Source organism: Hypomesus nipponensis, chromosome 6 (genome assembly GCF_054491055.1).
Source record: "Hypomesus nipponensis isolate SF chromosome 6, ASM5449105v1, whole genome shotgun sequence".
In the NCBI taxonomy this organism is placed as follows: Eukaryota; Metazoa; Chordata; class Actinopteri; order Osmeriformes; family Osmeridae; genus Hypomesus; species Hypomesus nipponensis.
Window position 1 is genome coordinate 10482617 of NC_140366.1, and position 121896 is coordinate 10604512.

The 121896-nt window shown below is 44.6% G+C and overlaps 10 protein-coding genes and 1 long non-coding RNA gene across 19 annotated transcripts in view; 5 read left to right on the forward strand and 6 right to left on the reverse strand.

Annotated features, from left to right (window-relative positions):
• Nucleotides 1-4030, reverse strand: part of LOC146286994 (dihydroxyacetone phosphate acyltransferase-like) — a 6398-nt gene extending 2368 nt beyond the window's left edge. The window contains exons 1-9 of the mRNA XM_084699258.1: nt 3373-4030; nt 2658-2843; nt 2347-2523; nt 1921-2050; nt 1529-1656; nt 1295-1370; nt 1044-1195; nt 702-832; nt 233-471 (exon numbers count right to left, since the gene is read on the reverse strand). Of these exons, the coding sequence (XP_084555384.1) occupies nt 233-471; nt 702-832; nt 1044-1195; nt 1295-1370; nt 1529-1656; nt 1921-2050; nt 2347-2523; nt 2658-2843; nt 3373-3384 (1231 nt within the window). The 5' untranslated portion in view covers nt 3385-4030. The remainder of the gene's footprint in view (nt 1-232; nt 472-701; nt 833-1043; nt 1196-1294; nt 1371-1528; nt 1657-1920; nt 2051-2346; nt 2524-2657; nt 2844-3372) is intronic.
• Nucleotides 4031-4686: 656 nt separating this feature from the next.
• LOC146286995 (phosphatidate phosphatase LPIN1-like) lies at nt 4687-20188 on the reverse strand. 3 transcript variants are annotated; one of them, XM_084699255.1, is made up of 20 exons: nt 19967-20188; nt 14109-14312; nt 13727-13822; nt 11909-12141; nt 11058-11168; nt 10795-10918; nt 10227-10599; nt 10046-10139; nt 9755-9939; nt 9382-9475; nt 9202-9271; nt 8242-8334; nt 8062-8129; nt 7602-7740; nt 7189-7337; nt 7028-7114; nt 6644-6796; nt 6400-6514; nt 6072-6175; nt 4687-5934 (listed from the first exon to the last, which is right to left on the reverse strand). In XM_084699255.1, exons 1-20 carry the CDS (start codon nt 20033-20035, stop codon nt 5727-5729), a joined length of 2769 nt encoding a protein of 922 aa, XP_084555381.1. In that variant the 5' UTR covers nt 20036-20188; the 3' UTR covers nt 4687-5726. The 3 variants fall into 3 exon arrangements, with proteins under 3 accessions (XP_084555381.1, XP_084555382.1, XP_084555383.1); XM_084699256.1 differs by lacking the exon at nt 19967-20188 and adding an exon at nt 18022-18045 and having other exon boundaries at nt 14109-14311; XM_084699257.1 differs by lacking the exon at nt 19967-20188 and adding an exon at nt 16652-16866.
• A 493-nt stretch (nt 20189-20681) lies between these two features.
• Nucleotides 20682-27228, forward strand: gpatch2 (G patch domain containing 2). 3 transcript variants are annotated; one of them, XR_014758461.1, is made up of 10 exons: nt 20682-20828; nt 21529-21772; nt 21861-22405; nt 22687-22751; nt 22935-23117; nt 23293-23395; nt 23548-23587; nt 23798-23862; nt 24253-24379; nt 25153-25212. XR_014758461.1 is itself a non-coding variant. In XM_084699923.1 (10 exons), the coding sequence occupies exons 1-10, from the start codon at nt 20779-20781 to the stop codon at nt 25320-25322; spliced, it is 1554 nt and encodes a 517-aa protein (XP_084556049.1). In that variant the 5' UTR covers nt 20682-20778; the 3' UTR covers nt 25323-27228. The 3 variants fall into 3 exon arrangements, 2 of the variants coding, with proteins under 2 accessions (XP_084556049.1, XP_084556050.1); XM_084699923.1 differs by having other exon boundaries at nt 24291-24379; nt 25153-27228; XM_084699924.1 differs by having other exon boundaries at nt 21861-22402; nt 24291-24379; nt 25153-27228.
• Nucleotides 27229-33046: 5818 nt separating this feature from the next.
• LOC146286997 (estrogen-related receptor gamma-like) lies at nt 33047-44452 on the forward strand. Its single transcript, XM_084699925.1, has 8 exons — nt 33047-33102; nt 36144-36395; nt 36544-36701; nt 37928-38044; nt 41187-41297; nt 41833-42015; nt 43805-44074; nt 44208-44452. Exons 1-8 carry the CDS (start codon nt 33047-33049, stop codon nt 44450-44452), a joined length of 1392 nt encoding a protein of 463 aa, XP_084556051.1.
• Nucleotides 44453-49888: 5436 nt separating this feature from the next.
• LOC146286998 (E3 ubiquitin-protein ligase rnf146-like) lies at nt 49889-53112 on the forward strand. Its single transcript, XM_084700150.1, has 2 exons — nt 49889-50138; nt 50942-53112. The coding sequence occupies exons 1-2, from the start codon at nt 50119-50121 to the stop codon at nt 52050-52052; spliced, it is 1131 nt and encodes a 376-aa protein (XP_084556276.1). The 5' UTR covers nt 49889-50118; the 3' UTR covers nt 52053-53112.
• Nucleotides 53113-60729: 7617 nt separating this feature from the next.
• Nucleotides 60730-65780, reverse strand: LOC146286999 (uncharacterized). The gene is made up of 6 exons (XM_084700244.1): nt 65502-65780; nt 64037-64300; nt 62936-63274; nt 62742-62836; nt 61694-62651; nt 60730-61584 (listed from the first exon to the last, which is right to left on the reverse strand). Exons 2-6 carry the CDS (start codon nt 64178-64180, stop codon nt 61327-61329), a joined length of 1794 nt encoding a protein of 597 aa, XP_084556370.1. The 5' UTR covers nt 64181-64300; nt 65502-65780; the 3' UTR covers nt 60730-61326.
• A 652-nt stretch (nt 65781-66432) lies between these two features.
• LOC146287000 (microtubule cross-linking factor 3-like) lies at nt 66433-72208 on the reverse strand. 2 transcript variants are annotated; one of them, XM_084699411.1, is made up of 9 exons: nt 71423-72208; nt 70400-70624; nt 69888-70046; nt 69546-69614; nt 68977-69246; nt 68433-68816; nt 67438-68112; nt 66913-67052; nt 66433-66478 (listed from the first exon to the last, which is right to left on the reverse strand). In XM_084699411.1, the coding sequence occupies exons 1-9, from the start codon at nt 72206-72208 to the stop codon at nt 66433-66435; spliced, it is 2754 nt and encodes a 917-aa protein (XP_084555537.1). The 2 variants fall into 2 exon arrangements, with proteins under 2 accessions (XP_084555537.1, XP_084555538.1); XM_084699412.1 differs by lacking the exons at nt 66433-66478; nt 66913-67052 and adding an exon at nt 67126-67236 and having other exon boundaries at nt 71423-71725.
• A 4591-nt stretch (nt 72209-76799) lies between these two features.
• Nucleotides 76800-82060, reverse strand: LOC146287001 (very long chain fatty acid elongase 4-like). Its single transcript, XM_084699413.1, has 7 exons — nt 81825-82060; nt 80072-80163; nt 79543-79730; nt 79362-79442; nt 78007-78178; nt 77466-77593; nt 76800-77242 (listed from the first exon to the last, which is right to left on the reverse strand). The coding sequence occupies exons 2-7, from the start codon at nt 80136-80138 to the stop codon at nt 76964-76966; spliced, it is 915 nt and encodes a 304-aa protein (XP_084555539.1). The 5' UTR covers nt 80139-80163; nt 81825-82060; the 3' UTR covers nt 76800-76963.
• Nucleotides 82061-100060: 18000 nt separating this feature from the next.
• On the reverse strand, nt 100061-105224 carry LOC146287002 (terminal nucleotidyltransferase 5A-like). 2 transcript variants are annotated; one of them, XM_084700753.1, is made up of 3 exons: nt 104771-105224; nt 104140-104565; nt 100061-103264 (listed from the first exon to the last, which is right to left on the reverse strand). In XM_084700753.1, exons 2-3 carry the CDS (start codon nt 104563-104565, stop codon nt 102452-102454), a joined length of 1239 nt encoding a protein of 412 aa, XP_084556879.1. In that variant the 5' UTR covers nt 104771-105224; the 3' UTR covers nt 100061-102451. The 2 variants fall into 2 exon arrangements, with proteins under 2 accessions (XP_084556879.1, XP_084556878.1); XM_084700752.1 differs by having other exon boundaries at nt 104140-105224.
• Nucleotides 105225-112130: 6906 nt separating this feature from the next.
• stum (stum, mechanosensory transduction mediator homolog) lies at nt 112131-118220 on the forward strand. 3 transcript variants are annotated; one of them, XR_014758378.1, is made up of 4 exons: nt 113492-114297; nt 114476-114679; nt 116935-117089; nt 117199-117283. XR_014758378.1 is itself a non-coding variant. In XM_084699244.1 (2 exons), exons 1-2 carry the CDS (start codon nt 112397-112399, stop codon nt 117459-117461), a joined length of 444 nt encoding a protein of 147 aa, XP_084555370.1. In that variant the 5' UTR covers nt 112131-112396; the 3' UTR covers nt 117462-118220. The 3 variants fall into 3 exon arrangements, 1 of the variants encoding a protein (XP_084555370.1); XR_014758379.1 differs by lacking the exon at nt 116935-117089 and having other exon boundaries at nt 117199-117278; XM_084699244.1 differs by lacking the exons at nt 113492-114297; nt 114476-114679; nt 116935-117089 and adding an exon at nt 112131-112577 and having other exon boundaries at nt 117199-118220.
• A 136-nt stretch (nt 118221-118356) lies between these two features.
• On the forward strand, nt 118357-120476 carry LOC146287004 (uncharacterized). Its single transcript, XR_014758380.1, has 2 exons — nt 118357-118723; nt 118868-120476. It is a non-coding gene; the product is annotated as an uncharacterized LOC146287004 (long non-coding RNA).
• Nucleotides 120477-121896: the final 1420 nt, after the last annotated feature.

Sequence of the window (121896 nt, forward strand, 5' to 3'; positions counted from 1 at the left end):
AGATGGTAAACTTGTGTCAAGTTGATTTATCTTATCTCTATGATAAGCCTAATCAGGTCAAAGTGACCACAGAATTTTCAGTTCTGACCTTTAACACACTAGACTGTTGGTGCAGTGGTTCCATTGCCCCATCCCCCCCTCTCCCCAAACACAAAATACTAAATTATGTTAGACTGTTGTCTGTTCAGACAAATAATAGTGTGAGAAAGAATCAATCCATAGAGCCTCCTACCAGGCCAGTGCAGGCGGGCCCCGAAGCCCAGAGCCAGGTCCCTGAGCCAGAGGGTCCTTTGTGTCAGGAGATCCCAGGCCAGGCTTCCCTCCTGGGCCGCTGGGAGGCTCTGAAGCAGCAGGCAGGCCATGAGAGACCAGGGACTAAGCACCACCCCCTCCTCCTGGACACACACCACCAGGTGGGCCAGCCAGCTCACACAGGCCTGGGTCTCTGGGCTGGGCCTCTGGGGAAGGTCTCTGTGGAAAGGGGGGAGAAAGGAGTGGGGATAAGAGAGCTTAATAATGGTAAGAAGCTATGAGTGTACAAAGTTGTCGGAGAAGAACAGTATTAGTACATGACCATCACTGCTGTGCCTACTCATAAATACAACCAATTCAGTACAAACGCTCAGGCCATAACATTTAATCACGAGGCATCCCCATAAAAACCTTCAACTGCAATCGTATAAGGCGTGCGTTCTCTGCACCTGGGGATGAGGTTGTACTGGCAGCGGTTGATTTTTCCCTGAGATAGCTGTCGTACCGACAGAGGGTGTCCAAAGTACACATGCATACTGCCATAGTCCTCATCCAGAACCTTTCTGGCTTTAAACAGGCCCTGGAGAGAGTGAGACAGAGAGAGTGAGACAGAAAGAGTGAGACAGAGAGTGAGACAGAAAGAGTGTGTCAGGGGGGGGGGGGTAAAAAAGGGGAAGGGGGCAGAAAGAGAAAAAAGGGGGTAAGGAGGAAAAGAGATGTGTGTTGAGGTTGAGTAGCTTGAGTTTCTGTTGAGAGACATATGGATATGTTATAGACATGCAGACTTGTACCGTGGTGGTCTCTTTAGGTTTGGGTATCCCCAGCAATTCATGGGCTAAGAGGGATTCCTCCAGTACCCTGTCATAGCTAATACTGATGGGTATCAGATTGATGTCATACACCTCCGCTTTAAAAAAGGGCTCCAATACCATATGCATCATACCTGCACACACACACACACACATAAGAGAACCATTACGTCATTTGCATCTCAGCAGTTGTTGGTATGAATATCTGAACAACATCACCAAACTAGACTCACCAAGCTTTGGTGTTAAAGACTTCAGAGTGCGACTTCTGAGACCTTCCACATAGAACTCCACAGGAGCATATCCTTTCTAGGGACACACAATGCACCATTTACCGTAACACAACTGAGCTAAGTGACGATTCGCTATAAATGTTGCTTTTGCATGAATTCATGTTGCTTCTTTTGGCAATCAGCACACATAGAGTTAGAATATGGTGAGGTCAGCGTGTCCATAGCGACTCTTACCCTGACGATGGTTTTGACGTACTCAGAGAGCACGGCCCAGTACAGCTTGTCTGAGCCAATAGCACGACGGATGAAGAAGGCTCCGCAGCGACGCAGGATCTCCCCAATCATCTTCATCCCCATCAGAGCTAGAGGAGGGGGCGGACGAGGGGACGGATGGTTAGACAGACAAACCGACAGATACGAAGCAAGTTAGAATGACAGAATGTAAATGACATTAACTTGTTATAAAAAGTCTAACCTCTTGTTTAAATGAAGTTATGCCCATTAAGAAAATCTTAACATAATTGTCAACTTATTGCACATACAATCGCATCTATAGACAATAATTTGATATGATCAGAAACAGACAGATCCATTAGACGTTCTATACAACTGTAATAGATACTTGCGAATTCCTGCAGCAATTACGGGGATGGGGAGGTCATAGGTGAACAGAATGTAGGACAGAACCAGGAAGTCTATGTAGCTCCTGTGATTGGGCATCAGGATTACTGGAGACTCCTGAATGGCTTGTTGAAGCTGAGGGGGTGGAAAAAAAATAAGCAAGATGAATTGTCTGAACTACTTTAGTGGTATTATGGAAGTAACACAGCACTTAACACCTTGTTTACTTCTTCCTTTACAGTCTATTTTGACGGAAATGTCAATCTACAACATTTACAGTTTAAACAGGCCATAACCTGTTAAGTAAGTAAACTGGTAATGTTTTCATTACCCAGATGAGTCCGTCCTATCAGATGTTCAGAGCACAGGAAAAGTATCTGGATTTGTGCAGTGCTGTATATTACAGTGGTAGATTCAGACTCCATACTGACCCTAATCAGGCCTTCCTGGTTGACATGGATGTTCCTGAAAAGCCTCTTGAAGACTTTAGTGAAGATGAACCCCAGCAGTCTGATGAAGCCTAGTTGTAAGTTATGAGACATCTCCTCCAGTATCCCAGAAGCCTCCTCTCTCACTACCTCACATGTTTTCCCACTCTCCATGGCAACCTATGGACATATCCAGAATGAGGTTGTTCGTCCAGGTTGTTGTTGTTGTTGTCGTCAAACCTTCATCCTTGACCTTCTATTACTAATCAATACTGAACATATTTTTGGTTTCATGCACACATGGACACACACACCTCTTTAATGACATAGCTCAGGTAGTGTGATTCAAGCACAGTTCTGTTGAGGTCCTTCACGGAGCATGGCGGAACTCCCCCGTAGAGTTGGGGGTTAAAGGTCCTGAAGGCATGGCCAAGGTCACTGCTCCTTCTTCTCTCTTCCAAAATGTCCATAAATTCCTCCACCTCCAAGTCCAGCTTTTTCTGCTCAGACAACAGACAAGAGAATTACTAGGCTCTGAACTTTCAGTTTCATGTGAAATGAAACTAAACGTGACAGTCACAAGATATATCATATTCCACCTATTGTATGCTCTCCTAATGAAACATTATTTTGCAGCCAGTTGATTAACTATAGGCTGCGGTCAGTCAAGACATTGGCAGGTGCACAGACTTATTTTGACAATAGAGCTTCGTCTACAGCCTGTGTGGCTCGTTCACTCTCAGACTGCGGGGCCCTAGTCTGTGGAGTTAACAACCGAGTTGTAGCCTATGGATAAGACATTTTACAACATTGTCCTTGCAATGACAAGCCTGGTAACCCCTCGAATATCACGTAAGTCTAATGTGAAAATAAGTAGACTACAAAATGATAGCAATAAAAAACTATCACGTAGGCTATATGCACGTCTACAACAATAGCGACCATATTTCAGCACTGTGAGTAGCACTTAACCAACAAAAAGGCACAAGAGCAGGGACATCCGAAAACAACAAAAACCTATTTACGTACCAGGTTTTCCATTGTTCACTGAAGGTTTAGTTTAGCAGGTTCTTGTCCTGTCCCATTGTAGCAATGTTTACTTTACTCGAAGATCGCACAACGTAGAGGATCTCCTCTCCTCAATCGACCCCGGGGCTAAAGCCAATAGGTTCGCTGGATTTCGGGAACTCCTCCCGTCACGTTTCCCTAACCACCCATAATCCTTGAATGAATGCTTTCGAGTGGTTATGTCCCGTTATCCGACATTTACCATTTACAAAAGACAATCGTATAAAACTGAAGACACCATATTGAAAGAGGAAACAATTTCCACACTATATGAGTCAAGATGGATGCTGAGACTTGCCCTGCATTATTTTGTTTAAGGAAGCACCTGTGCATTAACTGCTTTTAGTGCAGTAGTCTTGCCCATGAGTATTTTGTTAGCTCTGAACAGTGGTTTCCCCCTTGACTCGTGACCCATCACAGGCCTGCCCTGAAATGCACCTACCATGCATATTCTGAATATTCCAGCATCAAATTATTCTTATTCCCATCTATCCCCCCCCTGCCAGGGGGTGCTTTTCACCGGGACAAACTGTAATGCCAATGTTGCTGTTCAAGTGCGGAAGTGTATAGGCACTAGCTTAGTGGGCTTAGTGGAAATGCAACATATTGCTGTCCTACATTTACTAGATTGAACCATAGCCCTACTGTAGTATATTTTCATTGAATTTTATTACAATTTTAAGTGTGACTCTTTCGTATCAGACATTAATATACTGTATAATCATAAATGAAAAGGTGAAACAATTGTTATCTTTCACTGAAAGAATAACGTTATGAATCTGCCGTCTTTTTCTAACATGCGGGGCCCACTTTCAATAATCGGCTGAAGTGCTTTTCAAAGAGAACTATTGTTTCCTTGTTGGTATTAGGAAAATTTTTCTCTCAACCTTCCTTAAGAAAGTCCACCTCCTTCAAAATTGCATAGTCTGTTCTACCCATATACTTAGACCTTTAAATATTTCAACGGATTAAGGTCGAATTCCTTGGTTCAACCTCTTTTCTCTAATAAGGATATTATTTAGGAAACCCAAATCTGTTTGTATCTGAAGGGTGACACACTACATATACTACATTAGTGGAGGATACTGGTGATTGATACTATTATAATGCACTTACTGTATAAAAATATGATGGCTATAGCCAGCGTACAACACAAAGCAAATACAATAAATGACTATTTACTATCAAGCAATTCAATATACTTTTGCTACCAACAAAATCAAACTATTATGAAATTCACACAACTCTGCAATTATCGTATGAAAAAACACACACTTAAATCAAAATGTTATTTACTTTGCAGGCAGGTAACACAGGTAAGTGTGAAAGATGTGCTTTGTTTTTCTGCTCCCTATGCAGTGGCTTCTGGAAGGCCTATTTATTTTGAAATTAGTATGGTGATAATGCAAATACATATTACATAGAAAAATCTGATTCAAATAGATATCATGCTCTTGAAGAAGAACATCTTTGAAGATTGTGTGCAAAAAATCATATATATTCTGTACATGTACTGTATTGATTGTTGTTATCGATAAGATCACAAGTTCCAATGTGCTAACGTTACAGCCTGTGGTAGATACAGTACATAGCTATAAAAATGTTAAATCCATTAAAATCTATCGAGAAGCATTTCTACCTGCTATAATGATGATTTGGCACAGAATTATGGTCTGCTGAGTCAACAATTGCATACACTTTACACAATAATAATGCGTACACATACTATTTACAATATAAATACTACAGTTCAATACATATGTGTCATTAAATGCTGCATTGCATTGTATTAAATACTCTCAGTCATTCCTTCAAGTGAGAGGCAAATCAGAGAAAACAACTCAAACATAAATTAAGTGAAATGAATAAGTGAAAATGACCTTTCATATTCCTATGCATTGAGCCTTCGTAAGGCTTTACAAACATGATGAGGCCCCCATCCAGCCAACATCTTACGTTGTAAAGTGCTCTCATGTATGGTGTGCGTGACAGACATTCTACAGAATATCCAGCTGTTGTGTTCAGTGTTGGATGACCTCTCAACACTTATCTAGATGTCAGTCACATAGTAGAACCAACACCTGAATGTACTGTATCAAAGGTGTTCTGGATTTACCTCAGAGGTTGTCTTCCTAGAAATGATCCATTTGTAGGACTTTGTAGTAGGCAATGAAAACCAACCCCAGTAACAATCATTTACAGCAGATGCACAACTATTTGACCCATCTACAATAACTTTGACCATGTTTTCCATCAGAATGTTCGCCCCTCAGTTGGGATAGACTGATCCCAGACCTGTGTCTGGGATGACGCTGCTAGGAGCTGCTCAGTGCTGCTGACATTCCAGTGCCGCTGTCCTGTGGAGGTTCTGGTGAGGGTGTAGTCGCGGGGGTGTCCACCAGGGGGAGTTGTTCCCTCCAGTAGTTGAAGTGGCTGTAGGTGTCGGAGCAGGGGAAGTCCAAGGTGCTGCCGCGTGTCAACAGCGGGAACACATGGTCCACCACCTCACCCAGACGCACGTACCTGAGGAGAGGTCAACAGAGCAGACAGAGAACTAAGGGGAGAAGTCGTGAAGCTGTCCGACAATGAAACGATCCACAAAACACAGACATATTGCCCAGTGACTTTGCATGGCGTCTGCAGAGTGCTGTCCAACATACGATGAGATGTTGGTCTTGGCATGCTCCTGAACCAGCTCTCCTTTGGGGTTCACAGTGAAGATCCTGTTCAGAGGGACTCCTACCTCCTTATACGAGTACACGTCCTACATGTGCACACACCATTTGGACAGTTTCAGGGCCACAAGGTTACACATTGTGACTGCAGGCTACATTCAATTCAACTAAATGAAAAGGCAAATCAGACAAATAGACCCTCAACCCTGATTGACCTCTCCCACCTTTAAACATACATACCTGTGTTGTTTTAACAATGTTGATGCACCTGTATTTGTGTGTGTGTGTGGTGGGAGTGCGACGCTGTGCTCACAGTGGGCCTGTTTCCGAAGGCAGCATAGAAGGGTTCAGTGTTTGGGTGAAACAGGTTCTTGATGTCCGTCAGACACTCCACCTTGAACTTTTCCGGCTTCTTCTCAATCACCTCCCTGTCCCCAACACACACACACACACAACCCACATGCTGACGTTACCATCCTATCACACTGTCAAAGAAACACTTGTGTGTGTCCTGCCAGCATTTTGGAGTGGTGTAGATGTGTGTGTGTGTTCCTCACCTGTGCAGAGCAGATAACAGGCTGCTGGGGCTGAGCAACACAGGGCCCATGGGCAGCATGGTTCCTCTCTCGTTGACCCAGTGCAGGTAGCCCCTGGTCATGTCTGCCATGCCTATAGCCCTCGCTGAACAGTACAGGAACTTGTAGCCATTCCTGAGGGAGGGGGGGAGAAGAAAAGAGAGACGTTTACAGAGAGAGAGTGAAAGAGAGACTTTTTAAATAACACATTTTAAACAAATAGGTCATGGTCTTGGTCTACTCGTATATAGTGAAACATCTATCAACGTGAACACAAAATCCTCTCTGACGTTCATCCCCGTGTCTCTTTTCTGGAGCGCAATGTGGGGATGTGTTTATGACAAACTGGCGATGTGCCCTACTCACTGGCTGACTTTGTGGTACAGGTGTGCAATGCCCTGGTGGGTCCAGTCCTTCCCCAGAGTGGGCAGAATGTGGCCCAGGGTGTCCGACCTGAGACAAGAGAGGACAGAAGGGCATGGGAGTGTCAAAATAGGAAAAAAGAGCAGACGCACGCGCACACATACCTGGTGATGGTGCCGTCGATGTCAGAGATGACGATCCTGTCGTCCCAGCTCCACAGGTAGATGGTGCCCTGGCATCGGCAGGTGCCCTGGTACTGGGTGGTCACACTGAACACCACGTCGTTAGGACCGTCCTTCAACTGGAGGGACACCTGACCACAGAGGACAGGAAAGGAGAGGGAAGGAAGGGTGATGGAGGACAAGACGAAGACAAGGTTCATCTCTGATCCAGCATGCTGTCCTGTGTGTTTCAGAGAACATCTTATTCATAACAAATGGTGTACTAAGTCCACTGCTATGATCAGGTACATTATTCACTTGTTGTTTGTGGATTGTATTCTTCCAAACGGATCTTTTATACATCCATGTCCATATTTGGGTATGTAGCTTTATCTCGGTAGGGGGCAGGGCCTCACCAACTGCTCTGAGGTGAGACGGAGCGTCTTCTTATAGGACACACCCCCCGGGGTGAGCGGAGGCTCTGACTGAAGAGAGGGATGAATCTGCTTGGCTGCTTGGTGCTCCTCATCACTAGAAGAAGTCTCATCCTTCCGCCTGGAGACAGACAGGACATGTCCAACTGACAGCTGCTTCCTCGACAAAGCACCTGGGTCCCGGGGTGGCTCTCAATAGTCTATAGCGGCTCCCTTCACTTATACTACCAATAGTCATCTACTTACAATGACTTAGGATGCATCTCAATAATCTTCCTCCATTTTTCTCCTTTCCTTTATTCTCTATATATCTAAGGTTGGGCAGCTAGAGGCACCTCCACAGCACTAGGGGAAAGGAGCAGACTGTACACTATTGAGATGCACCCATTCAGCTTGGCTCCAAAATGAGGAAGTGAATTGCATGACATGATTCCTCTCAAACCTGTTGATGGCGCCCATACTCCCAGATGGTTCAGCGCTCTCACAGGCCTCCTGCTCCGAGACGGAGACCTGCAGAGACAGAAAACACAACAGCCAATCAGGCAGGTGTGTTGGGTTGTGATGTAATCATGCTATTTTTAGTAGGAAGCCTGGCAGGCAGTGATGCAGTGGTCCTACCTACCGACTTGGCACTACTGTTCCTTCTACGCCAGGACAACCACCAGGGGCCTCCTTTCTTGGGCATTTTCTCTTTCATGATGTTCTCCACCGTGGCCTGGCGGGCACCACACAAGCAAACCCAAACAACAACAACAAAAACAAACTTAACAACCAAAATAAATAACAGACAGAACTGCAATGAGGACCTGTAATTGGTGAGGTGAAAAGATGAGTGCAAGTGAAGAGGTAAACTAAGAGAGGGAGGGACTGTAAAGCAGAGAAAGAACAAAAGAGAGAGAGAGTGAGAGAGAGAGAGAGAGAGAGAGGGAGAGAGAGAGAGAGAGAGAGAGAGAGAGAGAGAAAGAGAGAGAGAGAGAGAGAGATAGAAAGAGAAAGAGAGAGAGAGAGAGAGAGAGAGAGAGAGAGAGAGAGAGAGAGAGAGAGAGAGAGAGAGAGAGAGAGAGCACAACTGCTGACGTACAGGGCTGTAACCAAACACACCACTCAGACAACACAGCAGGAACTCCAGGGCTGAGTACACATAACTAAAGCAAGAGTGCTGTAGTATGGAGGGATGGCAGGGAGGACAAATTGTTTAACAAACAAAGAAATGAAGAGGACAACCCAGAGGAGAGGAGAGAAGAGAAGGGAAGAGGCAGGTTAACTAAGGTGCTCTGGACCGATTAGTCCAAGTGAAACCATTTTTCTGGGGGATTCGAAACGTGGAATAAATCAGGAGCATTCAAATCTACAAACACATAGGAACATGACATAGACACAATATCACAAAATAAAACTGACAAAAGGAAGGTGCCCAAGAACCACATCGCAGTGCCATACACTGACACAGTTAGCCAACAGAGGGAGCAGCAACCATGCAGAGGTGAAAACTGTTCGAGACACATGACACTGAAACTCAGTCATGTGTGTGCGTGCGTGTTCAGCACGAGCATGTATATGTGACAACATGTGATTGACATACCTTGGGCAGGGGCTTCTGAAAGGCTTGCATGGCCAACATCAGAGGAGCTGCAGTGCTCCAGTTGTAATACCTTAAGAGAAGAACATCATCTATATATAATAAGTTTGATTATCAAATGAGTGTGTTCCTCATTCAGAGGCTGTCTGAGTACACAGTAAAGGATGGAAGGAAATATCTCACTTGGAGCCGATCTTCACTACCAGGTTAGGGTCGTCTATGATTGAGGGGTTCTCTGCAAACTGTTGATAGGAGATAGCCTTTTCCTGGAACTGTTCTGTGTAGACACACACACACACACACACACACAGTGTGGGAGCTCCCTCCGAGCTGTATCAATCACTGATTATTCACACACTCGTGATGAGAAATCTACAAATAGACCAGACTTAAAATAGCTCTGTAAGACTGTCTGATACAGACTTAAGCAAAACAGATCAAATCACATTTCTAGCACACCTAATATACCGTTATAGAGCTGGTAGCAAACCTGGATCAGTCTTATATGGATAAACTGTAAACTACAGAATCCCCAGGGTCTCCCAGGAGGACTGACCTTTGCTGATCTCTCTGTTGTCGGTGAGTCCTCCACACAGGGAGATGGCGATAGAGGGCAGGTCCCCCATGTGATCAGAGTAGCTGTCCACTCCGCTGTCCCCGCCAGAGCTGACGGACTGGGGGGACAGGCTTGCACTACGGGGGCCGTGCTCTGAACACGACCTCACCAGACCTCCACTATCACTGGGATAGGGTGAAGAAGGGGTGAGAGGGTTAGACTGCTTTCTTGTACATGTGTGCGCATTTGCTTGTGTATGTGCATGTGTGTGTGTGTGTGTGTGAAACACACCTTTTGGGAAAATAGAGAGCTGCTACCTCAGGCTCCAGCTCTGTGATATCATCAAGGTAGATCCCGTCTGAACCAAGATGGCGGCTTCTTTTATCTGGCAAAAATATAATATATAATATATTACAAAAATATATAAGCTAATAGTTCGTGAATTGGCATTCAAGTTCAATTCATCGTCTACCTTTCCTCTTTGAAGGAGAATCTGTCTTGCTTAGGGGGCGTAACCCATTATCTTCCATCTCTGACATCATACGAGCTGCTGCTGCTCCCATTGGCTCTACATCTGCATCAATCATCTCTGACTCTGCTCCCATTGGCTGTGTGTCTACCCTCAATGGTCCCGTACCTGCACCCACAGTGACCACCGTTGTGTCACTAGTTCTTGTCTCTGGGATATGGAGACGAAGAGACGCCATTCCCGATGTTCCGGAACAGTCTTTGTGGTGTTCCAATCGTGTGTTGTCAGAAATAACCCGGAAGTGGGTGCTTTCAGACACTCGGATGGATACTGGACACCCTGAATGTGGCTCCGACTTGTCCGACAGGAAGGATGGCTGGAGAGAAAGAGAAAGAGAGAGAGCGAGAGGGTGAGAGAGAGGGAGAGAGGGAGAGAGGGAGAGAGAGAGAGATGGAAAACCCATTTACTACTTCACATTAAAGACTTGTGGCCATTGGAACTGTGTTTTACTGTGTGTTTATTGTTACTTTGTTGCATGGGAGGTGATTATTGGACAGATTGCTCCGGTTACCGTAGCAGCCTGTGGAAGCTCCCCCCAGGCCCAGAGCATAGCTGGGTTCTGATTAGCTGAGTTGGAGGGCTTGATCATCAACTCTGAGTCGCTCTTAGGGGAGGTGGGGCGAGAGCTGTTAGGGCTGTTATAAGAAAGAGAGAGCAAGAGAGAAAAAGAGAGAGAAAAGTTGTTTGTCGTTTGAAAGAAGTATTGACATCCATCACACAAATGTGTGTGTACTGTCGGTAAGCTGTCAGCTGCTGATGTGTTTGTGTGTGTACCTCTGTCTTGGTGTCCAGTCGCCGTCAGACCGGGCGTACACACCACTCTGTTTGAAGGAGCCACTGGTTGGACCTTCCACACTTTCCCTGAAAACATCTCGCGTAGACGCCCTGAAACAAAACACAACAACATGTCAGCCCGCACACACGCGCACACACACACAAACACACATACACACACAGTGATAAGCATAGCTGCTGGCCATGTGCAGTACTGCACAAGAATGCTGGCATTTGCTCTTTCAAAAAGTCAGGTGTCATACTGAGAACTCTGCAAGAGTTGAGTCTCACACAAAACAACAACAGCACCTCAGTCCTAGGGTCAGTGCTTCCGGGCCCTCACCCCCATTGCCCTTTACACTCAGCCCTCTCACCGCACACTGAGCTTGATAAAAACCCTCCCAGGGTAACCCTACACTGCATATCACTGGCCAAGTCACCCATGCAGATATACTGACACACACACTCCTACTGGCTGTATTAGTCCAGGGTTAAACCAGTACTACTAACATGACACCATGCATCATGCTGATGTCACTGTTTCCATGTAGTTGTATGTCTCTGATTAGTCTGCGTATTCTCTCTTCCTCCCACTCTCTCTCTCTCTTTTCATCTCTGCTATTCCGTCTTTTTTCCTCTTTCATTCTATTTTCCCTCTCCATCATTCTCATTAATCTGTTCATTCTCCTCCATTTTTCTCTCTGTTTCTGGTTTCATCTGTCTTGTCATGTGAGGCCAGGCAAAAAAATCTACGTCCCTTTCCAAACCCTTCCTCCCTTCTTTATCGTCTTCCTCCTTCCTTCCTTCCATTCTGAGACCCTTTCCCTCCCTCTACCCACCGCCTCTCTCACCTGCTGCTCTCCATCACCTTCCCTTCGTCTGAGCTCAACTCGATGGAAAACATGTCCTCATCCTCGTAGTCCTCCCCGCTCTCCTCCCTCCTCGCGCTGTCCGCCCGAGCCTTCCTCCTCCTCTTCCTCCTCTTCTTCACCGTACCACCATTGTCCCCGGGGCTGACGGTGTTCATCAGTGCTGCACCCTCTGATAGGATGGGGGAGGTGGCCAGGTAGGAGGGGACCACTTCCTGTTTACCGGCCAACAGGAAGCAGGAAATGAAAGCAGAGAGAGAAAGAAAGAGAGAGAGAGAGAGAGAGAGAGAGAGAGAGAGAGAGAGAGAGAGAGAGAGAGAGAGAGAGAGAGAGAGAGAGAGAGAGAGAGAGAGAGAGAGAGAGAGAGAAAGAAAGTGAGAGAGCAAGAGCACTGTAGTATGTTTAGGGTTGTTCAGATGCTTCCTTCTAAACATGGAAGGACAGCAGAGATTATATTAGGGCCCCACAAAGAAGATGTTTTATCTGAAAGAATTATTACCAATCTCAAAAGACCTTACTGGATTGACCATTTTTCACATTGTACTACACACACACCGGCGATATATAATCTAGCTGCTATAAATAGATACCTGGATCAGCATTCGTAAACATACTTGACTTTGGGCTACAGAGTGAATTACCACTGAAATACTGCTACATTGTCAGCATTCAGCTAGCTCTTGGCAGGAAATAGCTGAGATTGAAACACACTTCAGTGCATCCAAACATTTCAGAGAAACTGGGCTTTATTCCTTCAGAGAAAATAAATTGGCTGCCTCAATGAGGCAAATAAGCTGAGCAGGATGTGTCCCCAGATTCTGAGAAAGTGGTTCTACTCTCCCTTCGAGGAAAGGCAAGGGCTCAGGGAGGTCCTGCAATGAATGTACTTCGCCTACCTCCCTGAGTGCTTGGAATACCTAAATACTACTAATAATCAGAAAGTACTGCATCTAAAATGATCTGCATTCTCTACACAGAATGGGGGACAGAAGTGCTAATCAAATTTGAATGAGAATGTTGAAGGAGGGTTTGGGGGGGAGCTGCAGAGAGAAACAGAGCGTGTGCAGTGATATAACAAGGTTATTTGTGGTCTGACACCACAATCAAATGTTTTTTCAGATGAATGCCAGAGACCCAGACCTCCCCCTCCGACTGTGCCTGAGAATGTGACACCACACTGGGGGGATAAATCACCTGCTTCCCCTTGTCTGGTTCCAGAACCTTCCACTACTTGTTTATCTTCTTTGGATCCGAACATGGATATATCTTCCTCGATTCAACACAATACCTATTCTTATCACGGTCATTTTTTTACATTCTAGCATGTTACTGTAGTATTAACGTTGCACTTCAGAAAGCCTTTATCTAAAGCCTATCTGGCATTTTACAATGCATTTAACGACTGCATACTTACAGTATACTGTATAAACAAGGGTTCATAGTGTGGAAATGCTGCTCTTGTTTTCCTGTCACATAGGGCCATTCTAGAATGTGGGCCAGGGAGACTGGTGAATGTTTCTAAACAGGAATTCTGCTCTACATGACCTCCAGAGTGGGGAAACTCCTGGCACTTTGCCAAGTCTGACACACTGTCTTGTTGTGTTCATGCTTTATGGAAAATTCTAGGGAAGAATATGATTACTTTTTATTCATGTAATGACTTAACATGGGACTGTAATAGTTTTGGAAGTCAAACAGGCAAAGTAGCTGCTTCTCTGACGTTAGTGGATTTGTAATTACGTCTTCTAATGCCAGGAGAGGTAAATAGACATGTTTCAATGGCAAAAAAAGTTGATGTACCTGTCCGTTTTCGGTTTCCATGACAAAGAAGGCCTCTCCATTCTCCCCCAGCTTCATGTGAAGATCAACAGGCTCCCCGTTGATCTCTATGTCCACCTGGTAAAGAAGAAAGACCAAGCACCCAGACCACCTTACTGACCACCTTCATGACGTCTGTGCAAATCACACGAGGAATTCTCCCTAGTTCCATCAAAAAGTAAACAGCCAAGGCTTTGATGCAAAAACACTTAGGAATAAAACAACTAAGGCTAAAAAGCACGTTTTGTTTCTGAAAAAACAAACGTCGAAAACGTTTGAAACAGATGGAAAGAACCGAACCTTACAGAAACACCGCTATGACAGTCCCCTGAGCCACACATCGAGGTTGCCAGGTTGTTCTCACCACTTTCTCTCGGGAGCGCAGCACTCCCATCTTGCCGAAGCGCACGTGGAAGGGCGAGCACTGCAGGGTGCCATCGGGCTGGTGCACCACGATGACGTCGATGCAGCCGGACAGGGTGGCGGGGTTCAGGCCCCGGTACAGCTCCTTCACCTGCACAAACACCTGACCCGCCAGCTGACCCACATAGTTCATGGTCTGACGGGTCTGAAGAGAAGAGAGAAGGAGAGAGCAGAAGATATTGAGAGGTTAGAGGTTAGACAGGTGAACCTGTTACAGAGTACCGGTACATCCGAGACTAAATCAGGCCACGCAAACATACCTGTTGTGTTTCAGTAAGCAAGTGTGTGATGGAGGAAGGTTTACAGACACAGTCTTTGTTGACACAGTCTTGTCCTGCCTCCAGTAGGTCAAGGTTACCTATTTTCCACTAAATTTCCACCTTGGTTAGAAGTAGGTTATAAGGTTGTAATAGGTTTTATGTGTATTTAAGGTGAGTATAGTTAATTATTTATTGTTATCTGTATATTTAGGAAGTTTTACTTATTTAAGCTCAGCATAGATGTAAATTATGTTCTGTGTACTTATATGTTATGTTATGCCAGGTGCTTGCGTTGTCTTGTCTTAAGAATTTCAGTGCCCAGTCTGACCTTGTGTTGTTCTGTGTACCTGACAATAAAATACTTGAACTTGAAATAATAAGTAGACACACTGGCACAGCATGTAAGAATAGACGTACCCATGTACAGTCATTTAGCCTAGTCTTCCATGACAACTGTCATGGAAGCACTTGGGATTTCCAGGGCTTAACACAATAACAAACACCTTAGAAGCTGTTTCCATTCTCCCTTACAATTCAACACATTTAAACTCAGGACATGCAGTCCAGGCCTCTCATTGAGCCTTTTAAGTGAGAGGTGTTCATTACCAGACATCCACTATGCCCTCAGTCTGTCAATCAAATCAGTCAGGTTGACCTTTGCCATGAAGCTCACCCATTGACCCAAATACAAGAAGAACAGGTTCATCTTAACCATGGACCTCATTCCCTCATGTTTCTTGGAAATAACAGGTGGCTGGTTTGTCTGTGTGTGTGTGTCTGTGTGTGTGTGTGTGTGTCTGTGTGTGTGTGTGTGTGTGTGTGTCTGTGTGTGTGTCTGTGTGTGTGTGTGTGTGTGTGTGTGTGTGTGTGTGTCTGTGTGTGTGTCTGTGTGTGAATATGTGTAAAAGAGAGAGAAACTGAGTGAAATAATCTGCCTCATTCCTTCATACTTCTTTCATAATACCAATATCCATTCAGCCAAGGGGCCTTCCTGTCTAGGACTCTGCAATGGTTTCTAAGTCTCTCAGGTAATTATTTACTTTCAGCCTTCCACCAATCATGTGATGATATGTGATAGAAGCCAAGCTTACTTTGGATAGCCTAGAACAGGTGATAGCTATAGTGGGCTCACAATGAATTATATAATATTTCTACGAATAAAAGGCTGGACAAACGTAATGTATAGGCCCTGATCTTGTTCCAGTGAAAGGAATTCAAATTCCTAACTACTAGAACCATTTATCTGATGCAACTGAGAAATGTGCAACTCATCATCTCTACAACAAAAGACAGGTGAACTGGACACAATGAAGCCTCAACCTTCACAATCATCAGGCTACTTTCATGAGGAGCTACTGAAGGTATGTGTGCACATGTTTTGGGGCTCAAATTGACTCAAATAGTGACAATATGGAACTCTGCCAACCAGCTTCTCTCTATCTCTCTCTCTCCCTTTCCTTCTCTCTCTCTCTCTCTCTCTCTCTCTCTCTCTCTCTCTCTCTCTCTCTCTCTCTCTCTCTTTCCCTCTCTCTCTCTCTCTCTCTCTCTCTCTCTCTCTCAGGAGGCAAGAAGGAGAGGCTTGATTCCCCTTGCTTGGGTGTGGAAGGTGGGTCTACATTGGAGAGGACGAGATGTCTAGTTGGGTGGCTGTAGCTGCTTCCTCCAAAAACATATTTACTGTATTATGTTTACCTACCAACAGGCAGTACACACACACTACAGTACATCCCTTTATCCAGGCAATGAGGATGTAACTGAATATGTTTTAGTTTATCAATAGCAGTATGATATGTTGGTTACTGCTTAGTGACGGCTAAGTTGAGCCATTATTTTCTACTGATAATATTGGTTTCTGAGACAATGTCATCTTAATGAGCTCATGGGCATACAACAAACCCACATGATTATAAATAGCCTACATAATACTGGTATGTTGTTGATAGCCTGTTGAAGCCTATCATCAGTCATTATCGACATGTGATGTTTGGTGAGGACGCTTGAAATAGGCTACTGGGCGATCCAATTTCTAATTGAATAACGCTCACAGACAGACAGTGCTCAAATGGCAAAAATACAATTAATGTAAAAAAATAAACGATGAGTTGACTCTGTGAGCAATTTTGACTGTGCTACATGATTATGCTTTAGTCAATAGAAATACCTCTTTACTTGAAAAAAACAATGGCATGTAAACGAACACAATAACCCGAATATTACAGCTTACCTTTCACTGACGAGTTGACTTCCTTTCTCAAAAGAATACAGCTAATCTCTGACAGTGGAGAACATGGATAGCCAACAACTGAGGCATCTTCTTTCAGGGCGCGGTGTTTGACTGATAAAACTGGCTGTTACCTGCTGTCATCCGAGTCTTGGTTATTTAAAGCGCTGTATTGACATCTCTCTCGCTTTCTCCTGGACCTTCAGAAAGCCTTGTCAGCAGATGACATCACTGGAGGTGAAACTCGACTCTTCTCTAATAGCTGCCGCCAATAGGCGTCCAGTTGTTAAATGCATCGTTTGGGGTGCCACAATAGTGCTTTAGATCCAGTGAACACCACCAAAAATATCTGCAAATGTGCACTTGAAATCGTAGAACTGTATATATCTATATTTTAATAGTTCGAGATAAAAAAAATCGGTATCTGTGTCATAATTTGACTGTGATTCACTATTGCGTTGTTTTGTGGGCTGATCGTTCGATGTTGTAAACACGATAGTACGTTAACCACGTAGTTGCAACAGTCTAGATGCTGTCAGGATATGCTGAGGTGATCTTTCAGACCAATCGCAGCACTCAGTAACGTTCGATGTTTGCAAAGTCTCAACGCCTAGCGGAAAGAAAGCTAACCACAAATACAACATAAGCCAAATACAGAAGTGAGAGGGAAAACAAATCTAGATTTTTCAAAACAGACTCTGTCTCTGTCTGTCTCTGTCTGTCTGTCTGTCTCTCTCTCTCTCTCTCTCTCTCTCTCTCTCTCTCTCTCTCTCTCTCTCTCTCTCTCTCTCTCTCTCTCTCTCTCTCTCACACACACACACACACACACACACACACACACACACACTTCTCACAGTTTCCCATGGTGCTGAGGCCAACTGGCACAGTCCATCCCTACTCCATGTCATCCCACCATCCTATCCACCACTGTGACTCAGCTAGAACAGTTACAGCTGACTGCCATGTCAATGTTATGTGACAATAGCAACAAGCCAAGACTGCATTTGGCTGGAATCAGCCATAGCAAACATTCATTTTAACAGCCATTGAGATGTCTTTTTATGAGATATTCCCTATAGTCATACTGTCTCTGTCATCTCAGTTGACCAATTGAGTCAGTGTTGGGTGTGTCTGACCCTGCAGGTACGTGTCATGCACAGGAATTCCACCTCTTTAACACAAAGACAACCCATAACCACAGTCTGTGGGAACTGAGTGAGAGTCTTTCATTTTACCACTGCACTTTGTGAGAACATTCTCAAAATACACCAGATATTCCTCATATTCTTCCTGTATTTCTCACATATTGTGATTATAATAATCACTAAGAGCTACAGTATTACAGTAAAGAAGCTTTCTTGTTGACTCCTGACTCCAGCTCAAAGTAGAGTCAGTGATATTCCCATCCAATGTTTCTAATCCCAAATACATTTTCTTTATTGCTACAGTAAATTAATTTACTGTAAACATAAACAAATTCTTCTTTTCATGTAACTACATGACCTGGATGCTGTGTTCTCCATTTTTTTGTGTTGTGTCTAATGATTGCTCCATTGCAACATGGTGTGTATATATTGATTGGTTGTGTTTATGATCTGAAAGCATGGTTTGATTTTGAGCACAGGTTACATGGTTTGGGAACGAGTGTTTGATTTTGCCAGAAGAGTGAGAGGTTTTGAAAATATTTGTTTTTGTTTTTACAGTTTTGAGAAAATGGTTGACTTTCAAGACCTGTGTTTTAGCATTGTGAAACTGTATATTGATATGCAGTATTACAGTACATAAGGCAAATAGATTTTGTACCTTTTCTCCACCCTTAAAGTTCTAATGATGGCAGCAACTGTGAAGCAGCTGATATTTGGTTGGACCGTCTGGCCAGCCTCCCTCATGCTCAAACCATGGTTGAGCACATGGTCTACCACAGTGGCCCAAATCTCATAAGAGATGACTGTTCTCCTTCTTTCTCCTCCTTCTCCTTGTCCTTCTCCTCCTCTCCCTTGTCCTCCTCCACCTCCTCCTTGTCCTCCTCCTCCTCTGACTCTTACCCCTCTCATTCTCTGGTTGTCAATATGTTCTAAGTTCTCCATTGTTTACCAAACAAAACAGAGGCCCAACGCCCTTTTTATGCTGAAGTCCTGACTGCAAATTGCTAACAAGACCTGAGTGTTTGGAGATTTTAATAGCTGTAGGTAGATACTTTGAAATTTTACTTGCGAAGTGTGTGCAACAACTGAACATTGTGTGTAGTGTTTTGACCACAAGGTGATGTGTAATGGACATCAGTGTGTAAACAAGGAAAGTCAGAGTCTAATGTAGATAAGGCAGTGTGAAGAAGTGCCAATTTGGGTCAAGCAATCAGTACATGAAGTGAAGGTTGTAAAAATTGTGCCAAATTTTTGCTTTTTGTGTGTTAACAATTGTGAAAAACTGTAAGAAAGTAAATTGAATTGCATCAAAGAAAAAACAATTGTAGAATGGCTTAGTGGGGCAGCTATGATCTGACACAGTGTCATGGTCCAGCTGAAAATGTAATCAATGTATCGCATATTGTACACAGAGAAACAAACACACAACAGAGAGAGGAGTCATTGTTCTTAATGTCATGGCATACACATCCACTGAAAATCAATTTGAGCTTGTGCCCTCTTTTAAATAGAGTGTGTATGATTGCATTAAAATGCAAAGTTCAAAAGGTTTATAAAGGGCTTGGTGCTTACATGCAATCTCCTACCCATTTAAAGAGTAATGGTTCCATGAAAAACTTCCCAATAGAATTGTTAAAGGTCAATGGGACATTTACAGGAGGACCACACTTGTACATGGGAGGACACCATGTTCTCCTCCTCTTCCCTGCGTTCCCCCTCTCCCTCACAGCTCTCCAATTCGTTCCTCTCCCCTTTTACTTCTTAAATCCTGATGGCTCAGATCATTTAACGGGGAATTACCGAAACACACACCCCTGGCAGTCTCAGCTGCCACCCTGGGCCTGCCAGTTACCCTGCAACACACACACACACACACACGCACGCAGGCAGGCAGACAGTGCCAATTTAAAAGCCCTTTACAGGGTTGCATGTATTATTGTCTGTATTATTAAACGTACTCGATGGTTAAAAAGAGATTAAAATCACAGGTTTAAACAATGTACTGTAGGTCGATAAGACCCAGATTCATGGAGTCAAATAGACCTTAGTTGAAAAGGCAGAAAGATTGTTTTCCCTTAACATGTATGCCGCACAGCACCTTGCCGTGCTGTAGTTCTCCAGCTTCCACATGCAGCCAAGCCAACACACTCCAGAACAATATAAGCTACATTACCCAGCTCAAAGTAGAGTCAGTGATATTCCCATCCTCATGACACTCTTCAAAGTGTTCTATTGATATCATGATTCCATTGTCTGATGGACTCTTGACGCCGTCTTCCTTTCTTGCTGCCACAATTCCCACAAAGTAGATAGAGGTTTACAGACTTGCGTAAACTACACACCTGTGGTGTGTGCCTGACTAGTTCAGTTAGCATGTGAAGTGTCTGGGCTGTGAGAGTGGAATATGAACTACTACATTTACTTGGACCCCTCGCCAGAAATCTGAGATGTGTCTAGAGTGGTCATCCAACCTCAAGAATTTGAGTCAAGTCACAACCCTGGTCAGCTTACAGCTGATCTTGTTTGAGAAATCACCTTGTCTCCAACTTCCTTGTCCTTGTCGTGTAGTGTCCATGTCACACAGGTCAGTGTATGATTAGATCATGCTGAGACGGTGGCACCTGTCATCCCTTGACCTCAAAGTGACACTAGTAACACCTGTTACAGTGGTCAACTCCAGGGACCTACAGGATTTGCGATTTGTTGTTGGTGTTGACATATTTAGAGTACTAGTACCACCTAGTGTTCAGAACCAGACGTTGGTAAGAACCAAGGCATTGCATGATCGTGTTACTCTTTTCTCCAGTAGGTGGCAGTAATCCACCTAATGTTGGTTGCTAACCACAATACCTGGAAAAGAAGAAGACTGACAGTTTTGACGTCCTCCACTTCCGTTTGAGATAGCAAGCTTTGTTTGTCATTATGGTATCCCACTACTTGTCCATACGTGTTTTCGGTTAAAAGTCTCAGGCATTGGGGGTTTTAATGTTCCGTGCAGCTAATATCAAGACCATCGGTAAAGCGGGAACCGGCTGGTATGTATTCCTGAAATGGGTCGATTTTAGATCACCGGCGATCATTAGCTAGCTTGTCAGAAAAGTAGGGCAAACGATGGCTAGCTTGCTGGCTAGGTATTTTTGTATATTTGACTAGCTAGCTTGCTAGCTAGCTTTCAATCGTGCGCTTTTTCATCTGTAATAAAGGTGTCATCTGATTTTGTCTGATGCTGGTCCAAGTGGTAGGAACATGTTAAACCAACGTGTAGTTAGTAGTACTAATCCAGTGCAATTGGTAGCTAGTTTCATAAGGTGAACGTTAGGCACAGGTACAACCCCTTATGATGGGCTGGGGGAGAAGGGTGCTACCTTGCTTGGATTAAACCAATCTCGTTGTCGAAACATCTCCTATAGCCTACTAGCTATGTCAAAGCAATCAATAAGCTTAGCCTATGTTTTAGCAACTAGTAACTCAACAACAGTGAATCACCACTCGCCACCATATTAACAAGTGACATCCGACAACCATGGCTTAACTGTTTCTATAGGTGTGAACTAAGGTATGCATGATCATCAGTTGTGGCTGAGTGGATGTGTGCCCTTCTTTAGCAATACTTAAAACACACTCAGACTTGGCTATACTTTTTCCCGTTCTCATCTAAGCCTTCATATTCTGCAATCCATCACAAAGCTTCCCCTTCACCCAACCACACATCCCTCTCCCACTCTCCCCCACAAGGCATTTTCGTCGGACCATGGACGAGCTGGTCCATGATCTGGTGTCTGCGCTGGAAGAGAGCTCGGAGCAGGCAGCGCGCGGGGGCTTTGGGGATGGTGGGGACCACGCCCTGGCTGTTGGCTGCTTGCTAAAGAGGCAGGCCAGGAAGCGGCGTGGGAGGAAGAGGCGTTCAGACAACCCCCACCCGCCCTGGGAGACGGGGCACCTGAGTGAGGGGTCCGAGTCCAGCCTGGATGAACATAAGGTGGGTGGGTGGCTGGGTGGGTTGGGGGTGTAGACCTGGCTGGATGGTGTGTTTATGTCTAAGGCTGGGTATTTCCTCTGGTTCTCAGGACTACCGTGCCACCACGGGTGGTGTGGCTGCCAGTAACAGCCATGGGCGAGATAACAGTGACTCAGATGAACAGCTGGGGCCAAAACGTCGCACCCCTCTCAACCCAGACACAGGGCGGGGCAAGCGGCCACTCTGGCCGGACGACCCGGTGGCCGGCGAAGGGACCCGCAGCCTGAGACGGCGACGCAAGGTCAAACGCATGGCCGTGGACCCCCCTCTGGAGGCACTGAGCCCCACCACCACCACCACCATCCTAGGGCCCCCACCTGTCCCCAAGCCCCATGTAGGGTGCAGACCCCCTGGGCTAAGCTCAGCTGAGTGCAGGGGGGCCATGGAGCTGGGCGGAGGTGGTGGAGAAGAAGGGAGAGGGGAGAAGTGCAAGGTGAAAAAAAGGAAGATGGCTGCTCACAGGCTGGGGCTTGAGGCGGCTGATGAAGGGGTCGTGGTGGAGAGTGAGGATGCCATGTTGTCTCAGAGTGGACCCAAGGACAAAATGGAGTTTGAGGAACAGAAGGGTTCGGACGAGGACATGAGTGACAGGTGGTTAGTGTTATGCTTCTTCTTCTCTCTCGCTCCTACCACATTGGCTCCTGTCTCTGGAAGCTAGTGTTGCATGCTGCTGCTCAGTAGCTTGGAGGAGGTTTTAGTTATTGTCAGTGTTGTTTCCATCTAAAAAGACAGCGTTGTGTGAAGACTGCTTTTTTTCAATTACCTTTTTTCTCCTCCTGTCGTTACCATCCTGTCTGTCTGTCTGTCTGTCTGTCTGTCTGTCTGTCTGTCTGTGTGTGTGTGTGTGTCTGCCTCTTTCCCTTGACTCCTTCCAGTGAGACCAGCAGTGTGAGCAACAGCAGTGATGGGGGACTGTACACCAATGATGAGGGGAGACAAGGTAAAGGCCGTTTGCTGACCACCTTCTGTACTGGGACTATTCCCATACAATGTAATGTGATAGGGTGGACAACGTTTTGTTTCCTGTTGACCTGGAAAGAATAGGACTTGAATTCCATCTGAAAAGTCAAGTCTCCCGACACCTCACTCTCTGACCCGCTCCCTCTTGACCCCCGCTCCCCAGGCGACGACGAGCAGAGCGACTGGTTCTACGAGGGCGAGCCGGGGTCGGGCGGGGCGTGCGGCGTGGCGGGGGTGGTCCCGTGGTGGGAGAGGGAGTCGGGGGAGGAGCTGGACCTGGTGGACCCGGTGTTCAACAGCATCCTGACGGGCTCCTTCCCCATCATGAGCCCCTCCGCACAGAGAGGTAGGACCCCCAGGCTCGCCATGCTGACCCCCAATGACAGGAATACGACCGTCACACAAACACGGCACCCCGTCCTGGCTCCCACCACAGTCATGTGATATGCTTCAGTCGTGACATCATCACGTGTGTTGAGTGATAATGGATGACATGATGCCCGGCTCCGTTCTCTCTTCAGGTTTCCAGGCCAGACTGAGTCGCCTCCACGCGGCCCCCCAGACCTCTCAGGGGGGGGCTTACGACAGACTGACGCGACACTCCCAAGACCCCCACTCTCACGAGTGAGTCCCTATGTACTGTAGGGAGTGAAGAGTGAAGAAATCCCTATATACTGTAGGGATACAGGGCACGGTTGTCCTCCTGCAGTTCTAGACATGTGTCCTTGTTGTGTATGTTTTATATTGGAACTTACCCAGCTCCATCTCCCCCACAGCCCATGGTTCAGCCCAGGGTCGAGGAGAGACCACGGACAGGTAAGACCACACCTGGATGCGCACCCAGTCCTATCAGTCCTGCACCTGTTATCCCCTTAGCCTGCATCTCTATGTTAAGCACTCGTAAGAACCCGACAACAGACATTCAACATGAGCTGACAGGCTGAGCTTATAGACTGACTGACATCATGACTTTTCTTATCTCTTATCTCTTTTTCTCTATCTCTCTCCATGTCTGTGTGTCTGTAGTTGCACTGGGATTCTCGGACAGACAGAGGGCACAGGAGGAGCTGTTCTATGAAGACAGCCAGCAGGTTGGAAACATGCTAGCTAGCCATATTTATAGATGTGGAAAATACCTGCAGCCACACTCATGGGTTATTATTTCACCAGGGGTAAGGGCTCCACTGGGGGGCGCTAGACTCAAACTGAAGAGTCATGCATTGAGATTTAAAGCGATCCACTGGGTTGTGTGAAAGAATTTGTGTTTGGTGTGTGTCACGGTCCACAATCATTCATTGGACTAAGCTTCAGAAGTGATACAGCCTGTGAATAGTTTCACATGTTCTTCAAACCTGAGTTTGGACTGGTATGATCTGGACCTCAGTGTGACTCCCTGGGAAGCTGAAAAGCCTCTGTATGTCAGGATTATGTGTGGTCATGGTTGTCATGAAGATGAGTTGGGCTTTGTTGTTGTAACGAAGACGATGATGATGATCCTGATGTGGCTGTGGTGTTGCAGACAGACGAGTGGTCACCTGGGCTCCCTGTGTACAGGTGACGTCAAGCGGAGACGCAAGGCAGCCCCCCTGGGAGCACCTGCCCCCACAGGTACTCTCTCCTCCTCTCTGCCTCTCTCCCTTTGGACCCCGTCCTCCTCTCTCTCAGACCATGTTGAACGACAGTCAACAAGCCTGATTTACTGTCAGCATAGACATACCGGATTTCCCCCTAAGCCAATCATGTTGGTGTGGTCTCAACCCTCACTAATGCCCTGAGCTCTGCCCCCTGTCCTTCCCCCTCTAAACCCAGCTCCCTCCTGTGTCAGCAGTGGTGCGAGGCGGTAGCGGAGCAGATTAATCTGAGGGTTAAGACAATGGGATGAGGGGGTTAATGGGTCAGGATGCGGAGCATAATGCCGAGAGTCCCCACAGAAGGAAGGGATGCAAGAACGGAACAAAGTTCCTCGTTTCTCTGAAACTCTGTGGGCCCTCGTGGAAAGCACAGGGTCAGTCCCAGCGCAGCACTACCCTCGGGGACCATGGTGGGCTCCAGTAAGCCCCAGGGTTCTGAGGGTCAGGGTTCTGCAGACTCCTCCCTCTCCCAGCCTGCCCCATTTAAACAGTCTTAGGCCCTAATCAAGATCCTCTCCCCCCTCTCCACGTCCCGCGCAGCTTACAGCTATTAGCCCCGTCGTTCGTCCTCTCAGTCACTCCCCTCTCTTCCCCGGTCCACGTGTCTTCCTCTTCCTATTTAGATATCTGCTGATGAGCTCTCTCTATCTCTAGCTATCCAATTAACTTGCATAAAGTTGATGTTCAAAAATGTCTGCTTCCCATGTTATATCCCCAGATATTAAACATGCTATGAATTCTTCTCTCTAGGGGTGGTGGGTGAGAATGTGGGTCCCCTCCCAGAATCGAACACTGGGAATCGTATGTTGCAGAGTATGGGTTGGAGCCCTGGCATGGGCCTTGGGCCCGAGGGCCGGGGCATCACCGAGCCCATCCGGGCCACGCAGAGACCCAAGGGAGCTGGCCTGGGCTTCATTTGACCCCTGGGCTTGTGGGCTCCAGACCCAGCAGGACAGGCTAGGAGGCCCCTGAAAGCTGCCGGGAGAGGAACGAGTTGGACACTGCACAGACTAGGAAGAAGGAGAAAGAGACTGCAGTAACAAATGGACAAATGAAAGAATGGATGCAACCCACAGAATGGAGAGAGAGAGATTCCTTTTGTCTGGCAGCACAGCGATACAGGTATATCTGTACACCTGAAACAGGCTGCGGTGCAGAGGGAGGATGCAGAATGATGTCATGGGACACAAAGGCACCGTGGAACAACTGTCTTGCTCAAATCATCACCCGGTTCTAGTTGCTGTGTGTTTGGGGATTGTGTCACACAAAGCTGCTATGTCAGACAGCTTGTATTTGATTGTCATTGTTATTAGCCTTGCAACATGTTCTGAAATATTCCACTTATAGTCTATTTCCCTCAAATGTTTATGTTGCCAGATAGGATTTTGATTTGTACAATGTAATAGTTAAAAAGCAACTTCTTGATTATTGTTAAATGGCTTAAGATGTAGCCTGAAGTATGAAGTCTTCCCTCGGGCTTGAATGTGTTCTGGTCAGGGAAATGAAATAATATGAAATTGTTGAGAAAGTGAATGTTTTAGAGGCAAGTTGATTGGCTTGGGTAGGGTTATCAATGTCTGCAGTTAACTGGAATCATTGCATACACCGTTGAGGCTCACACAGGGAACAGAGGCTCAGATGAGAACATCAAGGCTAACTTGGCCTGGCCAAAACAGGTTTCTGTAAGTAGCAGGTAAAAAGCTCCAGTTAAATATTAAGTCCTGTGTAAACATTAACGTGACAAGGGAAAAATTGACCTGATTGACAAAACTGCATAATTACTGCACATGTTTTAATATCTTTTTTTTAAAAATATATATACACAATTTCCATTTTTATCATTGTGTTATGAGTGTGTATTAGTATTACCTGCTTTTATCATACTTGTTTTGTTGTTTTATTCACTTGGATGGGGCTACTGAATGGGACTCAACAGGCTTGTTGGAATGTGTGGATGGCTGGAAAGAAAGGAAAAAATTGAGAGGATGTCCCCTAACGCTCCCTGGTTCTTACGTGTTTATTGTTAATAATTGAGAAACAGAACTCCTAACAGACAGCGAACCATGGAAAGGCCTACACAGACACCCGCTGTAGGCACTGAAATGTTTCAATATGGAAATGTATTTGCTTAAGGTTCTCCATCCTCTATTCACCTGGAACTTAAGAGGGAAGAGTTAAAGATTAACAGACTTTTCGCTGAAATCATTCATTGTAATTGAGAGACCTGGGAAACTGCTTTGCTAATTAAATTGCTTTGCGAGATTATTTGACAACAAAAAAAACTGACGGGTTGTTCTAAGAAGAGATTTTTCGAATTTTCCGATGTTATCTGTCTCCTATTAACCTGATGTTGAATGTCAGAATACATAAGTTCCTTGGTTGCAGATTCAGAATCAGTGCCGCTAATTCACACCAGACCTGAGTTGTTAAACTAATGTTTTGTTTTCTTGATTAGGGCTCACCTCACTCTCTTGACCTGGAACGTTCTAATGTAGTTCATGAACTTGTGAATGTCTTTCCCACATTGTTTTCAAATCTTCAAATACATGACTGTAAAACCAAGCTTTTCTAAAATTCCAACAAACTCTTTCTTTTGCAGTTGGTTGAAAGTGTGAAACTGACTCATTGTTCTGATTACCTGACAGAAATTGTCCTTACCATCAGATCTGGGATCAGCCACTACCAGAATGCTTTAATCATAGGAGGATAATCAGATCAAAAGTGTAACTTGACCAGGGGGGTTGTGACTGGTTTTACGTACAGCTGGTCAGTAGAGGGAAAAGCAGTTGTTTGAGTCATAAAACAATAAACCCTGTTTAGAAGTGGTTTGACGGTGTATGTGTTTCTCTTTTACCGACACCCGGCTTCTCGAAATATGCCATCGTTTGACGGGGGTTCTGTCAAAGCACACACCTTACTCCCATCTTACTCTCCCACAAACTCTGTTATCAACACTTGCATCCCCATGCTGACTCAGAACATCCCTGAAACACGATGCCACTGCTCTCTCTCTCGCTCACTCTCTCTCCTTTTCCCCCCCTTTCCCTCCCTCTCTTCACTCCAGCAGTCCCAGTATCTATGGGGATACAGACTAGAGGAAGCAGTGTCCTCTATCTGCTCTCTTCCTCCTCACACACACGCACACACTCAGGACTCCCCGGTGAGGTGCAGGAGGTGAACTCGGAGCTGTTCTGAGGGAAAGGAGAGAAGAGGACGAGAGTGTCTGTGCCACTGCATCAGAAAGCAGAGCAGAAGAGGAGAGCCGTTTGTCCTTGAGATTGACTGACTGCAGAGGCAGCTATAGGACTGTGGATGAGCCTGTGACTGTAAGTACTGGGCTGGGTCTGGGTGTGGTTTACCACAAGGGTTTTGGGATAGAGGGCACCAGGGGAGTATGGGGTTAGAAGTCCACTGTGTATTCGTGTCTGCGTCACTGTGTGTGTGCTTCTCTCACCTGGTGGTCAAGCTCCTAAATCTCATGTCTAGGAATCTAACTACCTCTATGTGCTAGGCCTGCCGCGTGTTGGCTGAAGATACAGCAGGTTCCCAAATGTCGTTTTTTTTTTATCAACCTGTGAATTGATAAAAAACCTTCTGTCTGCCCCTTTCTTTCTCTCACTCTCCATCTGTCTTTCTCTCTTTCACTTCCATGCCCTCTCTCTCTCTCTCTCTCTCTCTCCGTCTCTCTTTCTCTTCTGTTCTCTCTCTTACCCCCCCCCCTCTCTTCCTCCTCGGCGTTGACAGATCGATAGTTATACATCTATAATTGGAAGCCATCAGTTATGGCGGTCCTCCAAAGCCAGCCATTATCGGGTGTAATCTTGCAGAAAATTACATCGGGACTTGTGTACCTTGGCTTGAGCCCATACCCACTGGTTGGTGCAAGGCTGTCTGTCTGGAGTTCAGCCTAACCACCAACATGGAGGGGGAGAGGGAGGTAAAGAGGGGAGAGGGAGGGGGTGAGCTTACCCCGCCTCACTGGCTGGTGCTCCACCGCCTACTGTTCTTGGGGGAGGGGGAAGCGGCGTGTGACGGACTTGGGGAGGGGGGAAAAAGAAGTAGAGAAGATTGACATGCATTCGGTCTGCTTTACATAGGGAAAGTCGGGGGCATCATTGGGAGGAGGCACCCTGTGTGTTTGTGTGTATCTGAGAGTTCCTGATGTCAGCAGGTGCTGGGGGGGGGGTCTGGTGCTGACTCGCCGGTTCCACAGGGATCTGAGAGCTGGACTGGTAGATAAGGGGAGGACAGGCGTGAGAACCAGAGTCATATTGCAACCTGTCTCTTTGTATGTCTTTACAGTCACATGTCTATTTCCCTTCTCTTTTGAAGAGACAAGGGAGATTGAGCAAAGGTCAGAGTTTACAGAGAGATAGGTTGAGATAAAAGAAGAGATTAAGCAGGAATCATTGGAGGAAAAAGTGAACGTTCACAAACAGAGACTTGAGGGAGGAGAGCAAAGAAAAATTGAGAGAGACAGGCAGGTTGGCAAGGAGCTTAGGCAGAGACAAAGTTTAGAGTTCACTGAAGAAGCCTACGGATGATCTTCTGCACTTAAGTTGGCTAGGTTGGTTGAGGGGCAGTTCTATGGGCATATGTGAAGCCCTCTGTGACATGCTTGCTTGTAAAAAGGGCTATACAAATACATTTTGATTTGATTTGACTTAGCTCTGTCTTTCTCTCTTACATTGCATGTGAAAGCATATGCCATTCTACAATACTTGCCCAGTCATGCAAGTGCAGTTATTCACTGAAGGAAGAAAATAAGGAAGGATGGAGTTTGAACAGTATTCAAACAGGCCAGGCCCAGTAAAAGGGGTTGTACGAGTCCACCAAGGAGCAAGTGTGTGTATTTCCATGTGTTTCACCCAGCCATACTGCATGTGTGTGCGTGCACTGTGTGTGTATTCCAATTCCTTCTTAGGTCCCCAAGATGTCCCAAAGGGACCTCAGATTATCCTTAGATAAAAGTAAACCATTTAAAAACCATTGAGCTCTGAGCTGTCCCAGTGCTACTCTGCTCCGTCATGAGGGCTGTCCCTGAGCTGCTTCTAAGGTTTCCCACACCATGTTCAGACATTGACAAGGCAACGACAGCGGATCCACTTGATTCCCCGATCCATATGAATTCTGTGAGCAATGAATTCAGCAGCCAGGCTGTTCTCCCAAGCAGTCGTCTATCAATCCATAGATCTGTTCATCTCTCATTCCTCTAATCTGAAACAGACGACCTTCGCGATCACATTTTTGGGTGAACTTTAGGCGAATATCTGCCAGTCCATGCCTGCAAATCTGTGGTGATAAACAGTCCCTGATCACTGCTACTGGCAAATTACCCCCCCCCCACACACACACACACACACTCTTCTTGAGGTGTTCTTTGGTTCATGTCTTTCACAGAAAACCACTTTATTGTGTTAGACGGAATTGACTGTATCTGTGAGGAGGAACAATGGTATTTGCTCACAGTGTCAATAGACCTAGCCCTGTTCACGGTAATTGATGGATGACTTGGAATCAGGTGCAGGGGTAAGCTAATCACACCATGAATGTCTCTCTCAGAGCAGATGCAAAATCAGATATACAAGTGACTGTGTGTGTGTGTCTTTTTTTTGTGGATGGGGAGTGTGAGGAAGAAGATGTACGAGGTGTGTGAGAGTGCGGAAGACTGTGTGTGCGCGTACGTGTAGATTGAGAGGGTGACGGGGAAAATGTGTGTGAAGGAGTGTGTTTGACTATGAATGTGTGCGTGTGTAGAGAGACTAAGGTGGGGGTGGTGACCACCGTTTGACTGTCCAGTTTTGGAACTCAATCTGACAGCTGTCTCTTAGGGGAAAGTCGAACGGGGCTTTGGGCTGGGACGTCAAGACCCCCCTACTATCTCTCTCTCTCTCTCTCTCTTTCTTTCTCTCTCACACACATTCACACACTGTTTTTGAGAAAACCTGAGAAAATCCATTCTTGGTCAATATCTGTCCACTTGATCTTTTGTTTCAGATTCCTCCCTGTAGTGCTGCTATCGGGTTTCTGTCTCCTCCCTGGATTCTTCCCCTTTCCTGAGCTTTCTGAATGTTTTATTACATGTAGCCCTAAGAATGCTGCGGGCTTACAGGCTGTGGATGGAAACATTTGATATTCATTTGAATTTTTCATTTCAAGTATCTTCCGTCAATGAAAAACAACGTCACAACACTTTCTTGCTACATGGCAGGGTAGATCAAGTAGAACATGTCACATATAAAGTCTCAGGTCAACATCACACTATTATAGTATAAACTCAGTTTCTTGTCATTTAATTCCAAAGTTCTAAAGACTGGAGTCACATGGACAGGAGACAGCTTGACGTTAAGACATCAAAACAATAAAGCTGTGTCGCATTATGCATGTCTGGTATCAGCTAGAACAAACTACTTCTCGGTGTTTCCTAACCGGAGCGGCAAGCCAGACACTCCGAGCCGGATCATGTGTAACCAACCATTGTTGTAATTCACCACATGGCGACCATCTCAGTGCCAAGGATAATGGCAGCCTTTGTCAAACAATTGACCCACCTGATAACAGCTCAAATAATCTCAGCTCTCCGCCCTTTGTTTAATTTGCACACTGCTTTGTAAATTAATTAGCGACTCGAGGAACGCAACAAGGACACTGCAGTAGGAAATGTTGGCACCGTGCTTTCAGAATCCATTGACAGTGGTTAAGAGCTCTGCCTCCTAAAAGCCACTGGAATGATAAGTACCATGTAAACATTGGGCTTCCTTAATGGTTTATTAAAGATAACATCTTGGTCTAGATTATTATGATGTGTGTTGGATAAACATGAGATAAACATGGAACATTGACGCATTCTATGGGTTTCTGAATGATAGCGAGAAAAAACACTTTATCTACCACTGGAAAGCACAAAGTTTGAGATTGGGCATTAATGGTATTGGAAGTGTGTGTCTGCGTGTGTGTTCATGTGAGTGTTTGTGTCTTTGCTGGTTGGTGTTCCAGCTCCTTTGATGTGGTACATGAATCTGTGACCTTTGAATGTGTAAGGTATAGGACTGTGTCTGTTAGCACAGGGGACTTTGATAGAGTTTGTGGAGTGTGTCTGAGGTGTTTCATGTGGTACGCGTGCAGCACATTACCTGTGCGATAAGAACCACTCCATGTCGTCTGCAGTCTGGAGTTTATCGAAACCGTAATTGTCTGATAGTTTTGACGTTGACTCAGAATAGGATAATACTCTCAGTTGTGTGTGTGTGTTTCAGGTACACTATAGAAAGCTAAATGGGGTGAGGAGTTACTGGCTGATTAGGCAGGTTGTCCGCCTCCTAACTGGAGGCTCTGGTGATCAAAGAGTGGAGCAGTGTAGGATAAGATCACGCATCTGTTATTACAACTGCTGTGAAGTAGAGAATGGAAAGTGTGGTATAATTTAGTACAAGGCCTACAAATGCCCTTTATGTATATATACAGTTTATAAGTGGTTATATGATGTTCAGCATCTTACTGTACATTGTAAATTGGCATGACATAAGCTACGATAATCAGCGTGGTTCAAATAATTAAAGTGTGTGAGTGTGTGGAGCAGCTGTTATACAGTATCGAGGTGATACACAAACAAACATGCACACACACATACACAAACACACACAAACACACACAAACACATACACACACACACAGAGAAGTGGTATGTTCAAAATGTCCTTCAGGATCAGGTATAATTATAGAGCTCTGAGACCACCACACACATGAATAAAGACACATTCCATCAGTCCTGCATACAGAGTATGATTCCTTAGACAAGAGCCTCTTGGGTTTCAAAGACCTTAATACACTCCATGCTCCATGCTATAACATAAAACCCAAGAACCCAGGGCCTGACCCTTTACATGTTTATTGAACCAATGTGGCTATTTACAATCAAAATAATTCATTGTTTTCTAAATGTCTCTGTGCCTAACTAAAGTAACACAACCATTGGGGGAATATATATATATATATATATATAAAGTGTTTGATTACATCATTAGTTCTCCAAGCCCTTACCTTTTCTCTAGTGTTCTCTTCAGAACCTCTGTCATGTTTTAAATACACACAGCCAGTTGTCAGCTCTTATTGGATCAGAATAGAGCCAACCACGTGTTTGCATCACGTTCCAAGGGGAGGAGCATGCCAAACAAGCAGCGGATATTCATGAGGAGTTACCATGGCTTTTCTGTCGTCTGTCACTGAGCTGGCCAGAACAGTTATGACCTCACGGCTTCTGGCTACTATCTAGAGAAGGTGTGTGACAGAGAGAGAGAGAGAGAGAGAGAGAGAGAGAGAGAGAGAGAGAGAGAGAGAGAGAGAGAGAGAGAGAGAGAAGTGAGTAGAGAAGAAGGAAAGGAAAACAAAGGTGGAAAGATTAACAGTGATTCAAGTCCAACAAGTGTTGGACAGACAGGGAAGTAGAGAGCAGAAAAGAAAGTGATAGGGAGAGAGCCCGCAAGAGTGACAGCATCGGAAAAATAAACTAAGAGGGAGAAAACAAGATAAAGAGAGAGAGAGCGAGACAGGCAGTAAGAGACAAATAAGAGAGAGAGAGAGAGAGAGAGAGAACCTCCAGCAGAGACAGCAGGGTTTCTCCCCAGATTATGGTGACACAGGGCACATGGATTTAGTCGAGTTATATCTGCCGGAGTGCTTCACCTACCACTCTGACACTGAGTAAGTACTCTCCTCTACTCGCTTCCACTCCTACGATACTGCTGGCCCACACTTCAAACCTGCTCCTATGTTTCTGCTACCAGCCTCTGGTTGTCTAATCTGTTATCTGCTTTCTGAGATGTCAGGGGGTTGAGACTGCATGTGTTGACTGTCCATAGAGACACAGGAGGTCTGTGTGACAGGAGATGTTGTTACCTATAACAAGTGCCGGTTGATTAGCCCACTGGTTGAGACTGACTCAACTCCAAACACCGCCATGTTGAAACTGCCTGTTTGTGTACTATTGGGTTTGAGTGTGTGGTTCTCTTTCAGCAAAGCTGGGCTTTGCTTCTAATAAAAAAGAATGTTTGGAAGAGAAGAAGCGCAAATACAAATCATTTTGGATAGTAGTTTCGACAAGCAATGCCACAGAAGGCTTCACAGATTCCTGTAGATTTGCACCTATAACCAACCTAAAAACCTTCAGTGACGACAAGGACAAACTCCCAGGAAAGAGAGAGGAAATGGAAGACATGTTGAGGAGTAATTCAATGAGGGATCCTTTCCTCCAGAGAGGACTGGTGATACATAGGAGGCAGACCACAGCCTGAATTCCATAGGTAATACCAGATCATTATATGTAGAAAGTGTGTGCTCTGAGACTGAGGGAGAGAGGGAGGAGAGGGGAAAGAGGAGGGATGGGGGGGAAGGGGGGAGAGAGGAGAGATGGGGGGGGGGGGGTGAAAGGATGGACACTGAGTGGAGAAGCAGTCCTTCAAGCCCATCCTGTTCCAGCCAGACCCTGGCTAACCCAAACCCTCAATCTGAAACTCAAAGTCTTTAGTGAGCAGGGGCCGTCCCCACACGATCTTCCTCATCTCCTTCTGGCTCCATCAAATATAAAATTACCCTTCTTGACAACCCCCTGACCTAAATCACCTAAGTCACCTTGTGAGAAGGGCTGGGGTCTGGGTTATTTGAGGTGAATTAAGTGTTCTGTTATATTGGAATGTTAGACTGCATGTATTCAGGTTGGACTAGGAGGAGAAGTCCCATGCTCCTCCCTCTCTCCTCACTTTGCTGTGTCTATTTTATTTAGCCTTTTCCTTCTTTTCTTTTCCCCTACTTTATCACTTCCCCTCTCATGTCTACCTCTCTCGCCCTCCTATCTTCTTTTCTCTCCCTGTCTCATCCTCCGGTCGGTCATTGGCTTTGTTATGACTCCTCATTTGAAAGTGAGTGTTGCCTCCTCTGCTTCCTTTCAGCACCACCCCCCTTCCCCCAGTTAATGACCCAGTGACAGACCCCTTTCTTTCTCTCCCTCCGAGTCTTTTTCACATTCTCTCTATCTGTCTGCTTCCATGTTCAGACCCCCACCCTGTTCTCTTATTCTGTTGAAAAGTCTGTTGTTTCACGCTACGTTTTAACCTTTGTTACCAAGGTGCAGTTAGAGATGTTTTGGATACGAAGACACACACACATTTATATTCTCCAGCAAACCCTGTCATTGCCACTCTTTCACTCTCTTTTCCGCTCTCGACTCAATGTCTTTGTTGTTAAAACAGCTATAGATTTCCAGCGCTGCCAGCCTGCCTACCCTGTGGCATCATATTCCACCCTTCTGACATGTTATCATGCAAGAGATATCTAATGTTCCTCTCAGTGACTGAAATTTGAATGAGCCGGTGTATTTTTGTTGTCAATGACACAACATACCCGTGTCCTAGAAAAAGAAATCAGTTAAACTGCGTGGAGACTGATGCTCTCTCCTGAGAGAGACAAAACACATGTTAAATTCATTCTGAGTAAACAAAGGGCACTCAAAAAGGTCAGACGAGGCACACGAAGCGGCAGACAGCCCATCACGGAGACACAGGAGCAGAGGAAGGGGGAGGAAGGAGAGGATTTGAGTAAGAAACTAGAAACTGATAGCATCCAAAGCTTCCCCCCCCCCCCACCCCCCCCCTACCCCCATTCCTGCCTTACCACCACCACCACACACACTCTGTGGCTTTAAAGAGGTTAATAGAGCGTGGCTGTGGTTGACTCTGCTGGTGGTAGAAGCAGCCAGTGTCTTTGCCTGCCAAATTACCTGTGGCGGGGAGTGGGCCTATTTACATGGCAGGAACCAGGCCTCGGTCTCACTCCATAGACCTCACTGAGTCACAATCACTGATGGACAGAGACAGAGGAAGGAAGGGGGGGGGGGGGCGACAAGATGAAGAGTGTAGGGAAAGAATGTGTGTGTGTAGTGCGTGTGTGTTGGTGGTGGGGGGGGCGGCGGCGTTAGGAGTTGTGCGTGCCAATTGTGTGTGTGTGTGTACATGCGAACGTATCGTTGAGTTGGCGTGTACGTGAACGTGGAGGAGATAGAGAGACAGTGAGCTGGTTTTATGAGTGGGTCTGGCGACATACAATGGCATGTGAGCATGTGCCAGCGTATGTGTTGGGAGTGTTTATGATGACACATGAGCACATCTGAAGCCTGAGTGCGCGGCGTGTGACACCGTGAAAGGAGCCGTCCCGAGGGCGAGGAGACGCGTGCGACTCACGTGTTTCCACGCTATCGTGTGTCCCTCTTAGACGGCGCGTGGCCCACGAGTGAATGCGTGAGCGTGATCCAAGCATGTCTGTGTGCTTTGGGCTCCGTGAGAGTTCAGGGCTGGTTTGTTTTGTTTACCATTTCCATGTGTTTGCTTGAGCGATCTCCTGCTCTCACAACAGGGAGGTATAATGGACCGGAGCTTTGCATATGTGGGAGACTACAAACGGCCTGCTACGCTCGGCTTAGATGGATGGCTGGAGAGATGGCGCGATAGAAAGATAGGGGGAAGAGTGTGAGAGAGAGGGGTCTTCGAGGTGGTGCTGGAAGACAATTGCTCTGTGTAGGCCCGTGCACATCCTAATCTGTTGTTACGATTGCATCGGTACGGCCATCAGAATGTCGTACAAAGACATCAAGTGAGTGTCATGAGATAGCATTTACAGCTTGTTATTCATCCAGCTCTTTGTTTTGTCTCTTCGCTTCTGCAACACGTCTCTTCCTACCCTGCTCTTCCCAGACTCTTGGAAAGGATGTCAGTGCGGGGCTCAGACCTCCCCTGTCCCCCCTCTATCAAGCGTGAGCCATCCAGCCCCAGCCCCAGCTCCCAGGGGGACATCAGCCCTCCTCAGCCCAGCCCAGGGAGCTCCTCCTCAGACACCAACTCCAGCTACGGCCTCCTGGGCAAGAACCACAACCACGCCAACGAACTCGACTCACCAGGTCTCTACGGACACACGGCTGGGCTATCCAGCGACGGAGGAGCCAACAGGTACAGCACATCTGAGTGTGTGTGCACGTTTGTGACCGTGTCATGGATTTAGTATGAACATACGTCTTCATGTGTAGAGAGTCAGTGAGTGAGTCGGTGAGTGTGTGTCATAGGTCAAGCCGTGTCTCTCTGGTTCTGTCCCCCCCAGGAGGTTTGGTGGAGAGGATGGCCAGGTGAAGTGTGAGTTCATGCTGGGCTCCGTGGCCAAGCGCCTGTGTCTGGTGTGTGGGGACGTGGCGTCAGGATACCACTACGGAGTAGCCTCCTGTGAGGCCTGCAAAGCTTTCTTCAAAAGGACCATCCAGGGTGAGACACACGCACACACATTATCCCACTCAGGACCAGGATCTCCATCCAGTGCTCTGCAATAGACACGGCTGGCCTGCCAGCGGAAGCGAGGGGGGGAATCTGGATGGAGAGAGATGGGGAGACAGAAAAGGAGAGAAATGGGGAGATTGTTAAGTGTATGTCTACTGAGACAGAGCAGGTACTGTCCCCTGAAGGACATGCCTTTAACACAGGTTCATACACCCCCAGAGAGTAGGAATCATGCACACACACACACACACACATTACTGATGCACTGACACACTACACATGAATGCATACATTCAAACTAAACACATGACTTTAACCCCTCTCCCTTCCCCCCCACCTCCCACTCACCCCCCCCCCCCCCCCACACACACACACACAGATAAACACAGATTTTAGCGATTTAAGCAAATGATCATGTTTATACAGTCCGTGAAATGTGAAAAACCTGTTTTGAAAAGCATTACTACAGGTGTTAGTCGGAGCATATGTTTAGGTATAAACATCTCATGTGTGTTCACAGTCATCGTCTGGGAACTCCTTGAAGACGTTACCTGATGTTTGCTCACAGCTCTTTCTAAGTTAATGTTGTGTTGAAGCTGATCCGTGTTGGTTTTTGTGCATAATCATGTATGTAATCCTCTCTGTGTAAGTTTGTTAGTGTGCGTCTAAGCCATAACCAACTTATGCAACCGCATGTGGGTGTTTTAAAGTGATTGTCCGGCCTGGGGCCCTGTGCCAGGTGTCAAGGGTTGGGGTTAGGGTTAAGCCCCGTTTAGGCCTTCTAAAGCAGATTCCACATACAGGCTTTCTTGGGGTTGAAGGTCATCTGGGCTGTCAGATCAAATGCTTAGTTCTGGTGCTTGGCTGATCAGATACTTCCTGATTGTAATAGAAAGGGACAGCTGAAGCGGCTGGGGTTTGTCTGACTGTCATGTTCAGGACTGACATCCTTGCTCTAGTTGTCCCTGTCTTAAAGTTTTGAATTGTGATGAAAACCAAAACAAATAGAGAAGTGATGAATGGAAAGAAAGGATTAATCTTGATCTCATCTTTTCCCTCCCACGTTTGCATTCCTTCATCTCTCCCTGCTCTTTCCTTCTTTGTCCAACATTCCACCTGTCTCTTCTCCTTTCTTTTCTACACCTTCATCTCTTCATTTTCCAACTGTATTCCCTTTCTCTCTCCTCTTCCCTCTCTACCTCTCCCTCCTCCAGGTAATATTGAGTACAGTTGCCCAGCCAACAGTGAGTGTGAGATCACCAAGAGAAGAAGGAAATCATGCCAGGCGTGTCGCTTTATGAAGTGTCTGGCCGTGGGCATGATGAGAGAAGGTGAGGGTTATTCATTCTTGTCAGTCTCACACTGTATTTATGAATACACACAGGCCAAAGCATGTTAGTGACTGGACCTATGGGCTAGTGTGTGAAACCCAACTTCAGCCAGTTAAACAGGTCCAGCTTCTATGGCCCCAGCTGCCTTGACCTACTTATGTGTTTTGATAAACACAAGGAAAGAACAATGAGCAGCATTTCTATGGAAAGGTATGGGTTGGAAGTGGAAGTACTGTTACTACTACTGTCTGCTCCCCTCTATGCTCTGTGTGTGTGTGTGTGTCTTTCTGTGTCTGGTGACATATTGTTGGCCAGATATAGAGGTGACCCAACAAGGCAAACAGTAGCTACAGTACGGCCGGTACCTCATGAGCCACTTGTGGAAGCCTTGATATGGGCAACATTTACTCTGATTAATGGGAAGGAGAGAGGAGGAAGGGTTTGGGTCAAGGCATGGGATTTATGTAAACAGAGTTGAGAGGGGGAGGAAAGATATCAAATGGAAGAGAAGTAAACGGGAGAAAATGGAGAAAGGAAAGATGAGAGATAGAGCGAGATGTGGAGAGGGAGAGGGAGAGGGAGGGAGAGAGAAAGAGAGAGAGTGAGGGGAAGGGGTAGGGGGAGAGAGAGAGAGAGAGAGAGAGCAAGGGAGAGAGAGAGCAAGGGAGAGAGAGAGCAAGGGAGAGAGAGAGAGAGAGAGAGAGAGAGAGAGAGAGAGAGAGAGAGAGAGAGAGAGAGAGAGAGAGAGAGAGAGACGGGGCGATAAAGAGCAAGCCACGATCGAGGGCAATTCACTGCCACCTGCTGCCTCCCTCCTCGGTTCATCAGCTTTGATTTAATCAACCGTCAGCTAGGGTGACAGAGACCAGCATACGTTAACTGTCACTGTGTGAGTGTATACATGTGCATCTATGTGTGTGTGTGTGCTGGCACGCACGCTTGTTTATGTATCCTATACACCACATGACTCATTTCAGCATATACTTCTGTGGTGTTTGTGTGTGTTTGCATGTGTGTGCCCTTTTTTAATGAGCTGCTTTTAATAGGTTAGGGCACCTACTGCATCCAGCCCTGTCTCCCTGCCTCCCGCTTCCCTCTCCCACCTCCCCCCTATTTTCTTGTAAATTCCTCCAGATGTCTTGTGGGATTCCAGGACCTCCATGAAATGTGAAGCGCCCCTCGTAACTGCTGTCGTAACGCGCCTCGCCGTGCCTCATAATGCCTCTCTTCCTCCAGGAGGCAGCAGTAAAGACCGAGACAGAGGGGTGTGACTTTTAACAGGGAGGCCGAGTCCATATTAAACCCGACTAAGGACCAGAGACCCTGACAGGACATGATTAAGTCACGTCCGTCGTCCCTGTCTGCAGCCACACTGCTGTCACAAGCTGAGGGTACAGACCCATGTGATCACGAGCGCAAGTGGCCCGGGTGTCATCGGCTGCACACCGCCGTTTTTCTGCCTCAAAAGTTCAATTGTGAATGTTGAATCGGTTGCACTGCATTAACTCCTGTCATTAGCACTGGGCCAGAGCGGTGTTACCCATCAAACACGGGATAGTTAAAAGGTTCAGTTGCTTCAAGGAGCTTAGGACTTTACAACAAGATCAATATTGAGCCAATACATCTAGGGAATCTTCTCATCTTACCAGGACAGAACCAATGCAGTGATTTAGCAGTTACTCATTCTTTTCAACTTATGTCGCTCATAACTACCCTACTTCTTACCATCACAAGCAACAATGGTGGTAGGCCCAGAAACGACATGACGTCCATACATCTGACCAACACGAGGAGCGTGGGATTGTGTCTTTAGCTTCAGCAAGGTGGCGAGGTCACTCACAGGGGGATATGATGTCATAGAGCCTGTATGTTTCCTGGTGCTCTGTAGAGCCTGTGGATCTCCCTGCTCCTAATCCCTCTGTGTGTGTTTGGAGACCTTGCAAATCCCCTCTTCTGGGGGGACGTTCTGGGGACTTCAAACAGGCTCGTCGGGGAGATGGGGGTCACGGATCTTGGACACGTGCTTATCAAACGACTGGAGATCGCCCCAAGCTAGCTGGGCTGTGTGTGTGTGTGCGTTATGTACTGTTATCCTCCAAACCTATTCCTGGCCTACTGGTTGTCAGCACATTCCTCTGTGAAGAGTTACACTTAGCTCCGATGTGTGTGAGTAACCATGGCCGCGCACACAAACATGCATGGCCACTGGGAAAGTATGCACTGCCACAATATAGGAAACCTTTTGATCACAATGACCCCCGCGGCACCCTCTGCTTTGACACACCCCAAATCCCAAGTCTCACCTGCCAAACATAGCTCGTCAAGACCTTCTACTTGTCTATCGTGGAGCTATAAACATCCTCATCATTATACCCTTCAACTCACAGTCCTTAAACTCAGTGTTTGCTGTTGTCCAGTAATAGAAAGTGAGTGTGTGTGCTATGACTGAGCTAATGAGATATGTATGCTGCTTTAACTGCCTCTAGGTAAGGTAACCTAATAAGACTAATAAAACTCACTAATAAAAAAGTTAGGTTAGCCTTAGCCAGACAGATACCTTCTCTTTGTAGAGGGGTTGGGTATCACCCTGGCACTGTGGTGTAGTATACAGTATGTTGGTGTGTGTGTGTATGTGTGTGTGTGTGATGTAGCTGAGGGATGGTTAGACAATTAACACCCTGAATACCTAACCCCCAAACTCCCCTTCCCTGTTAAATCCCCATCCCCATGGCGATAGTGTTACCATGGAGCTTGTTAAGAAGAGCAGTTGTCATCGGGTGCTGGACTGTTGTTGCCTATTGAGTTACAGGGTTGATGTTGCAATGCCAGAAATGTGACATCTCTCTTTATGTTTCCATTGATGTTCATGTTCAAAGAAAGACATGTCAACTGGACATGATCAAAGTTCTGGAAAGAAAGGAAAATCAATCTTATGGAAGGAATGAATAAACTTCACCGTGTGTGTGTTTGCATGTGTGTGTGAGTGTATGTGCATGTGTGTTGCTGGATAGAAATCAAAACACCTCTCATAGAGACAAACAGCAATCAGTTTGATGTCCGGTGTAAAGGGTCAACGGGTGCGCATGAGGATCCAATGTGTTGTACCAAGTGTGTGTGTCTGACGTTCTGCTGTTGGCTGCAGGTGTTCGTCTGGACCGCGTGCGCGGAGGCAGACAGAAGTACAAGAGGAGGATTGATGCTGAAAACAGCCCGTATGTCATCCCTCAGAGCAGCCTGCCTCAGAAGAGAACATGTAAGCAGACAAACACAGCGCAAACTCATCTCGCCGTCCTCGGGTTTTCTCTTTCTCTAGATTCCCTCTGTTCCTCTCCTGTGCTCTTTGCTGTCCTTCCCTCCCTTTCTTCATCTCTCTTTCTCTCTCCATCCAATCCCTGATCTAATACTGTACTTTCTACATGCACAATTTGTAAGTCAAGATAAAAGATACAATTCTAAATTCGAATGCTGAATGAAATGTAAATGTGATCTCTCTCTTCCTCCATCTCTATCTTCCTCTCTCTCTCTCTCTCTGTCTCTCTCTCTCTCTCTCTCTCTCTCTCTCTCTCTCTCCCTCTCTATCTCTCTCTCTCTCTCCCTCTCTCTCTCTCTCTCTCTCTCTCTCTCTCTCTCTCTCCCTCTCTCTCTCTCTCTCTCTCTCTCTCTCTCTCTCTCTCTCTCTCTCCCTTGCTCTCTCCCTTGCTCTCTCTCTCTCTCTCTCTCTCTCTCTCTCTCTCTCTCTCTCCCTCTCTCCCTTGCTTTCTCTCTCTCTCTCTCCAACTGTACCTCAGTTCCTCTGGGAGGCGTTGCAGAGAACAAAGTGGTGTCCTTACTGTTGTTAGCTGAGCCCGAAGGAATCTTTGCCATGCCAGACCCCACGGTCCCGGACAGCGACATCAAGGCATTGACCACACTGTGTGACCTCGCCGACCGTGAACTCGTGGTCAATATCGGCTGGGCCAAGCACATACCAGGTATGTGCTCCCTCACACTAACATAGTATACACATGAGACAAACACAAAACTACACAGTCATCATTCCGATCCTTATTGGCTCAGAGTAGACACTGCAGCTCCAAGCTGTTTATCTTGTCAAATGACCCTATCCCCTGTACAACTTCTCCACAAGAAGTCCACACACGTGTTTGGTGGAGCACCTTTATACCGTCTACTAATGCTTGTGTCTCTAAAATAATTGGCCGCACAAAGAGTTTAAACCAAGATGGTGACACATGTATGTCTGTAAATCCAAGCTGTCATCTCTCTATCTCAGCATTTATTTGAAATACCTTTCTTCCCAAATGAAAAATTCCTTATCAATATTTCACACCCAAAACATCACCACCTGTGTTTTTGTTTATGCTTGTCCAGCAATGCTTACAAAACAAACCCCCTAGCCTGTAAGCAGGTGTGTGTGTGTGTGTGTGTGCGCCAGAGACTTTCATTGTTCTCAAGGAACAGAAGAAGAGCTCCATAGCTTGCCCCCTGTGGTTATCCTGTGCCACAGCTCTCCTTCTTGTCACTTACATTTACCATCAAAGTGTGAGCCTAACACGGTGTGACTGATGGGTGTATTTGGAGTCCTCTGCCAGCGGAGGGTTTGGCTGGTAGAGCACAGCAAAGCTGGGGAAGGAAACGCACCTCGTCACCTGAGGCCACCGACTGGGAGAAAAGAGAGGAAGAGGGAGGGAGAGAGAGAGTGTAAACGAAAGAGCAAGGGAGCAGATGCCGAGGAAGAGACACTGGTGAAGAGAGGCGACAGAGGGGCTGACAAAGACAGAGAAAAAAAAGGAGGAGGGAGACAGAAAGAAGACCTTTGTGCTCCAGACCCCCTCGTAGCAGCGTAATGGTGGTGTCACATCAGTTCTGTGTGAGTGGCAGGTTATGGCCTGTGGCTGGAGGTACCAGCAGAGAGACCCAGGCTGTCTAAGCTAGATGTCCAGGGGGACGTGAGTCCAGTTGGGCCACTCGGCTGCCAGCTACCCCATCTTGTCCTGGTCTGTCACGCAGACAGACACTGATGTGGTGTGAATTCTGAGATGCAGATGAACTAGCTAAAGACCCGCTCCAAAACTCAATTTTTGTCATTTAAAAAAAAAGATTTTATGGTGAAGTTTAAACTAAAGGGGGGGATCTCTAGGTGATATGAAGATGACAGATGGATGGACACACCCTCCAGTAAGTCCTAAACTCCAAAATATATAGCTCTCATGAATGTTTGTCCATTTAAGTCCTTAAAGACACACCCATACACACCGCGATCGATCATACCGTTATAGAATACTGATCTCTATCGACCAATGAAATTGTCTGCAGACGTTTCCAATCAATCACAGAGAGATAAGACAGGAAGGGGAGCCAGAGGCGTTCCCATGGTGATTGTAAAACCACCAGACCCAGATAACAATCACTGATGGCGTCAAAAAAGAAAGACTGTCCTCCTCCTCTTTTCCCTTGCTTTTCTATAAAACAAATCATCTGGTTTAATTATGGTGTGTGTGTGTGATTTATTCCTCCTCTCTGGGGGAGTATAACTCTGTTCTAGGTCCGTCCTTCAGGGGACACATAGGATTAACCATTCAACCTCTATCCACTGTGTGAAGCAACCTTTTCTGAAACATATCTCATGTCTTTGTACAGACAATTCATCCCACTGTCTCATCAATGGCAACAGTGGCATCTCTGTCTCAGCAGACATATACTTATCAATCTCCCCATTTCTCTTTTCCCTCCTTCTCTGTCTCCCCATCTCTCTCCATCCAGGTTTCCCCTCGCTCTCGCTGGCAGACCAGATGAGTCTGTTGCAGAGCGGCTGGATGGAGATCCTGATCCTGCGCGTGGTGTTCCGCTCGCTGGCCTCGGAGGACAAGCTTGTGTATGCTGAAGACTACGTGATGGACGAGGAGCAGTCCAAACAGGCAGGTCTGTTCGATCTCAACAACGCCATCCTGCAGCTAGTGAGGAAGTTCAGAGCCATGAAGCTGGAGAGGGAGGAGTTTGTGGTTCTCAAAGCCATCGCGCTCGCCAACTCAGGTAAGAAGGAATGCTATCGTTGTCGAAGTAACTCAAGCAGAAAATTCGGAATTGGAGAGTTTTAGTGTAGATTGTCGTCCATTAGCTGGAGGCTTTAAACACCACCCATACTCCCTTCTTTCTCTCCCTCCAGATTCTATGCAAATTGAGGATTCGGAGGCGGTGCAGGGTCTCCAGGATGTGCTCCATGGGGCCCTGCAGGACTACGAGAGCACCCAGCACCCCGAGGACCCCAGGCGGGCAGGCAAGCTCATCATGACCCTCCCCCTGCTGCGACAGACAGCCTCCAGGGCCGTTCAGCACTTCTGTAGTATTAAGCAGGACGGCCGAGTGCCTATGCATAAACTGTTCCTTGAGCTGCTGGAGGCCAAGGTCTGACCTTCTCCGGGGAGCGGGTGGGGTTGGTGGTGTGTGTGTGTGTGGGGAGGGGGGGGGGGAGGGGTGGACGGTGATGGGGGACCTCATAGGCCCGAGACTGAAACTGGAACTGGATGGTCCTTAGAACTGGATTGATATCCTTAAAGAATCCTACTAATGCTCTTGAGCTGAGTGCTGGATACAGGGCACAGTTTTCACATGCAGTTCAATATCTCTGCTAAAACATGCTGTCTGGCTCTTGGGTTTATCAGGAGTGCGGCCATTGTGTCACAGCATTAGACTCTTGCAAAAGCCAAGGTGAGGAGAACGCACTGTTATCCTAATATTCTTCCAGAGGAAATAATGGTCGTATGGTCTGTTTGACAGAAGGATTAATGCAGTGTAGTGAATTGAAGACAAGATATTATAAAACTTGAAGATCCTCGAGGATAACCTTACATAGAAAAACTGCTTGAAGCCTGTTTCGTTTGCATTGAAATTATTTTGTGTTTTCAACTCACTGTCTATTTTGACATTTCCATTTAAGAAGTAACTAAAGGATAGGCTACAATATATAGTTTTGCCAAATAATTAAGTGGTTGTATCATTATTGTCAAATATTTTCCAATCAACACCATTAATATGTATAGTATCCTGTCGGAAATACTCAACCCTGACCTATCAGAAGCATGAAGTGCTACACATTGAAGATACCTATGCACCATGTGCTCTCCATAACAAGCAAAATCACTACTGGTAGCCATCAGGTTACACACTGGCAATGTCCATTGATGATAGCTGACATTAATCTGCCATCTTGTTTCAAAGTCTTCAACAACAAAAACTATGGCCTCTTTATTTTTGTTATTAAAATATGTTCAGGGATGCACTTGAGGAATATTGAACTCATGGTGTACAAAGGTAGAAAAAAAAAACATATTTATTGTTTGCTTGATTATTATAATTATTTTTATTTACCAGCGTGGCATTAATGAAGAATAACTTTACATAATTTTCTAAAGGATTTTAGCCTCTGTTGTTCAGTGAAGTAAACAATACCTTTTGTACTTGCTTAACTACTTCACTTACCATCATATTCAAGTGATTTTTACATACTTGACAAATTCAACTCTGATAATGTTGTAAAGTTTTAGATTATAACTTGTGCAAAGCACTACTTTCTTCTATCCATAAGTGGGAACTGGTGGTGGTGTGTTTATACGGTATACTGTATGTCTGTGTGTCGAGGAGTAGAAATGTCAGAAATTCTTATTTTAATGTACACCTTAAATGAAGGGAAATAAAGACAAAAGATGAGTCAGTATAGACTTTAACAAATTCTTAAATGTTACAGGTTCGTGTTTTAATGTTTCATGTCTATGGTTTGCTCTGTTTGTGTACTGTATCAGAATATCCTGTATATTTTTGTGACAAAGTATATCAGAGTGAAGCAGCCACACATCCTGGAGGAGAGGGAGTTAGTGTATGTCCTTACTTCTGCTTTGTACAGTATAACGGCCAATGCCAGACAAGAGATGCTATTTGATCAATTACCAATGTTCAGATTCTCAGGTGGATTCTAGGGCAATAAAAAAAAAAGCTTTCTGTTTCAAATCTGTTTAATGTGTGGCTCCTTTTTAAAGTGTCTCCTATAGACAAAAAATGACATCACATTCTATCAAACCTAAAGATAATTAATGTATGATGGAAGTCAGGTGACAATCAACTGGTTGAAATGGTGTTAACACAGTACACGTGTGTGTGTGTGTGATGTAAAACAAAGGTGGAAGGAAGTGTGGGGAGTGTGTAATGACTGAGGGAGGGTCAGTCATGAATAATAGACACTTTGGCCACCGTAGTGACTTCTGTCAGACAACAACCTGCCACTTTAAGTCTACTGCAGCGTTTTACATCCCAAGACGACCAATAAATGATAGATTCAGCCATTCCACTTTGACAGGTGGGGGAAGTCTTTTGGGAGAAATGGAGGGAGGCGGACTGGGAGGTTAGCAAGGGATCCCATTGGATGGAATCTATAATTAACAACATTTCTTTGATGAAGTGGAAGTTTAATGAAGCAGCACTTGGGAGGCCTATACTGGTCTTCAGGGGTTGTTGAAGAAGCTAATGAATACAGGCAGTTGAATTCCTCTCAATCATTGCTAGGTTTTGTCTGTCCCAGTGTTTTCTCAGAAGTGTGGAACAAAGAGAGAGAGAGAGAGAGAGAGAGAGAGAGAGAGAGAGAGAGAGAGAGAGAGAGAGAGAGAGAGAGAGAGAGAGAGAGAGAGAGAGAGAGAGAGAGAGAGAGAGAGAGAGAGAGAGAGAGAGAGAGAGAGAGAGAGAGAGAGAGAGAGAGAGAGAGAGAGAGAGAGAGAGAGAGAGAGAGAGAGAGAGAGAGAGAGAGAGAAAGAGAGAGATATTACAGAACTGTAATACAACAGTAAAGGGAACTGATGATTAGGCCTAGTATTCCAAATGGAATTGTGTACATTTTATACCAAGCTGATCATTTTTAATCAAAGATATTTCCAGTGAAACATTTTACACAAACACCTTTCAGAAATGTGAGCAGACAATCATATTGAAAATGTAATAAAAAAAATATTCTATATATATATATATATATATATATGTATATCAATTTTTCCATTTATCATCTAATTTAGATTTCATGCTTTGTGACTGTGCTCTGAGTCAATAAGGCAGCATTAGCCACAGCTACATGGCTCTCAGGATCAATCACAATATCATACTGGTCCTGACAAATGAAACATTCACTCACTGACAGAATCAGACATGATTTGAATATTTTACAACAGTACTCTGTTTCAAGTACCAGTACAGTGTAAATTCAATACAAGCGACCCTGCTAGCACCTATCATAGAACAACTTACAGATGTGCCCTACAGAAACACACAATGATTACTGAAATGTTATAAAGGTGAAAAAGAGGAAAGAGAGGGAGAGGAGTAAAAACAAGAACATGGTAGGGTGGGCATGCACAGACTAAGATGAATAGAAGTGAACATCCTGATGGATGAATGGATTAAAGAGGTACCATCAGGGATGGATGGATGAATGAGTGATCCACAATACATTCATCCACAATACATTCATCAACACAAAACAATATTTGACATTTATTCAGGTCAAAGTGTTGCATCATGGGATGTGGCCAACAGCTTTTCCACCACATGGGCTTGTTTTAAGTGAGTTAGCGGCCATGATTGACGCAACATCCTAATATGTCTCTTCTCTAAGTGAGTTAGAGTGTGTTTGTCTCTCAGACACCCAATGATGGATGAGCCCAGAGGAGAGGGGCTGTAAAAAAGAAAAGAAAAAAAGAAGCTGATTCTGGCATTCAGGCGTGACATCACTCCCCCAATAAAAAACCCATTGTCCCAAATCATCATGGCTAGCTATGAATGCAGATTAGTTTGTTAAAGGGACGCTGTTCCTTTATCACAATAGCATGCACAACAAGCTTTCTTTTTCTGTAATGTATCCGATATGTAACTTGGGATGGGTAGAGTTGTGTGTTCCTTTGAACAGTCGGACCATATCAGTGATACAGCAGCGATGTAGCCCACTGTAAAGCTCATCCTGCTCCTCAAACAATGTCTTAGCAAGAGCAAATACAGATGCAGGTATAATGTATGCCAAGTGGGAATATCCCAACTGTTTTCTGATTTCATGTCACACACGGTTGGCTAGCCTTTAGAAATATCAATCTTAGGTTTTTCAATATCAGACGGCAGTTTAAAACATTCTTTCACTGTGTCATGGCCCACATCTGTATGAGATTACCATTACTGAACTAGTTGATTATCCTGATGTGAACAAACACTGGACAGTCCTGAAATGACCTCCACCACAACTGCTTGTCAGGTCTGCATGTTATCCTCCCCATGGACAGCCGAGGTGAGTGGTTTAGTGGAGTGGACTGTCACGCAAGACATCAGAGGGAGTATGTAGGCCTGCCCTGTAGCCTTCCAGACAATGCTACTGTGACTCATGGCATGAGTTGACAAATTGAGTGGTCACTTACTGCCACCTTGTGGATTAACAATGTATTGCTATGACTAATTTACAATAGCGCATCGATTAGCTCTAGAGCCTGACTGAAGTGGACATTGAAGCATAGTCCATATTATGGCAAATTATTGGTAATGTGTGGTTGGATGAGAGGTTGTGTGTGGATGTGGATGTCTGTGTGGTTGAAATGAATGGGTGCATGTTGTGGTTCAATGTTCTGTTGCTTCATCTATGAACACACACGCACACACTGAACACACACACACTGAGAACACACACATCCTTCACCACTGCAACCCTAATCCCTGTCCCCAGACCCTACCTCACTCCAATACAAATACATTTGTATTTGATTCACCACCCTTACTCCATCCCTGCCCCACCCCAACACCGCCCTTCCTAAGTAACACAGTTAATTTATAATTAAATTGTTCATTCTGGAAAATAAAAAAATAAAATTTGGAAAATGTTTTTGGGGGAAGATAGTTTTGGATATTTTGACGTGAGTTAGTGATATAATAATAAATAGGTGCAAGCAGCAATGGTGGATTCCTCTACTGCAAACCATATCAAAATTGACAATTCTTTCCAAATTGTCACTGTAGAGAAGGGTCCATGCTGCAGACATGATGGGTTCTTCAGTGGGGGCATGGCAGAGGGTGATGGAGGGGCTGGAGGTAGAATCGGTGCCTGCACAGGACCTCTGCCTCAGGGTGGCCTACGTCTGCCTCTCCACGGCCGACAGGAGGTCTGCCACCTGCACCAGGCGAGCAGCGGCTCCCTCTTTCCCTGGCACAGCTCCAGGATCGGTGTGGGCGGAGCCTGACGGAACTTGGTGCAGACTAAAGCACCACGGCTACATTCCTGCCGCCACTGTATCAGAAATAGGGCTGTAAACATTTGAGGGAGAGACCTGCCCCCACTGCTAAAAAGAAAATCCTAGAGAAAACACTGGGTCAACCATGTCCCAGGAATGTCTCACTAGCCTGGCCCTCATCAGTATCAATCATTCAATAGGGGAGCAGATTTCATAAGATGACATCATTGATTATTTTGCGTCAAGGAAGGCCAGAAAGGTCAGGTTTTCACTCAGGGTGTGTCTCTTCAATGAAGGGTTAGTCTTTGTCAGTCTTTATGGGAAATAACTGTCAATCAAGTATTGTTATTTAGCTAAAAATGCATCCTGGTTTGCTATTAATCTTTGATGTATAACTGTTCATATAGAAGCATACACGTACATCATTTATCACAAGCAAACTTGCAATAAAGACCTTTTTAATGTAACGTCAGTGTAACAGTGTATGCATTTCTCCTCGAGAGAGAGCCCTGAGAGTTCTAAGCACTCACTGAGGTGTTTTCGGTAGGTGACACAGGGGTGGGTGTCTCACATGTTGTGATTCTATTCGACCGGCGGAGGGCAGCATCCGCATAGCTTGAAAAAAAATCTTCGCAGTAGTCTGCTAGAAGCGCTTGCTGAAGTGGCTGCTACATCTTGATTGTTATTGCTACCTAAGCTTATTATCTGGCAGATGAGATATTCCATGGATAGCCTACGGTGTGCATACTCGCCGACCTGCAGTAGTAGCACGCTAAAGATATAACAACAAATATCTTCGAAATGTTTGTCTAAGCGGATTGTATTTAAGTACAAATGGAACCAGATACAGAAAGGCAAGTGATTGTACGCGAGCATTGGTGGTAGCTGCCCTTTATATCTGACTAGCTACTGCTAGACTAGGCCAGGACTAGCCATATCAACTTTAGCGTGACACATAAACGTAGGCTACTAATAGGGGTGTCACACAGTGCTGAGCTAAAAACGTCACTATTATTGTTTAGTTCATTTATGTAATTACAAAGATTTTAACGTAGCCTGTGTATACACAGGCACAGAGTATACTCTATGGTTAAGGTCTCAGCAGCGATAGACCTTAAAAAGGTCAAACGTTCTTCTCCCTGCGTAATACATTGTGTATTGTACAGTAGCTTAGCCAAATGCGAAAAGAGCAGTCTAAAAGCCAAATGCGAAAAGAGCATTCTAAAAACAAAATTAGGTAGCCTATGTAAGTTACGCGATAGGAGCAACTAACTACATGCCAAGTTGTTGGAAAGCTGGCTCGTGTACCATTGGTTAATAGAACCCTATAATAAGAGCAATGATGTTGGACGTAATGTAAGATCTGATACACTGTGAACAGTTTGGGTTATTGTGAAAGTCAGCTGATTAAAAATATGTCATTACCCAACCGAGAGGATGGGTGTAGGCTTTAGCTCAGCATGCAGGTGTAAATCCCCCCCTCACGTCAGTTTTGATGCGTTTGCTAAATTAATAGGGGTCTACATGGCTACATGAATTGAGAGCAATACACCATTAAATAACAAATTATGGTGTAAACTCATTATACCAATTGAGTGAACAATTCTGTGAAGAGTGTGTGCACACCTGCATAACACTGCTTGTCTTCCTCCTCCAGCATGGTGAACTGTGGCGAGGTGGACCCCCCTGCAAACTCTTTCTCTGATGCTAAAGTGATGGAAGCCAGGGGGGGGACCAGCACAGACTCAACCCCCTCCCTCTGCCCCTCAGCTACATCTGTCCCAGAGTGTGCCATCTGCCTCCAGAGCTGCATTCACCCTGTACGCCTCCCCTGCACCCACATCTTCTGTTTCCTGTGTGTGAAGGGAGCCTCCTGGCACAGCAAGCGCTGCGCCCTCTGCAGACAGGAAGTGCCCGAGGACTTCCTAGAGCATCCCACACTGCTGTCGCCAGAGGAGCTGAAGGCAGTGGCTGGAGGGGGGAGAGGGGACCACGGCAGCGTGGGGGAGGCCGGCCACGCCTGGTACTACGAGGGGAGGAACGGCTGGTGGCAGTACGACGAGCGCACCAGCCGTGAGCTGGAGGAATCCTTGGCCAGGGGCAGAAAGAGCGTGGAGATGCTGATTGCCGGCTTCCTGTACGTGGCTGACCTGGAGAACATGGTGCAGTATCGGCGCAACGAGCACGGACGCCGGCGACGCATGAAGCGGGACGTGGTGGACATTCCCAAGAAGGGCGTTGCCGGGCTCAGACTGGAGCCTGACCCCCTCCCGGCCATGACATCAGGGGGGGCTGCAGGGCGCACAGAGCGGGGGAGTTTGGTGGACGGAGCCGATGTGGCAGCGCGGTCACAGGTGTGGAGGAGCTCCGGCACCACTCTGGTTCCCCCTACATATGTCCGACCCCCAACGGTTCTGGGGGGCAATCAGGTCTTTGCTGCTTCTCTCTTGCGCCCCTCTCTGGAGGACTCACTCTCCCAGCTCCTCATCAGCCAACCAGAAGGTGGCGAGGAGGAGGAAGTGGACACTGCCTCTCACGCCAGCCACGTGCACGAATCGGTATCTTGTAGCAGCGAGGGTGAGGAGATGGAGGGCCCGGGAAGGCAGAGGGGGAGGGTGGAGTTTGGGGGGCAGGAACTAAGACACGGACAGCCACAGTCGCAGTGGAGGGAGAGCCAGCCCGACAGCCCCCTTCCTGATGGCAGCTTCTCCAGCGTTAGTGCTCGCTCACACAGCCCTGATGGTCAGTGTACAGTGACTGAGGTCTGACTGAAATGAAACAACAGACAATCCACCACACTCGATCATGGTCAGTCACTGTACTACAATCAGCCTAGCAAAAAAGGCTCAATGGAGAAATAAGACAGTTAGGGGGATGTTGGAGCCAGCATCAGTAACCTTGCTGCCTGCAGAGTAATGTGTAGCACCTGCAGTTCACCAACCTCAAAAACCATTACCACCAACAGGTCTCTCATCTAGCACGGCTATGTCTTATTTGTTATGAATGGAGTGAAGTTTTTTCATTTTAGTTTGACTGATGACAAAAAGCACCTCTGCATCTTCAGTAGTCATGCAGTTTTGGCTGTAAGTCCGCTTGAAAATGTGGCTGTGTCAGAGATGCGGAAACTGTACGGGTAGAAATACAGATCAGTTCTGTTTGCAGTATATTGCAGGAGGATGCTACTATACTGAATTCAGAAAGTGACTTGAGTTGTTTTGCTTTTTGAATGTTCATAACAAAGTCATTGGGATTATTTGAATGGATATGTCTTATTGTGATGTCTAAGTCTTTAAAGTCATTAAACTCCTTTTGTTTGTGTTTTATTCCTTTAATTGTGTTGATTTTGTTACTTGAGGGAATTTTAAGGTTAAGTAGCCTATCTCTTAAGCAGAGTGTTGCATTGGTTTGATATGAATGCTGCACAGTGTGCCTGTATTCGCATTAGAGAGTACTATAAGCATACTTCTAATGAAAAAGCAAAACCTAGATGAGCAAAAGCTCTCTCTAATCTTCACATGAAAATATATTCTGTCATTTGCCATTCATAAAATTGTTATGTTTTTATGAATCTCTGAAGCTCTCGGTGGTCATGTGGGTGGGTGTTTCCATGGCCACCGCCTGTGTGGCCCTTTCACTGCTTGTGATGTCACTTGGTCAGTCACAAGCGCAACAGAAGAAGCCGTCAATAATACTAGAAGTTTCAGCAAATACCAAATCAGTCAAAATGAAGTTAAAATTTTCCTGCTTTTCTTTTTACTTTTACTCTCTGTCTTGTCTATTTGGAGACATTATGAATGTGCCATTATTAAATCAATAAGTCTGTTGTTATTTTGTTGTATTTTTTGTCTTATACCTGATGATTATACATGCTATTGTTATGTGTACCCATGTCACTGGTCCATGAAACGAAGCCCCTACACAGAGACATCTTCTGTGAAGCACAAGTTATATATCATGAGACACATTGGCCGCCGTGTATGAGTCATATTTAGATGGATATGCCATACCCCCAGACATACTGTATTTAGATAGGACACACAGATTTATATTGTATGTGTCAAGTAGCCATTTCAAGTGGGGGACACATATAGATGGGATACATTGGGTCACATGATGCCAATGTGACAGAGTGAAAGACATAAAGTCCCTGTACAGTAATCAGGGAGAGAGAGAATGAGGGATTGATCAAGTGACCTATCTGGAAAAGGAAGAAGGAGAAAACATTTGTGAAATTAAATAATGTAAAGTAAAAGAATAGAGAGAGAGAGGGAGGGAGGAGGAATAGAGAATGAGGTGAAAGAGTTGAGCAGATCTTGGTGTGAGGAAGTCGGTCATTCGTAGCTGGAGGCAGACAGATGGGAGACAGCAGTGAAACGTATGAATGCAGACACATAACTCCCAAAACAGTCCTCCACATACTGTATAGACACACTCATCAGGATTTAAGTTACCCTCTACTTATCTTTTATCATGCTAAAATGACCATTTGCTCAGGGCACAAACACACACACACACTTTCTATACAGTACACCAATTACAATCTTTTATATTCACTTAGCATCATCTCCATACTTTCAAACTGCCTGAGACTTTTCCAGGGCATGGCTGCAACCTGCCAGCTTGTGTCCCTGCCTCAGACTAGCACAGATCAGCACCAGGGGTCTGCATCTGTGTCCAACGTCCCTCTGTTATTCCTTTGTCAGTGCTTGGTCAATTTTTTTGTTGTATGGTGGGCCTGCAAAAACACAAGCACCTCTGTCTGACCTCTGTTAACGAACACAACATACGGTGTACGAGGGACATCAGAGATCATACCCACACACACATCCAGAGCCCAATCTCTACAGGAATAGCAGGATCGCAGCCTATCCCTCACCATCCTGGAATTCAGAAGGCAGTGTTGTTTTCATGTCTACCGTATAAGTTGTGACCTTGTGGCTTTAGTTCTTGAACAGGGAGGTGATTGTTTATTCTGTAATGTGCATGCATGTGTGTATTTCTAGTGGCGGGACAGGATGAGCCAGACAGGGTGACAAGCACAGACTGAGAGTCTCACGCACTCCGGGAGCCAGCAATGACCTCATTCAACAGCCACCATCATCGGCCTAACACCATTAATACCTCTGGTATGTCAGTGACCATTGCGGGTGCCTTCAGAACCATTAATAACTCTCAAATCTCACCCACTGAAATCATCAGTCTTCCTGTACACTAGCTCCCTCTTTTACAGGTCATGGTACAATGATACAGTTCTGCTACGATGGTGCCATTGTGTACAGGTATTCCACATTTCCAAGGACAGGATGTGTACTGTGTGTTATCGTTATTTCCAGTTAATTGCATTTTCTTTCTTACTTTGGTTGCTGGAGAATGGAGGAAGTTGTGTGTATGCATATAGTAGAAGAGAAGGTTGTTACACTGCAAATGACAGATGTAGTGCACATTATTATCAAGGGTGGAGTGGAAAGGAGAGAGAGGGAAAGTGTGAGGGAGATCCATTTTCAGTTGTCAGGTCCCCTGCTGGTACAGCGGAGTCTCATGACCATCTCTACTGGTTGACTGGATCAACGTGTGAATTTTTTCAGGCGCCTAAAGTTTTTTTTTGTGGTGAGAGAAGTTGGTACCCACAACCCATGATGCTTGGCTGTCAGCAGGTGCTAAAACAATCACCACATGAGATAACGACGGTAATATCGGACTCAGTCCAATACCCAGTGGAACATTTTCAGCGCCTGTAAAAGCTAGAATCAATCAGGAACTACGATTAATGGACTGCTAATACTCGGTTTTACATTGACATTTTTAGTCATTTATCAGACGCTCTTATCCAGAGCGACTTACAGTAAGTACAGGGACATTCCCCCCGAGGCAAGTAGGGTGAAGTGCCTTGCCCAAGGACACAACGTCATTCGGCACAGCCGGAAATCAAACTGGCAACCTTCTCATTAGTATCCCAATTCCCTAACCACTCAGCCACCTGACTCCCCTTCTTCATAGACACAACTGTCTTCCTCTGGGTGAGGTCAAACGGGTCCATGCAGGTCACTCAGCTGGTCCAATGCCAGAACCAGAGAAGGTTCTGGATGTCTCCACCCTCCACTATCCCAACAGCCGACATATATCACAGCAATAAACCTCATACTCTGTAGCTGCGCCCAGCCAACTGTCGGCATTAACAGCAAGTGGAAATTAAATCAAATGCAAGATCAGCATGACACCATTATCGAGGTCATGTTCATGGATAAATTACATTTTACGTATTTGGAAATGTGCTTTAATTGAGTAGTGTATACTGGTTTGAATTGTTCAGCCATGAACCCACAGGTTAAGCTAAAGGCTTGATGGCATGGTTAGTAAGTTTAGCTAAATTAGCAATTTTGGCTTGACTTTGAAAGAATCAAACTCAAAATATCCTACCCCCTTCCTTCAAACTCACTCCCCCCAAACACATGAACCCTCACTTGAAGGCAGAGGGCACGCAGGTAGGTAGGCACACAGGCAAGTAGCCCATCGAATCATTACATTCAGTCCAGCATCGTCCAAGCACTGTCAGAGCATTTTATGTTTTGTTTTCTAGCAGGATATTAAGTTTATTTCAGCAAAAGGTGCTTCACCAACAGCATGACCTTCTCTGCCTTAAAATAGAAGTTGTATTCCTACTCAGTTGCAATCTTGAAAGTTGATTTAAACCACTATTCTTTTGACCAATGATTGACCAACATGAAGGGATGATCTAGAAATGCTTTCTTTCATGTGCTGGCCCATGTCAACATTACAAAGGCCCCACTATATATCTATGTTCTGTGATCTACGCCTGTATTTTTGTCTTCCTGCGTCATGACCAGACCACCATGCGAGCAGACCCTCCCAGAACTCCTCAGATGAAACTAAATGGGATCATCCTTCGTCACACGTTAGTAAGTGGTCCACTATTATGGACACCTTTTTCAAGCAGACACGAGAGTGCGTCCGAGGCTTGTTTTGAAAGACGAGATCCACAGATCCTATTTCAAAGGGGCTTTTTTGGCCTCCTTCTATTTTGATGAAGCACTCTGAGATTGTGAAGGTCTTCCGGGGTGCCCTTGACGGAGCCTGGTCAGTATTGTGAGGTCACCGGTATCCAAAACCACTGTCGTCACTAGGTGTTGGTGTCAGACACCTCAGTGGCCTCACTCGGACCCTCTGACAGGTTGGACAGACGGACTGTGGACTGAGTTAGACGATGCCACTGGCCCAGTTGCAGCGGCTGCAGGGGTTTGTCAAACCTGCCCAAGTAGAGAAATGTAACTTGTCTTTGATCGGAAAAGGTTTGCCAAACCAATAAGATTGTTACTGTATAATCTTACATTTGTATTTCAGTTGAACACTTCAGAAACATATTTATTGCCAAGTAAGTTTAGATAAACAAGGACTTTGCTTTGTTCTGATGGGGCTTTACAATAAACATCCCATGTCCCCAGACATGAATGAAGCCTAGTCCTGGACTACAATATTTTTCTCTTCCTTTAGGGCTAGTTTTAATGCATGTCTAGGTAACTGGGCCATAGTGATAATAGTAAACAAATGGAGATAACAATGAACATGTAGTGATTTTTAGTAAACAAAATAATAATAATTAACATACAGTGATAACAGTAAATGCACAGTGAGACAAGTACAAAGCGCAAATGTGCAACAAAACAATGACGAAAGGTACAAAAGACAGGCGCATAAAAGAGTGCATGTAAGAACCGTAACAGATAGTGCCTTGTTCATGAGGCCAACTGCAGTTGAGAAGAAACCTGTGCCACAAGATGTTGGTCCTTATGGACTTCCAGAGGGGAGGGGTTGAGAGTCGTTTAAGAGATAGTTAAATATCTATTTTGAGAATGTTACAGTAGCAGACTGACACATGCTAGAGGTGGGGGAGAGAGAAAGAGGGGGACAAAATGAAAAAGCGACAGGTGGACAGAGATAAAGAGGACAGGAAGGAGTGAGAGATACACCTCTGCCTAGAAGTTCTTCCTAGAGCCCTCACTGGCACCTGACCTCTTTTAGGTCGAGAGTAAAGTGAAGAGTACTGGTCATGAGCACATGTGGTGACCATGTGGAGACCATGTGGAGACCATATGGAGACCATGTGGAGATCATGTGCTTCCCTATACCACTAAAGACCCAGGTCTGTTTTGGGCAACAATTCATTGAAATAGTCCAGTGAAGACCATTGAAGAATCACTATATGAGTAAAGATGTCAACTTCTCAGTAAACTATCCACAAAACAGAACTGGAAGCATTACCGTCAATGTAATAGGGCAGTATTCACGCTATTGTCTTATAGGACAGTATGGATAGTGTCCTATCCATGGGTGGACTTTAAATAAACCCACGTCTATCTTCTTCTAATGCACTGCCACTGCTCTCTGACGAGACACAGAGTGTGCAGCACCTGCTGCTGGTTGGCTGACTTGACCTCAGCAGGTCTCACAGAGTGACAGCACCACACCGTCACGTGTCTTCTGGGACTGCAGGAGAGCTGAGCACAGGAGATCCTTTTGGATACCCACTTCTTCACATCTTGATATTTTCTCACTTTGAGGGCTTCAATTGAGAATTGATGGCTACTCATTAGCATTTAGAAATAATTAATTTAGTGTTATTTCTGACTGTACCAATCACTACTCGTTTGGTAACATCGTCGTGACACACGCTTTAACTTTTATGATCTCTTCTCATTGGCCAAGGAGTTTTCTGACATAATCACCGAACACAAGCACATGTACTTGTGAACTTTCAACTTTCAACAATGTGCAAAAGGTCAACACAGCACAAACACACAGTGGAAACTTCAATAGTGCTTTTGACCAAGAATCCAGACCAAGTGTTTTATGAATGATGTGTGTGTTGTGTTTTTGTGCCTGTGTTTGTGCATTAGCTGTGTGTGAGTGTACATGTCAGGCTGTGTGCTTGCATGTGCTTGGATACCTCTCAAACTCTGTAGCACTGTTACGTAAAAATGATTTTATGATGTGCCCAGTTTTGTACCCTGTGGGGAGGGGGGGCAGGGCCAAAGGCCCCCTCTGACGTCAGGAGTACCATGGCTACCATCCAGCTGTCTGTGCTGTTAAAGGACTGTCCACTGCCCTGGTCCCCTCTCCCAGTCATGTGGCGTCCCCTGATCCTAGTCCTGGCATTGCCTTCCTCGCTCACGAATAGAGCACACGCCGGGAACACTTTGTGCCCAGGGCTGCCAGTCTGTGTGTGTGCCCTTCATGGGGACGAGGGAGAGAAGAGGGCGATGAAGGGAAACATAAAGTTAGATGACAGGGACAGTTTGTGGAACTCGGGGTCCAAGCCAGGGGAGAAGCAGGGTTGACATGAAAGCAAGAAAGTCACAGTGACGAGGATACTGAGGAGGGAAGAAGGAAAACCGAAAAGGGAGGAAGATGAGTCACCTCTCTCTCTCTCTCTCTCTCTCTCTCTCTCTCTCTCTCTCTCTCTCTCTCTCTCTCTCTCTCTCTGCCTCTCTCTCTCTTTCCTCTCGCTCTTCAGCAGCCAGCAGGAAGGCTTTATTAGGAGCCGTGATTGATGGCTGCCAGGCAGCCTTGTTAAAATACTCTGGAGGAGCAGAGAGAGGTGCCAGCCTGTGAGCCTGCATCTCATTTACACAGAGACACACATCAGGGCGGAGCAAGAGAGAGGCACAGACAGAGACAGACAGAAGGGGAGACCGAGAAACCTGGGGTGCGTGCAAGGGTGCTGGCGAGGGTCAGCTAGATGAGAAAGAGTCAAGGAAGAGGATAGACAGAGAGAAAGAGAGAGAGAGAGAGAGAGAGAGAGAGAGAGAGAGAGAGAGAGAGAGAGATAGAGAGAGAGAGAGAGAGAGAGAGAGAGAGAGAGAGAGAGAGGGAGATGATTGGCAATGAGGTGGTGGGACTGAGGAGGGAGATAGCCGTACATATTATGGTGGGTAACTACTATCAAACTTGACTGAAAGTTTTGCTCGGATAAGATAGAAAGACAAAGACAGAGACATAAAAAGGAAGAGAGTGGCTGAACGAATCACAGAGATTGAGAAGGAAAGAGGGAGGGAGGGAACGAGGGGGCGATGGAGAAACAGCGGCACTCTCCTTCCCCCCTCCTCTTTATTTATACCTCTCTCAGCAGTAGGCTAAGATTTCTGGCACCAAAACAACGTCACGCTTTCTATTTTGGGTGTGAGGTGCAACATTGCAGCACGGTGTCAAGTGACAGGACCGAGGCGCCCTGGGGCCAAGGGACTGCTGTACACCCACACTCACATCATATTTCACACTGTATCTGTGTGTGTCTGTGTGTGCATACATATGTGTGTGTGTGTGTATGTATGTGTGTTTGTGCATGTGTGCATTTGAAAGAGAAAGAAAAAGAGACATAGACAAAGACCAAATCAAAGACAAAGACTACTGTGAGAGAGAGAGAGAGAGAGAGAGAGAGAGAGAGAGAGAGAGAGAGAGAGAGAGAGAGAGAGAGAGAGAGAGAGAGAGTTAAATTAAATTATTTGCATTGCTAAAGAAGTAAGACCTGGCATGAGTAATTGTGTGTGTGTGTGTGTGTGTGTGTGTGTGTGTATGTATGTATGTGTGTGTGTAGAGTATATGCGTGCGAGTGTCTGCGTTTCCCCCCCTACAGCTAGCCGACAGACAAGATGGCGGAGAGGCCAGAATGGTTGTTCCTGGAGTTTTAGTAGGAGAGAAGCTCAGGCCGTGAAAACAAATCTAACAAAGCTGAGCTCCTCACAGTCTAGACTCACGCCACCGCCCACTTCTGTTACTGTGAACATTATAGCCTGGCAACAAGGCCAAGAGGTGTGAGACTATGTGCTAGGGTATATATCCCACTGACACTGCCCCTGTTACTGTGCACTTGCTGAAAATGCTTCCACATGTCCCTGTCAAAAGATATTTGTATTACTGTGGTTCATGGTATACACTTGTATTGGTGGAATGATTCTAGCTTAGGCTTAGGGCTAATGCTAACCAAAACATATTCTTATATGATGTGGTTCCTCAGCAGGGATACCTATGGAACCCTTTATTACGTTTTTGGATTGTGTATTTCTTTTCCCTCAGTGTGGTACACAACTTGTACACAACATCAAGAGAAATGTATTCAGAACTTTTCAGACATGGAAGAGAAAGATGTTTCTTATAACTTTATATTTAGAAGTACATTTATAATATTGTTAACAGTACAGTATCATCTCATATCTAATCTTGGGATGAAATTGATGGTGTTAAGGTGTTGATTTTAGCTTATCATCAGTGACATTGTGAAAACCCTGACTTTTTCTTTGGGAGATTGACAGGGCAACTGTATAAAATATCAGAAGGACGTGCTGTGCAGTAGCATGTGCTACCTCATTAACCTAATGAAACATTTAGGCAAACATTTACCCCAAAATTTAGGAAGATATACACAGAGAGACCTTGTCAAAGCACTGTTTTTTATTATCAAGAAAGGAAAATGACAGAAAAAGCACTGTAGAGTCATATACTGTATGTTTCACTAAGTTTACTTGAACGTTTCCAATGCATTACTTTGATAATAATACAGTAAAACACACCATAGACAGATTTTCGCTTACAACAGCTCATATGCAACTGAAGATGTCTGTCAGCCATCTTGAAACTGAGGCAACATGATGATAAGGGTCAAGTTCAATACAAGGACATGCACCCGCAAATATAGGGGCATGCTACATCAACACAGCCATCCAAAGAAACATTGTTTTTAAAACAAGACAGATAAAGTCTAATAGTAAAATAAATATTAAATCAAAATTGACCAGGACCAGGTTTGGCACAGAAGGGAAGGCCACCGCAACACTGAAGACTTATTTGGTGTCCATTTAAATAAACACTGCATATACATAAAAGTGAACCACTTTTCATAATTCTCTTAAAGCACTTTTTATAGACTGGTATAAAGAACATTCTTTAATATTTACAGAAAGATGGGACGAGATGACGAATGAACTATGTCTTAGAATGGGGAAGGTGTAGGTAGTATGGGTGGTGTGTCTTTCACATGATGACAGTCTCTGCATGGAGCAGGTAGGAGCTGAAGGACTGCTGCTTCAGGGCAGGACTTGGGCTTCGTGTCATGGGGCTCGGCGGGCGTGCCAGAGGGCTTGGGGGCCGAGACATCGGACCACACGGGGCGGAGATCTTGGAAGTAGGGGTGCAGCTTGCCCACCTGGAGGGCGGACGTTGATTGGCGGGTCGAGCAGGACGACAGAAATTCCTTCTGGGGGTTGCCGGGGACGACTGAGGAGGAGTGGCCTGAAGGAAGATGGTCAGATTCAGTAAGGTCAAGACGGCAAGGGACTGTGTTCGTGTGAATGGAAATGTGTGTGTGGCATGTTTGTGTACAAGGTTTGAAAAAGCTCACCTGCTGCGTCTCCTGTCTGTAGGGGGAGAGTGCTGCAGTAGCTCGTGGGCTGGGGTTATACTCATGTTCAATATCCAGCATATCCAGCAGCTCTACAAGTCCTCCATCCTTCCCCAGCATCCCTCCCCTCTGGATCCTCTGAGTTCCAGGAGAGCCCCCCAGGTTCCTGTATTCCACTCTGGGCTCTACAGGCTGGGGTGCAGGTCTCTTAACTCTCTGACCATGGACCAGGTCCCTGTCTCCTGCACTCGAGGCCCTGGGTCTGGGCTTGGGGCTCCCACCCACCTGGGTCCTCCTCTGGGGCTGGGCCCCAGCCTGGGGTCCTTTAGGGTGGCCATAGCTGGCCAGAGATGTGCCCCGCTGCTCTGCCACGTAGCTCTGTTTGCGAGAGTCTATTAGAGGCCCTGCTGCAGCCCAGTCTTGGATAGGGTCCATCTCTGCTGTCAGCACTGAGGAATCCGCCTGGAATTTTGGGACGGGGCCACGAGTGGGAGTCCTGCCGGCGCCAAGGCTCCTGCGCTGACAGGCAGGGGTGGGGCACCTGGGTTCCTGGGGCACCAGATTGGTCAATACGCCAGTGTCAGTGAAAGTCTTGCCCTCGTTCTCCTGAAGCATGGCACCAAACTTCCTGAGGACAGAGGGGCTACCGCACTTCCTATCCACCAGGACCCCAGAGTTATGGACCTTCCTGTCTGGAGCTGGGGAGTCGGGGAGCTGGGAGGTAGAGCGAGGGGGTACAGGGGGAGCATCTCTCTGTCTGAAAGGGGGTTTGGCTCCTGTGTTCTCCTTGTTGCAGTGTTTGTTCTTTCTGTTTTCAGCCTCCTCAAACCCTACTATGATCCTGTCCTGAACAACCCTGAAACACATGACTTCCATAAAAACCAAAATCGATTTCACCAATGCACTGATCAATTGTATTTGTTTCCAACTCTTCAAATGTGAGTTTATAAAAATATGTCTTCAGCGACCTAAACTGATAAACAGTATAAACCAGAACTGTGTGTTTGAAATAGTCGATATTGTGAATGTGCCAATATGTCACTCCTACCTTTCATTGGCCGGCTTCCTGTTGACCTCATTCTGGTCTCCAGGCAGATCCCAGCTTACTTTGGCCATCTGTTGCTCACACCTATCCAATTTCTCCTTGACAGTAAACAGCAATAGGCAAGGTTTACTATATGTTGAAACTGTTGTATATGAGAAGCGAACTAGGAGATATTACTAACTGTAGAATTAACTCACAGTGATGGGAGTACCACTGTTCTTCCGGGTCATTCCATGGCCCTGACCAAGGTAGTCCTGCAACAAGTCTCCAAACTCCGCCACCCCACTGCTGTGAGCATATCCGGTGCTACAATTCTGATGATTGACAGGGTAGCTGCAACCGTTGGTGGCATAGTTGTAACCGTTGCTATGGAGATTTGGCGAACCAACAGCTCTGTCCTTATTGCCGTAGCTGTGACAACCAGGCGGGTCACAGAAGCCGTTGCCTTGGTGCTGTGGACCAAAGTTCAGGTCGTTGGAGTTTTTCTCACTGGTGATGTCGTTTCCTCCCCTACGAGCTTGAACCTCATTGTACAGCTGTAATTTAAAATAAAGCAAAAATAAAAATATTGTTTAGCACAACACTTGGTGAAACTAATAAAGTACTGCATAGCCAGATGGGGTATGGACCCTGAAAATATGTGTCTATCCATTATGTGTGCACTGTAAACACTTTCTAACGTGAGATAAATCAAGCACTACAATCTACTGTCCAAAACAAACAGGTCACATAACCTTCACAAAGCAGTTGTGCAACTGGACTATTTTTATAATTGGCAGATGTAATTTCATTTTGAGCTAGCATGTTTACCTTTGGCATTCCAAGTCTTAATGCATTCATTGGTATCTACTTTCAGTATTATGGGGTGTGTCGTGTGTGTTCTGCCTGTCTGTCAGCACATCACACTTTAATTAGCTAGTTAACATTTGTCTGTATCATTAGCCCAGAGTGGCCATTGGACTAAGATGGGGTGTGTACAGCCAACTGTGTATTATCGGGTGGGCACACACACAGACATTCACAGCCTATTAAACCCTCTCTAGGGAAGGTCCCTTTGACCTGAATGCAAAACTGTTTCAACTAGGGGGTGTGAGATGTAAATATGTTCTCACTACTATTGCCCCTACTCACTGACATGACATGTTGTTTTAATGTGACATTGCTGTCGATCACAATATGTGTCAATCAAACCTGGGATTGCCTGTCCATAATTCCCCGTGTTGCACAATGCCACGTGACTGTCTCAGAACATGTCAGAACATGCCCGACTTCTGTCAACCATCTGAACATCTCCTCACCTCCTCTATTTTCATCTGCATGTCCTGTAGCTGGACCTCCCACTCCTGCATCTCCAGGTCAAAGCTGTCCGTCAGCTCCACCCTCTCGGTGCCCCAGCTCTGCCCACGATGCTCCAGCCCACGCGGTAGGTCGATGGCCGCCATGTCGGGCCGCTTTGACCTTTGGGCTGATATGCAGTTTCCTCCAACTGCTATTTGGTTTGACCTTCTGGTTTGAAGTCACGTGAGGGTCAAGGGGCAAACAATGGTGTGAAGATAGGAACACTGTAAGAAAAGAGAGGAAACAGGAGGATAGAAAGGGTTATTGAGGAGGACAAACAATGCAAGGGGACATGAAGAAAGCTCCTACTATGTAGTTTTGTTTTTGTTCCTAAATATGATGATAAACTGTCCTCGTTCCATTATTAAATTATTTATTTTGATCTGGTAACTTTATGCTTGCTGCTGCAATGATATACTTTACTGGTCTGCTCTCGATTACTTTGCTTTGAAAGTTATTTTCAATTGGACTTTGGAAAATTACAACCATGCGCTGTGAGGTGGAGGCATTCCGAAGCCATGAGCCATTTGCGCACTCATTCCCCATTTGTCACACGTCAAAATCACAAAACAGAAACACCAAAAAACTCATCACCCGGAAGAATCATATCATTAGGACGTGTTCATGTTACAGACAAGGACGCACTTCCGCTCCATCTCCCGTTCCACTGTGCGCACACTGCGCATTTGTCAACCCTAATCGATAAGGTCAGTGCACAAGGCAGAATGCAGGAAAACCGCCTCACCTTTCACCGTCTTGGATAGCGGGCTATTTCGGACATGTATATCCAGGCATGGTTGCTTTGATTTATAGTGCCCATAAATCACAATCATTAAATCAAAACGAGCTCGTCTTCACTGTCGACTAATATGATACGAAGACTCACACCGCCGAAAGTACCCGAATATACACGTACAAGTCCAGTACCTCCCTCATGATGATGTAAGAATGGAGGGATATTTATAAACGTGTAACTATGCATCGTAAACTAAGGAAGAGAGAGAGAGAGAGCAAAGAGCGAGAGGTACAGATAGATAAGAGTGGTAAGAGACAAGGGGAGAGATAGAAACAGACTGTAAATAGCTAAAGCATCGTGTGCCTCACCAATGTAAAAATACCTGCACATCAAAAGTCAGGTGGAAGGTGCATTGTTCGTTAAAGTCGGAAGGCCATTAATTATAACCTATTAAAAGATGTATTCATCAAGGGGAATGTCTGCAAGGTTAATTATTTCTGTTTGTCCTTTAGTTACTTTTTCTATAAAGCACAACGAATAAGTAAGTTATGTTTCAGGACAAAACTATGGTGTTTCATGACAAGGATTAAATAGCCTAAATTTACCAAACTACACTTTCTGAATACCGTTTTTTACATTTGCATAACAATATTGAAGTTAAAATAGTTATATTGTGCTTCTGTTCTTACCTTTTAGTAAAATATCTTCCTTCTGTAATGCCTTTCAATGTAAAGTGAGCATATATCGAAGGATGTGTTCAATGACTCCCTTTAACTGAAATGCGTCTCCCTTTACGTTGGGTTCGTCTCGGACAGTAGCGCGTCAACCCCCTGTTGCGAAATCCACCCGCTCGTGCCTCCCTATCGGTTGCCTTCGCTAAATTACGTAAAGTCCCGCGGATTGGATTTAAAGAGACCTTCTCCTGTCACACTCCGGCAGTAGGGTTAAGTCCGTAGCAGGTGCCTTCGCTCAGGGTAAACAACTTCTGTTCCAGGGGGGCACCCAGCCTTTATAGTGGCCCTCAGTATTTACGTGGCGTCGTCATTGAAGTTCGGATCAAATGTCATAATGTCAAATTTATTCCAGCATTAGGGGGTCTCTATGGGTTGGCAGTCGTCACTCCTATCCTGTCTATAATTACAAAGCCCCATGGAGAGAGGGAAAGTGTTTACATAGTTATTTCAGCTGCTACAGTCTCTAAACCAATAGGCTTCTCTGTTGCCACTCCGCTTTGGGATTCTCGGCAGATTTTGTCTTGTGATCCCGTGTCACAGATCATTTCCCCAAATGATTACTAATCAGTGTATAATAAGAACGTCGACAATGTATCTATGGACGACAAGCATTCCCCAAAATTGCGGGGTTGCGTGGTTAGGATGTTATTAAGATCCATATTTCATGTTCAAAAGTGACAAATTCTTCAAGTGCCTGTCATTGCTTCTGGTGATGGTTGCACAATCTTGTATCCTGCTTACCAGCAAGGTGACCCAAATAGATATAATTGGATACCTTTGTGGACCCCCCCCCCCCCACACACACACACACACACACACCTCAAAACAAAACAAGAGATGGTATGCAAGGCAACAATTAGGGTAACCTGAAACAATACATTCTTACCTAATGGATATAAATGCAGCACAGTGGTGTTGATTGATGTACAGTTCTGGAAAAAAGCAGGTGATTATCATGTTACATTTTATGAGATTCCATTTCCATTTTAATATACACAAATCGAAAATAAATAGGGACTCCTTTTCAATCCTAACCTCTTACACTCTTCTACAGATTTTACATATAATGTAAGGCAAACACATGATGGACTACTATTGGCTTCAAAGTCAGTCATTGCTTTCCGCTAAACAGTGCTGCCTAAAAATATTGTTTCAAGAAAACAAACAATCAAAACCTCTTAAGGGGCAGGGTGTGGAAGTGGCCAATTCCAAAGGGCTCATACTTTCCCCTTGCCACATAACTCATTTAACTTTATTACTACAATCATTTTCTTATCATTACCAAATTTGCATAGTACAAATATTATACCTTAATGGCATTTTTTAAATAAGTTATTTCTATGAAGGGAACATTGTAATAACTCACCTCTTTAAGGGGGGTTGATGTACATAGTAGTGTGTAATGGTTGTGGGTAATGTAGTCTCCAGTGTTGAACCGAGGTGTGCTTTCTGGTATGACACTGTGGCCTCTGCAGAAATCGGGGAGTTTCCTGTGCTTTGGGTGACCTTGGCAACGAATGTAATTAAATTAAAAAGACGTAAACAAGGGATGTGGCTAGACTACAGAGGGAAGTGTGTGTCACAGGACGAAGAAAAGGGTAAAAAGAAAGACCAGTTTAAAGATGGTGGCATATGACAAGGAGGAGAAGAGGACTAGAATGAGGATGAGTAAAATGATAGGCTGGAACATCTAGGTCAGGAAGAAAGAAGTATGAGTAACAACAAATGAGGAACAGGTGGGATGAGGGAGGGTGGAAAAGAGAGAAAGAGAGAGTGTGTGTTAGCTTCCAACTCAATCTAGGTATCCTTCATCTCCACTATCCCAAGAAGACACATGCGCGCACACATGCACACATACTCACACAATTGCACACACACACACACAATTTACCGATAGCGGTTCCTCCTCCCTGTCCTCTGGCTTGGGAACTTCCAGCCTGTCTATGAAGCTCTGCAGCTCCTTCCGGAAAGCTTTCATCTGAGCGTTGATACGATACAGCAGCTCGTGCTCCCTGATCCGTCCTCCTTCCTCGTCCTCCTCTCCCCCCCCAGAGCCCCGCCCATACAGGTCGCCGTTCGAGACGTACACCCGTGCCTCGGTGATGATGGTGGCCGTGTCCGCTATCAGGCGGTCGATGGTGCGGGCCAGACGTTCCGCCTCCATCCGGATGTCGATCATCTGCTGGCGGTCCCGCGGGCTACAGCGGGGCAGGAAGCGAGACATGCCCACGGCGGAGGAGGAGGCAGCCCCCTCAGGTCCGGTTGGGGTGTACAGCCCCCGGGTGGGCGTGAGGCAGCGGGTGCTGCTGTTATTACGCACTTCGTCCGAGTCGCTCTCGCCCCCGACGGGGCCCTCTCGCTTGCGGTGGGGTGGCTGGAGACGGGAAGACGAGGAGTCGTCGTCACTCTCACGCCGGCCCCCGCCCCCGCCACTGGGGCCACCGGCGTCGCTGTCTGCGTCGCTGTCACGGGGGCTGGCTCCGCCCCTCAGTGCCAGGTGGGAGGCAAGGTCATATCGCTGCATGTTGGAGAGAAGAACACGATTCTCGTACTGGAGTTGCATCACCTGAAGAGGGGGAGAGGAGAGAGAAGATGAGGGAGAATGTTTCAGTCCCGTAATGTACTTTAAATATCCACTAGGGGGTGCTGTTACAAGTTTATACACCCTGATGGGGAGCTGTTTCAAAACAAAACAGCACACACTGACTATGAATATTTAAGCATCATATGACCACACATTTAGTTTTTCTACATCTCTTGATATCATTCCATAAGTCAAACAAGTTTTACCCTACCATGTTAAAGTCACGAACATGAAAGATAAAAGCAAATTGCATGAAACAGAATGAGAAAGTGGGAAGCAAACAGCGACAAGAAAACCCTCACCTTCCCACTGAGGTCGTTGATCTGCAGCCTGGCTGTCTTCAGCTCCTCCTGCAGTGCCTCTGCCTTGGCTCCATCCAAGCCGACGCCTCCCGACGCCCCTCCCCCGTGCCTGGCCCCACCCTCGTGGGTGCCGGCCTTGAAGCGGAGCTTGTTGAGCTCCCCCGTCACTCTCTTGTTGTGATCTTCGGCGTCCGCCAGGTTTCTCCTCAGCAGCTCTGCCTCGTCCTCCACCAGCTGCAGCTGCTGCCTCAGCTCCGACATGGCCTCCCCCTGACCTCGGCCCATGAAGGATCCGCCCGCTGCCCCTCCAGGCCCGGAGCTCCCTGCCCCCTCACACTCCCCTCGCAGGTCATCCAGCTCGGCCCGCAGTCCCCGGTTTTCGACCTGCAGACACGGAAGCAAGTGTGTGTCCACCATGCGTTCTCAACTTCTCGGTCTTAAATTCATGCAACGAAAAAAAATCGAGTAGAGTTCCCCCTCCCCCCCCCCTCCGTCCATCTCTTCCACTCTCCTCCCCTCTCCCCCTCTGTCTGTACTTCCTCACCTCCAGCTCTACGATCTTCCTCCCGAGGATGTTAGCTTCCTCCTCCACCAGACGCAGGCGGAGCTTCAGCTCAGACTCCCGGGTGGTGGGCGGGCCCCCGGCCTCCCCCTTGGGGTGGGGGCTGTCCAGGTCTCCGTAGAAGGAGCGGTACTTCTGGAGCTCCGCCTCCAGACGGTCTTTCTCCTTGTCTATCTTGGCCGTCTTCTTCCTCATCAGGACCGCCTCTTCCTTGATGAAGGCCAGCTGGCACTTAAGGTCCTCGTTGTCGTCCTGGGAATAGAAGGAGGATACATCGAGGAAGAAAGGGCACCATGGAGTTATAGCCTTGTGTATCTTGCCTCTGTAGACTTAGCACTTGCCATTGAGCGAGCTAGTGATTCTAGGGTAGGATGCTAACACTAAGTCGACGCTAACATAGTCAAGGCAGACATAGCTCAAAAAGTATTAGTGAAGGTGTAGACCTTTTTGTTTACTTACTGGGGTCCGCCCCTCTTTTGTGTACGTGTATTAAGGTGACCGCATCAATAATAAATCCTACCGTACAAAAGCTCGGTTCTGGGATTCCTCACCTCTGTGGGAGTTTGTGCAGCTTTTTTATCTGACTTCTGGACATCCTTACTTCCTCTTCTCTTCTGAGACTGGATACACAGAAGGAAACATGTTACATGAGGCTGTTCACTAGCATGCTTGTGGACACAACACAAAACAATAGGGAGAGTAGAAGGTGAGTTTTTCAACCAGTGCCACTAGAGGGCAATGTGAGCACAACTGGAAGGGTAGACAATATAGTGAAAAACTGTGTTTGTGTGTGTGTGTGTGTGTGTGTGTGTGTGTGTGTGTGTGTGTGTGTGTGTGTGTGTATGTATGTGTGTGTGTGTGCAAGACAGAGGTAAACATCCATGTGTGCTCACCTCTTTAACTTTTTCCAGCTCATTCTGTAAAGCCTGCTTGGTCACCTCCACTTCAATGAGTTTCTGTCTCAGTTTCTCATTCTCATCTTCTGTCTTTGTGCGTTTCTCTTCCACGTTCTCCAGCTCATGGTGCAGTCTGACAGACACATCTTTTGCCACCTGCATCCAAAAGATTAACGGACAATGGATATCAAATGCTTTTAGGAAGGTCTCATAGAGGCAGCAAACACACACACATAGCGTACATAAACCTCTCACGCAGTCATATCAAGTTTCCTAAGTTTGCCTAAGCAGGGAAATGCAAGTTCAGCCACACACACACAGGGGTTCCGTATAGGGGGGGAAAGTTAGGACAATTCCAAGGGCCCCTGACCGACAGGAGCCCCCCAAAAATTGAAAAACGATTAGAAATAATCCTCTTTTTTTTCATGGGTCCCATAATTCCTGGTGGCACCCCTGCATACACACACACGCACACACACACACACACACACACACAAACACACACACACCTTCAGGTCCTGCTCTAGACTCCTCAGCAGATCCTCGTCTATCTCTCCAGTCTGGGCGTAGCGAAGCCTCTTCCTCTCTGCCTTCCGAAGGCGGTATTGGAGGATCCGGCAGTTCTTATTGGCTCGTTCCAACTCTCGCCTCATTTCCTGAAGCTGGCATGTGTCTTCCTCATAGAAGGTGTCGCGCATCTCGTCCATTTCCGTCCGCATCTCCTCAATCTCACACTGCACATCAATATCAGATACAATCAATGATGGATTCGGACAGCACCGGCTTACTTCTACACAGACTCTGCAGTCTATCAGGAATACAGACTTGGAATGTTTACCATGTGATGCAGCCTATTAACTAGCATAGCTCCCAGCTTGGTATTTTCTTAAATATTTAACCGCAAACATCCCTAAAATGGCATTACGTTCATGGGTGAAATTGGGCTTAATGGGCTATATTGACTGTATCACACTAACAGTATGTCATCTGACACCCCACCATGTTCCTAGTCCTCTTGTACTGCAGTTCAGACCTGTCTGAAAATGAGGCATCACAATAAAAAGAGTTTACAGTAAGCAGTCAGGAAGCCATGGATGAAACCCTGGGTGGGATGTGCTTATTGGTTAGTCTGCCTGGATAGGATGTGGTTATAGGTTAGTCTGCCTGGGTGGGATGTGGTTATTGGTTAGTCTGCAGTTGCCACTGGGCATGTTGCTTTTCCTGTGTGGGTGGACACACACAGAGCAGAGCTTTGAGTGTGTGTGTAGGGAACAGGCTGAGCTGTGTTGGAGCCATACATGTGTCACAGGAGAATCACCAGGCCCGTTGTGTTACATCAACCTGTTTGCCATGGTCATATGCAGTGCTGTTTTTAAACACGGTGCTGAGAGTTTTAGTCTAGATGAGTCTGTGATGCCATCCCTACGTGGATATAATGCATGTCAACTAATGTTAGCATCTATCAACATGATGTCAAACAAATATTGTAATACACGGTGTGGGCAAAATTTAAGGTGACAGTAGAGCCATACTTTGAGATCTTCATTTTCCTCCAGCAGTCTTTCCATCTCGTCGTGAAAATCATCTTCTTGCTGTGTCACGGACCCCGCCTCTATGGCCTCCGTGGTCGGCTCCGGCTGGGCCTCAGCGCCAAGCGTGCTGCCTGCTTTGGTGTGCATCTTGTGGCCACTTCTTTTCAATTTCCTGTTTAAGTGGAACTGGATGAGTTCAGTCTGCAAGCATCCCCCCCTCCACAGACCTAAACCCGGCCTACTGCTCGTGTATTCGCCGCTTCTTTTCCTGTGGCTACCCGCTAACGCTATCCCTTCCTCCTCGCTCCGATTCTTTGCCTTCCCTTTCACCGAAGCCGATCCAGCACAGTCTGGTCGACCTGAATCAAAACGTTGAGACGGATCGCATTTAAGGCAGGACAAGCGAAGAGGCAAGCGACAAGATCTTGAGTCTGTTTGCTGATCAAATATCTCATCTGTATCTTCTCCTCCACCATCCGCCCTATTTGCTTTGACAGCAGCAGTTTCAGCACCATCCGGGTGAACAGCTGCCACGTCGCGACTAGCGTTTTCTTTTTCTGCTGTGATCTTTGAAATCTCCTTTTTCCTTTTGCAACTGGTAACTTCTCTAGAAACCGTAAATGTTGGCCTGGAAGAAGTTTTACAGGCTCGTTTAGAGGCCCCCTCTTGGAGTCTGGCCGGAGATGGTGCCCGATGCCTCCTCCCTGCGCTATTGTCTGTTGCTGTTGCCGGTTGAAAATCCGCAGCGCCGCTTGCGGCAGAGTTCATCGTGTCATCCGCCAGCATTCACTTTTCCCCTCGTCCATTCCGTGAGACAGGTTGAAAAACGTTGACTGTAATAAAGTTATAAAAATAAAAAACACAGTAATCCTAAAACTTTCTTATGGTTAATATCCTGATAAGATACACAGTATTCTAATTTAAAATAGCCTGTGCACTTTCCTGTGCTTAAAAGGGACATGGACAGTTTTGACTTTCAAGCCAATCATTGGAGGTCATTAATTTACAGAAATCAGAAATTAAGATTAGACTTCGATAGAATTGCAATAACAGTATAGCATTTTTATATATTTTGAAAATGTTTTTTTAACGTTGAACTGTGCTTGGATTGAGAATATTTTCTTACCAGATTGCAACTCCACTGTTACCTACTGCTGAGGGCTGGAGACATGCTGACACAGGGCACCACCAGGCACTGCAGGGGCGCGAGCATTAAGGATGAGTAGCCTACGAGCCAGACAGAGAGGGTATTCATGACGTTACACGACACGTCAAACAAGGAAGCAATGAGGAATCAACATGTCCAGAGTCATGGACACAACCAGGAATGCCCACCACTGTCAATGTCACATCGGAACAGCACAGGCTCCGGACCACAACTCCTCAACTCAATCAGCAAGGCCCTTTAACCAAGTGTCATGCTGTCCTCTCAGCATCTCCCCCTCCCTTTTTGTCTTGTCTTGCATGTCCAGTTAATTAGTTAACTCTTCAATCCATGATATTTGAAACGGCATGGTAACATTACCATGCTGCTGCCATTTATTTTGACTTGTAGTAACAGTTACTACCACAAGAGGGTACCATATACTTGTAACAGTGGGCTTCATCTCCACGTGCCTGTGCTGTCCACAAGGTGGTGCCAACACTTCACACTGCTTCTGAACCACCCATGAGGGATTGACTGATGGCTATGACCCGTCTCCTGGGCATTATTCCAAAATGTAAAGTCCTCTCTTTGCCTGTTGCTTTGCTTGGATCCCATTGGACAATGCTAAAGGAATAGTACAGGTCCTAATTGTCTGCAGCTCACCTCCGTTTATCTCTGAAATTAAGGGCAGGACCTTAATTACAGAGTTTGAACTGTGGTATCTTAGTCAGCTTGAGCTTGTGTTTTATACTTGTGAGCAATCTCTGGAAGTATCACTAGTGAACAGTAAACGTGCTGCTTGTAGTGTGGTTGTAGTGTGTGTGCAATGAGGTTTCATACAAGAGTGTGCTAGCAAGAAACGGGAAGGATGTCAGTATTGCCTCTAAAGCTGAACCCACCTCACCAGTAAGGCGGATAGGGGTGGTAATCAGACTGTAGATCAGCAGTGGGGTCGAGCCCGACCATGCCTCCCCTCTCTCACCCACAGTGTGACTCTGCAGCAGAGTTAGCAGGTTCTTGTGACCTGTGCTAAGTGCCCCTTATGGAAAGCTTTGGTCTCCTGAAATCCTCTTAGGGTCAACGTAGATCCTTCTCTGTCCTCTAGGAGGGGACACACACACACACACATACACACACAGACACGCACACACAGACACACACGTAAACCTTCAACAAGTTTAATTTCACCATTTAATTGTCTCTCCCTCGCTTTGTCCTTGCCGCCACCCTGTTGCCATGGTTACAGAGGGGCGATGTGAGTCAGAGACGGAGTGAGGTTCAGGATGTGATTAGGAAAGACAGTGGTGAACAAACACAGCAAACAGGACCAAAGTGGTGTATGTGCCAATGGGCAGAATATGAGAATATTGAACGAATAACAGGGAAGGAGTATGATATTAATATTTCAAGTGCTATCAGCCAAGGGAAGGCAGCATAGATGAATAAAAAGTGGGTTCATGAAGGAAGCACAGCAGTGGAATGAGGGAGGTGAGGAGGAAGGAAAGAAGTTAGAGATGGAGGAGAGGATGAGCAGCAAAGAAGGTGAGGGGGCAGGTTTGGGAAAGAGGCGGGGTTAGGGCGGGGACATTGAGTCAGCAACACCGATGTCACTTCATCCCTCTTTGGGAAGATCTTATTGTGCAGATGCTCTCTGCAAGTCCATGGTGCTGCTGGTGGTGGGGAAGTGTGGGCTTATTTTAGTGGGTTATATGTTTGACACACGGCTTGGTTGGGATGATTTGTATTTGTATACATTTTCTACTAATAAACCTGTTAATTAGGATGCATTAAATAAAATAAATGATATTGATGAGAATACAAGACTGATCATTTGAATATACCACACATTCCTCTATTGCTCATTAATATAGTTACACTATTATGCAGGACTCTCCTTTGCAGCGTTATTTTGTGCAAAATAGTTTAGTAGCACTTCTAACACATACTAGTAGCAATGTATGCAGAAAAAGAACCCTTATTACTGTGTAAAACATTGAATTGCACAAATGTAGATATGCATGTGTATGCATGTGTCCTAACAAATATGTCAGAATTACAGTAAGTGAACAACTAATTTACACATCTGAACTGCATTGATGCATGTTTGCAGAAAGATGCAGCACAGTGCAACAATGCATGCATGCACAATAAAGTACGACAGCCTCCAGTAATGGATTAGTGGTGGCTCCTCTTTTCCACAGTGACCTGGATTCCAGGGTTAACTAGCTGGATGACGTTGACATAAGCTCTTTTACAGTTAAAGCCAATTTACTCCCTCAGATTAGAGCAGATCTGTCTGGTCAAGCCTCAGAGAGACATCCCCCACACTCATCTATCACACATCCAGGACTGCTCTCCATCCTCTAGACACAGGGGCTACAGGAGAGGGGTGATGGGCGAGGGCATAAGAAAAGGGAGTGCAGAAGCAAGGAGATTAAAGAGAGGATCCAGGTTTGCTGTAGGTTCCATGGTTATGTAGGATAGGGCTGCACATTCCAAGAGGTCTGTGAGTCTACATAGTAGTTAATGGAAGACAAGATGCAAACACAAGAGAAAACACAAAAGGGAAACACAAGAAGAAACACACACACACTTTACTGGGGTGTTGGCATCCTCTTTATTTCCATTGTACCTGTAGCCAATCGCGGGGGAGAGGGAGGTGGGGTTAATTTAATGAACATTATGCGAGTTTAAAAAACAAAAAAAACAAAACGCTTGATCCTACATGACTGTGAAGACTGTCTCGAACGTGGAAATCACACCCAGATAGACGTTAACTACACATTGCACGACAAAACAACACTCTGAAATAAAATCATATGGTTCCAGAAGATCCAACAAAACAATCATGTGTAAATTACAATGTCTTCCTGCTCTCTGTAACATTGTGCTGGTTTCCCTCTCACCCAGTTTATTTCATGTAGCACAATGCACATGTGGTAACCCACCAGACAGTTAAAGCTACTGCAGTACAGTACAAAGCAGTCCTTCCCCTCCTTTAGCACAAACACCACTTAGGTCTGATTGGACAGGGCCAGTCAGTTTCTCTGACTATGTGAGCTAACTCGTTCACACCTTAGGTTCCTGGTTGAGGCCTGGCATTGTGGGGAACATTTTATTTCCAGGTTGAGCCACATAATCGGGAAAATCCCCTGGACCTCTGTTCTGTATGATTCATGGTTACAACCTGTAGAAATATGTAAGATGCAGCCTATTAGATAGCTGCATATTCTTAGTTGTCCGTATCCAGTAGAAGCATCTACTAAAGAGGCCGATGTTTAGACCACACACAGTAACACCATATAACACCATTGATAACCACGATTCAGAATCTTACCAGCAGTACCAGCGGTCAGTAGTGATGGTAAACAACATCTCAATCTATGAGCTGTCCTAGACTAAACAATGTTCTCAAAAAGTTTCCAGCGCTGGCTCATCCATTTTCAGGTGTTCAGGTGATGCAAAAAAAACCCTGCAGGCTTGAGTCACATCCAAACCATCAAATCACTTTCATCTTTCATTTTATTGAGCCAATCAAGCTCTCCCTGTGAATCTATTGGTTTGGTGTTGGTCCCTCTGCTCACTAGACACCAAGAGGGACGGCCTGTGTAATTGCTTTTAAAGCGTGTCTTGTTGTGCCTTTGCTAAAATCTCAGATGACTCATATCATCAACCTGACAAAACATTGCATCATTGAAAAAAATTGCTTTAAATGTGTCTAAAGCTCTCTGACCAGAGTTCTCTAATCGTATTGGGAGTTGGGGCTATTAAAAAAGCAAATAGGTGCTCTCTGAGAAAAGCAACTCCACCTCTTATTTTTATGTTTAACCAATAAGGATTTAACCCCATCAAATGTCAAAAAAGAAAACCCTCTTTGGTATGATTTTCTGGAAGATTCTTCCATTTGAATAATTAATTTGTTAAAAACTCTTGAATAAATACATTCCCATGTTCAATGACTAGTTAAGCAGAAGTACAAAAGATGGAGGTGTGTTTAGATCAGGAGGCTGCAGAGCTGCTTTAGACGTCCCTGTGATATTCTGTCTTTTGAACACTCTGACCAAAAGCATACAGCGCAGCAGAGTCTATGTGACAAGCAGCGTTTTTAAACTGTTTGTAAAAAAAAAAACTGATATGAAGATAACCACCTACCCTCACCCCATTGTACACCCCTCCCCCACCCCCACTCATGCACACACACAAACACACATACATAAACACACACACCCTGCTGCTATCCTTTACACTGTACGAGTTGGTAACAAATCAGCTCTTTCTTTTAAAGCATTCTGCTGGGTTGTAACAAACCTCCATTCATTCTATCCCTCGCTCTTTCAACCAACAGTCCACCTGTTGTTTGAGGAGAGACTCCCTCTCTCCGTCCACCTCTTTCTTTACTCCCTCTTCGCTCTTCCCTTCTTCTGCCTCTTCCCGTTCTCCTCCACCTCCTCCATCTTGCCGTGGCCGTTGGTTGCCGTGGAAATGCCGTTGGCAACAGGCTTGCCTCCCTTGGCAGAGCGTGGCTGGCGACGGTAGGCGTGGTAGTAAAAGTTGGCGAACAGGATGATGAAGGTAACTGCATAGCCAATCAGAGCCCACTGCATCCAAGCGGGGAAGGGGCAGCCCTTGTAGAGGGAGTGGCCGGCGTGGCCGATGGTCACGTGGAACTGGATCTGCGGAACACGCAAAAAACATGCTTTAATGATAACACCTCTCCACGACAACAGACACACACTGACCTCATGTTTTGGATTAGTTCAACACCAACTCATCCTTCTTATACCACAACACAAGTGTTGTATTCCGTACAAAACATCCTGCATACAGTGATGACATTTCAAATACGATTTAAGTTACAATAAAAGACACTTAGCAGACATGGCATAAAACTGGTACCATCTGAATGATAGTGAGGTATTTCTTCCACCACAGGTACTTCTGGATCTTAGGTCCAAAGGCAGCCAGGGCATAGTACAGGTACATCAGGACATGGATGGAGGCGTTGATGGTTGCGCCGAAGAAGGCTGTGAAGGGGTCACCATGTTGCAAGGGTCAAAGGTTATAGAGGTTAAGGGTTATAGAGGTCAAGCAGCTTACTAAGCCTTGAAGGCCTTTCCTGAGCGGTTGGTGGAGAATTTGCATGGCATCCTATGGGTTCATGTTATAGAGCACTCACATATTGCTTATCTGCTCTATACAGTACAGGACATTACTCACACACACACACACATACATACATACATACACACACACCTGGTCACATAGCATCCCATTTTAGAAAACACATAATTCCACAAATACACAACCAACACCCCCCCAATACGCACCTCCTCCTTCGTCCATTTTCTGCCACAAACACAACACCAATCGACACACACACACGCACACACACACACACTCGGACAGACACACACACCTCCCCCGCCCGCATACTCACACTGTCCACCGGGGACCCACTTGATGCCGATCCACCAGAGGATGAACATGGTGCAGTGGTGGTAGACATGCAGGAAGCTGACCTGGTTAAACTTCTTCCTCAGGATGAAGAAGACCGTGTCCAGGAACTCCACCCCCTTGGAGATGTAATACCACCACAGAGCAGAAGCTATCTGAGGACGGAGAGGGGGGGGGGTTATCTTTGTAGCATACTAATATATCACATAACGCTACAGTTGCTAATTCTGTGTTGCAGACGGAGGCACAGATACAAACACGCACTTCCTTTCTCCAAACCAGACATCCATCTCTGAACGGTGCGGTGCATGGTGTGTATCCCTACATCGCTGGAGAGAGCAGCGATCGCAGACACGCAGATCATCTCTGTGACTCTTAGAAGCAGTCAACACAGCGGGGAAGCTGATCTGAGCTTCAGTCAGGGCTTATTCGTGCATGTACCTCAATGATATGGCAGGTCATGTCAGACCTCTGACGGTCCAGGACAGAGAGACTGAGGAGTGGATGACGAGATTGGACTGACATGGCTTAGCGAGGAGCTGAGTTAAGATCTAGCTTAGCCAGGGCAATAGTACCAGTAATAAGAAACAATGTGCAAAAGGGATGGCAGCGAGAACTCATCACGTATCACCCATGCTTGAATAATAAGCCAGGCTCACATACAACATCCACAGCCTTGTCCTCTCTGTGCTCTTTTCACCTAGCTTCACCCTGGGTCCACAAGCCAATTACAGAGAACATGCTGAATCTCTCTGATCCCTTAGTCTCCCCAGCCCACTATACGAGGAGGAAAATGTACCACTCAGTCGCAGATAGATGACAGTAAATGAATGACGTATTTTGACGCTCCCCTTGACAACCATGACAAACATGTGCAGGCGTCGTTCAGAGCAGCATGTTTTTCCATGCTGACGTGTTGCATCGCTCTCTGCTACTCTCTCTTACACAAACTTTTATGCCTCGTACTCCCCCCTCCCACACACTCATAATCTCTGTTCCCTTGGTAATGCCATCATACCAGGAATCCAAAGTAGGCGGGACAAGGGAGGGCCGATGGGGTGGTGAGAACAGGTAGTTCCGCCCTTTTAATCAGGCCACACCTCTAGCTTCTGGGATCCCATCCTCTTCTTCAAGATACATTCAAACTTAAATGATCTTCTTATGCCAACAATAGGCTTTACCTAATTTACTCAGGGAGATGTGCTGGAAGAAAGGCCTCACTCTATCTCAGCACTCTTGAGTAATAAGTGGAAGATAAGCAGCCACACAAAGAAATACTGATGAAAACAGGGCACAGCGACAGAGCGAGTGCGCGTGTGTTTGTGGGTGTGCACTCACCCTAACTTCGTTTACATCATTGGAGTAGCTGACGGGCTGACAGAGGTAGTTGTATCCTGCTGACCTGGAGCCTATAAGGAGCTGAGGGAAGATGAGAAGAACATGAAGGATGTTGCATGTCAACCCCTACTCACTACCTGCTTCCAGCTCTCGGCATGTGTGTGTATGTGTGTGTGTGTACCTCTTTGGCTATGTAGAAGTTGAGGACCACCATGCTGAAGTTGTACACTATGAGGGTCTTCCTTAGCTGGAAGGGCTCGCGATCCTGCATGTATCTAGGCCCCGCCCACAGGAAGAGCAGGTACAGGCAGCTGATGGCCAGGGTGGGGAGGGGCGATGACATCATCGGCCATTTCTCTACCCTCTTGTCTGTAAATGAGAAAGGTCAAGGGTCAAACACAGGTATACACAATAAGACAAACAACCACCCAAGTGTCTTTTGCAAGTGAGTGTTTAAGTCACAGTCAAATGACTGATCGGGTGAAGACATACTGCCTGCTCAACAACACTCGCATGCTCTACTGAGTGGCAGGCACAACAGAGTTGAGAACATCTTGAAAAATGATACGTATAAATATATGTATAAAAGTAGGAAAAGGCCTTTCCTTTCCATTCCACTACGGAAGACGTCCTTATGATGCATGTCAGTTCGAACAGGCCTACCGAGCGGTGTGCTCAGGGAGGAGAGAGAGAGAGGTTCCTCAGCTTACCTGCTATGGTAAGGCTCCATCTGTAGAACTCTATTGTGTCATTCATAAAGTGAGTTGCAACTTCCATGGCTCTGGTGTCGGTCCTGATTACACTGCAGGGAGGGGGAAGGAGAGAGAGCACACATCATTTACTGGTCCCAGGATGCCTTTCAAAATATGTGTAGGAATGTGTGTGAGGAAAGGAAACCACCAGTATGACAGTCTTGGTACTTCTAGCTCAAATTCCCAGATGTGTTTACACTGGGAGAGGGTTTCTAGCTAAGATGCTTAGAATTGGGAAAGGATGAGTTTTCTTCGGTTGCACATGACGTCCACCACCAAACAAGTTCTACAAACTACAGTGCAAACAAAAGCATCTGCCACTGCAATGCACTGCTGGTGACAAAGTTAAAGTCAATGTATTATAGGGGACAATCTGTTCTTGCTCTCTTTCAGCACACACCCGAACACACTGAGTTGTGAATGGGCCTTCCTTTCTCCCGAAATATAAAACCACCACAGTGAGAGTGTGAAAACATGCACCCCCCCCCGCCCACACACACACACACACACACACACACACACACACACACACACTAGGGGAAAAGTGAGATGTGAAGCAAACCAGCAATGATGCTGAAAGTAGTGATCCACTCAGGCCTTAATGAAGTAGATTATTGGAGAGGTCCGGCTTATAGCCTAGAGTCGCCTACCTTAGATAACATTTGTCCTACTACCGTCCTTGGACCAGGTGTCCAATTATTAATCTATTATTAATCATAAGTGTCGGTTTACTATTCAATAATTGATTGATGTGATAGAACTAAAGTAAGTAACCAGCTTTAACTGCAGACAGAAGTCCTAATGGGTTTAGCCTAAATAGAACTAAGAGAAAAGTCCCCGTGGACTCCATCTAGGGCCGCCTAAATCTCTTGTTAAAGCTTCCTATTTAGAACCTAAAAAAACATGCATTGACGAACAAAAAATGTTTCGTTTTGATAGCAATACGGAAGGGAGGGGAGGTACCGGGGTAAAAACTTACAACCGGCAAAAGGCCGGTCGTCCATGGAAACAGACCATCCATGTGCTCAAACAAAGACCCGGGGTGCGTGTGTCAGCAGGTTTCGCGGGGACCTGTCAAGAGGCTTATATTCAATTGATCTACGAGCTTAAATGTAAGTACAAATGCCGGGCGACCCACATTCTTGGGGGCATCGTTTAAATAGATGGCAGGCTACATGAAGGTTATATGCTGTAGGCTACTCACATCTAGTCTAAAGTACGTCGAAGCATGGTAAATTGTGCAATAAGAGACAACTATCGTGTGTCACAGCAAAGCACAAAAAGCAACAGTGAATGCAAACAAGTAGCCTATAACAACTAAATGAAAACGGCCATAATGCGAACTAAAAATGAAGTTTATCCCCACCACATAGACGGACTGATTGACAAACTGACCATTTATTACGTGTACAATTCCTCTTGCTACAGATAGAAAAGTAAAAAGGAAAGGATGCAAAGGTAAGGGAAGCCCACAAGCGCATTTCCTCCCTTGCTTTAACAAGGGAGAAAATGCGCATGCATCAAATTTGAGTTGCTTAATTAAAGTAATGTCTACCCGAAAATAATTTGTAAAAGTTCTAAAGGTTATCATTATACCCTAAAGGTTGGATTTTGGCACCAATACAAGTTTTTTAATGAAATATAAAGATATTACCCTAGAAATGGGCGTTAAGGAGCACATTTCATATAATTAATAAGAAAGCAAACATACCTTCTCGAGATTTAAGAGCGTGTAATGACATCCGGTGCTGTGTGTTGCCCAAGGCCGTGCAGCTATCGTATTCTCCTGTTATAACCAATTACTTACGCAACGGCAGCGTTTACATTGATACATTAAATACAAATTTGGCAACAAAAATTTGCTCAAAGAATGCGAAAATCTAACACAATGAAATCATGCAAGAGGTCCGTGCCGGCTGCTCAGGCGCATCTTCTCCGTGTACAATCTTTAGGATTTCAACCTGCCATATGGCACTACGCATGCGTAGATTTAACCCAAGGGAGCAAACTAGCACTTAGTCGCACAAAAGGGGAAGCTTCGATTAGTGAGATGCTCAGCTTCCAGCTAAACCCATGTTCAATTTCAGTGTTCCTAGCTCCTGTAGGTTACACTGTAAAAGATGTAATGTAGTCTACAAAGTGAAACTTGGTGGTTCATTTACGAGAACATAATTTTAAAATGCCAAAAGCTCTTTGTCTCCACACAAATTGTAATATCCAAGATTTATTTAAAATAATGTCTATGAGACGGAATGTTATGTTTTTTTGGTTTGTTTTTACTGTTAACTGTATAAAGTCTAAACGGATTGTCTGCCAGGGTGGACATGCTGTTAGGCTATGAAGGTTGCATGCCATCGGCCTACGAGTGGTCAACTTCACGATGTTGCGTGATGCTACCGCTAGGTGGAAGTATCACACCACCCATGATTGTCTGTGTCAAAGGGTTTGATTTTACGTTTACAGTAGGCTACTTCCTCTCAGAGATTTTGACGCACATTGAAATGGCTGGAACATGTAGGCGACACGTTTTCACCACTCACAGGGCAAAAACATTTAACTGTATTAATGTTGCAGACTTTGGAACCCCTTTATTCAAATGAAACCCAAACTGCTGTAAAATCCTGTGCTTCAAACTATGTCCACTGACCCACCATCAGCAGGTTTGATGACAGAAAGGGTTAAGGGGCATACTAAGCTAAGGAACACATGCAAATACCCACCCAAAACCTCTCTCCAAATGTATGTACTATGTGTGTGTGTGCTCGAAGAAGCAGCCGTTGGAAGGATCCCAGTGTTTCTCTACTGACGATCCAATGGAATACAGCTCTCTCATTTCCCCTCCATAATCGGAGGCATAAATCTGTTAACTGGCCCTCCTCCGGGCCACCTTAAAGGCCAACTGTGTGTGTGTGTGCGTGTCTGTGTGTGTGTGAGAGAGAGAGAGAGAGAGAGAGAGAGAGAGAGAGAGAGAGAGAGAGCAAAAGAGAGCAAAAGACAGCAAAAGACAGCAAAAGACAGCAAAAGACAGCAAAAGACAGCAAAAGAGAGCAAAAGTGAGAAACAGAGTGATGTCTTTTGTATATTCCCAGTTTTTTTCATCCAACCCCTATAGGCATGATTATTTCCTTAATCTCAACACCAACAAACACACACCTTTAAACACTGAAAACAGACCTTTTTTGCTTCAAAGCCACACATGAAGCTCACACGCATACGGAGGTCTGTGGGCTTGGCGGATCCAGGATGGCACGGTGGTGTTTGTGTGCATAGGCAGACTTCAATCTGATCCTGCTGTACAGGCGAGGTGTCTCCATGATCAGATCCTTATTTGTGTGTGTGGGTGTGTGTGTGTGTGTGTGCGTATTCATGTGTGTGTGCCCGAGTATGTGTGGATGCAAGGAAGAGAGGAAATGGAAAAGTATATTTGGAAAGAAATTCTGATCCTACAGTACGAGCAAGTTGCATTACTATGCAAGTCATCTGGTTATAGCTGATGATTTCCTGTTGCTCAGACCACTCACTTTTCTTTTTCTTTCTCTGCATTCATGGATCTCTACATTTCTCAGGTCCCTCTACTATGGTCGTGCACTCTGACATGTCTATCCTCCACACAAGGGTGAGTGTTTAGAATCTCACATAGTCTAGCTGAAGTAGTAGAGACAGAAAGTACTCAGAGTTTTCAGTGAAAAAATACACAAGTCATGTTTCACATTTCTAGATCCCATCAAGGGAAGATTTTTTTTAGATGTTTTTTTGTTGTTGTTGCCATGCAGAGCTTAAGACATACAAACCATCCTGTGTCTGCAGAGGAACAATCCTACTATAATGCCCATTCACTATCAACCGCCTAGAACATAGCTTTCTTTTTTGCTCCTGTGATGCACTTAGGGCACTGAGTGACTGTGACAATCTATGACTGTTCATAAATCAGACACAGATTTTCCAAAATTCTGGGCCACAATGGGGATATACTGTTTCTTTTAGTGTTATGGTGTATCAGTGCTGGACACACACACACACACACACACACACACACACACACACACACACACACACACACACACACACCCTAACCCTTAGATATCATGTTGTGTCTGGGACAGCTGATTCAGCTATGATGAAGCTGTTAGAAGAAAAGTATACACATAAGAATAATGGACTCTAAAGTTGAACTCATTCAAGATGTGCTCTCAGGAGTTTGGCCTTGGTTTCAGCACGTGTTACCAGGAAATTACAGGCTTAGGGGGATTTGGTTTTGAGGGTGTGTATGTCTACTTTTCTCAATGGTTATGTGTGTTTGTGTGTTTGTCTTTTCTCTGTGCTTGTGTCTTTGTCTGTGTGTGTTAACAAAAAATGCATAGTAGGTGTAAAAATAATGCCAGGGTTGAATCCGAATAAGGTAATTTGAAAGAAAGTTTTCAAATGTTCATAGCTAGCTTGTACTAAGTTCTAAACTTCTATTATCATATATGATTATCCTGCATAATGGGAAATGTCTACATAGTATATAGACAAAACAAAGCTAAAACTACATAGTTGCACGTTATATACAGTGCTGTAGCAGAAACAATACCTACCCAAAAACTGTCCTGTAACTGTGAGCCTACTACAACGTTAGTGGCAAGGGACCAATACTGTTACTTGTTTTTCATAGGCAGTCCTTTAATGTGATTGGCCTATCAAGTAACCTTGCTGTGTAAAAAATACAAGACTTGTTGATTCTGGAAAGACTAAATATTGAGGCCGGTTATGAGTTGAATCAACCTTGTAGGCAGGATGGTTGAAGGGAGGAACAGAAGGGTTCAACTTGCAGTAGCCTCTTAAAATGAACCCTTCCGTTCCTCAAAAATGTCCTTCTCAACGTTGGTAAAGAAAAGGTGCAGCATTCTCTTAATTTTCTTCCAGGGTTGTAATATCAAAAGAAATACCAGTGTACAGAAGGCTGAAATTTTGTCCAGATATAGTATCAAATGAATGGGCGTGTCCAGAAGGCTGACATTCATGACTTGGGCCATATCTAACAATGCTGAACACTGGAGAAATGGCGAACTTTTTTCAATGCAGCATTTCCCAACACCGAGGATAGCTTAATGGGCTGAGATGGTGTATCACAAAGTACAAGGTCATAGGTCCAAATCCAGCCACAGCCATTGTGCTTGTCATGATTATCTGTTTAGTGAAACAGGAAGCCAGGTACCCCACCACATCACCTCAATGTCTGTCTCAATATCGCAAATGTCCTTTTGACTGATGACTTTTCAAACCTAACCAGCACTCTAAGGCAATTACAGCTGCTTAAACTTTGTCCAAAGCTGAGCAAAGCTCATACTCAGCCCTTTTTATTAATCAAAACTTAACATTTGATTTGTAGCAAAGAGGACAGAGAAGCTAACTTGCAACCATATGCTCTTGAGTTCAAATCTCAACTCAAAATGTTGGAATTTGCCAAGCGTGAATTCCTTTTGCTTTCTTGTTGTCCAAGTCGCCTAATTGTGTTTTATACAAAAGATCTACAGGCTAGATGCTACATCTAGTCAGTGTATCGTATATTGTGCATTATCTATGTAGAAGTAGTTTTTTGATTGATATTGGGAGACTGCTTTGGACACTGTTAAAGTCCTTTCCTCACCTGTCCAGTGGTCCAGTGGGTTAGAGTGTGAGAAATGTAACTCAAGTGATTGTACCTCAAAGCTTGACAACGGCTTGTAGGTTAAACTTGTTTTTATATTTCCTTTTTCATGAGTTAACTCTGACCCTCTACCATATACATTTAAAAAATACATGTTTTTCCCATTTTGAGGAGGAACCCGCATCGCTGCTTGCAGCTATATTTTATATATTTCTTCATTTCTACTCCATATGTGTTCTATTTGTGTATATATAATTGAGAAGCACACTGCTTACAGTAGCAGATGGCCTTGTCTAGTGGCTGTACTGAAGTGGTGGAGGGTCGCCGCTTTGGCCCTTGTGAAGAAAGCTGAGCTCTTTACTGCTTTCATAAAAGCAGTTATGGAGGATTAGAACTTCAACCCTCCAGCGCACCCTGGCACAGGCACAGATACATGCACATGAGCACACACACAGCTGTCCTTAAACAACCCCTCTGCTAAGATGGCCCGGCCCCTTTCTTGATGCCCTGCCAGAAATGCCCAGATGTGAGAAATAAAATTCTTCTCTATTTGCTTTCTTTTTCTTTCTGATATATTTTAAATGTCTACTCTCAGAAAGACTTGACAGACAGATGCACAAAAAGTAAGAGAGCCATGAGAGAGGGAGAGAGACGGAGATGAAATACAATATGACCATAAACTGAGGTTTGATATTGGTCAGGCCCATTGGCCATTGCCAGAGGTGATACAAAGACAGTTTAAACCTTAAACTTTAAGGTATTCATTACCTTTCATGTCCATTGTACTTGACCAACGCTATCATGTGTACAAATAAACTCATGCACACACACACACATACCCACACGCACACAAATATACACCCACACACAAATGGTAATTTAATCAACAACAGTGTTGGCAGGAACATTGAAAGCAACACAAATACATTTAACAAACCAATGTATTTTTAAAAGGCTTGATAAAATGTTTGTACAATAGAATGTGATTACAGTAATCACACAATCAAGCACACCATCTACCCAGTAAATCTCCAACCAAGATGTAGCCTTTTCTAAAAACCTGGTTGGAATCATGGACTAAAGCAGTTATTTTTCTTTTATGAAAGTGGGTAGAGCTGACTGTATGTTTTTGTTGGTCATATGTTGACAGAAAACAAATTCCTCCTTTATTTTGCCCTGGATGTTCTTGGCAGTCAGAACCAAGCAAAAATAAATTCCATCAGTTCTGACATGCTGTATTATAAACCAGAATATTACTTGTAGTTCACCTAAACACGGGCCAAAGCATGTTTAGCATCACTCATTACTCTAACCTGTCCTCCCAAATACTTGATCAAACTGAAGCTTAAAAACTGCACAGATGTATATTTATGTGTCTCTGTGTGTCTGTTTGTGTCTGTGTGTGTGTGTATTTGGTTGGGTGTGAATTTGGCTCTCCTTGCTCAAATACACCCGCTCACGCTGTCACAACAGTTAGAACCAAGCACCCCTGCCATGACATGAATCTGGCCCAATGCCCAAGACTAAACATTGGCACAATATTTTTGCTGTGTTAAGGCAGCCATACAGTATTTATAATTATAGGCGCTTGTAGTTGGAATCTTCATGTTTTACAATGAGGTGATTTACATGTTTTTGATATAAAATATCAAATATGTAAAACATCCTCTATTTTACGTGTTTTGGTATACAAGACACAGAGAGAAAGAAGGAGAGGGAAACAAAGGAAAAGAAGGTGTGATAAATAGAGTCTAAATGGGGTTCTACAGAAGATGGAAGCATTTTTAACAATAAATAAATCCTCTAAAATAACTTCCATGGATGTGTACTGTACCTCGGTGGCAGATCATTTGAGTGGTTACTGTTAAAATACCACTGTACTGGACACATACAATTCCATGTATAAGATGCTGTTAGTAACTACAAATATGCTTTTTTATGGAAACTTGCAGCACCAAAAATTGTGATTTGGAATGGTTATCTTTCTTTTGTGTAACATAACACATATTTGACCTATATTAATTGTAGAGTGTGATTCAACATATTCTGTTACAGTGTACTGCTCCACTGAGAGATACACCTGGTGGCTTCTCAGTGGAGCAAAGTCCACGTACACGTCCTCTAAAAACCTTTACAACCTTCACATTATATACAGCCTATGCCTGTTATACGCCATGTAAAAAAAAAGAAAGGCAATTACGATTAAGAAATCGCAGACAGCTCTCGTCATAGAACTTCCTCCATTGGTTTTGATAGTTTCACAGGCAGACGGCGGTATGCCGGGCTTCATGGCAACACAAATATGTCTGAGTGAATCTGAGCTATGCGCTAGACATTTAGACTGTCCCTGGCGGCTTCTTACATGCTTTTGCGGCCGAAGTTGCGTCGTTTTAACACTTTCAGGATTCCTATCTGAGATATTTCGACGGGTCAGCCGGTTGGCCATGGCAAGACACATGTTTTTCTGTTTGAATTAATAACAGAGTAACAACAAACTGTAGGAACTAGTAGAATTAATGCTTAACAATAGGATACAAAGATGCCCAATAATAAATGATGGACTGGTGGAATGCTGACGATAACAAACAGAAATGCATCTAAGTCTCATATGCACAGGTCAATGTAATTAGCTGTCAGTATGGCGTCAGCCTTCAGTCAGGTTTTGTCTGGCTAGCACATGATTTGGCAGGTTCTTTCCTCATATTAGAACAGACTTATACTCTGATATTGGTCTGTGCTTGGTCAAAAACAACAGCTTGCATCAGCAGTCACATCAATCACTCATCTCCAAATGAGCACCAGATGCAGCCTACTGTGTGCCAGTAGAACATTCTAGCATGAAGTACCATGATCTTCCACTAAGAACGGTTGGATCTTCCACTCAGAAAGGTTTGCATGGATTTATTTACATGCAGAGTCATTCGCTAATGAATTTGTAGGTTAAGCAATGTCATGTGGGGCCATGTTTTACTAGTGTAGTGTGTCAGATTTATAACTGACTGTGAATTAAAGTGGAGTGATGATGCACAAATCATTCTGCAATTTCAAAATCTTTGAAATGGAGTTGTAAGTACTCTTGCAAAGTGTAAGTTCTGTTGCATAAATTCTCTTACGTTTATGATGCATAATTGATTCCATAGTTTGGTGTTATAAATACATAAATGTATGATTTATATGAAGTAAAAAGGTAAAACCTAAATATAATTGCAAAAATACACAAGTCAACTTATACATTATGAATGTAGGTATATATTGACTGATTCTGCACTGGGATCTCAGGAATGTAGAGAGATATTACCATAGCTTCCACCCTTTCACAATCATAACACTCAATAACCAATTAAAACCGATACTATTTATGAATATGGATGACAGGATCCTAATATTGTATACTCATCAATGCAACAGAAATGCAACGGGATGAATCCAAAAAAGACATTCATGGTGAACATACAGAACAAACCACACACAATATACATTGCTTATACCGGTATGAAACAAAATCAGAATGCATGTATTCTGTCTAACAAAATGGTTTAAAAAGTGAACTTGATTCTTCCTCGTCAAATCAGATTTTTTGATGAGTCATTCTTATAAGGACTACGCTGTACCATCACGAGCACTTCTTGAGCCAGCCTTTCTGAAACTTGTTTTCTATTTAACTCTTCCACTTCTATTCATCAATAGTGGCAGTTTAGACAGCACATGATACGAGGACAAGGTTTTCCTTTTATAAATCAAAAGTTATATTTGATTTAGGTGAGTAGGACACTCACTCTCCCAGTCCTTTGTTTATCAGATAGATAAATAGGTCAGAGAAGTGAAGGAATTCCCTGGGGTCCACAAAAAAATATGGTCTGTCTTTCTCCTAGACTGTACCAAAGAGAAACTGTCATGTGTTAACATGACAGGGTCTTTACTGGACAACACTGTACTCTGTGAACAGCAAAGGTAGTGTTCTTGATTTGACCCTTTACCTGCAGAGGCTGCCTCAGTCATCCTGCCTATCCGGGGTCATGGGTGTGTAGTCATGGTTGACTGTCTCAGACTGTAGACCTGAACACAGGTTTCCTGACCAAGGTCTTTTACGTGTCTTTGCCTTCTGTTTCACCCCTCAGTTGAGAAACAGCTGGTAGTTCAGCAGCATCTTGTCGACATGGATCCCATTCTCCTGTGTTCCAGTTTGAGTTTCACCCGGAACTCATAACGGACAGCCACAACTGGAAGAACTGCAGGGAGGGGAGTGTGTGTGCGTGTGTGTGTGTGTGTGTGTGTGTGTGTGTGTGTGTGTGTGTGCGTGTGTGTGTGTGCACATGTGAGATGAAGACAGAATGACGACAGAAAACAATACTTGCTAAACCAATAATTAAGATAATTTCATGTAAAACTGAGGAGGATTGTCACAGCGTCTAAATATCTATGGGTGAGGGACAATGTCATTATAATGTCATCATAAAGACATGCTTCGTGTGAATTGAATGAATGTTGGTAACGAATGTTGGTGGTGGTTGGAGGGGCCGTAGGTGTTGATTGGCAGCCACGCTTCCGTAGCACCACTGGTTTGACTGTGTCTGAATGAATGCTGGACTCTGTAAAGTGACTTTGAGTACCTTGAAAAGTGCTATATAAATCAAATGTATTATTATTATTATTATCATTTAGGGGTTTATGTACTAAACCACAGAATCGGCATGTGTGGCCATTAATGACATTGACACAGATAGATTGAGCACTTATGCATTTATGTGTTGGGAAATGCAGGAGAAGAACTTTCTCCAGTTTATCCCATATATCATGGTTAAGTCGTCACCCTAAGTGATCTTTGTCCTTTTGGTCACCCGCCCCCTCTCTTCCTGTTTGGAGATCTGCTCCACAGCTGTGTTTTCATGGCTGAGATAAGACTTTGAGATGAGCCTTATCACATGTGACACACACACACCACTTTGTTTATATTTCTCTTTCTTTCTGTCTTTCTTTCTTTCATTTTCTCTCTCTCTCCCCCCCCCCTCTCTCTATCTCTCTCCCTCTTTCACTCCCACATAAAAATCACAGGCAGTGACCATAACTCTCGACAGCTTGCTTTTTCTCTGGGAACTAGGCTTTAGCTGACATCTTCACATTTTTACCCCTTTATTATTTCATTCTTTCTTACAAACCAATGCAAAACAGACCCTCTTTAATCAACCACCGAGGCCACAAACAAACACATGAGCAGGATGATCAGGAATGTTGTTTGTTGTGTTCACATGTAATTGAATTGATCTGTTGTTGTTCTAGATAAGTGATTAGAGAGACATTTTGGATCAACATTTTTAAGTTCAGGTGTTTATTATTTTGAAAGAGAAGGTTGCAGGTAAAAGGACATGGACCCAGAAACAAATTACCTTGTATGTGTTTAATTTAAATTAAATCCAAATTACAATGCATTCCAAAGGTGTATGTTACTGTGGGGGATATTTTCTAATCGATTCCTTCACCTCCTGATCCACCAAGTACTTAACGTGCGTAACAACATACTGTGTACTAACTATACTTTAGTTAAGATGAGTTGTTTACACCCACGTTGTGTTGCCATGGTGATAGTGGAGGAGTGAAATCTGGTCGAACTGTGATTTGGGTTCCAGAAAGTTCTCATTGGACAGTTTAGGGTCAGGTTTTCCAGTCTTCACATCTTCCTCAGACCAAACTTTGTGTTCTTTGTTCTAGTTTACCCCTGACCCCTGACCCTTAGTCAGGGTCAACTATGAGTCCATAGAAGGAGGACATAAATCTGCCTCTGGACAGACACAGATCCAAAGTTAACTTCCAGGCTACACAGCTTTATATATGAAGAGTAAGGAAAGTTCAAATGGAATGGGTCCAAAATGGTGCCCGGTATTTTAATTTGTGTCGACCAAAGTTGACTGCAAAGTTGACTGCACAAAAAAGTTCAGAGGTGCAGAAGATGGTGACAATCAAGGTAATAATACTGAGCTTGTTTGAGATTAAATCGTCTAGAGATTTAACTCAAATTAAATTCCAACTATTAAATATTTAAAGGTTTGCCGGTCAAGGCAGTTCCAGGTTCAAATCCAGCTAGGGATTTTCCCTGCATTTCTCCCCTCTCTCGTACCCTTATATTTCCTGTCTCTCTTCATTGTATTTGTCCCAGTAAAGCAGATATACCCGAAAAATGTCTTAAATCTTGTTCTACTCCTTCCAGAACCCAAAATAAGGCACCTGCCATGACTTATTTGCCCGGTTTACATTGTTTGCAAAGTATGTTTTTGTGTAAAAACATTAACAAAGCAGTTTCCTTCGTTCACATTGGACCTCAAACCCATTTAGTTTTTTGTCTTCATCCACCAATTATGACCACATGAACATAGTTTCCTCTTTTTGGATTGGCCAAGAATGAATTCTGGGAAGGAAGAGAAACTGGAGAACTTGAAGTGGAAGAATATGCACTAAGTTTTTGATCAATTTGTCAACATTTGAAATGATGTAAATACGTTTGTATGTTCCCTTGAAATGTGAAATATCTTAAATCTTGAAGGGACCGGAAAACATTAAATCCTGACAAGTGAAAAAAAAAAATCTAAGTCTCAAAATTGAAGAATGATTATAAGTGTTGTGTAGGGCTAGATCGCAAGACAAAACAGGCGCACTGGAACTCAGGTTTCTGGAAATCTTTCTCTGGACATTTATCTTATATATCAAAACCTTATCAGTACTGTAATTTTGCTATTGGTACAATATTGTTTGTCACAGATGCATTATGCCTTTCCCACACTATTGGTCTCTCACCCTCGGGGCTTCAGATTAAAGGTGCATAGAAAATTCTTCAATTTTTTCTAGGCCTGCTCCAACCTTGAAGACCAGCTACACTAGGTTCCTGGGCATAAGGCCGTAAATTTGCCTCATCATAGCTTGGCCTTGTAGTTTTCTATGGAAGAAGCATGTACACAGTCTTCTCGCCCTCAGCCCCTAATTATCCAGATTTGCACTTTGGGCTTGATATCCCCTACAAGATGGCAATACAAAGTGGCAATACTAATCAGTCAACAACTTTGCATTTGGTTTTCAGTAATATAGCATATACAAGTTAAAAAGGTGACAAAGAGGTTTGTTTTCGATCATATAATCCATAATCATTCTCCATCTTCATAATTACAACAGTGTGATGTTTTTTCTACAACAAACAACAGAACTTCAATGGGAACACAAGATACTTTCTCTCCAGGCAAAAATAATGTCATGTGGGGACCAAATTATAAAACAAAAACATTTGTTTGACCTCAAGCTGCCATAGTTGATACCAACTGAAAACACTGGAGAGATAGAAAAAGGCGAGATAGAGAGTTTTAAAGAGAAAAAGAAACAACAAACACAGAGAGACAAAGAGACAAAGAGACAAACGGAGAAGTTCAGATCCTGAAAGGTTGTTGAGAGACATAGACAAGGGAAGCAATATGGTGCATTGATGCCTCTTCCTGCATGGGATGCCTGGGCAGCAATTAGAATTGTAAAACCAAAATCATAAACATAATTGTTCCCAAACATGAATGATTCTGTGTTTTACAATTGAGCCTAAATGATGACACCGCCATCTGTTTTGAATGGCTGACGGCAGAGGAGTGAAGTTGGGAAAGAACATTGATGAAATGAAAAGGTTTCGTGTTCCAACACCATATGTATTTACACTTTACATTCAGAGTTAGCACACTGTTGAAAACAAAATTCTGGCCAGATACTCATACTGGACACATGACTGTGGTGTCTTTATACTAGACGTTTCCACATGATTTCCCAGTCAATCCATGCAACATTTTCCCATTACTTTTTTTCTCCAGGTGTAGACCGCAGACTGTATCTAAATATACAAAAAAGTTACATACACATACATACACAATAAAGTAGCACATGGACAAGTTTAGTTGATAAGTTAGTGTTGTCATTATTGTGTATTGAGGCGACATAATTTAGGGCAGTGGACAAACATAGGGTTGGCGAACGAACAGGATAACCATACTATATGGTCCACTCTCTCAATCTCAAGCACACACGCTCATACACTCATAACTCACACCTACAATTCCAACACTCGAGTTTCACGTCCGGTGTTTGCCCAAGGCCGCGGCAGCAGAAGTCGCTCCACTTTCATTCTACTGAATCCTCAAAGGGAACTGAACCCCACTATTAATATCTCAACACATTCCTCCTTCTCCCCTCCTCCCCTTTTCTCTCTTCTTCCCTTTTCCCTCTCCTCCCCTTCTGTCGTCTGCCACTTCGTCTTCTTCCCTCTCCATTTCCATTCTACTGCTCTCTCCTCTCTTCATCTCCATTTCCTTCATCTCTTCTCTCACCTCTCCTTGTCTGCACACAGTTCCTTTTTTCTCCCAATTTCTTCATGGAGACTTCCCGTACAGCCACCTCCCCCACCACACTTTATTTACAATATGGCTGAACAAATATATGACTGTGAGCAATAGAAACATCTGGACTGTTTCCCCTTGGTGTGTGTGTTTGGTTTGGGGTTCCCTTGTGTGTGTTCGGCTCGGGGTTCCCTTGTGTGTGTGTTTGTGTGTACAGGATGTACTGTACATTTGTGTGGGAGAATATATTCAGTTTTCAACAGATCCTTCTGGACTTGTAGAAGGAGAATCAATTTCCCCTCTGCTTCTCATATGACTTGAACAGAGTACACACACGCACACACACAAACAGCCAAAAATGTTTACATGAGGGATGACTATTTAAAGGTTTTACATGTATTCTGTTATCTTTTTGTTGAGCCTCGGTCATCAACAATCTCACTGATAAAAAAAGGATAAAGAAACCCCCTTTGGAAAAAGAGAAAGAAGTGATGGAAGAGAGGTGGGAGAAGGATTTGAGAAGGGAAGATGGGAGGAAGGAGGAGGAGGATGAGGAAAATAAGTGGAAAGGGGAGTTTGAGATAAAACAGCAACGTTCCATTTGGTTGCAAGTGTAAAACGTTGTGGTTGTTGAAAGATTAAGTGGAAGAGTTGATTGATAGTCATAGAAAGTGCTGCATTCGTGTTTTGACTAAACTATTTTGATTAATGAGAGTGTCTCCTGATTACTCCTCTCAAATTGTTACTGTAGCTCACTGGCTGATGTACACCAACTATGTGTGAGAGACAGAAAGCTATAGAGCAAAGGAAATGAGAAAGGACTTGACCATTAAATAAAGCCTGTTCCAAAAGCACATTTTCTAGAATGTTATTATCCAACATCCCTCTAATAGCAGTGCCGGCTCAATGTTTTTTAAAGGTCAAAGTTCAACTTCTACGGACGCAGAGGCCACATGTCTAGCCCTTCAGCCATCAACAGCAGCATGTGCTCAATATATCAGGTAGGGATGAATACACCGACTGATCCGGAAGGAAGAAAGTTTCTTCAAGGCATGTTGAAAGAGTCTTCCAATAGGTCAAGGATCAATGTACCCACATCATTCATCAAATGTACACAGGACTATTCATTACTGTTGCTTGCTAAAGATACACAAATGAGGTCTTCACAGTTTGGGAAATCACAATGTGAAAACTACGCTCTGATGTGTGTGACTGTACAGGTATCATTTTATTGTCAAAGTAAAAAAAAGAGAAGAAAGTTTAACCACAGTGGAAGTGTTTCACGAGCAATCTGCTTCATGAAACCAGTGATTATCTGTGAATCAGATTGGTTAGGTTGTATCAGGGAGAAAAGGAGTGGGAAGGCAAACACAGGTCCATGACACAACTGCACACTTGGCATGCTTGATAAAGGCTTTCAAACAAATCCTAATACAACACATCCAAAGATTTGTAAATGTTTTCTTCCGTGGACATATTTTCCTCTGGTTTTTTTGTGGGAGGACTTTTCTGGCTACAGCAAAGCGCAACAATCTGAATTTATCACATACTGTGGTTTAACCTGTGTTAACTGTGGTTGAAAAATAAAAAATAAACCTCTCTGCTTAAAAATATTACAGTTAATATGCATTGCTGTCATCTAAGTGTAAGGTACAAATGTCCAATGTGTGTGTCTTTCAGTTTGAAAACCATCAATGCATATGTCCTGAATGTCCAGACACATGTATGCATATCCAATTAAGAATTCCCAAAAAAATCTCAAAACCAAATGACAGTTTCATACAGTGATAAGCAAGCTTTCCATTCTGCACTCGTTTGAGGAGGCGGATATTATTTTGAAAGGAAGGTGTAGTGTCAGTGGCATAGCTATACTTACAGCTCCTGAGCGCAGGTGTGTTTTTGGCTTGAGCCCTGCAGTGGCAGGTGTGTGGCGATTAGAATGTGATAATGTCTATCATTCAGAGGCAGGTAAGAATGGGTGTTTGTGAGGAGGAGGTTCGATGGTATCATCAGTAGGGGTAGAGTTTTGCTTGCTTGTGACACCCACACACACATATACACATATACACCAATGTAAAGATATACACAAACTCACATGCTGTCTTTACTACAAGTACAATAACCTTCTGTGTTACCCTGACCTCTGAGAGTCCTGCGGTACTTTTTAATGTTTCACCTTATCACATGCATGTGTTTTCCTGTCTGTCGGTATTTTCCCTACGTTTCCCCACATTTATGCTCTCCCTGTCTCACCATCTGGCCTACATCTATCGCAGCTTTTCTCAACCTCCTTGGGTGTTGTAAACAGACACATGCACACACTTAGTCCCACACGCATGCACAAAAACGCACGCACACACACACACACACACACACACACATACATACATCCTGTTGTAAGCTCAGATACCAGGGAGCAGCTCCAAGGAAAGCTACAATTTTAAACTGTTGTTTTATGGTTCACATGGTCTGTGTCTTGGGCAGACACTTCACTTTTCACAGGAACTAACTCCTACCAGTCAGACATGAGCCACATCACCAGAAATGTTAGCAACAAGTTGTTACTGGTGTGTGACAATAATCACAATAATAATACTACTATAAATGCATGCTTTCCACTGTCTTCCACAACCTTAGAGAAGAAAGAATGTGTGTGTTAGAGATAGAGAGTGTGTGTGAGAGTGTCTTGTTGTTGTGTTGTTATTTATCCAGGGGACCGTCAAGTACATTGATTCATGAAGTGGTTTATTATTAACAGGGTCCAGTCTGAACAGTCATATTGAAATGAGTGGCCAGTCACTTCCAAACATCTCAATGGTATCCTCACCAGTAATGAATCATTCCTTCCTTAGATCCAGAGCCAGTTTACATTTATGTACAGACATTTGGTATGGTTAGTATTCATCCTTATTCAGAAGTTAACAGTTTCACTGTTAAGGCCACTTGTTTTCTTATTAGATATACTGGACTAACACAGCGGAAATAATAATCAAATAGATTAGATTTAGCTGAGAGCAATAAATTGGCTGTTTTCTGCTGAAATTATACACATTCAGCATGCACACCAAAGATCATGTATAGCTCACTCTCCTATTGCGCTCCACTCCACCCACCGACCCACCCACCCTCCCAAACACACACATATACACGTGCACACAGACACACATATACACACGCACACAGACACACATATACACATGCACACAGACACACATATACACATGCACACAGACACACGTTCACATGTAGAGCTGTTCTCACAGTCAGTGCTTTTGAGTACTTTGAGACCTTTGGCCTTGGCTGTGTCCAGTTGGATGGACTCCTGGCCCTGTTCATCCAACTGGGATATTTCCAATGTGTGCGTGTGTGTGTGTGTTTGTGTGTGTGTGTTTGAGTTGGGCCAATGACCCTTAACTTATGTATCAATCTTTTGAGACATAAGTATATTAAGAATGATCATGTTTATTTTTGATTAATGGGCCTTCGAAAATCAAGAATATTACTGATTCGATAACAAAAAAGTATCATTAATATATTGATAAAGAAATAACGTTTCTGTGCCCAAAGATGGGTTATGTCTCTTAATAACTTTGTTTCCTGTGACATCTGGTAAAAAATGTTGCTAAAGAAATAAACTGTAAATAATTGGGTTGTTCATACATACTAGTCACCCAGTTTTTATTATACTACAGCAACACTCAGCATTTAAAAACTGAGAGCAAGATAATCTGTCCTGATAGACACACAAGAACAGTTATGAGTTCTGAAGTATTGCAACTCAGCACTCTTTTTGTTTTTAGTTTTTTAACCTTTTTTTTCCTAATAAAATCAATCACTCCTTCTTGGGATAGGTTCTAAGTGACAGATTGTATTGAAATATTGTTCATCTTTACAGAAGAGCAATACAAAGAAGAATTTCTCCTTTGAAGTCTATGGACAGATGTGAGGATTTCCAGGAGAATTGAATCCCCTCTGTCTCCATTTTATTTTCACTCATAAATCAAAACATGTCTGCATTTGCCTATCCTGCGTCATGATACAGGAACTGAAACACTCATCAGCCAATAGCAAGCCTCAATGTTGTGGCGGTGGAGCATCTGGTGAAAGTTCCTCCTGCTATAGAGCTAGCATTCAGATCAGTCCTTCCTCCCTTCCTCCAGTTATTCTGAACTTTGCCAAATATAGATAAGTCAGAAATGAATCACTACCGGGTCCTTTCAATTTGGATTTGATGGAGGAATAAGTCAAATTATGCATAGTACTGGAATTAGGAGTCAAAAGTGCACTCAAAAAAATTTGTGTTTTGCACTAAACTAATGTACGCTTTATCACAAATGCTGTCTTCATCCCCTTCTGACCTTTTTGATAGCCTATTCATCATACAATCACATATGTGTCATGTATGTATCCACAAATACCTCATTGGACACACGCCCCATACCTCAGATTGTTTTTAACAATAGAAATCTATATTGATGTACTAAAATCTAATACCAACATGCATACAGACTCAGCACTTCCTTTGTGCCCTCACAGTAGGACATTCTTGTCTTTGTGACACCACAACAGTGCACTCCATCATTCTGACATCACAGCAGAGGTCTGAATTGAGACAATAATGTGACGATTCAATTATCACAGCAATATAGTCCCTCTTTCTGATCACAAAACAGTTTGTTTTGCTTTGTGACCTAACAATGTATTTATTGTTTAAAAAAATCAATGGATAACAGATGAATGTCAGACTTGTTTTGTGATTCCAGACACAAAACCTTGTTAGCAACCCATCAACTGCAATTTATTCTTAGCTGTGTAACATCCCAAACACCTCAAGCCATGGTTTCAGTAACTGTAAGCCCTTGATAAGGAAGTGAACTGAATCTTCACCCCTTCTACTTAGAGAAGAGGATACAGTGACCTAAAATACAGTCTCTGTGAGTTACATGACAATGGCGGTAAGTCCCGCTGTGGTAACTTCACTAGGCCGCTGAGCACATGCTTATAATGGAAGCTAATCAGCTTTCCACAGACAGGCTAATGTCCTTATCATAGCCAAGGAGGGGGGGCTATATTTAGAGTTCACTCTCTCTCTCTCTGTTTTACCTTTTAGAAAGAGGATCACATTGCCCTGGATCTCTGAACACCCCCCCCCCCCTTTCCCCATTCCACTGGTTAACATCCATGCTAATGCTAAGGACCTACTGTGTCACCAACACCGACATGAAGGTTTATAAAATTTCTGGAGAAGAAATCTGTCCTGCTCTGCTGTGCATACCTCCAGTTCCCACTGTGTGCGGGTCTGGCAGCTTGGTTTGGTTATTCACAGTATGTCAACTTGCATTCTCACTCTCTATCTTCAACACAGTGTCAGTTAGGGCTAACCCTCAGTCTCTTGAACAGAACAGTAGTCGGCAGTAACGGATGCCAATCATTATTTTTCTGTAAATAGTAAAAAAAAACATTATAGATTTGAATTCATTCTGATTTATTAAAATATAGTCTTCTTTGCTGTTACTGGGAGTGAATTGGCATCAGTAATCACATGTTTCTGATTTAGCTATAAACCCTTTGCAGAATCAACAATAATAATACTAAGTATTAGCTACCTTTAAAGAAAGTATTGATGTAAATGAATCCCAAACAGGATGTAATCCGAAAGATCTTTAGTATAGTTGATTCACAGTGACACTTCACTTTACTTCCTGGTTACTCAAAACAAACGTCACAACAGTTTATATACTAAGATTACAAGATTTATGTCCACAAAGAAGTGGACTGCAAGTGTTAAACCCTTCACCGTTTAGTGTAACTAAATTAATTCATCCATTAATGAATTCAGGACAGTTTTAGGACTATTTTTCTTCCATATTTAATGATCAACTCATTCATCACAGACACTTGTGTTGTTTTATATCTTCTTTTTTTTTTACTCCAAACAGAATGGCAATCACATTTACACCATGGTTAAACTTTAAACCACAATTATTTTTTTTAATGGTAGCAGAAAACATCCAAAGAAAAGAACGAAGAACTCTGCAAAAGCAACATGGTGGAAAACCTTTCAACATTTGTCTTTTAAAAGGATCCTGTGTACTCTACTCTACTGTATGTGTGTGTGTGTGTGATAGTTAAAGTGAATATTACACAGAGACACATACAATAACACTTTTTGTAGCCACCACAAGTTGGGCTATCAACATGACTTGCATTTAGCCAAACATGTACAAAAATAGAGAGATTATGATAAAAAAAAAAAGAGATCTGTCCTTAGGAGAACCATGACAATTGTGCACTCAGGGGGCCAAAATATGAAGCATTTTTCAAAGTTTGTGCCTATGAGGAAAAAACACGAAGCTAAAAGCACAATGTAATTTATAGACATAATTACTTAATTCTGAGGATTGTCTTAATTTCCATCTAGTTAACATGTTGATTGTATTCCCTTCTGAAAATAAAAGGAGCAAATGTTTCACAGGGACATCCTTTATCACATCTCATATGAAATACTCTGCACACAACAGCATCATAAAAGTCAACATTGCTGAGCAAAGTTAAATGGACCACACACACATGCTAAATCTGTAAAAATGATCCCTTTACACTGTCAAATTGAGCCCTCTGTACAGGAAAACAATGCTTCTACACTGTCAAGACTATCTCTGTACAGTGTCAAAACCGCTCTCTGTACCTACCCAGTCCCTAAGATTGTCACTGCTCTTTCGTTTCCCCTTCTTCTATCCCTCACCATGGTTACAACAAATCCCTGTACGCACAGTGGAACAAACAGGACACAGGTCACCACTAGACTGGAGTCTCAGTCACTCATTCTTATCACATTTTTCCTTCTTGTTGATCTCTTTGAGGCTTCTCATAAAGCCTCAAACACAAACCTTACAATCTGTACATTACATTTACTTAGCAGACACTCTTATCCAGAGCGACTTACAGTAAGTACAGGGACATCCCCCTGAGGCAAGTAGGGTGAAGTGCCTTGCTGAAGGACACAACATCATTTGGCACAGCCGGGAATTGAACTGGCAACCTTCAGATTACAAGCCTGATTCCCTAACTGCTCAGCCACCTGACTCCCTATAATAAATGCTCTTTGTTACTAATTTATTTAGGGGGAAATCTATTTTGGTCATTTATTCCTGTACTACTATCCAGTAAATACATCTGTTTGCCTGTATTTTAATTTAGAAAATAAGACTGAGCCTTGACATATTACTAATTCACAGACCAATAAGCCTTAAACTGTGTCTCTTTATCTGGATAACAGTTAACTGTCCATGGACTATAACAGTGCTGTTAAGTATACATTCATTAACACCATCAAAACAAAGGTACATTCTTATGGACACACATTATCTTTAATATACCCACCTTCATTTAATATAAAATGAAGATGTTTGTATTTATTCCCTTTAGGCATGAGGCACTTAAAAAACAACTATTCACAAGCACATTTTTAAAGAGACAAAACGTGGGTATCTAACTGAACAGATCTTTGTAAACAATGTTCAGATCAGGTTTTGCGATGTAAATGGGAGCTGGTCTCACTTCTCATTTTCCCTGGCAAACACTTAAAGGTCAGCTTTTAGGGTGTTCTTAAAACTTCCCATTTTGTGTGTGTGTGTTGTAAGGCTAAATCCTTACAAGAGGTGAGTCAATTACAATCATTTAGAGTCCCAGCCAATTCTTCCATTGGCTTTGTTCAATATTTCACTGCATTATTATTGTAGTATTCAGCTTCCAGACACATTTGCTTTCACTCTGGCAGTGCTAGATTGTCCAACCAGGTGTGGAATGTATTCTCCATGTCTGAATTGGAGCCATGTGCAGACTGGCCTGATAGCCCAAAAGCTAACATTGGCATCCTCTTAAGTCAGACTACCCTCAAGATCCGGTCCCTCCTCCTCCTCCTCTTCTGAGCCCTTGAGAGAAAAGCCTCCTCTTTAGTCCCAGTTTGGAACCAAGAGGTTCATCTCTTCTTGCTTCCTTCATTCCTCTCTTCTCCATTTATCTGGCCTGCTCTCTCTCTCTCTCTCTCTCTCTCTCTCTCTCTCTCTCTCTCTCTCTCTCACACTTTTCTTCTCAATACCAAATCAGTCCTTCTCTTTTATTTACTCTTCTCATCTCCCCTTCTTTTACTTTCTTTTCGGTCCCTACCCCGTGCACTAAACAGCAACCAAAGCGAAGCTCCCATCTCTGCTCTGAAAATAAAGCAGAGAAAGCGTCTCCTCCTTCCCTACTATGTCAGGGAAACTCCCAGCTCCAAAGTTGGGGTTCAAACTGTGTGCCTGAGAGTGAGTGTGTGTGTGTGTGAGTGTACGCCGCGCATCGTCAGCATCCCCATCAGTTGCATGGCAACCAGGTGCCGTACATGGGGTGGAGGTACTGGGGCGCGGCGTAGTGCGGGGGGGGCGGGCAGGTGTACACGGGCTGCACCTGGGCAACGTAGTAATTGCTGAAGTTCCCATCGGCTACGTAGGGGGCGGGCTGGTAGAAGCACGTGACGTTGGCGGCATTGAGGATGACGTTCTGCTCGGCGAGGACGCGCAGCGCCAGCGAGGAGATGAGGTTGAGCGTCTGGCGGCGCTCGTGGCCCATCAGGCACACGGTGCTCTCCTGGACCACGTCGTGCAGCGTGGCGAGGTAGTCGTACTTCCTGTCCTCCAGTCCCACAAAGTGGTTCTGGAGGTAGGACTCGAGCTTTCTCCTCTGCTCGCCCACCTCTGAGAAGTCGATGAAGAACCGGGAGCACATGTAGCGCTGGAGCTGCCTCATCTCAGGCTCCGAGACCGCGCGGAACCCCCGCACCAGCAGGTGGCAGTATTTGAGCAGGCCGCCTCCACGGATCTCCTCTGGGCTGCGTGTGCAGATGAGACGCTTGCGCAGGTGGTCCAGGGCTACAGGGAAGTCTCCGTACACGCTCTCGCCCAGAATGGTTGGGTGGAAGGTGGCGGCCATGGGGTGCTCTGAGCACTCGTAGAACAAGAGGAGCGAGTCCAGGCGGATCTGGAAGGAGTCCACGCTGAATTCAAACTGGCGCCGGAGAGAGTCCACAAACTTGAGCTCCACGTTCTTACCGCGGTTGTTGGAGAGTGAGATAAGGCTCCAGCGGTCTGAGTCATTGCACACCTTAACCATCTTCTGCACATAGGCCTCCTGGCGACACAAAGACGGGTCTTGGTTACTGATCTACCCATAAATGTACAGAATGTGTACACATACAACAGGGTAACAGAGAGTGTGTCTGTGTGTGGATAGTCTGTGTGCTTGCATGAGCGTGTTTCATGTGCCTTCATATACACTGAAAGGCATAACATACCATATAATTGAAAGAATAACAAAATTGTATGGTGTCAAATTATTTAAAAAATGTTACACTGCTGTGCAAGGGGCTAGTGTGAAAAACAAAAGGGTGATATTGAGATGGACTGCTGACAAACTGGACCTTGAGGACAGAGTCAGGGACACATATAAATACAAATGCATAAAGGGACAACGTTTTAATTTAGTTACTTAGGAACATAAACGTTTAAATGAAACTGAACATATGGATTTTGTATTTCCCACTGTAGCCTACTCGGCCGTCGTTTGCTTGACTGGACAGCTCGGGCGCAGGGTCATGCATAAGTACGGTATCTAGGTAACTGAGAACCCACTGATTATCGCGGATCCGCTTCCAATTGGATTAGACGGAATCCTCTTTGTAGTGGAAACCACCATTTTTACTATCTGAAGCCTTATCCCTATGCAGTTTAGGCGTCTGGGGCAGAATTATTTATATGAAAGTTTAATGCATGCTGTAGTTGTAAAACGTTCACACAAAGAAAATCCATAGACTTACTAAAGTATTGTAGTGTGCTAACTAGAACATGCACATGGAAAACTTTTGTGAAACTGTGTCCTACAGTACTTAAGCACACATTCACATTCACAAATCAAACAAATACAAAATACCGCAGTATTTTGCGAATGTATCCTAATTGTGCGAAACCATGGGTGTGTGGATTGAGTGTGTGTTATGGTAGGCCTACCTTTAAGGTCACAGGTGTGATTTTCTCTTTATTTACTCCTTCTGGCAAGAAATCCAATAACGCATCCAAAACTATATCCTTCACTGTCTGAAACTCCAGTTCCCCTTTTAGATCAGCACAGAATATCAGGTCTAGATCTTTCCATCCCAAACCGCTGTCCTCGTGAAGAACATGGCTGGCCGCAGAACCGTTCAAACGGACCTCCCGAACGTGTATTCGTTTCTCCTCCATGCGACACCTGACCACTTTGACAATGTCCCGTGGTTTCATTTCCAGGGTGGGAAAGTTCCAGCGGCCATGGATGGGAATAGACTCGGTCAAGATAGCGTCCAGCCGCTGCACTTGCTCCCAGTTGAGCACGCTGAGGTTGCTGCTCTCCCCCTCATGGCAGCTGTCCACCGGACTTGAATCGCCTGTATCGCCCATCTTAAGAGGTAGATAACAAAATGTAAACGTCCAAACTTAAGACTAACTCTGTTAGTCTGGCTGTGAAATAATGCAGACGTATTGCCGGTGGAGTAGCTTTTCCAAGCAGGGTTCCCACATCAGCTGGCTGTTTCTACCTGTATAATTGTACCTAGACTATTAATCATAACAATAAAATGCCAAAAAGAGTCATCCTCTTACGCACAAGTATTCAAGGAGTGCAGGAGTGGCCAAGTGTTATGCTCCAGCGTTGCGCTTCATAATGTTAGGGATCGGGTCTCTCCTTTACAAGAACCTTTCCAGTACATGGACTAAATATTTGAATGGGTTACAGGATATCCTCTTGAAGTGAAGATCATGCAATGCTCTGCATCTGTTGACTTCCGTGCGTTCTCTGTTCCAGTTGTGTCGCCATAACCCAGAAGCGCATATCAATTTGTGGGTTAAAATGGGTTTTTAAACGTCCCCAGCGGGTAAATCCTTTCACACTGTCTCGTCACAATCTGTTCGTTAAGAACAAAGTGCAAGAATCTTACACGTTCTTGATTTAGTTAACATTTGCACCCAAGTGGGTTGGAGTATCTCCGCCGAAGTTCCTATTTTACGCACTGTACTTAAGTCAGCAAAGCAAATAATTAACTCCCGCTGTACTAATTGGCCGTCACATTGTGGACGTTTTTCGCTTAATGATCGTGCGTCACGACGATGAGGTCCCGCGCCGTGGATGCTCAAGGGTTTCTGATGAATATGTTTCCCATGTAACGAACGGCGGAGCGGGGCGGGGCGGAAAGCTTTGACAGACAAGTGCTCTGACTAATCGTTTTTAGCCCGTGTGCAGGGAAATGATCTGCAGTTACCCCTGCAGTTTACGCAGATGCAATAAATCCATCTCCACTTCCATGTTGCTTTTGGTGTCAATCCAAAATGCTTTCCCATGAGATTTGCCGAAGTGCAGCCTCAATAGTTGCAATAGGGTCCATGCCATAACGTAAATGTAATATTTCAAAGCAATACTCATGAATGATTCCCCTAAAAGTTTATTAGTAGTCCCATCAAAAGTATCCATGTCCACCTGGTATTTTCTCAGCTCCCATACTGTAGATAACTGCTGTAAAGTGGAACGTGGAATATCGCCCTCTAGTGGAAAGGATTTTGTTGTCTACAACATCTCTGATGGAGAGAGAGAGAGAGAGAGAGAGAGAGAGAGAGAGAGAGAGAGAGAGAGAGAGAGAGAGAGAGAGAGAGAGAGAGAGAGAGAGAGAGAGTGTGTCTGTGTGTATGTGTCATTTTGGAGTAGTATGTATGTGGGCTATAGGCCATAGTGTCAGACTGGGCTACTTGTCACTGAGAATCTGTCAGAGAGCGCTTCACAGGTGTATCTGCGTCACCGTAGACGAGCCCATAAACCAGCTTACTGCAGATTACCCTGTATGTACAGTGACACACACACCTACACACACACAGACAGACACACAGTGTCTGTCATCTAGACTCATCTGCTTGTCTCTCTCTCTCTCTTTCTCTCTCTCTCTCTCTCTCTCTCTCTCTCTCTCTCTCTCTCTCTCTCTCTCTCTCTCTCTCTCTCTCTCTCTCTCTCTCTCTCTCACAACCACACACACTCACACTGCACCAATACTGTCCCCATAAATCCTAGGTTGCTTCCCATAGAGCTCATCAACCTGTTTTTCAGCATGTCCAAAGAGATAGACCTTTATCTTGTGAACGCACTGACCGTCTGCCTACATTTCGTGTGGACGTGTTGCATCTCATGTTGCAGCAGTGTCGGTCAGTGGAACAAATCGAGCAAGAGACAAAACCTATTTGACTACAGAATTGTATTGAACATGGACAGCACCAAGCAGTCAGGAAGTGTACCCTCTCAAAAAGAAGATGGTTTAAAACAGCCCCCCTATTGGATTGTCTGAATTGACCTATGAATGATGATTGGTGTTTGGAGACATAGGGGGAGCGTCTGAGTGAGTGACACCTGTGTAAGAGAGACAGTACAATTCAATAAGAGAAACTGGGTTTTTTGGACTACGTACATTACAAAATGTTGAAACCTTATATGAAAATGAAACAAGCTAGCGCAGTTACAATGAGCCAGTTGTCTCAGTGTCAGGGGCCCACCAATAATATAGCTGCTTACCTTAACCTGTAACCTTTGAAGTGGATGACACCGGATTGGGCCACAGACTAGCATCACAGGATCGATATGGGATTGACATCAATTCGGATTCTTGTACATACAGAACATTGGTATGTGTGTGCAAGCTGTTTTCTTTTGTGTATGTGCGCATGTTCATGCTTTATGCACATGCAGGTGTGAGTGTGTGGGCTGTGAACATACAGACAGGCTTTTGTGTGTGTGTGTGTGTGTGTGTGTGTGTACACGTCATAGTAAAGGAGATGAAGAGACTCTGGGCTATTATAAAGCCAGAGCCAGAGTTGGCTACAAGAGCTTGTGCTCTCTGCCCTATGGCAACTTCAGCCACCCATCCACCCCGCCCCTCTCCCTTCTCCTCCTCCACTCATCCCTCATCTTCTCTTCCTTTTCCCTCATCCTCTTTTCTGTCTCATCTTTTTCACAGATTCCTTCTTCCGGAAGTCAATTATCAGATTAATGTGAGCCAAACCTGCATTCTACCCAGCCTCCCCTCTTCCCTCCTTCGCTTGCTCTTGCCTAACCCCTCAACTCCTTTCTCTCCTCCCTCCTTTCCACTTCCTCCTCCCCCTTCATGGTATCGCAAAAGTCCCCTCCCCCCTCTCCACTCATCTCCTGCTGTACATGCTATAGTCTGCACATGCTTAGATGGAACCTATCAACCTATATTCAGCCTGCCCTTTGGCACATATAGGTATTGACATAGATAAACATTATTTGTAAGTGACCCAGGTTTAACATTGGTTTAACACAAATATTAAGGCAAAAATGTGTGTTACATTTTCAAACCGACCACCGAGTTGATGTGCAACACATTACTTTATCCAAGTTTGTGATGTGGCCAAAAATCTAAATCTAAATTAATAATCTGATGTTAAACTTCGATAGACATGAACAGTAAGTGCAGACAGGAGTGTAGGTATACTGTAGACAGTACCTTCTGTAAAGTGTACATCTACAGCTCACTGCCTCTCAGCATGGCAGCTCTATATCAGCTGTGGGACTGACCTTAATGACTGACCTCTGGAGACACAGGCTGACATACTGGAGAGCGCTCAGTAAGCCTCCACTAAATGGCTCCATGGCCTCTAATCAGATTCGCTGACTCGTCCTGCCCTGTAAGCCAGGCTCCTATCCCATCCCAGGGACTGGTGTGTGTATGTGCGTTTCTGTGTTTGCATGAGTGTTCGCGGGAGTGTGTGCTAGTGTTTGTGTTTACTGTAAGTTTCCATTGTGTTTTGATCTCTGAACAGTAGTTATGTGTCACAATGTACTTTCAGTGTCCTCTCTGTATGTATCTAGCATCTAGAATCTAGAATATTTCTTGTCTGTCTCTCAATTGCTCTCTCTCTCACACCACACACACACACCCACACACACACACGCACGCATACATACATATATTCGTTTGGTTGTTATCAGATAATATCCAGTAATGCTGCCTAGAAGACATATTGGTCACAGTAATCACTATAACATGGAAGAAAATAATCCATAGGCCCTCAAATTGACACCACTAGATGGCAAGCATTTCAAAGGTATATGGCAAATATCCAAATTATGTATCATTTAATTAAGTGTTGCATGTTGTCTTTTTTGTCTTTGTGTGTGTGTGTAGAGAGAGAGTACGTGGGTCAGTGCATGAAAGAAAGAAGGTAGAATGAAACAAAGATCTTACTGTAATTCACCTCCAATAATGATTTGTTTCCTTTAGAGAACTATTACTGTTAAGTGCAATAAAACAACAGTTTTTCCCACAGAACAAAATACTGCAGAAAACTTCTAAAAGGTCCCTTTAATGGTAACAACTTCCAGTCTTATCACAATTATCCAAGTAGATAAGGCAGATAAAGGGCAATGTCTAACTGTGAAAGCTTGGCCGGTGGCCAAACACGGAACTCAAGAAAATGTTTTCTATTCTCCCTCTTCTGTGTCTTCTTTCTATCTCTCCCTGTCTGTTTCCCTCATTATTCTCCGCTGTGTCTGTTTACATTCTTTCCTGCATTGATCATTGTGGTTTTTGGGTCAGAGAAATGCTGACAGTGACCAAACACTATTTATAGTTCTAACCCTAACCCATTGTGGTCACTCTATGGTCAGAAAGTCTGAGCAAGTCACGATTAGAGACAGGCTTAATGGTTGATGTGACCATGACCACACTTGGTGAGTTTGATCATAATTTCAGTTCAAATAGCTGGAAGTCTAGCAGTAATCCAACACTTAACGATTGGATAAAGTGAATGGCCACCAACTAAGCAAAATATATATTCCATCATGGTCATGGTACTGGTACTGGAGTTCCCAGAGCACAAAACCATGGAGTGATTAATAATTGAAGTGTGGTGGAAGGATAGTTGTAACACTGTCGAAACATGGTTGAACTGTTGTGGTGTTGTGGTGTTCTGTTCCTATCTGCAGTTGAATGTTAGGGCAAGAAGTTCCCTCCCTTCTGCTTCACTCCCCTTATCAGAACATGTATGACTTTAGCCTCGAGACATGGTCAATAAGCAGACCAGATCAGCCCTAGTCATGTGATAAACTCACTGGAGGTGAAGTCACATGTGATGTTTTGTATTGTATCTTATGCATTCTGTATTCTTGTCTTGTATCGACGTGGCATGACCCTGTTGTTTCCATAGTGGTTGCTATTGCTATTGCTATTGAACATCAGAGTGTTCAAATCGTCTGAGTTTTCTGTTGAATTGAGCTGAGTATAACTCTGTTTTCCTTCCCAAGATTGATTGACGATCAATGATGACCACAATGATGCAAAGGTTAAAATGTGTGCATTTGTCACAAATGCCAATGTTCTATGTGTGCGTGCGTGCGTGTGTGTGTGTGTTATTTTTACGTCACTGAAGGTAGGCAAATGTGGAATATCAATCTCTGAAATTACAGAAATAGAAACTGTGTATTAATGTTGTGTATGTACACAATGGTGTTGGGTTGTGTCTTGACAACAATGTGTGTCAGTATGTGTGCGTCTGTCTGTATGTGTGTGTGTATGATAGTGTCTCAGATGTTTGAAACAGACACAAACACACAGAAATACACACTAGCTGCTGAAACATTGGTCTGTATACAGACATACACTCCCTGTCATTGAATTGTAAATCAACCCAACCTGTCCCCATCTGGTGAATGTGTGACACTACATCCTCATTAGACTGCCAGACGTACTGACTAGCTGAGGTATTGACTAGCTGAGGTACTGACTGAGGTCCTGACTCTAGCTGAGGTACTGACTATAGCTGAGGTACTGACAATAGCTGAGGGACTGACTAGCTGAGGTATTGACTAGCTGAGGTGCTGACTGAGGTACTGACTCTAGCTGAGATACTGACTCTAGCTGAGGTATTGATTCTAGCTGAGGTACTGACTCTAACTGAGGTACTGACTCTAACTGAGGTACTGACTGGCTGAGATAATGACTCAGACTGAGATATCATCCATGTCTGACAGAGACTCAGACCAGCTGTAAGAGATGATGTGGCAGTGTGTGTGTTTGGTACTTCTCCAAACCACTAACTCACTATGGAGGGTTTTGGAAGATATCTTGGTTGAGGAAATTATGGGAGAGGAACAAGCAGAGGGTAAGAACGTGCTCATTTAACCTCACCTCAGGCTTCATCCCTAAGTGGGCCTGCGTGAGAAAAATAGAGGAAGAAATAAAAGGAGAACAAAAGAAATGAGGGTTAAAGTGTAGCATCTCAAACCGACCAATGGGGTGGATGAGGAAATCAGATTGTGTTCTTATGAGAAATGATCCAAAACTGTTGCAAAGCTGTCAGCAGCGTGGGAACATCCAACACAATGATGTCATCCCCTTGCCATCTCTCATTCTCTCTTTGAGACAGACAGACAGACAGACAGACAGACAGACAGACAGACAACCAGACAGAAAGAAAGAAAGAAAGAAAGAAGGAAATAAAGAAAGAGTTGGGACAGGGGAAACATAATTGGTCCCACAGGGCCATCTGGTGACAATCTTTGGAATTACATAGAGAATCACTGAACGTTTCAGAAATATCCAAAGGGGAGGACAAGTGCACAAGAAGACAAATACGTATTTTTTCTAAATGTACTCCAACTCAAAACTTAACCCTAAGCTTAAACAACTAACCCAGAAAATGTACCGCCAACAAAACCTAACCCTGGAATGATGTTTAAGAGTGGGTGAACAGGTTTGGATGGTGTTCAGGTAGGTTGTCTCGGAGATGTGAGGGGCTGGGAGGGAAGTAAAAATACTTTTGCGCTCTTTACACTGGAGATGCACTCATCATGTGAGTCATGCAATGGGCAGTCATTGTACAATCCAAGCTGGTGTTCGGCTGGGATGCATCCTTCTGTTTTGACGACAATAGCATGTATTAGTAGACTATCCCTCAATAAGTGATGGAAGTGGGCTTGACATGCCTCTCTTTCATTGGGTTGAGGTGTGTGAATCATCCCTGTTCATTATCATCCCTGTTCATTTTCAGCTTTTAGCTTAAATTGAAAGGCACACAGGTTCATTGCCTTTGCTTTTTCTTCTTCCCCTTTCCTCCCCCTTTCCTCAATAAATCCCCTCGGCTCACCATCTCTGTATTTGCCTCTGTGGTCTTGCCACCAACTCCGCCCCCCCTCCCTTTGGAGAAAAGCTTCTGCTAAATAAATGTGTTACATCGTCATTGGAATGACTCTCTGAAGAATTGAGCCCGGATAAAGTTTTAAGCTAGCATGCTGTTCGAGTCTGTCTGCCATGTTAAAGAAATATTTGGTAGGATTTTTCTGTGAAATATATAGTTTGGTCCACCTAAAAACAGGTTGTGTAAACTAATGAGGTCCCCTGAGAGTCATTTAGCAGCACAGACAGTCTCAGTGCCAGTGGAATATAAATTTATAATTTTTGAAGCACGCCGCTACTTCCCAGCCAATCCTGTTCCAGCCAATCACCTTCGGTGAGGCATGCTTTTCTTCATGGGGTGTCCACGTGAAGAAGTCACAGGAGAGATACCTAATAGTGCAGCTTTAATAGTGTTTGTTTTAGGGTTAGTAAGGTTACGGCAAGAATGTACCAGAGGTTTTCAGAGCAAGACTTGTGCAATGAGTATCTCACCCCCCGACTACTGGGAGGATTCTAATTTAGTCCTTGTATAACCTCTGACCCCAGAGTTCAGGCCAACTACAGTCGCTCCCAGCATAGTCATCGCAAATCCATTTGTCTAGGATGAGATTTTGCTTGCACATGCACAAACATCCACGTAACAATATGTTTGCCTGGTTTAATGGTGGTTTTCAATTATTTTTACATTTTCTTTTTTCTTTTTTTTTAGGTTGAGATAAAGATGGCACTTTATTGCTATTACCCTTTCTCTCGCCCTCACATACATTTTTTTTTTAATGCTGGGACATCTGTCGAGTAGATGGTCTACAATAGCAGTTATAACAAGTCACTGCCTCTTTAAACGCATGGTGTCAACAGTTACTCAGTTCTCTTGCGCTCTCTCTCAAAACTGGGTAGAAGAGGAGACGCTTGTGGAGCAGACGCGCTCATACGTACTACAACCGACCACTTAGGCAGATTTTCACATTTTACCTTGTTACCGTTAAGGTGTGCGTGCTGTGAAGTGGGAAGAGACTGCGAGAAACAGGTGCAAAGTGTGAATATCCTTTAAAAAGCTTGAGATGGACCAGAAAGACACGGAGATGAACGAGAAGGGAGTAACGGTGACCAGTACGACTTCATCCAGTGGAGTTGTTGTTCAAGTGCGCGAAAAGAAGGGACCTCTGCGCGCTGCCATTCCCTACATGCCATTCCCTGTAGCTGTTTTCTGCCTATTTCTCAACACTTTTGTACCTGGACTAGGTAAGGGGATAATTCATGTACTTTTAAATGACATTAAGCGCTGGGGAATCTGTCTATCTCAAAGCTTTACAATTGTGTGGGTTTAATTGAATGATGCATTATGAATCAATATAAAAATATATCAACACATTGAATTGATATGGTAATAGCGGGCTTGTGACTTGACTGAACGATGTCTGATTTAATTGATGCGCGGGGCGTGGTTTGCCGACGAACAAGCCAAGTCTTTCGCTGTTAAATTTGTGAGTAGCTAGTAACAACTGTCAGCGAGGCTCCGGTGGCACAAGCGCATATTTGGAATAAGTTCCTAACCCCAGTCATGACGGGATGAAGAGTTTGCGGTATCAGAGGCATCTCACTGGAGGGTGAAAAGTCTGGAGACGAGGGGGTCCGTTTCTCCTCTTCCTCACTTCATGTTGGTAGAGTCTCATCAGATTCATGTAATACTAAGTTTTAAGTACTGACTGGATTACTGGATTTTTACTGTGGGCTTTTGGATGTCAGTGTAATTCACACACCTCAAGCATGCATAGACCCCTCACCCCCTCATTCCTACATTCAAATGATTTTCCAGCTTCCCTTTTTCCTTCTCGTTTCTTCATATTCATGAAATGGCATGAGAGAGTGCTTCCTGTGTCCAATGGTGTGTGTGTGTGTGTGGGGGGGGGAGGGTTGGGGGGGAAAGGGGTGTCAGACTGATCCACAGATCCTCCCCTGTACCTAATGAGGTCTGTCGTGTCCGACATCCACACAGTAGTCCTTTTGATATGGACACATCAGAGAAGGGCGGCAAACTCCTCCACTGTTCTTGTCTCTGTCAATTATATCACCTTTGTATTTATATTATTGAAGGTCTCCCTTTTCTCTCTCTCTGAGAACCTCTGGGTCTGTCTCCTAATGAGAGGTCCTGCGGAGTCAGTCCAACACATGTTCTGTCTCTGAAGTCAGGCCTGTTTAAGATGTATAAATGTTATTGATGTCAGTTATTGATTTTGTCACGTGTCCCTTCCCCCCCTGCCTGTCTGTGGTCTCTGACTCTGTTACACATCCCAATGGTAATGTTGAATGCCTGAGATGGTGTGTAACTGTGTTTATGAGTTCCAAGACCCTCATCAAGAACTGAATACATGTTGTAGTTTTACTTGAAGGAATAACAATGGTGGAATGAATACACTGATGATTAATGAATGGTTGAGTCAGGAGACTGGGTGTAGCGCATCAATCTTAGGGGCCCAGCTGTGCTCCTCAGACCTTGGTAGATTAATATTAAAAATGGGAGCTGGAGGCTAGAGGAATAGAGGGCGAGGGGATGCAAGAATACAGACCCGAGCAACAGGGAATGGTTGTATCATGGCCACCTAATCTGGTCCTGGCGTATGTTATTATAGATTATAGATATATAGAAATCAGGTGTAGCAGTTGTGGCTTGGTGTGGGGTGAGTGTGTTGAGCGAGATGGCTTCACAGTGAAAACAATCTGGTTTATCATACTACTTTACTGTATACTAGTGTACTGTCAGTATAATCTAGAATCTAGGTGTTCTTGTAGGTTTGTGTGTGTTTGTGTCTTCTGTCTGAGGCAGCAGCTGAGCGCCAGAGAGAGATGGTGCCATGTCTATTCAAGTGCTTGGCACCAACACAGCGCCAGTCAGTCATGACGACAGCCTGCAGACTCCAGCTCTGGCATGTGTCATCTGCCAAATGATGTTAAATGGAGCCATGTAAATTGCTTGTGGAGGCGATGCGCCTCCTAATTAAAATACTATATAATCAAAGATTCCTGCCATGATGGACATAAAAGACATACAAGAGCAACAGCAACTGCCTATGGCCTACTATTAAAAATAAATTGTGTCTGTGTGTGTGTTTGTGTATGTTTTATGTGTGGATATACTGTAGATCCAATAGTGAAAAGGTCACAGAAGGAAGGAGGAAGTCAAGGATGAGGATGTCTGTTTAGGGTGAAGGAGGCAGCTGGAAATCCTCTTCTATATCTGGAAGAAGAGGGATGACAGGGATGAATGAGGGGGAGAAGAACACTGGTGGAGGTTCTCTCTGACCCTAGGCTTTTCAACTGGGTTGAGAAGGATTCTGGAAAAAAAGGTACATGGTGACATTTGTGCATGATGCACACACAGACACAGACAGAGAGAGACACATACAAACACACAGCCTCCATTGTTGCGTTCTTTTGGTTCTGCTTGTTGCCATGACAGCAGAAATACTACCAGAAGGGTGGTGGAGCCACCAAAGACCTAGGATGAGGGGGATGAGTGAAGAGGGAGTAGAGGGGGATATTAGAAGAAGGGAAGGAGGGAGAAGAGAGAGGAGGCAGAAAGGAGTATTAAAGCATGGGAAGGGAGGAGGTAGGGAAGGGAGAGGATAGAGACAGGTTATTGGGTAGTATTACGAAGGGAACGAGGGAAGGTGAATAGAAGAGTAGCAGAGGAAGGTAGAAGAGGATAGAGAGAGGGGGGAGAGGGCAGGGATAGAGAGAGGGGGGAGGGGGTAGTGATAGACAGAGGGAGGAGAGGGTAGTGATAGAGCGAGGGGAGAGAGGGTAGTGATAGAGAAAGGGAGGAAAGGGATAGACAGAGGGAGGAGATGGTAGTGATAAAGAGAGGGGAGAGAGGGTAGTGATAGAGAGAGGGAGGGGAGTGATAAAGAGAGGGGGGAGAGGGACATACAAAGGGGGAGAGGGTAATGATAGAGAGAGGGAGGATGGCATGAGTTGGGTGAGGAAGGGAGGATGTTATTTGAGGAGATGCTAATTGCATGCACTTCACACCATGACTCATTAATTTAACCTCTGTTGAAGTTGTCCAAAAACAGAAAATTCCGTAATTGAAATTCTGGACCTGCCTTATGCAATTCTCCAAGAGGTTTGTGTACTGTATATTAGGGGTTATGTTGTCTTAATTAAGGTAGCTATTATTTTTGAATTAGCATGTAGCTTTGCGGTTAATGTAGCATTTTGATGGAATGTTGCAATGAGGTTTCAGTAGCATTTATGTAGTATTGAGTTTCATGTGGCAAATTGGTAACATGTAAAAGGTTTATGTAGCAAGGAGGTAGCATGTAACATGAAAGGAGGAAGCATTTAACAACGGCTTGAGTCTGGCTCACTCTCTACCACGCCATCTCACTATCACTCTCACACTCTCTCATTCTCTCACTATATCACTCTCTCATTCTCTCACTCTCTCATTCTCTCACTCTCTCATTATCACACCCTCTCATTCTCACTCTCACTCACACTATCTCACTCTCTCGCTCTCTCTTTCTCTCACTCTATACTTATCTCCCTCGCTCTCTCTCACTCTCTCTCATTCTCTATCACTCTCTCTCTCACTCTCTCTCACTCTCTCTCACTCTCTCTCACTCTCTCTCTCTCTCTCACTCTCTCTCTCTCTCTCTCTCTCTCTCTCTCTCTCACTCTGTCCTGGTTCTTTGCGGTATATGAGTAAAAATAAACACTTGTCTGTCTCACAGCATACAGTAACACACACAGCCTCTCCTCCCTGGTATGAGAAGGCATCACCATCATCCAGACTCCTGCTTAAGCTCCCTGTCAGAAAGCTACTTTAGCTCCTCTTGAGAACATGCATCCATCAATTTGTTGTATGATACAAATAGGGGAAGATGATTGACCTGCTTGCTTGTAACCACACATTTGATTGGCTAAGCCTAAAATGGAATTGTGGCCTTAGTTGAAACAAAGCTTTTAGTTGATTCAAAATGCAGTTTCTAACCTGGTGGGCTGTTGCTTTTGCTATCCTTCCCTGCCCTCTCTAGAAGCTCCCTCTTGCTCCATGGGGTCTTACTGTAACACATGACTACTCACTCAACATCGATGTGTGTGTGTGTGTGTGTGCCAGTGACAAGTTTGTCCTTGAGCTGGCAATTTCTAATGTTAGGAATTCAGGGCATGTCTCTGGTCCACATAAGGCACAATAGCAACATGACAAACCATCTCCTAACACACACACACATACACACGCCCTAGTTGTCAGGTCAGATGTGTTTTCATTCAGGGAAGTGTAAAAAAAAATGCTTGTGATGTTTATATACCAGAACACCAGAATCTTTGAAGATACACATTCACAATAACAAGAATAAACATGACATTGCATTTTTTGTTCATTGTCGTGTACTGCTTCCTCCTCCTCAACATATTAACCCTGTTGCTCTGCTATAGGGAATGCTCATGATAATTACAGTGATCAGAGTAATGCAAGGGTACTCTGACAGATGCCTCGACTCCCCCTTTTACTCCACCCACCCCCCTGTCTCTCACACCAACCCCCCCATCTCACACCAACCTCCCTGTCTCTCCCCCACCACCACCACCACATCAGCAACAAGGTGGGGGGTCCGATGGCTGAGCGCTTAGGGAGTCAGGCTATAAATCAGACGGTTGCCGGTTAGATTCCTGGCCGTGCAAAATGACATTGTGTCCTTGGGAAAGGCTCTTCACCCTGGTTTCCTCTGGGAGAATGTCGCTGTACTTACTGTGAGTTGCTCTGGATAAGATCATCTGCTAAATGACTAAATGTAAATGTAGCAAGGTAGAACTTCAAACACAAGGACCAAACCCCTGACTGTGTGTGTTCTCTCCCCAGGGACGTTTGTGTCTGCATTCACGGTGCTGTGTGGAGCCCGGACAGATCTGCCAGACCGCCATGTGTGTTGTGTGTTCTGGTTGAACATAGCTGCAGCCTTCATTCAGATCCTCACAGCGATAGTGATGGTGGGCTGGATCATGAGTATATTCTGGGGCATGGACATGGTCATCTTGGCCAGTACGTATACCTCAGAACATAGCTACAACACAAACATACACTATACAAGCTTATTGTTGTCTTGTTTGTTTGTTGTCTGCTGACATTCCTTGACTATTTATCTGTGGGTTTCTATGTCGTGTCTTTCTAAACCCACATTTCTTTTCATCATGTATCTATTGTATGTATCCATGTGTCTATTTTCTATTTCTCTCTTTCTTTATCTCTTCTCTCATGCCCTGCCCTCTCCTTTATCTTCCCCTCCCCCTCCGTTGAGACACTAGTCATTGTGATGGTGGAGCAGGGTCTTTTTCCAGGGTGGAGTCCTGGATGTCAGCCTGTGTGTGGGAGTGGAGGGCAGCATATGGTCCCCTTACAACACTGCTAGTTTTCCTTCGCGCTCTCCCTTCTTTTTGAAAGTAACCACCAAGTGCTGGATAACATTTTTTTTTGTGTTCAACTTGTCTAATTCTAACCTTCTTCCTCTACTCTCTTTAGGTTGTGAAATCGATTTTGAATACATCTTTTGTGTAATGTGTGTGTAACTGTAGTTTCTCATTATTTGTGTCTTTTCTGTACCTTTTTCTATGCTGCACCTTTATGAACTAAAGTTTCTGAAGGTAAGTATGTGAAGCATCCTAATGTCCTCACCTTGTGTAGAGCATCCTAATATCGTCACCTTGTGTGTAGCATCCTAGTGTCCTCACCTCGTGTAGCATCCTACAACCCTCACCTTGTGTGTAGCATCCTAATATCCTCACCTTGTGTAGAGCATCCTAATGTCCTCACCTCGTGTAGCATCCTACAACCCTCACCTTGTGTAGAGCATCCTAATGTCCTCACCTTGTGTAGAGCATCCTAATATCCTCACCTTGTGTATAGCATCCTAATGTCCTCACCTCGTGTGTAGCATCCTAATGTCCTCACCTTGTGTAGAGCATCCTAATGTCCTCACCTCGTGTAGCATCCTACAACCCTCACCTTGTGTGTAGTATCCTAATGTCCTCACCTTGTGTGTAGCATCCTAGTGTCCTCTCCTTGTGTGTAGCATCCTAATGTCCTCTCCTTGTGTGTAGCATCCTAATATCCTCACCTTGTGTAGAGCATCTTAATGTCCTCACCTTGTGTAGAGCATCCTAATGTCCTCACCTTGTGTAGAGCATCCTAATGTCCTCACCTTGTGTAGAGCATCCTAATGTCCTCACCTTGTGTAGAGCATCCTAATGTCCTCACCTTGTGTAGAGCATCCTAATGTCCTCACCTTATGTGTAGCATCCTACAGTATATACATCAGCCCGTGTGTGCCACCTAAGCAGCTCATACAATGTCAGAGGTTGCTATGCAGGACCTCTTCCTAGTCTCCATGGTGATTGAGAGGCACAACAGCACACAGCTAATTTGGGAGATTGTGCCCCTGTCCCTGTCCTTCTCTAACCCATCCCCATCTCTATTTTTCCCCATCTCTCCTCTCTCCCCTTCCCTCACCCCCCCCCCCCAAACTGTCCCCCAGGTTACAGAGACCAGGTGCCCCAGCAGGTGTAAGGCTTGACTTATACCGGTCAGCTGACCCCTGGAGGTACAGTTGACCCCCCCACTCCTACTCTGACCAGACCCCTGACATCTGAGTGACCCCTTCACAGCAGTGGACAAAAAGCCACAGGGGGGCGCATCACATGAGGAGACTCACTGGTTCCACCCAGCTAATGCACTCCCACCCACCCTACCCAAACCAGATATCCTCTACCCCACCCTGCCTAACCCATTTACCCACTGTAACCATGCTCTTTTCCACCCCACCTACCCACCTTAACCCTGCTGTTTTCCATCCCATCCTAACCCCCTCAAAAGGCACCCCCCTGTAAAGTGATGTTTAATGGCATTCCAGCTGTGCTGTAGCGTGCTGTGTACCTGTCAAGACCTGTGCCAGGGTTGGGAGGAACTACGGACCTACCAGGACCTGTGCCAAGGAGAAGAGGAACTATCTACCTGCCAGGACCCTGGCCACAGTTGGGAGGAAGTGAGAGGGAACTCTCTCTCCTCTGTGTGTTTGTGCTTTAAAAACACTAAACACTGTTGCTGACTGACAATGTTCATCTAATATTCTTCTACTTCTAGTGAAGTGTGGAGTGATCTTTAGGACTGTCCACTATGTGTTGTACTGCCTTATAAGGAGTAAATTATATTTTATATGAAGTATTCTGCAATGATACCTCACATACTGAATTGCGTTCCAGCCATGATGATTATATATTATGACTGCCCTCCTTCACACACACTAACACACATACCAACAAACACACAAATTCACACACACACAAGCACACACACAAACACTACTAGCCACCTGTGTGTTGTGTACTATTTATTGGTTGTTGTTTTGGTTGAACAAATGTTGGTGAGCTGTTCAGTGAAACGGTCTGGTCCAGTTGCTATAGATACTGTCCACTTACATATTAAATGAATGTAATTTTGTACCAGTAATTTCTGCTTCACGGAGGCAACACAAGAACCAACATATATTGGGCCCATTCATATGAACACATTTAGATATCATAATAGTTAATAGTATTGTATAAAGGTAAACTTATTCAAAGCGTACAATTTGGTTGTGATTTGTTTTTCATTTAAACAATTCTGTACAGATAAGTGACTGTATCTTACATAAGTGAAGTATTAGCGTCAGTCCAAAGCTGAATGTAAACAACTTGTATTCACATGGGATATTAATAGACCTGGTGAGTTCAGACTGAGGAGAATTTGTGAGTCTCTTAAAGTGCCGCTAAGAAAATCTGCATTAACTGACTTTAACGACTCCCTCTTCCACCTGTGAGTTTATTAAAGTGCCAAATTATAAAATGGACAAGAAAATATGGACATATTGTGCATTCGGTATTACAGTAATATGTCACATTTTGTCTTTGGTATTGAATGTTTCATGAATCATGGATGACATCTTTATTTAAACTGAACAAGTACAGTTAGTGTGACACAGGTAGTGTTAGCCAGTGTGCCAAAGCACGGTTTAAACTGATCAAAGAAGATAATGATTGAAAATCCAGATGTACAGGATAATGCTTAACTGAAGTGTCACCTAAATAAACTGTGTGGGTAATAACACATTTCACTTTTGTTTTGTGTTTGTCTGCTGCCGGGTCATTCTACTGGTCTCCTGTCAGTACAGACTATGTTAGGCTCCGTTTGTCCTCCTAAGCACAGCCTTTGTTGAGGTGTTTCTGGTGCTTGTAGCCTTGCTGGGACAGCAGTACCTGGACAAAGGTGCCAGTGGGAGAACAGAGAGAGGGTGGTCAAGGGGTTAAGGTCAGAGGGAATGAAAGGTCATTAGTTAGGCATAGTAATGACAGTGGAACCATCCAGCAGCACACCTCTAGATCATATTAGTCAGCATACAGGTGTGTGCTGTTCAGCAAGGCATCCTGATGTGTTTTTGGTTTGCCATCCACTGTACCCTGGAAATCTATATTAGGATATGGAATATCTACAAGTAAATGGGAATATATACTGTAAACACCAATAGAATAAAATTATGTTATGTATTGATTTAGTAGATGCTTTTATCCAACGTGACATATTAATAATATCCCTGCCTATAATAGGTGGGGATATTAACCTACAACCTATCACTATTTATACTATATTCATACCACTGTCTTCCAAAGTAAACTTTATTAATTTAAATCAAATAGGCATTTAATATTCATAGCATACAGTATATGCCTTGAATCCATCTCTCCAGATGACGGACCCAATGTTCCAATTTTCAATAGATCCAGTCTATGTTGTCCTGACTAATGTAGAAGCTGTTAGAGGATATCAATGTATTCATTCAAAGTGTCCATTCACGTGTATTGTAAATCCACAGCCTTGGCTTTCTCCCTGTGATAAGATGCTATACTGGACATTCTGCCTGCCCCTTCTCACCATATAAGGAGTTTTTTTTTTTTTCATTTAGACCAGTGACTTTCTTCATCTTGCTTTCCCAGGATAAACAGCAGAGCACTACATTCCTTGCCTGATGGTGGTATACCAATGGCAAGGGCTGTCAGGGCAGCACACGGCAGCTGAGGGGGAGAGGAGATAGGATGAGAGAGGAGGAAAAGCACAAGCTGTGAGAGGCTGAGAGGAACGGAGGAAAGGGAAGACCTGTTTTTATAAAAGTGCACACTTTCATGTAGTGCACTTCAAGTATTCACACAGTTGAAATCCCTCCAATGTCCCTGAGTGGCTCCTAGATGGCTCACAGAGACTGTTTACCTCTTGTACATACTCCTGTTTATCTTGAGATTGAATCCCACTCAGCTAAAGGAAGTGAATTTTCATCCTGTAGTGCCACATTGTGTGCATTATGAATGGTGAGTTTTAGTACCCCCCCCCCCCCCCGTCACACACACACTTGCCCCCTGCAGGTGTCACTCCTGAACTGTGGTGTAAGTAACCTTTATGGTTAAAGCCTCTCCCACCCTCAACCCCTGTACGTATGTCACTATCTGGAAAAGTGTCTGGAAATGTTTGCATCTGTGT

Coding starts and splice junctions, on each gene's coding strand:
- LOC146286995 (XM_084699255.1), bottom strand. CDS start 20,035: ATGATATCAATAGAACACTTTGAAGAGTGTCATGAGGATGGGAATATC. Junction 7,741..8,061: donor AGTATGGGCGCCATCAACAG/GTTTGAGAGGAA, acceptor GTCTGTCTCCAG/GCGGAAGGATGAGACTTCTT. Junction 6,176..6,399: donor CCTTCGGAAACAGGCCCACT/GTGAGCACAGCG, acceptor GTGCACATGTAG/GACGTGTACTCGTATAAGGA.
- gpatch2 (XM_084699923.1), top strand. CDS start 20,779: ATGTTCCGTGCAGCTAATATCAAGACCATCGGTAAAGCGGGAACCGGC. Junction 21,773..21,860: donor CCAGCCTGGATGAACATAAG/GTGGGTGGGTGG, acceptor TCTGGTTCTCAG/GACTACCGTGCCACCACGGG. Junction 22,406..22,686: donor GAGGACATGAGTGACAGGTG/GTTAGTGTTATG, acceptor GACTCCTTCCAG/TGAGACCAGCAGTGTGAGCA.
- LOC146286997 (XM_084699925.1), top strand. CDS start 33,047: ATGGATTTAGTCGAGTTATATCTGCCGGAGTGCTTCACCTACCACTCT. Junction 41,298..41,832: donor CCTGCCTCAGAAGAGAACAT/GTAAGCAGACAA, acceptor ACTGTACCTCAG/TTCCTCTGGGAGGCGTTGCA. Junction 42,016..43,804: donor CTGGGCCAAGCACATACCAG/GTATGTGCTCCC, acceptor CTCTCCATCCAG/GTTTCCCCTCGCTCTCGCTG.
- LOC146286998 (XM_084700150.1), top strand. CDS start 50,119: ATGGAACCAGATACAGAAAG. Junction 50,139..50,941: donor ATGGAACCAGATACAGAAAG/GCAAGTGATTGT, acceptor TTCCTCCTCCAG/CATGGTGAACTGTGGCGAGG.
- LOC146286999 (XM_084700244.1), bottom strand. CDS start 64,180: ATGGCGGCCATCGACCTACCGCGTGGGCTGGAGCATCGTGGGCAGAGC. Junction 62,837..62,935: donor ACAGTGGTACTCCCATCACT/GTGAGTTAATTC, acceptor TTTACTGTCAAG/GAGAAATTGGATAGGTGTGA. Junction 61,585..61,693: donor ACAGACAGGAGACGCAGCAG/GTGAGCTTTTTC, acceptor ATCTTCCTTCAG/GCCACTCCTCCTCAGTCGTC.
- LOC146287000 (XM_084699411.1), bottom strand. CDS start 72,208: ATGCTGGCGGATGACACGATGAACTCTGCCGCAAGCGGCGCTGCGGAT. Junction 70,625..71,422: donor AGGAAAATGAAGATCTCAAA/GTATGGCTCTAC, acceptor ATTGATGTGCAG/TGTGAGATTGAGGAGATGCG. Junction 68,817..68,976: donor GGAAGATCGTAGAGCTGGAG/GTGAGGAAGTAC, acceptor CCGTGTCTGCAG/GTCGAAAACCGGGGACTGCG.
- LOC146287001 (XM_084699413.1), bottom strand. CDS start 80,138: ATGGAAGTTGCAACTCACTTTATGAATGACACAATAGAGTTCTACAGA. Junction 79,731..80,071: donor ATGGAGCCTTACCATAGCAG/GTAAGCTGAGGA, acceptor TCTCATTTACAG/ACAAGAGGGTAGAGAAATGG. Junction 77,243..77,465: donor ACCTCACTATCATTCAGATG/GTACCAGTTTTA, acceptor CGTGTTCCGCAG/ATCCAGTTCCACGTGACCAT.
- LOC146287002 (XM_084700753.1), bottom strand. CDS start 104,565: ATGGGCGATACAGGCGATTCAAGTCCGGTGGACAGCTGCCATGAGGGG. Junction 103,265..104,139: donor TCACACCTGTGACCTTAAAG/GTAGGCCTACCA, acceptor TTGTGTCGCCAG/GAGGCCTATGTGCAGAAGAT.
- stum (XM_084699244.1), top strand. CDS start 112,397: ATGGACCAGAAAGACACGGAGATGAACGAGAAGGGAGTAACGGTGACC. Junction 112,578..117,198: donor CACTTTTGTACCTGGACTAG/GTAAGGGGATAA, acceptor TTCTCTCCCCAG/GGACGTTTGTGTCTGCATTC.